At 39.0% G+C, this 114,033-nt stretch overlaps 4 protein-coding genes across 7 annotated transcripts; all 4 read right to left on the reverse strand.

Moving 5' to 3' along the window:
* Window positions 1-3,148: 3,148 nt before the first annotated feature.
* On the reverse strand, window positions 3,149-39,433 carry polr3b (polymerase (RNA) III (DNA directed) polypeptide B). Its single transcript, XM_052097228.1, is given in 34 exon segments — window positions 3,149-3,224; window positions 4,102-4,155; window positions 4,282-4,455; window positions 4,665-4,707; window positions 4,710-4,746; window positions 4,748-4,779; window positions 5,795-5,957; window positions 7,019-7,128; window positions 11,117-11,202; window positions 11,204-11,257; window positions 11,651-11,768; window positions 11,897-11,975; window positions 11,977-12,055; window positions 12,185-12,215; window positions 12,218-12,387; window positions 13,859-14,026; window positions 15,589-15,742; window positions 16,579-16,759; window positions 20,881-21,039; window positions 30,542-30,613; window positions 30,615-30,703; window positions 30,895-30,979; window positions 32,330-32,452; window positions 36,753-36,786; window positions 36,827-36,898; window positions 36,970-37,087; window positions 37,245-37,270; window positions 37,272-37,326; window positions 37,378-37,477; window positions 37,613-37,679; window positions 37,783-37,844; window positions 38,222-38,270; window positions 38,753-38,824; window positions 38,975-39,433. Coding segments are annotated over 34 exon segments (3,030 nt in total). The 5' UTR covers window positions 39,013-39,433.
* Window positions 39,434-39,542: 109 nt separating this feature from the next.
* endouc (endonuclease, polyU-specific C) lies at window positions 39,543-44,227 on the reverse strand. Its single transcript, XM_052097165.1, has 8 exons — window positions 44,061-44,227; window positions 43,557-43,616; window positions 42,333-42,432; window positions 42,114-42,225; window positions 41,461-41,582; window positions 40,968-41,080; window positions 40,249-40,399; window positions 39,543-40,161 (listed from the first exon to the last, which is right to left on the reverse strand). Exons 1-8 carry the CDS (start codon window positions 44,069-44,071, stop codon window positions 39,901-39,903), a joined length of 930 nt encoding a protein of 309 aa, XP_051953125.1. The 5' UTR covers window positions 44,072-44,227; the 3' UTR covers window positions 39,543-39,900.
* Window positions 44,228-46,136: 1,909 nt separating this feature from the next.
* On the reverse strand, window positions 46,137-97,243 carry ppfibp1b (PPFIA binding protein 1b). Of its 4 annotated transcripts, XM_052096764.1 has the most exons (28): window positions 97,108-97,243; window positions 84,094-84,177; window positions 83,615-83,820; window positions 82,865-82,951; window positions 81,863-81,976; window positions 79,879-80,010; window positions 73,973-74,065; window positions 73,665-73,757; window positions 70,349-70,454; window positions 65,444-65,488; window positions 63,231-63,292; window positions 63,057-63,141; window positions 62,226-62,365; window positions 61,239-61,339; window positions 60,670-60,729; window positions 60,384-60,444; window positions 57,937-58,108; window positions 56,400-56,541; window positions 54,143-54,274; window positions 53,549-53,699; window positions 50,791-50,902; window positions 50,536-50,624; window positions 50,058-50,180; window positions 49,842-49,967; window positions 48,078-48,266; window positions 47,582-47,749; window positions 47,372-47,437; window positions 46,137-47,279 (listed from the first exon to the last, which is right to left on the reverse strand). In XM_052096764.1, the coding sequence occupies exons 2-28, from the start codon at window positions 84,155-84,157 to the stop codon at window positions 47,193-47,195; spliced, it is 3,006 nt and encodes a 1,001-aa protein (XP_051952724.1). In that variant the 5' UTR covers window positions 84,158-84,177; window positions 97,108-97,243; the 3' UTR covers window positions 46,137-47,192. The 4 variants fall into 4 exon arrangements, with proteins under 4 accessions (XP_051952724.1, XP_051952726.1, XP_051952725.1 ...); XM_052096766.1 differs by lacking the exon at window positions 73,665-73,757; XM_052096765.1 differs by lacking the exon at window positions 60,670-60,729.
* Window positions 97,244-101,203: 3,960 nt separating this feature from the next.
* On the reverse strand, window positions 101,204-104,794 carry si:ch211-245j22.3 (uncharacterized protein LOC563798 homolog). Its single transcript, XM_052096773.1, has 5 exons — window positions 104,671-104,794; window positions 102,579-102,711; window positions 101,934-102,083; window positions 101,679-101,784; window positions 101,204-101,527 (listed from the first exon to the last, which is right to left on the reverse strand). Exons 1-5 carry the CDS (start codon window positions 104,745-104,747, stop codon window positions 101,403-101,405), a joined length of 591 nt encoding a protein of 196 aa, XP_051952733.1. The 5' UTR covers window positions 104,748-104,794; the 3' UTR covers window positions 101,204-101,402.
* Between the last annotated feature and the right edge of the window lie 9,239 nt (window positions 104,795-114,033).

Raw genomic sequence — 114,033 nt, forward strand, 5'->3', positions numbered from 1 at the left:
TGGTGTCCAACATTTTGAAACTCCAAAAAGCACATAAATGCAGCATAAAATAATAAATAGGACTCCAGTGGTTTAATCCATACAGTGCATTCAGAAAGTATTCAGACCTCACATTTTATGTTACAGCCTTATGCTAAAATGCATTAAATATTTCTTTTCACATCAATTACATTCCTTAACCCATAAAGAGAAAACAAAACCCAGATTTTTTATTACTTTGCAAATTTATAAAAAATAAAATACTGAAATATCACATTGACATGTATTAACTCAGTACTTAGTTGAAGCACCTTAGGCAATGATTACAGCCACAAGTCTTTTTGGGTATGACGCAACAAGCTTTGCACACCTGGATTTTAGGATTTTCGGCCATTCTTCTCTGCAGATCCTCTCAAGATATGTCAGGTTGGAAGGTGAACCTTCAGCCCAGTCTGAGATCCTGAACGCTAAAGATATCTCTGTATTTTGATGCGTTCAGCTTTCCATCAACCCTGACCAGTCCACAAGTCCACTGAAAAACACCCCCACAGCATGATGCTACCACCACATTGCTTAACCCATGGTATAGTATTGCGGAGATGAGCGGTGCCTGGATTCCTCCACACATGATGCTGGAATTGAGGCCAAACAGTTCAATCTTCAATTCAGAGCAGACAATCTTGTTTCTCACAGACTGAGAGTCATTTAGGTGTTTTTTTGCAAATTCCAAGCAGACTTTCATGTGTCTTGCACTGAGGAGAAGCTTCTGTCTGGACACTCAACCATAAAGCCCAGATCGGTTGAGTGCTGTAGTGTCGGTTGTCCTTCTTCAAGTTTCTCCAATCTCCACACATGATCTCTGGAGCTCAACCAGAGTGACCATCGTGTTCTTGGTTACCTCTCTAACAAATTACCTTCTCCACCGATTGCTCAGTTTGGCCAGGCGGCCAGGTCTAGGAAGAGTCCTGGTTGTTGCAAACTTCTTCCATTTAAGAATTATGGAGGCCATTGTGCTCTTGGGATGCAGCCTTAATTTTTTTAATCATTTCCCCAGATCTGTGTCTTTACACAATCCTGTCTCTGAACTTTGCAGACAGTTCCTTTGACCTCATGGCTTGGTTTTTGCTCTGATTTGCATTTTCAGCTGTGAGACCTTATATAGACTGGTGTGTGCCTTTCCAAATCATGTCCAATAAATTGAATTTGCCACAGGTGGACTCAAATCAAAGCGTAGATCATCTTAAAGATGATCCAGAGAAATAGGATGCACCCGGGCCAAATTTCAAGTGTCATAGCAAAGGGTCTGAATTCTTATGTCAATGTGATTCCATTTTTTGCAAAGTTATCAAAAATCAGTTTTTTTCTTTGTCATTATAGGGTATGGAATGTAGATTGAAGTGAAAAAAAAATTATAATTTAAAGCATTTTAGCATAAGGCTGCAACAAAACAAAATGTGAAAACAAGTATGTTCATAAGCGATATTATAGGTGTGGGTGAAAAACAGATTCATTTTTAAGTCCTTTTTGCTGTAAATTCTCTTCGCCCTGTGAATCGGCAAAAATAAGAAGTTTAGGTCTCTGCGGAACAATAATGGCCGATTCTCAGTCTGTGGATGTTTTCAGATCAGGATGTGCATTTTTCAACTATCCAATGAAAGAAGGGAATCTCAATTTAGTAATCAATGGGCATTTCCAAACTATCTATTGAAAGTAGGGAATCTCAATGTAGTAGGCAAATAGTGTAAAGCGGTTGAAAACGGCCATCCCGGTTTGAAAATGCCTGGTGATTGGAAAACGCCTATTTTTGTTCTGCATAGAGAAGTCTAAAAAAAAAAAGAATGTGAAAGTTAAAGTGGAGATTTATAGTAAAAAAGGACTTAAATATTGATCAGTTTCTCACCCACACCTATTTGAATTGCTTCAGAAGACATGGACTTAATCACTGGAGTCTTAAATGTTACTTACAGGCTGCCTTAATATGCTTTTAGAGCTTTAAAGAGTTGGTCACCATTCACTCGTATTGAATAGACCTACAGAGATGAGATATTCTAAAAACTTAATTTGCTTTCAGCAGAAGAAAGCAAAGCAAAGCAAAGCAAAGCAGCTATGCTACAGATGAGTATTCCCATTTACAATTTAGAGTTATCTCTGATTTGGAAGGGAAATGCATGCAAACAAAACATAAAACTAATACTATGATGCATTGAAAAAAAAAAAACTGAAGAGAACAAACTGAAAGCTTCAAAAGGCCAATATACCTACAGTCATTTGAAACTGTATGGATTAAGCAGCACCTCTAACAAGCTGGGAAATGGATGGTCAGAGAGAGCAAAACATCAATGAAAATGTCCTTATTAACAGTTTTAAAGATGGAGGGATGAAAAGCGTGAGGAAGGGAATCTTTGCGTCCTCTCCTCAGAACATTTCCTTTTTCTGTTTGTCTACTCTCAGTCTCATTAGCCCCTCATTAGCTTGGACAGGTGCAGCTGGGCAAAAAAAAAAAAAAACACTCTCAGACACTTATACCCCCCCACTCAGCGAGTTGCACTGTCAATGCCTATTCTAGCGATGTGAGAAGCATTCTTCCAATCAAAGCCTTCCACGGCTGCTTAGTGGGTGGGAGCAATCACTGAAAAACGGATGTTTTATTAGAATAAAAAAAGGAGAGTGAGAAGGTGGTCAGTGTAACAAGCTCTTTTCTGCTGTCAATGTTGTCACATTAACACTTAATCATGATTGCTCAATACGTCTACCCCCAATGCTTCCCAATGATCGCTTGGGCTTCGTAAGTGGTTTACAAGAAATGTCACCCAATAATAAAAGCAATGTACATATTTTTCATAATCTATATTCAAATTTTTATTATTCTCAGTGTAAACCAAAACAAATAAATCAACATATTTTAAACATCAAACATATATATAAACCAAAGGAAATGCAGAGTATCGGGAAAAAAACAATTCTTCTAACATAATTTTTTGATTTATAAAAATATATTTTTGATAAGATAATTAAGATGTTTAACAATAAGTGGAACCACATTAATGTGATTCCTTGATGACCAAGTTCTTTGAACTGATGCTTAAACATGATGTCAGTTTTTGCAGTCCATAAGTTAATAATACTGTATCACTCCATCGTATGTAAAGGCAAATCTGCTGTAGTCTTCTTACTCATTGTAGCAAGCCAGTTTGAGGCGAGGGATGATGTTCATGGACTGCAGTTCTTGGAAGAGCAGTTTGCAGTAGGGATGTGCATCTCCATAACTGAGGCCGATGCAATACGCATCTCGATGCATAGCCAACGATATGATACATTAATTAATGAAGCAGCTACCAATGCGATACGATTCACTCCTATTACAATGCAGTGCGATATGATTTCGATTCGATTCAACACAATGCGATTCAATGCAATGGGAAAAAATATGATGCTATGCAATTCAATATGGTAGGCTACAGATAGTTCCCTTTTATTTCTTTGGTTCAGACAGACAGCAAATCATAAATTAATTTAAGTGCCTACTGACTTCTAACGCATGGACCTTTCACAAAAAGGCCTTTGTAGTGCAAAAAAAATTAAATACATTTTATTATAGATTAAATAAAACCAGATGTTCTTTTCCTGTTCTGTCTCCAGTTACACTTTTAACAGTTCACACATTTAACAGTGAAACAATTTAAGGATGCTCAGGGATAAAAACTGAAGAAATGTTCTGTATCTTGCCAGCAGATGAATGTGCCTTTGTTTGTTTTTAAATTTGTTGTACTGCCTGTATATTTTAAAGCGGCATGACATATTTTACAAACTACATGGTTTTATAAAAATTTCAATCTCTCTTATAAACCCAAAGTATTTCCAAACATTGGATTTTTTATTATTTGGTGAAAGATGTAGCTCTGCCTCTGCCATGTTAATCTATATTCTATGTCAGGGGTGCATCTACTAATAATTGTATATAAATAATTTTTTACCGATGCAAATATGTAAGAAACAATGCATCGAGATACGAATACCAACATGTATCCGATGCACACTTTTTTAAATCGATGCATCGCATCATTAACTTTTATGCCGATGCACCGGTGTGAATCTGTGAATCTTACCATCCCTAGTTTGCAGGCATATGGAATTCGTAGAGATGACACATGGCATGAAGATTTGCAGTAATGGCACCTGCAATGCACAGTCAGAGAAACCACTCACTAATAGACCATTTTGCTCATTTAATACTGGAATTATTATGCTACAGGTTATTTGTGTGCGTGTGCGTGTGCGTGTGTGTGTGTGTATTGTTCTGACCATCCTGAATATCCAAGCAAGCCGCACTGTCCACACACATCCACCTCAAAAGCATCACTTGAGATCATCAGCTGCTCCAGAAGCAGCATGCTGGCTCTGCAGCCGATGAGATAATCCCTCTCCATCTTTCCAAGATGCAGACCAACATCCCTGGAACGTCCCTCAGTGGGCTTCCTGCATTACAATAAAGAGATGTATTTTCACAGATACAGTTATGCTTTCAGTTCTGATCTGGTTTAAGTCAACAAACAGGGGAAACAATTTAAATGTAATGTAAATCAAAATAATAAGCTTGTGGACAATGTTTGTTTCCATTATTCATTGTTAATGTGCAGATCTAACAATTAAAATTTCAGAAATCACATCAAATTAGCTATTCTTACCTAGTGAGCACTGCTCTTGGACCACGTGTTCTGGCATGCATTTGAGCACCATGTGATTAAGTTTTTGATAATACACTGGACACAAAGTAGATGTATGTTTCCAGAGGTTCCCTAGAGCAAATTACACATATGATATAAGATAAATCAATAAAGTAAAGGTTTTTGTTTTGGATAAACGTTCAAATATTCAAACAGAAATTTAATGTAATGCTGATCTTGATATAAAGATTTTGCAAGTGAATTAATACTGATACATCTTTGCCAGATCACTTTCACAACATTAAAACTATATAAATCTAATAAGATTTACCTTAAAATTACAAAGAAAAACATTAAATTGTTAGTATGGACATAAACCTTTATATAATGAGCTGCATATTTAATTACAGACAATTATTGTCATTTTACATACATTTGTCTGTAATTTTAGAAAACTGAAAAAATACAGTAAAATAATATAGTAATTTATCCGTAAAAAAATGAGAAATACATGTAATATGTCATTATTGTCATAAACTGTAAAATTCCAGTTGGGTTGTTAATTTACAGATAATGTCTGTAATTTTACAGAGTTTTAAATGTAAAAAACTACTGTAAAATTTTAGTTATTTTCAGTAAAATTAGGATTTTTTTTTTTTACAGTGTAGGAAAATGAACATGAAAGAAGGAAAACATATTTGGAAGCATTTTAAAGTATGTGCATAAACTATCAAAAACGGTGAATAGTTTTAATCTGGTGATTAAAAAGCTTCAGCCATAAAAAGCTTAATTTTCAAAATACTTAAATATAGAGCACTATAATAACAAGAGTCAAAACAAGAGTCTCCAGGCTTGTTTATAGTTAAAAGTCCTGCATCTTAATTTTTTCTGGCTTATATTGGGATTTAGGTTGCACATTACTGCAAAATAAACTGCAGCTGGGATTTTGTTCATTTTGGACCCTTGTAGCCTTTGTGCCTTGTTGCCTGTAATAGTATGGAAAGACTAAGACGTTTTTATTCTATAAATCAATCAGAAAAACTACCTCCGGATTAATCGGTTGCCACCATGGTTATCGAAATCGTCAAAATTCACTATTGGTCGACCTCTAACATTGGACATGTATCATTTAATAAGAGTACTTCAAAATATTTAAGTCGAGGTGATGTAATCCTTGCCCTGGTAATTGTTTCTGAAGCGAATAAGATCCTCGCACACATCCTTCACTTTACTGCCCCCCAAAGCAGTACCATAGTGAAAACACCCATCCAGAACCCCTGCTTTACCAGCCAATATCTCAATCAGCTTATCAACCTAACATACAATAAAGACCAGAGTACAGTTTATTTATTTGTTTGCTTGTTTAACAAGCTTGATGCATATTCTAAACATTCATGTATACGATACATGCTAGACAAGCCCATTACAGGTGTCTTTACACACCCAAGTAAATGCCTCTGTGCCTGCTCCCAAATCTGTGTAAATAATGCATTACTGCTTTCTAACCCACTGCTGCTTTGGTTCTGTATAAATAAAATACAGCGTCAGCGCACCCTAAACCGTTGTTATTGTAATGACTTAGCATCATAGTAAAATATTAGTTTAATTAATTATTACCACAGTTGTAGTTTCTGTAAATGCATCTGTGGGATGTCCGGACAGTGTAGATGTTCCAGTCTTCCCTTTTTGCCACTGCAGATTGTATGACATCATTCTGAGGTCACGCACCACTGCACGACAGTAGCCTTTACAAAGGTCATGCACAGAAAGGGCCGGAAGATCTTTGACCCCTCTCGTCACTGAGAGGAACCTTTTTCATCGGCTCAAACAATTTCCTGCTGTGTACACCCAAACATAAACTTAAAAATAGAAACAATGGGGGAATACAAGACAAGTCTTCTGAAGCTGATATTTAGAACTGCCACTGTTTATTTTGTACATACCAATGAGATTTTGATTTCAAAAATGTAAAACATTTATGTAAACTTTGCTCAAGTATTTTTAAAAGCATATATGATTCTAAGAGCATTCCAGAACAATTATAGGTAATGACATTTATGGAATTTTACATTTTCATAATTAAAATAAACAAAAGCAAAAAGGGTAAAATGTATAAAACTTGAACATTGAGAATTCGAATGTGTCTAAAGCGTTTCGTTTAGAAGTCTTTGCTAATCAAGGCGATATCATGACATGTTCAAGAGGATGAAATAAAACTTCTAATCTTAATAAAATGCCTAAAATATTAATTATAAATGCATCTATAATTATACCTTTTATCTTGCTGCACAGCATTTTAAAGAGTGATAAATAAAATATTCTAATAATGATTCATTACACAAGATTGCCAAAGTCTGATATAAACAGGAATATACACACATTCTAAAATCAGATCAAGTCAAGAAATGTAAAATAGTATTGTCAGGGCAGATTCTGGAGTCACAGAAAGGCATGTCCTCTTGAGGAATGATCAGGTCACAAACACCTGTTATAGAGAGATCATCAAGTATTACATCCAAAGTGATGCTTTACAAAAATGTAAAGAACAATTACATTTTCACTGCTTGCCTAAGAGTAAAAAAAAAGATCTGGGCTTGTATTCACAAAGACTTTATCTTTCCACTAGCAGTACTCCAAAGAGTTCCTCGCTAGGAGTTTTTGCTTAAAAGCTTTTCACAAAACTGCAATGATAGATGATTCTGCTGATTCTGCTGACAGATGACACAAATCCACAATTCATCCGTGCAACAGTTTAATTTTTCCTGTGGCCAGAGAGCATGCGCATTGTCAAAACCTTTATCTCCAGTATAATTGGGTTGTTTCTGTTCGTGGGAGAGTTAACTGGTTCTCTAACAAACTTTGCAATGATAACAACACTCTCGCGATTCATACGATACATTTTTTATAAGGTCAATGTCAATATGAAAAAGTTTTTAATATAATGATAGATTATTAAAATACATCCGAGTCTATTGCGATTCAGGCGATACCTTTTCAAAAGGTTTATGTCATAATATTCTAAAATATTGTTTTTAATGTGGATTGACGACAGTAGGTATGCTTCGGATCATTTGGGAGTCACTCTTAGGGATTTAGTTGTCCTCAGGAGGACTTCTAAACTGTTGAGGGTTTAGGAGCTAATTTTAGCATCAAAACGCTTCATGAATTACTCTTTAGCCTAACTCTCAATTTTACAAGTCCTAAAATTAGGAGTGACACACCCCTAATTTTTAAGAGTTATAAGAATTTTTGTGAATACGGGCCCTGATAGTTTGAAAGGTGAAGTGACACAAAGACATACGTGTATACCAATAAGCTGGGTCTAATTCCAGTAATCATGCCTTTTCCAATAAAAAGAGTGATTTTAGTAGCTCACCATCACAAACAAATGCTAAATAAGGAAGTATGAATGATCTGTGTAACTTTCATCTAGTCCAGTGGCCTACAAAGCAGATGTATTCAGGTCTGGTGGAGTGGAACCAATGGAAATTCAGATGGCAGACAAATAGAAGTGATCCAAAGCAGTATGAGAGAGTGTAAATGTTTGCAGAGCAGCTTCTCACTCTTCCTCAAGCCAGAGCAAACATATTATTGGTCCATTTGCAAGTGATAAAAAGAGAGAGAACAGTGGCAGGAAGTGAGGAGAGGTGCTTAGCTGGACAGAGTACCCATAGTTTCCCATTTATCATACTGAGCACAAAGAAAGGTTCAGCTTAGGTGAGGCATTGAAAATGACAATTTATATGACAATTATCATAAAAGCCCTTAATGAGACAATTAATCACCATAGCCTTAAAACAATTAATCGTCATAATTGCAATTATTTGTTTGAAAATTAATCGTCAGCCAAATTTCATAATCATGACAGCCCTAAATGTCCAAATAAATCTCTTAAATCACAGTAAATCTATTCTTTTTTTATTTAAAACCTAGCAAACTTTTTTGTAAAATGCATGAGCTTAAAAAGTGTGTGTATAAAATATGACATTTAGGATAAATCTAAACAGCAATTTTGCTAATTATTTATTTCAATTTGGTTTGTATTTTCCTGAACTGGAACTACCTTAGAGAACTTTTCATACGCTAAACAAAATCTCTGAATCAGTTTAAATTATCATTATTATTCTCATAAATAAGCTTTCTTGATTAATTTGATTACTTAACATACTTAATTCAAAATAAAACAACTGTATATGGTTCAAGCTTTTGAAACTGTTTGGTTGAACTTGGGTTAAATAAAGTAACCATCATCTTGTCAAGTTAGACTTCCATAATTCAACGTTTAAAGGAGCAGAGACTACACAAAGTATCCCAAATAATTTGAAAGATCTAGAAGCAGCGAAACTATTGAAGGCAAACCTATTTAAAGCAACACTAACAATAATTTACTAAAGTTATGAGTAGCAGGATTTCAGAAGGAAAATGAGAGAACGTGAGTAGTATTGAGACAAAAGTAGAGAGGTAAAAGAGAGAGAGAGAGAGGTTCCCATAGCACACATCCTTGGTGTTGTTTGTTTTGTGTTAGAGTGAATGATAAAAGAGGCATGAAATCAGTGAAGAAAAGCCGGACATCAGTAAGAGTCCATGGCCCTCCATCACCAACTATACAGCCCCACAGTGGCGGCTTGCACAATAGACCCTGCCAAGACAGCTGTGCGAGTATCAGAGTGTGTATCCGCATGTGTGCAATTCGGTGTGTGTTTGGGTCACCGGTAAATAATTAACCTATCGTTCTCCGGTGACCGGATCTTTGAGGCTAGTAGAGGCTGTTAAAAACAGGGTGCAGGATCACAAAACTGTGAAACTTGCTGAAAGCCATTGGCTCCAAACCACTGTGGGAAGTCTTTAATGGGCTTTCTTTCAACCTAAAGTAGCCAAATGTATTTCTTTGAAGCACAGTGTTCGGTGTCTTGCAAGAATTGTCCCATTTTCAGACAAAAAGCTCAAAACTAAATCAAAGCACCTGTTTGGTGCATACAAAGGAAATGCATTCATTTCAATGACACAAACATGGCAAAGCAATATAAAATGAAAATAAAGGGATGGTTCACCCAAAAATGAAAATCCTTCAACTTCTCTAAGTAGCAGCGTTCAATAAAAGCCCACTTCTACATGCACAAAAGACATTCAAGAGAACGACACTTTCCTTCACAACAACAATTAGCTGCCCTGTGTTATCCCGGTGCACCAACACTTGCCTGCTCCTTTAAATACCAAAAGCTCCTTTAAAAAGAGCAGTAAATAGCATCTCGGGCGGTTTGCAGCTAACCCCTCCCTGACCCCTCCTCACTGTCACATCCCGTGATGAGTGCCAGTGGATGACCTCTACTAATGAAATGAGTCAATTATGCATGGCGCCAGTTAGCGCTCTGATTAAAACATCATACTGACCAGCGCTCTCAGCGGAGGTGCTCAGAAACAATGGAGGCTGTAAACAGTTTTTCCCAGGACTGCGCTGCTGTAATAAATTTGCATAGTCTGACATGGGACAAAAAGCTAATTAATTGAAAAACAGGCTGTGAAACAAAGTTGAAGGGGTGGGAGGGTCAACTGAGACGATATAGCTTGTGGTGGGAATCTGTATGTGACACTCCATTTGATTCCATCTCAATTTTTTAACAACAACACAGAGGTTGCAAATCTTACGCAAGTTGGCACATTGCCAAATTGTGTGAAAACGTTCCACAAAAGAGCTTTCCAAAAATATGTTTGCTCTGACCCATCAATAAAAATAGACAGTGGGTATAATAAACAAGTATCATAGGCAGCTCTGCGGTTTTAATTTAGTGTAAATGAAATGTTGTTGATTTGTCAAACAACACATTTTCTGTAACAGTGCTCAAGGATGATCAACTTCAAAGCATGTGATGCACTGTGATCTGCGATTGCGATTCGTGTGTAAATCAATTTATTCCTTTTAAAAATAGAGATTACGATGCAGAATGTTGGTTGATAAGCATATGCAGCCTTTCCATCCTTGGCTATTAAACTTTTCTGAAGGCTCTTGCTTGTGTTTGTTTGGACAGTATAAATGCTCCTTTTCATGATGTAACTGCTGCCGTAGTGTTGCACAAAACATGGCATCTATATTTGTAATGTTTTATTCTGTACATGCTTTTTAACAGTCAGAACTATTAATAACTGGCTTATTATTCTGATTATTAATTTTTGTGGATCAATATAGAATCGTTTGACACAGAATTGTGAGGCACCAGTGAATCGATTTCAATCCCCCCACCCCTTAAGCTTGGCCTGCAGGTAGAGAGGAAAAAATTAATTACAAAAACACTCCCAAAAATGGTTGTATACATCATTCACAAATGTCTTCACACTTATATGAGAATGATCAAGAGGGTTCTTTTCTAATATATGAATTTTAGCAGATTGTAGGCATTTTGATGCCTCCAAAAGCAGAGAAAAGGACAGCTGCCATTGGCTCAGGTCTGGGAAAGATAGGAAGGGTGCTATGGTACCTTTCTGTCCATGTTGACTGCTGAACTTGTCTCCTACCTCTGATCTGTATGTTTGCCTGAGCAGGATCTTGACCAAAAAAAGGCGTCCTCTGCTTTGAGATCATCACCTTCTCAATGTAAGAGTCTGATGTTCCTTTGTACCTACAAAAAGAAGGGCAGTATGGGTTGATATTGGCAAAAAAATTAAATACAAAAAAATCACTTGAAGTTTGATTGTATAAACAAAAACTGTTGTGGCTTGATTGCAAACAAACAATAATTATTATTATTTTTTTTAAAATCAGTATATAATTTTCAAACACAAAAAACAAAAACACACCCATATTGTTTTTGATTGCAAAAACAAAAAGAAAAACACAAATGTAGTTTTCAATTGTAAAAAACAACAAAAACACTGTTCTGGTTTTCGATTATAAAATTAATCAAACAGGACAAAAAACATGTATCCGCACCAAACAAAAACTATACAGATATTGCTAGGTTATATGCTAATGTAATTCAGTAAGTTCTTTAGCAAACAAACTTTTCTCTTGCATGACTGGCATGTCTCTGTACTGTGGTTGGCCTGGCTGGGCACTGCCCTCCAGTGGTGTTTGGGAGACGGTGGGCATGGACTTATTCACCAGCACCTGTTTGTTCTCGACCCGCTCACCTGCGAGACACACAAAACCCAGCCCCACATGTGACTTGCACATCGGTATATCATTAGATCAACACGTTCAAGATCGTTCAACTGAAATCGAGCTGCCTACAAAGTCAGCAGCTATCTAGGAGCCTTACCAGGGGAACAGATGCCATCAGCATCCAGGATGCTGTGCCTCCAGATGAGCTTCCGTGTTTCAGTGTCAAGCATTGTCCCCCATCACCTTATCAAAGGTTTGGTTAGTGTACCGCCTCAATGTGCACTTAGTGTTTTTGTATACTAGATATCTGCCAAAGTATAACACAAGAGAGAAGTATAAAAAAAAAGTTTTATTTCAACTGGATGAAAAAAAAAAACTTATGGAAAGTTAGTCACTGCAGAATGTCAAAAACTAGGTAAGTTTAAAGGTAACTGAGTGGCTCTTACCTCTGTCGAGAGAGGCCTTATTGAGCACAGCACATCTTCAATATCATACCCACTGTAGCTCATTATAGCTACAGTGTCATTCTGGCCTGCGGGTAGCTTCTCGAAGTCAATGAGCTTGATAGTCTTTGTCTTCACCATGGGCCTCTGTGGGTATGCAAGCAGGTACATCAGGGTGTCTATACAGTTCCTCTGGTTCCAGGGTTGAACAGACGAAAATACTTAATGTGTCTTAAAGGGATAGTTCACCCAAAAAAAAAAAAAAAAAAACATTTCCTCACCCTCATGCCATCCCAGATGTGTATGACTTACTTTCTTCTGCTGAACACTTTTTAGAAGAATATCTCCGCTCTGTTGGCTGTTAATGGGTACCAAAATTTAGAAACGCAAAAAGCATGTAAAGCATCCGACCCCAGTGGTTTAATCCATATTTTCAGAAATGATATGATGGGTGTGGGTGAGAATCAGATCTATATTTAAGTCCTTTTTTTGTTACTATAAATCACCACTTTCAAACAAGCCTCCTAAGTGCTCCTCTTCTAAGAGTTCTTCTTTTGTTTTTGGCGATTCACATTATTCGTGCATATCGCCGCCTACTGGTCAGGGAGGAGAATTTATAGGACTTAAATGTTTATCTGTTTTTACTGACACCTATCATATTGCTTCTGAAGATACAGATTTAACCACTGAAGTAATATGGATTACTTTTATGATGCCTTTATGTACATTTCTAAGCTTCAAAATGTTGGACCTTGTTGACTTGCATTGTGAGGACCTACAGAGGTGAAATATTCATCTAAAAAACTTAATTTGTGTTCTGCAGAAGAAAACTCCAAAACATCTGGTATGGCATGAGGGTGAGAAAATTGTGAGAATGTAATTTTTTTGGTGACCTATCCCTTTAATATCTTAAGGCAGTTTCTGTCATTTTTTTAAGGCTTAACAGAAACATATTTTTAACAATAATAACACTTTTAAAATGGGGGGGGTCAGATCTACTAATATGAAACAACTAATGCACATCTTATCATGCTTAATCGACTGAGTGGTGTTTATGTGAAGGCTGGTGTCAGCATTGTCACAAACTTTAGTGTAAAGGTTTAGCATGGCAGAGATGGGGGTGGGGGGGGGGGGGATAATTACCGTCCCTTGAGGCCTTGACATTTGTCAGATGCTATTATTTGACAATCGGGGTACAAGATGTGATAATAGGGCTGGGGACACACAGCCGGATTTGCACATGTATGGGGCCGTCTGTCCAAAAAAAAGATGACATGGCTGAGGATATTGGGCCAAATATAGTTGCAGTCTCAGTGGTTTTGTAATGGGGGTGGTGGCCAGGAGAGGTTTAAGTAGTTTTGGTAACCAGGGGAAGCAGAGCGTGTGTGTTCTCTCTCCCTCTAGCGCAGCTGAGCACACTAACCCTGCTCAGGACACAATGAATGCCTAATGACACTCAGAGACACTGGCAGGGAAAGGCCTCCATATACACACACACACACACACACAAAAGAGCGACTACGCAAGCAGGCGATATTTGATGTCCACATACATACAGAATGTGGTGTGTGTCAAAGGTTTTGAATACCAGCGTGAAAGTGAGTGTGCTTGTGAGTGAATGGGAGTGTGTGTCTGAAAATGCGACTGGCCCTCCAGGTTCTTTGGAGATGGAGGGTGTCTCACCCATGGCCTGCTTACCCATAGCACACTGGTAGTTGTTTCTGGGAGACTGGTTATAATGAGGGTAAGGAATCAAACCAACACAAACCCCCAGCTGCATAAACGGTTTGATCTCTAAATGGGCCGTCTCTCTAAATAAAACATGCATACAAGGTTCATAGATTCTAAATAATATAAAGAGATGTTTCTTAGAATTTCCTAGTGTTTTATTTGTAGGAAATCTTTATTTGGGTCTATATACATCCGGCATACAGTGGCCCCAAAAATTACTGAAATGAAACACAAAACCATTTATTTAAAAGAAAGAGAACAAATTCACTTTTAAACAAAAGAAGTTACAAAACAATAGATATAGTGTTTAAATTAAGACAAAGTATTTAGACACTTTCTGGTTGTCAAAATTAGTTGAACTAGTCCATAGTTAGAGTAATAAGCTACACCTGTGGTTACACAGGTTAGGGTACCTGTGTGAATTTGAGGGGAACTGACTTTGTACATTCACTAAAATGACTTTAAACAGTTGGTTTGCAAAAATGGCAAGAAAAAGTTAAATTACTCTGAAAAATGGTCTAGCATCATTTGTTTACAGTTGTCACTTGGCTTCACATTTAGTAATGTGACATATAGTAATGTCTCTCTTTGGCGTAAGCTCCGTCTGGTGGTCCGAAGTTGTTGTACTCACAACCATAAGATCCTGCCGGAGATAGGAGGCAGGGGCGAGTAGCATACCCACGTGCAGGACAGGACTCAACTTGTGGTGGTGGGGTGGTGGAGGCTGCTGTGTTAGCACAATGAAACAGCAATGTGATAGATTGTGAGCAGACTTATAAAGCAATGGCTTACATGTGACTGGCTAGGAGTTACCTAGCTAATGGTGCGATGACGCACAGCAGCTAGTCTTCCAGCTAGAACTACGCCGCGCTTACATTTACACAAACTTTTACTTTATAAAAAAAAAAGAATCTAAAAAAAGTGTAAAAAAAGATATTTGCAAATTGTATATAATAGAAGCTTTATTGATGTTTGCCTTTTATCATTAGAAAAGAAAGTTAAAAGTGACAGGGAACTGCTGAGGAGAGGCTGATAGAATATGTTCTTTAGAGGTAAATAAATGAGTGCTCCACAGGATGTTGGATCTCCTGAATTTTTGTGAGGTTGGTTTATTATATCCATTTAAACGAGATATGCACATATTTGAAGACGGTATATGATATTAGTTTTATTGATATTTGCCTTTTTATCATTAGATAAGACAGTTAAAATATACAGGGAACTGTTGAGGAGAGAGAGGGAGAATGAAACAGGCAAGCAATTGATATGCGAACCGTTTAAATGAGACTGTGTTGCACACCAGTCTATTATTGTAGTAACAAAAATAACAACAAAAAATAACAACAAAACAAACTGTGACTGGTCGTTGACATGTCTCAGTCACTTAACATGCAAGCAGGTGATTTTCAGCACCCTCAAGAAACAAGCCAGCCAAATGGGAACATTTCTCGGTCGATGCCAATAATGTAAAAAGTCAGAATATCAGCCTTGACAATATATCGGTCAACCTCTAACACTTATATTGACTAATTAACTGGTCAACAATTAGTATAAAGTTAAGGCACACTTAAAATGTATGCATTTTTATCTATTAGGTTATAACATATCAAAGTGGCAATTGCCAACAAATGATGCTAGAGCTCTAAAAACATGCAATTTTAAGGGATAGTGCTACCTGCACAAACGGCTCCCATCAGAGGAGATGTACACACAGCGGTCGGTCAGATTGGTGGAGATGGACACAAACTCATTAACAAAACTGGCTCGTCTCATTAGTCTGAAGGTATAAACCAACTTATGATGGTCACTGATCACTCCAAGAATTGTTCCTTAAAAAATACCACATAAAATTTAGTAGAAAATTACCGTACATTTATTCAAAAATTTCACATAAATATGGGCATCATACATGCTAATATCGCAAAAGCAGGAAGGTCAATATTATGCTGATACTGTTATCAAAAAAATTAAAAAACAGCAAATAAGATATACCCAAATTTTCTTACTTTAAACACATATTTTACTAAACAAATTCACTTAAATATTTGAAAACAGAAAATATATATTATCCTTTGACAAGAATGAAGGTAGATTTGGACACTAGGTGGAATAGTATCCAAATATCAACTAATTAATTGGTTTGACTGATATATTGGTCTCCTACTAATCATAAACTAAGAATAACGTGTAAATATGTAACTCCCATATTAATGCACTTTCAAAGAAAAAGTTTGAGCTTGTTTGAGCATTATGAGAGACCCACTATGGTGCCACACAGATGCATAAACAGCCACAATGTTGTATGAGTCGCGTTGTGGGCAAGTATGTGTTTGTGGATTAACTTGGGCAGGATTGTATTTATTTATGCTTTGACACCTGCTGTGTTTGTTAATTAATTAGCCACAGTGGCAGTCTGTGTAATTTGTAACTTATCAGCGCACTGAAAAACATATACATGAATTAATTAGCGGGGTGACTTTTCTGTGACATGACATTAAAAGGTAATCAATGGCACACCCTTTTGTAGTTGTACAACAGCAAAAAGTTCATTCAAATTTCATTCAAATGCCTTTAGCCTGTTTTTGAGCTTGAATAATAAAAGAAAAAAATAGCATGCTGCTTTCTGTGTTCTTGGGAATTACAGTCTGCCTGTGTGAGCAGATACCATTGAGGAAGACGAGGAAGACATTGGGGTAGAACAACTCCTCTCCGCATAGAAAGTTGACGTCCTCCACTGCCAGGTTGAAGGCCAGTTTGATGATGGGGCCGTCCTCCATGTCAGTGGTGATGTGGGTCATCAAAGCCAGATTCTTCACCAGACCACAAGCATAGAAGACAATTAAACACTAGTGAGAATCTAAAGGACTTGTAGAGTTCAATCAAATAAATAAAACACCACAGAATGTTTCATTTTCTACAGGAACTTCTAAACAAGGCAGATCTGATTAGCTTAGATGGTCTTTAAACCTTTTCACATAGTTTGATGACATCTTGGTAATGGCTTAATGGTGGCGCCTAATTTAGCAGGGTAAATCTAGCAACCCTTTTATTTCTTAAAGGGATAGTTCACCCAAAAATAAAAACTCTTATTTACTCACCCTCATGCCATCCCAGATGTGTATGACTTTCTTCTGCAGAACACAAATGTAGAGTTTTAAAAGAATATCTCAGCTCTGTAGGTCCATACAATGCAAGTGAATGGTGTCCAGAACATTTAAGCTCCAAAAAGCACAAAGGCAGCATAAAAATAATTCATAAGACTCTTCTGAATCATTATGATAGGTGTGGGAAACAGATCAATATTTAAGTCCTTTTTTTACTATAAATCTCCACCTTGATCAGCCCTGACCAGCAGGTGGTGATATTCAAAAATAATGAGAATGGCCAAAAAAACAAAAAGAATGTGGAAGTGAAAGTGAAAGTAGAGATTTATAGCTTTAAAAAATTACATTTATTAAATATTGATCTGTTTCTCACTCACACCTTTCATATCTCTTCATCAGACATAGATTAAACCACTGGAGTCTTATGGATTGCTTTTATGCTGCAAAAAGAAACATTAAGGCATTTTTCCAGATCAAAAATATAGTTAAAAACCCTTTATTTTCAATGGCTCTAACAATAAAATTTAAAAACTGTGGAGATAAAAAAGGGCTGCAAACTTACGTGTATCAGCAAAAATGCCTTCTTCAGGGTGCAGCCTTCAACACACAAAAGTGACTTAAGAAAAGACTCTCACTTCATTATTGCTAAATTTGGCACACCTGCTCAGAAGAAATCACACATCATTTAGTGTTAGAAATCCACTAGTTGGAGTATATCTATGTACTTATTTCATATGAAATGATGTCACAATACAGAGAGTGAGAAAAAAAATATATATAAAATAAATTATAACCATTATAGGAAAAATACATCAACTATTTAAAGAAAAGGACTGAAGTCAGTTTCTTCATTTAAACCCAGAAAATCCATTTCCTTCATCTGATAAATATGAAATGTTTCTCTTTTAATAATATTTTTAAACGATCCCAGCATTGTATTTTTTTTCTCCAAATGTTTCTAAAGCTTCCACTTTAAGACTATCAGGGCTGCAATTGTGGGCTGCCTGAAAATGCCTCGCCATAGGATATACCATATAATGTTTTCTAATGGCATACTTATGTTCAGAGACCATATCCGTTAAACGACGCTTCGTTCTCCCTATGTAGAAGCAACTGCAACTGCATGATTGACGATACACTACATACTGTGTGTTGCAATTAATGAAAGACAACCAAATAGGCTTTTTATTCTTAAAGTCAATGTACTGTTTACCCTCCTTTATATTACAGTAATGATTACAAGAGCAACATTTATATAAGCCCTTTAAAGACTGATGAAGCAAAGTTGTTTTCTATTTGCTAGATAAGTGACTTTTTACTAATTTGTCTTTTAGGGACAGTGCTCTTCTGAAACTAATTTTGGGAGGGCCAGGAAATACTTCCCTAAGAGTGGGATCACTCTGAATCAAATTCCAATTTGACATGACAACTTGTTTCATATGATTGGACAAATGACCATAATTGGTAACAAAATAGACTTGATTTTCTGTTCTTTATTCTTTTCTCTGTGCAGTTTTTAAAAATTCCGTTCTAGAGGTTAGAAGGGCACTATCACGTGCTCTACTAATGAATTTGCCTGTGTTTGAAACTCATTATCCATGTCACAAATACGTCTAAGATGTTGAAATTGCCCAAAAGGTATAATATCTTTCAGCCATCTCTGATGGAAATGGTCAGCTCTTAATAAAGTATTTCTATCTGTTGGCTTCCTATATACCGTAATGTGCAAACAACCTCCCTCCCCTTTTGAAATCAGAAGGTCTAAAAATCTGATTTGACTTTGTGAATTATCTATACTCAATTTGACATTTCTGTCATTATTGATAATATGATCAAAAAAAGGAAACAATTCATCCTTACTGCCTGTCCACAAACATAAGATGTCATCTATATATCGCCACCACCATAAAATACTGCCAATGTGTTCAGACTGATGCACATAATCATTCTCCCATAACCCAAGAAATAAATGATCATAATTTGGGCATAACATGCTCCCATACCTGTCCCATGTACTTGAATGAAGAGTTGATCTTGAAAGAGAAACATACTTTTTTTAATGTCCATTCTGTTAACTGTAAAATAAATTCAGAAGGAGGATGAACATCTAAATGTCTACTGTTCAAAACATTTCCAAGAGCTTCCGATCAGGGCCGTATCAAGACAGTGTGGTGCCCCTGGGCACTATACCTCAAAAGGCCCCCCCAATCAGACAAGACATAATCAAGGTGATTTCTCAAATGTACTTTCCTAACTTGTCCAACTACATACATGTAGGCATATGAGCAGTGAGCACTATATTCAAATGTCTCAATTTATTAATACTACCATTAAAACACATTTGATTTTTAATCAATGTAGAATGTGTAACTTAAAAATAAACAGATTTGTGTGTGTGTGTGTTTTGTTGGGTGACAGTTGTAGGTTACAGTTTGACAAGAGTTTAGAGTGTGACAAAAGCACTTTGTTGTGTTTTATTGCGAGTGTACATGAATTTAAGTAAACACTTTGCAGTTTGAATGATGTCCTGTATGAACAAAATGACGGAGTATGTTTTTATGTCTGATCGCGCCCACGGCTCTCTCTCTCTCACGTCACACACACACACACACACACACACACACACACACACACACACACACACACACACACAGTTCGATCGCGCCCGCGCTTCTCTCTCTCGCTCTCTCTCTCCACTGACATTCTATAATAGAGCAGTGTCTCTCTCACACACACACAGTTCGATCACACACACACACACACACACACACACACACACACACACATACTCCAGCATTGCAATCTTGATCAGACTGTTCATTATGCGAAATAGAGCGATATGTATCGCTATTTAGTTTTATTTATTTTTATACCGTGTATTCTCCGTGTAAATTCGTGCACCGAGACGTGACGCCTCGCATCGCTTCGGTTCAATATGAATAACTTACATGTACCGTCCCACCCCTAATATTTACCTTCATTAATGTCCTCTTCCTCACCCGAGTCTTCCTCGCTCCTGTCTCCCCCAAGGACAAGGAGAATATCCTCATTCGCCTGGCGGTCATCGCCGACACCCTGACTAACATTAGCAGCTGCTGCATCTCCCCCGCTAGCAGTGCCAGCGGTGTCAGACTTAGTGCTGCTGGTGTCTGCAATTCCAATGTTCTCCCAAAAAACTAGTCATTTAACAAAAAAATTGTCGATCCCTGGAACATTTTTTATTGTAGCTAAACGTCTAGTGTCCTTCTCCTTCTTTAATCTTCTTTTTGCGAAACCACTCAATTGCCGTCTGTCCATTTTGGATTTTGATTCATTTTCTGTAGCCGTTAAAAAAATGACACATTTGCGCGTAATTGTTGTGGACCAACTCAACTCTGACAGATTGGGGAGGGGGGGAGTGATAGTGGTCATGTAATCTTCATTTATTTATAATTTATTATTATTGTTAAATTAGTGTTCATAAACAAGTTATGTATGGTCTTTCAAGAATTTCAAGTTAATAATATAACAATTTACGAAAAATATTTTTAAAGCTTGTGTCATGTGGTGCCCCCCTAGTGGTTGTGAATGGTTGGTGCCCCTGGGCACTGGCCCAAGTGCCCTTATGGATAATCCGGCTCTGCTTCCGATCCATGTTGGCGATTGATGTGGGCCAGTGGCCCCGTTTGCCCTGATATAGTGTTCTTCCAGGTTCCATACAAATAAAAATGGTCCATAATAGTGTCAGCAGTAACCCGTTTAAAGTAAGTCTTGTTTGTGCAAAAGCAATTGTATTTTGTAATATGGAGCATTCTCTGATCTGTACTGTGAGATTTCAATGTACTGGTTTAGATTTGGTCTATAATAAAGGTGGTGTGACTCACATTGGAGATGGCGTTAACCATGCCGTTTGTGATCTGGTCCTGTCTCATGTGCTTCACAATATCAAACTGAGCTGCTCTCTATTTGGGGATGATCTGGTCTGTGATCTTCAGCTCAGAGTTAAACTTCTTGAACAGATCCTCAAACAGCAGGGACAGAAGCTTGAGAGAAACTGAGACATCACAAACATGAGCTGTTACTATTTGATTCTGTTATATACTTCCTCACAACCGCAGACAAGCACATGTTTGTGAAACTTGCAGCGTCTGACAACAAAAGAAAATCCAAATCCAAAATATGAACATGACTATCTTCGGTTTGCATTCCACTACTTGGCAAACCTCATAATTAACAAATCAACAGAAATGAGACACAAGAACAATCAACGGATGACTTCATCTCCACTTTTTTTAATTCCAAGAGCCGCATTTTCCAGATAAGTTTTATTAACTTTATCTGGCTCCAAAACTCCCTTCCTCTGCCTTTTTATCCCAGATTTAATAAACAGGTGTTTGCACGCTCTGATCATTTTGACCCGGCCTTTTATTCTCCGAGTTCCTTGAATAGAAGCTATTCTCCTTCTCCTCCTCATTTGCATACATGAAAACAAATATCCTCACTGAAATTAATAAAGAAATTAAGCTTCCACAGCACAACCAGGCCAATTAGTTGAATGTCAGGGAATCATAATTGAGGAGAAAAGAGATTGGAGGTGTGTGGAAGTGCGTATGTGCGTTTAAAGCCCTTCTGAAAGGGTTTCTGTCACTCACTAACTCCAAATCACTCACCCACACACAAACGCACAAACACACCCCACCTCAAGGTTGGGGGAATTAAAGGACTTAAGACAGCGGTAATTACATTATCACAGTCGGGCTGGTGGATTAGCTCAATCGCTCTAGTCAAGGCGCCTATTCTTTTGTCATAGCCAGGCTAAGTTATAATAAAGAGGAGAAATCCCAGAGTTTGGCTAGGCTGAATTCGGGCGTCGCAGCCGCATATCTCGCCCGCAACAAAAGCGGGTTGGCTGGGAATGAAGGGGAAGGCAAAGGTATGGGGGGGGGGGGAGACAAAGCATTGGGAAAATAATAAAGGTATTATAATGACAAGCAGGGTAGAAACAAAAGAGAAGGTGAAGGACTGGGTGCTCGCCAAAACTGTATCTGCTGGTGCTGGCTTATGATCAGTTTCATAAGAGTCCGACAGTATGTCTAATGAGAACAGAGATGAAGAAAGAAGGATCAGTTAAGTTAGACAAGAGCCTGTGATGGTAGTGTAAAAAATCAAGCGAGACTGTGATCAAATGCAGAACAAATTAAAATAGAGCGTACAGTGTCGACAATCTCAAAAGAGATACTGAACACATACATTACAATGTGCTAAAATCTTAATTTCAGCTTCAGAAAGCTGGCTGTGCCACACAGGATAAACACAGATAAATAAACACTATTATCATAATTATCACTCAGAGCTTGAATGGGCTGTCAGTCATCAGGGTTGGGGAGTAACAGAATACATGTAACGGGATTACGTATTTAAAATATTCCATTACAGTTACAATTTAAATCATTAGTAATTAGAATACAGTTACATTCCAAATGTATTTTGATTACTGAAGAGATTACTTTGCATTTTATTGTCATTTGTTTAATTTAATATTTAATCCTTTCAGATGGAAAACATTTATACATATACATGATGTGATTCAAAGTGCATTTGAACAGCGGTGAAACACTTTCTTATGATGTGTTACATTCATACGAGCAGACAGAGAAGTAAGTTTGAAGTAAGTTTGAAGTGAGTCTGGAGCAGAAGAAATAGAAATAAACCTTGTGTAAATTGTTAGGTTTATGCCAACAGATATTTCTAGCCATTTTACATGCACGTTACCAGGCACGATCATATTTGTTTTCTCCAGAAAATTCACGTTGGATCATAATTTCTTTTTTTCTAGTAAGACTTTAAGATTTTGATATTAGGGCAAAAATCTTATTCTTGATGATACTTTTTGTATTGTTTTCCTCTAAAAATATATAAAATCCTTAAAACAAGATCAATTTTATTTATTTTGTTTTAGAAACATCACTGCACAAGTTATTTGGTTTTTCAGAGAATGTATTTTTAACATGTGTTTTTTGTCTTACTGTACTGGCAGAGTTTTAATAGTCAAAACAAGTGAAAAAATCTTCCAGTGCTGAAGAAGTAATCCAAAGTATTTAGAATACATTACTGACCTTGAGTAATCTAACAGAACATGTATTCTGTAATCTGTAGTGGAATACATTAAAAAAGTAATCCTCCCAACCCTGTCAGTCATTCTTAATATAATTAAGGGGCTGTGAATGGAAAAGACGGAGATGGATTGAGTAGCCTGATGGATGGATTGGAGAGCAACGTGCATATTTTTCTTTCCTCTAAAGTGAATATTTAATGATTTTAACATTCATTTATATTTGCTGTGCAAAATTTTACTGTGGATGGTAGGGCTGTCAACAGGGCTGAGAAACTAAATTCAAAATTTTCACTGAAATATTCAAATTATACAAAACTGATCAGATGTTTTTAATCGACGTTGTCTCCTTCGTCTACAAGAGGGCGTAAAATTATCAGTCATTGGCACACTTATCCAAAATTAAAATGTTCATTTTAGCATTCAAATGTGCGCATTTAACTTAAATTCGACAAATATTTGAATTTTTACTTGACAGCCATAATGTATGGCAAGCAATTAGAGACATCAGTTTTAAAAAGACAGACATGCAGGACATGCCACCGATGGGGGGATTTTGTCACTTTTTATCAGTGGTGGACAGTAACGAAGTAAATGTAATTCGTTACTGTACTTAAGTAGCTTTTTTGCGTATCTGTACTTTACTGAAGTATTTAAATTTGGGGAGACTTTTACTTTAACTCCACTACATTTCAAAGTCAAATATCTTACTTTTTACTCTACTACATTTTCAAAATCAGTCGTTTGTTTTTATTTATGAGTGGATAAAAACGTAACTGGTCAAACGAGCCACCAATCACAGTACAGCGCGCGCGCTTTGTTTTGAACTTGCCTTGGCGGCATCTACTAAGCGCGAACCAGGGGTCCATTTCCCTAAAGCATCGTTAGCCAACTATGGTTGCAAGTTCCGTCATTATCATCATAGTTCAACGAGTCGGTGTTTCCCGAAACCATTGTTCCAACGAACATTCGCAAACAGCATCGCAGAATTGTGTGGTTGGAACGACAGCTCTCGACCTGTGGTTAGAAGCAGAGTTTCTTGTTATTATAACATGTGGGCTTAATAAATTATTATCTTGAGCCAAATAAGCAAGATGACATTCAGTACAACCAGTATCTTTTATTTAGAAGACATACAAATGTCCTTTATGTCTTTTAGTTTGTCAATAGATTAAAAGCACCGTTTTTGAAGAGTGCGCATGTGTGAACGTGCTCTAGTGCGTAAGAACGAGCCTATGATTGAATCTGGAAATAAAGCAAATAAATAAAATAACTGAGAAAAATATGAGATAGTCCTCAGATGACATGTCCGTATTTTATAGCAAAACATCTAGCATTAATTCGATCGCAAACAGATTCATTAAAAGTAGTTTTTACTCCACCACATGTGTGACATCATTAACCAACGTGGTTGAACAACCAATTTGCGACAATACGGTTTCGGGAAACAGTCGTGACTAGCAAGTTGATTTCTTCAACAGTGCATCGTACTATGGTAGTGGAGCAGCAAGTTACGTCGTTGTACAGGAAACGCACCCCAGAGCCGTTAAATATGAGAGTTGCGAATAGACGGTTGTGACAGTGATCTCGCCGCCGCGCGGTCACGTGATTCGTGTATCTCTCAATAGTTCCAAACAAATTGCATTGCCAATGATTTTAAGCGGGGCAAAGAGCAGCAGCTATTATTGCAGCAATTATCTGTAAATATTGACGCATAATGTACATTGCTCTCCGGGAACCAGCACCTTATCGTGGTGGAGAGGTTTGTGTGCCCTTATGATCCTGAGGGTTGTGTTGTCTGGAGCCATGTGCTCCTGGTAGGGTCTCCCAAGGCAAAGTGGTCTCAGGTGAGGGGCCAGACTAAGAATGGTTCACAAATGACTCATGGATAAAACGGTAAGAGGAGGAGTTACCCTGCCCGGAGGAAGCCCGGGGCCCCCGTCTGGAGCCAGGCCCAGATGGAGGGCTCGTCGTCGAGCGCCTGGTGGCCGGGCTTGTCACGGAGCCCGGCCAGGCACAGCCCGAAGAAGTGACGTGGAACCCCCCTCTACATCCCTTGGGCCCACCACCCATTGGAGGAACCGCAGGAGTCGGGTGCGCTGTCATATGGGCGGCATTGAAGGCCGTGGGCCACGACGGACCAGACCCGGGCAGCAAAGGCTTGCTCTGGGGACATGGAATGTCACCTCACTGGGGGGGAAGGAGCCGGAACTAGTGAGGGAGGTGGAGCGTTACCAGTTGGATCTGGTGGGGCTTACATCGACGCACAGTTTTGGCTCTGGATCCGTACTCCTGGATAGGGGATGGACTCTATTCTTCTCTGGAGTTTCCCAGGGTGTGAGGCGACGGGCGGGTGTGGGGATACTCACGAGTCCCCGGCTGAGCGCCACTACGTTGGAGTTTACCCCGGTGGACGAGAGGGTCGCCTCCCTACGCCTACGGGTTGTGGGGAGAAAACTCTGACCGTTGTCTGTGCATATGCACCGAACAGCAGTTCAGAGTATTCGGCCTTCTTGGAGACCCTGAATGGAGTCCTGAATAGGGCCCCAGTAGGGGACTCCATAGTGATGCTGGGTGACTTCAACGCACACGTGGGAAATGACAGGGACACCTGGAAAGGCGTGATTGGGAGGAACGGCCTCCCTGATCTGAACTCAAGTGGATGTTTGTTATTAGACTTCTGTGCTAGTCATGGTTTATCTATAACAAACACCATGTTCGAACATAAGGATGCTCATAAGTGTACGTGGTACCAGAGCACCCTAGGGCGAAGGTCGATGATCGATTTTGTAATCGTGTCGTCGGATCTGAGGCCATATGTTTTGGACACTCGGGTAAAGAGAGGGGCAGAGCTGTCAACCGATCACCATCTGGTGGTGAGTTGGGTCAGGGGGTGGGGAAAGACTCTGGACAGACCTGGGAAGCCCAAGCGAGTAGTGCGGGTGAACTGGGAACGTTTGGAGGAGATCCCTGTCCGCGAGATCTTCAACTCACACCTCCGGCGGAGCTTTTCAGACATCCCTGCGGAGGTTGGGGACATTGAACCGGAGTGGGCAATGTTCAAAGCTTCCATTGCCGAAGCCGCGGTGGAAAGCTGCTTCCTCAAGGTTTTAGGTGCCGCAAGGGGTGGTAATCCTCGAACACCGTGGTGGACACTGGTGGTCAGGGAAGCCGTCCGACTGAAGAAAGAGGCCTTCCGGGATTTGTTGTCCTGGAGGTCTCCGGAGGCAGTTGCAAGGTACCGACAGGCCCGAAGGGCTGCGGCCTCGGCCGTGAGGGAGGCAAAGCAGTGGGTGTGGGAAAAGTTCGGAGAAGCCATGGAGAAGGACTTTCGGTCCGCACCAAATTGCTTCTGGAAAACCGTCCGCCACCTTAGGAGGGGGAAACGGGGAACCATTCAAGCTGTATACAGCAAAGATGGGACGCTGTTGACCTCAACTGAGGAGGTTATTGGGCGGTGGAAGGAACACTTTGAAGAACTCCTAAATCCCAACACGCCCTCTATGGTAGAGGCAGAGCCGGAGGATGATGGGGGATCAGATTCTATTTCCCTGGGGGAGGTCACTGAGGTAGTCAAACAACTCCGCAGTGGCAAAGCCCTGGGGATTGATGAGATCCGACCAGAAATGCTGAAAGCTTTGGATGTGGAGGGGGTGTCATGGATGACACGCCTCTTCAACATTAGCGTGGAAATCTGGGACAGTGCCTAAGGAGTGGCAGAACGGGGTGGTGGTTCCCCTCTTCAAAAGGGGGATCAGAGAGTGTGTGCCAACTACAGGGGTATCACACTTCTCAGCCTCCCTGGTAAAGTTTACTCCAAGGTGCTGGAGAGGAGGGTTCGGCCGATTGTCGAACCTCAGATTGAAGAGGAACAATGCGGTTTTCGTCCTGGCCGTGGAACGACGGACCAGATCTTTACTCTCGCAAGGATCCTGGAGGGGGCCTGGGAGTATGCCCATCCGGTCTACATGTGTTTTGTGGATCTGGAGAAGGCGTATGACCGGGTCCCCCGGGAGATACTGTGGGAGGTGCTGCGGGAGTACGGGGTGGGGGGATCCCTTCTTAGGGCGATCCAATCCCTGTACGTCCAAAGCCAGAGCTGTGTCCGGGTCCTCGGCACGAAGTCGAGTTCATTCCATGTGGGGGTTGGTCTCCGCCAAGGCTGGACAGGATATCGAGGCGTAGTCGGGGTGGGGAAGGTGTGCGGTTCGGTGGGCTGGGGATCTCATCGCTGCTTTTTGCAGATGATGTTGTCTTCATGTCATCATCGGTCCGTGACCTTCAGCTCTCACTGGATCGCTTGGCAGTCGAGTGTGAAGCAGCTGGGATGAGGATTAGCACCTCTAAATCTGAGGCCATGGTTCTCAGCAGGAAAACGATGGAGTGCGTACTCCAGGTAGGGAATGAGGTTTTGCCCCAAGTGAAGGAGTTCAAGTACCTCGGGGTCTTGTTCACGAGTGAGGGGACAATGGAGCGGGAGGTTGGCCGGAGAATCGGGGCAGCGGGGGCGGTATTGCACTCGCTCTATCGCACCGTTGTCACGAAAAGAGAGCTGAGCCGAAAGGCAAAGCTCTCGATCTACCGGACAATTTTTGTTCCTATCCTCACCTATGGTCATGAAGGTTGGGTCATGACCGAAAGAACTAGGTCGCGAGTACAAGCGGCCGAAATGGGCTTCCTCAGAAGGGTGGCGGGCTTCTCCCTTAGAGATAGGGTGAGGAGCTCAGTCATCCGTGAGGAGCTCGGAGTAGAGCCGCTGCTCCTTTGCGTTGAAAGGAGTCAGTTGAGGTGGTTTGGGCATCTGGTAAGGTTGCCCCCTGGCCGCCTCCCTAGGGAGGTGTTTCAGGCACGTCCAGCTGGGAGGAGGCCTCGGGGAAGACCCAGGACTAGGTGGAGAGATTACATCTCCACACTGGCCTGGGAACGCCTCGGGGTCCCCCAGTCAGAGTTGGTTAATGTGGCTCGGGATAGGGAAGTTTGGGGCCCCCTGCTGGAGCAGCTGCCCCCGCGACCCGACTTCGGATAAGCGGTTGAAGATGGATGGATGGAATGTACATTGCTTATTATGTTGACACTAAAATGACTTGCATATAATAGCATTTTTTTTCTGGGGAGTAGCAGAAACACTGCATTAATACGTTTTTGTGTTTAATTTTGGAGGGAAATTGGCTGCTCCCATAACATAGAATATATATATATATATATATATATATATATATATATATATATATATATATATATATATTCTATGTATGTGTGTGTGTGTGTGTGTGTGTGTGTGTGTGTGTGTGTGTGTGTGTATATATATATATATATATATATATATATATATATTTAATGGCGTTGTGCAGGTTTATGTGAATGTATAACATTAGGATGTTAATAATTATGACCATAGACACTCGAGAAAAATATATACAGTAAATACTGTAAATGTATTATACCTTATGGGAACAGTCCCTTCCCTCCAAAATTAAACACACAAAAAATGTATTCAATTCAAATATATATATATATATATATATATATATATATATATATATATATATATATATATATATATATACACATCTGACTAATTAATGTCATTTTATTAATAGATTGGTGTGCCAAGAGTGACATTAGTCTTCATGTAGACTGAGTTAAGCAAGAGTCCTGTGACAAATTATAATAGGACATTATGGCCATAAAAAATCATAGTACTTGGATACTTAAGTACATTTGTAGGCAAATACTTTTGTACTTTTACTCAAGTGAATGTTTAAAGGCAGCACTTCTACTTTTACTTGATTAATATTTTACCTTGAGTATCTTTACTTTAACTCAAGTACATGGTATGTGTACTTCGTACACCACTGCTTTTTATTGATCAATAGTAGATTTGGAAGAGAAAATTCTGGGGGGAGAGAAGCAGGGCTGGGTGATATGACAATATATATTGTGGCGACGATATAATGTGTTAATCGATAGAGATTTTGCTATATGGTTTATATCGCGATATGTATCCATATGCGCAGCATGGGCTTATCTATCAGTGGGCAGGGCTTCATGTGAAACTGAGAGAATTTAAGAAACATGGACAGTGTTTAATAATAATTTGGTGGCAGCCCTTTAAATTCAATTGCGTTCATCTCGTGTTCGGCATTTCATTAGCGCTTAATATGCTTCTTATCTGACATGCATCTGTGTGTCACGTGAGCGTTATCAAGCGCGCATGAGTCCAGCATGCTTCCTGATATTGACAGGAGAGCACAGAGCGGGATCACATGGGGTACTCAAATAATTTTTGACCCAGGAAAACCCCTGAGAAAAACACCTCCACAGACGAGAACAACTCCCAAACAAGTCAAGAAAATGAAGTGGAGTTTGTTATTAAAACAGGTGTGACATCACAAAACCCAACACAGAGCAGAAAAATAGAATATGCACACTGTGTCACACTACGATAATCACTCGTATATCAATCACAAGCAATTTGTTTTACCTCAAAATGAAGCACGCAAAAGAATATTATGAAAGCCAAAAGATGAACTCTGTATGAATTCAGCAATAATTTATTTTTGCAAGAATTATTTATATTTATTTGATATTCATTTTCTGCAAGAAGTGTTTATTTTTTGTTGTATTATTATTATTATTTTAATAATTTCTTCATTAAAATGTATAATAATATTGGTCAAGAACATAAGAGACTGAAATATGGCATAAAAATTAATTTATTATTATGGTAAGAATGATTTAAAACCAAATTATTTTTTCTTTTACTTTGACTTTATGTCAAGCTCCAAATAAAAGAGAAAATTATGCAAGAGGAAATATTTGAAAGTTTTGAATTCACTGACAGAATTACCTAAAAATAGACATTACAAAAAATTGCTATATCGTGATTTATATCATTATCGTGATATAAAATTACTCATATTGGTCATATCGCACACCCCTATAGGTGAAGGAATGGGACTGGGAAATGATGCAGGCCAGAATCAAACCTGCATCTACAACATGAGCAGCACAGCTCAATATGTCTGGTGCATTATATGTGCTAATTGCACCAGACACATACAAAACACTGTCTGTTGAGTCATTGACTGGCCATCAAGTAATAAAGTAATTTCTTTACAACTTTAATATGCATGATTTCTGCAATTATCAATTTGTGAATCATGAAAATAATGGCATTTTCTTGGGATTATGCCATTACAAATTTTCAAACTTGAACTAACCTTCCATATCATAAAAGATACAAAATTAAAAAAAAAAAAAAAACTTTAAATGACACCAGAAAAATTCTCACTCCGACCTTATACCATAGTGTTCCTGAACATTTATGAGAAAGTTACAAATTTATACATGCTTATGACTATTCAGAATGGTTATATACAGACGCTATCAAACAGGAAATCTTCATTTCAAAGCCAATCAGAACCAGATACCTGGCCAGCCAGCGCCAGACGTTTGTTTCCATAGTAATCTCGATTGTCCACCTTGTTGTCTCCTTGAGCAAGAAATCACTCTATGTACCATCACCACCAGGTAGATACACTCAGCTCGAAAGTTAAATTCTTTCTCATGGGAGACACAACAACATATCATTCCTCTCATAAAGACAAGTCCAACAAACTGCTAACAAACGGTTTATACTCTGATTTCAAATGTCTTTTTGAGGCATATCACAGCATGAAGAAAATAATTAAGGGAATGGAAGATATCAGGTGCCATTAAGGTTGCGAGGAGAACAGACAGTTCATTTTGAGTTTTAGTTCAATTTAGATTGACTTACAGGTACGTGGTGAGTACCTTGGTATCTTGGTTTTCTTAGGGCCGCCCCACATGGGCTGGCACCTTATTTTATTTCCAATGTATTTCAGTGCCTGAAAGGAAAAGGAAAAATGCGCATGCATATACACTCATCAGGTACCACCTTAACTCATCGGGTGTTCCTTAATGATATATTTTGTACCTCAGGTTTCCTCTACCAAATTACAAGATATAAGAAGCAAAATGTGTTTTTTGTGGCCTCCATTAATAAGATTAAACCTATCAAATCAAATTCTTTAATCTGAAGTGACCGAACCAATGCAGGGTTCACTGGCTCTCTAAAGAGGCATCAGAGAATTGAACCCCTCCATTCTCCTCAGACACACACATATACACACACACATATACACACAAGTCAGCTACTTGCTCTGCTAAACAGGTCAAAGGTCACAGCCACTAGGCTTTTCCTTGAGACCACCCACTTTGAGTCACAGAATGATGTGCAAATGACAACTACCGACTACTAGATGTTTCCAAGTAATTTAGTTAGAAATTCAAACATCTTGCTTTGTTGTGATATGTGCTGGGCTGAACTCCACTGCAGAGATCAGGGCAAAACTTCAAGTAAAAGCAGCACATAGACTCAAAATGTTTCTGTAAATGCAATAAACAAGGCTGCCCCTAGTGGCCATAGCATGTCATTTTTCACCTGGCTAAAACTCTTGACCAATTCTCCATCTGTAATAACACATCTTATCTAATTGAGGTCTGCTCTGGTCAATTGTTGCTCACACATAGGCTCATTAGTGGACCTTTGATGAGGCCCACACGAAGTCACTGGCACGCAAACAGGCATTCGAGTCTGCCCAGACACGGGTTGCTAGGACGCAGATATGGTCCTTGCTGACCCTTTGTTAGGTCTTGTGATGAATAATACATCTGAGATTCAGCAAACGGCGTCTCGGGATTTGATAATACTCTGCAAAAACTGATCAAGTGTGTCACTTGGTTTGAAAAAGTTTTTAAGGTTTTAAACAGCAAGTGCTTCATACAGTGGACATCTTTGACAAAAATGTAACCAGATGAATTTGATAACACTTCTAGTGACATTTAAAGGTTAACATTATTGTTTTTAATGCACAGAAGAAAGGCTCCATTTCGTCATTAATAAATATTTATTTGGTAGTTTAGAATTGTGAACAGATACTTTTAATAATTGAATGAAATAAGTCTATTTATAATCAATATTTATCTTCCTCTGTCTGCCATTATGAGATTATATCTACTGAGCTCATCATACTGCATTGTGAAATTACAGTCAATGAAAAAGCAACATATGATGCAGTCTCAAAGAGTGTATCTTAGAAGCAACACATTTTGTTTACATAAAATGCTTTTGAATAAAAAACAGATTTTGAAAAGATACACAATTTAAATGATAGCAGAGATATTAATGGAGGTACCTGAATTTGGGTGAATACTTGGGCCTTCTGACACTCCTCCAAACTGGGGGCAAAAGCAACCATGACATGTTCCTCTGTGCCAATCATCTGAACGATCTCCTGATCACTCTCAACTCCCATTGCCTTAAGGTCAAATTCTGTCATCAGTTACTCCCGCTCATGTCTTTATAAACTATTCAGTGAAAAATAGTTATTTAAAGGATAGTTCACCCAAAAATGAAAATTCTCTCCTCTCATCATTTATTCACCCTCATGCCATCCCAGGTGTGTATGATTTCTTCTGCTGAACACAAAGATTATTAGAATAATATTTCAGCTCTGTTGGTCTATTCAATGTAAGTGGTGGCCAGAACTTTGAAGGTCCAAAAAGCACATAAAGGCAGCATAAATGTAATACAGATGACGCCGGTGGTTTAATCCATGTCTTATAAAGCGATATGATAGGTGTGGGTGAGAAACAAATCAATATTTAAGTTCTTTTTTTACAATAAATCTCCACATTCATTTTCTTTTGTTGTTTTTGGTGACTCGCATTCTTCATGCATATTACCACCCACAAAGAAGGGAGGAGAACTTAAAGTAAAAAATACTTAAATATTGATCTGTTCGACCATTCACTTGTATTGTATGGACCTACAGAGCTGAAATATTTTTTGTGTTAAGCAGAAGCAAGAAAGTCATACACATCTGGGATGGCATGAGGGTGAGTAAAAAATTTGAGAATTATAATTTTTGGGTGAACTAACCCTTTAAAGCAGAATGTACAAGCTGCTCTATTCCATACAATAAATGTGAATGCTGACCACAGCTAATACGCAAGATTTCAAAGGCAGGATATTTTGTGTGAATAATGACTCAAATTTAAGTCCGTTCCTTGCAAAAAAGCTATCATGCGGCTTCAGAATATACTTGAAATATAATGCATGAATTGTAAAATTTACTTTTTTGTTAATTTTGGAGCTTGACAGCCCTGGTCCCATTCCACTATAACTGTATGGAATGGAGCAGTGTAAACATTCCTCAAATATTCTCCCTTTGCCTTCCGCAGAAGAAAGTCATACGGGTTTAAAGCAACATGATGGTAAGTAATGATGACAATTTACATTTTTGGATGAACTATCCCTGGAATTTATATAAAAAGTATTTAAGTTATACAAGAAACGCACTTCGCAAATTTAAAGCCAAGAGACCTTCACATGCACGGTTGAAGTCAGAAGTTTACATACACATTAGAATAATAGTACAGAGAATAATTTATTATTGTATCGCATTCCCAGTGGGTCAGACGTTTACATACACTTTGTTAGTATTTGGTAGCTTTGCCTTTAAATTGTTTATATTGGGTCAAATATTTTGTGTAGCCTTCCACAAGCTTCTCACAATAAGTTGCTGTAATTTTGGCCCATTCCTCCAGACAGAACTGGTGTAACTGAGTCAGGTTTGTAGGCCTCCTTGCTTGCACATGCCTTTTCAGTTCTGCCCACAAATTTAAATCGGATTGAGGTCAGAGCATTGTGATCGCCACTCCAATACTAGGGCTGCAACTAACAATTATTTTGATAATCGATTAATCTAACGATTATTAGAACGATTATTTGACTACTTTGACTATCACTATAACTCTTTATATATTATTCAGCTTGTGCCCTGACTTAAAAGGTTGTATTAAACATGCTTACTAACAATAAAGACAAAATCATCTTTTAAAAATATCTCTAAATGACATTCACAGAATTAAAGGGGGAAAAAAAAATACTTTTTATTAAGTTTAATTCGGTAAAGAAATTCACTGCAAAAAAAAAGATTATTTTTGTCTTGTTTTCCATTTAAAAATGTCTAAAAATCCTTAAAACAAGATACATTTAATTGAGAAACAACATATAAGATACTTTGAGAGAATGTATCTTAAATATAAGTGTATTTTTCACTTGGTTATACTACTGCGAATGCAATAAAGACTAAATATACTTCAATTCAAGATCTCTAAAAGCAAGTCTAAATATTTTTCTACTTCCATATTATTTGAACTTTAATGAAGCTATAATGCATTAAACATAACTGTATTTAAGATGTAATGTAGATGTTTAAAGTGATCTCATGTTACATTAAATTAGAACAACAAATATTTTTGTCTAAAAGTTTTATTGTTGACAATGTCAATAACGTTGACTAATCGTTTCAGCCCTATACAATACCTTGACTTTGATGTCCTTAAGCCATTTTGCCACAACTTTGGAGGTATGCTTGGGTCATGGTCCATTTGGAAGACCCATTTGCGACTGAGCTTCAACTTCCTGGCTGATGTCTTGTGATGTTGCTTTAATATATCCACATAGTTTTCCTTCCTCATGTCATCTAATTTGTGGAGTGCGCCAGACCCTCCTGCAGCAAAGCACCCCACAACATGATGCTCTCACCCCCATGCTTCACAGTTGGGAAGGTGTTCTTGAGCTTGCAAGCCTCACCATTTTCCTCCAAACATAACAATGGTCATTATGGCCAAACAGTTACATTTTTGTTTCATCAGACCAGAGGATATTTCTCCAAAAAGTAAGATCTTTGTCCTCATGTGCACTTGCAAACTGTAGTCTGTCTTTTTTTTATGGCAGTTTTGGAGCAGTGACTTCTTCCTTGCTGAGCAGCCTTTCAGGTTATGTCGATATAGGACTCGTTTTACTGTGAATATAGATACTTGTGTACCTGTTTCATCCAGCATCTTCACAAGGACATTTGCTGTTGTTCTGGGACTGTATTTGCACTATTCGCACCAAACTACATTCATCTGTAAGAGACAGAATGCGTCTCCTTTCTGAGCAGTATGATGGCTGCATGGTCCTATGGTGTTTATACTTGTGTACTATTGTTCGTACAGATGAATGTGGTACCTTCAGACATTTGGAAATTGCAAGGATGAACCAGACTTGTGGAGGTATACAATTTTTTTACCTGAGGTCTTGGCTGATTTCCACCATTGAGTTTGAAGGTAGGCCTTAAAATACATCCACAGGTACCCCTCTAAATCAGTACATCTCATATCAGAAACAAATTGTTTACTTGCCTAAAGGCTTGACATCATTTTCTGGAATTTTCCAAGCTGCTTAAAGGCACAGTTAACTTGGTGTAAGGAATTGTGATATAGCCAATTAAAAGTGAAAAAGTCTGTCTGTAAACAATTGTTGAAAAATGACTCATGTCATGCACAAAGTAGATGTCCAAAACGACTTGCCAAAACTATAGCAAATATTAAATCTGTGGAGTGGTTAAAAAATGAGTTTAATTGTATGTAAACTTGTGACTTCAACTGTAGTAAACTTTGTATTCAACACCAAAACAATTTCCAGCGGGTATGACTCTGTTACAGTGGTGAATGTGGAGCCACAGGGCTCTATGACTTTTATTTATGCTAATAGAAGACTGTGGGAACAGGACTGGATGGATAACACTGTTTAAAGGTCTCCACCATTTGGCACTGCTGCCATGTTGCAAGGAAATCCAGGAGGAATGCGCTCTGGATCCACAAGTGCAAAGCAAACAAGCTCAACTGCCAATTTACTCTGTATCCTTTTCCTAAACTAATCACACCCATACGTTAAGAGAGGGCCTAGGATGAGGGAATTAGGGGTAACATAGTACGAGCAGATTCTCTGTTCTGAGCACTAATTAAATATCTGTTTCTAACAGTTGACACTCCAGACTGAAGATGAAATATTAACTTAAGAATTTACATTTGTAGAAAAATTAATGAAAATTAAGAATGGTCCATTTCAGATAACAAATGCATTATCAAAACTTAAATTGCATAGTAAAGAATTACATACAAATAAGTCATTACATAGCTCAAATTTGACAAAATATCTAAAAAATGACAGTTCTGGATGCTAATTGGTCTTTCCAGCTGTGCAAAAAACATAATATAGTTACACCCAAAACACAAAACATGTTCACCACCAAGCAACAGTATATAATACATGTTGACCCATAGAGGCTTTTAACTATTTACCTTAGTTCACACATTAGGGTGTATGACTTCTATGGAAATGTGCTTAAGAAAATAACGTTTTAACATAATTTTGTGTCTCTAATATTTGTTTTATGTAGTAATCATTTTATCAAAGCAATAAGACTATGAATAAATAATTGAGGCATTTCATTCATTATTGCTTGATTAAATGTTTCATTAAAAAATAAGTACAATCAACTAGTTTCAATTCTAATAAAGCCTAGCAAATAAGGATTGCTGGTTTAAAGCTAAAGTGCCATGAAATGTTCTCACTGTCACTGTGCGCCACCTACTGGTTAAGCACAGACTGTGTCCTCATTGCTAAATACAGAACTGTGCCATGAGCTAATCATGAATGCAAACATTTCTCAAATAGTACAATAAGGGTTTAATACCATTCAAAGTCTTAATACGCTTTCTCACCTTAAATATAATAGCAATGGGTGCGTCTTTAGAGCTACAAACCAGAGACAAAAGAAAGAGAGATGGATGAGGACATGGCTGGAACTTTAAAAGGATAAACTAATGTTTTTTTTTTAATACCCTTATTTTCATTTGTTTGTAAGGTACTTTGAGCTACTTAGATGAAATGTGGTCTAGTTTATAACTATAACTACTACAGAAAAGCCAATTCCAGCACCTGGTGACTGAGGCTCCCACGGCACCCTTGTGATCTTGCTCAACAATGATGCGGATCTTGGACAACTGTTCCTGAATAAGACTGACCTTTTCTTGGCCTTTCACAACGAAATACCCACCTGCTCACTGACTAGCCCATTAACATATGAGGAAAACATACGCTGTGCCCTGATCCCACTCAGCTGAGCTATAGGTTAAATGATCTGCTTGAAACAATGGGACATAATAAACAATCATATGTCACTGAGACATGTCTGAGATGCTGTGATAATCCACCTGGATCTAGGGGGCATTTATTTAGCCATCTGGATCTTTCCTGTCAAGACACAATTGGAGCTTTGCAGAATTATTGGCATCCAAACAAAAAAAGAAGAAGAAGAAGAAGAATAGATAGGTGTCTTTATTTGAATTCCTGAGGAAAGGGCATTTCGAATCATTCTCTGGCTGCCTTCTGTGTATTCAATGTCCACAGTGATGAGAGCAGAATATGTCATGTCTCTCGGATGACACTAGAGTTATTAAACATGACAATGAACAAAGAGCACTGTCAGGACCCAGTTTCACTTTTTTCTTCTTTCAGTGGACTTACAATTTTGCATTAAAATGAAATAGAATCACAGCAGCCATTAGGCCACAGAGTTTACCTCATGTGGTGGCACATTAAAGCTTTCTTCAACCTCAGGCATGCCAATGTAGATATCGAGGTATTTAGGGATGGATGATACATAACAGGTGACCAAATGTATAAAAAGTATACATTACTTAGGATTTTATATAATTAAATAGTCTATTTAAACATCAGCATCCTCACTTCACGTACCACATCAGGTCAGCATTTCTTGTTATCTTCTCATTAGCCTTCATTATCTTTTTTATCTGGAAGTATTACCAGACATTAGGGTTAATCTACAAAAGCATTTTGCCCATGTCCTTTTGTATAGTGGTACAAAAAAATTCAGCTGTGACGGAAACCACAAAGTACGGTAAGTGTATTCCATGCAAAAATTTGCAAAAAGCTGTTCAATATAACGCGTTACCAATCTTTAAAGAGACAGTTCACCCAAAAATGAAAATTCTTGAAAAAATTCACTTGCATGAGGACTTCAGAGCTGAAATATTGTTCTAAAAATCATTGTTTGTGTTCTGCATAAGAAAGAAAGTCATACACATCTGGGATGGCATGAGGGTGAGTAAATGATGAGAGAATTTTCATTTTTGGGTGAACTGTCTCTTTAATTACAAATTCTACAAACTTCTACATTGATGAAGTAATGGAAGGAATCAATGTGCTGCTTTACTAACCTTTAACCTAGAAAAGTAATATTTAAATCAATATTATGAATATTAAATTTTAGTCTGCAAATTCACTAAAGCAACTTTCGTTTTAGTGGACGACAAGATTGAATAGTATGCATGAAAAGATATAAGAGCATATGGGTAGTTTTTTTTGTGTCCAATTGCACGTGAAAGATAATACATAAAAGGTTGTAGCATGCGTGGCTCACTTATTCTTTGTTTTTTTCTATTCTATACGTATGAGTGAAAGTCTATTTCTTTTTTGCTGTTCACATAATAGTCTTGTGTTGAGGGGGGAAAAAAGTCAAAATATGTATTCTTTCAACTTATTAATAAGTTTAAAAACACGGCCTGTATAATTATTATTAGCAAATGCTGTTTAAAGTAGTTTTAGATCCATGTCATACTGCAGTCATTGCTTAAACATATACGTTCAACTATTCAAGAGCTGTTGACAGATCATTCATGTATTTATTTATCATTATGACAATTTGCATTTTACCTTCAAAAAGGCTGGAAGCAACTTCAACTTTTCCTGCAATACAGACAAGAGAAGTGACCATGCAAAGTCAACATTTGTCCAATAAACATTGCAAGAACATTGATAATGCCATTTACATCTCGATCAAGTGAGGCTCTTTTACAGAGCACGATGACATCACGCACAGCAGTCAGCCATGTCACCATTCACTCATCTCGACAGTGTCAACAGCTGCTGAGGAGTCATCTCCCCAAGCTCTTGCAGCATTTCTCAGATCTACTGTGATGCCAGTGAACCGTGGGTGTGAATGATCTCATACAACCTAGCAAACCATTATTCTCCACGCCGATGTTCTGGTCAAAAACACTTTAAACGGAAGTCAGTACTACACGTGAAAGTGTGAGATATAACATGAAAAGCAGACCGGGCAGAAACGCGTGCTGCAGTATTGTTCCGACACCAACGTTAAGTTCTTAAAGGGATAGTTCACCAAAAGTCATCACTGCGGGGCTGTTCAGATCGAACGCGTTCTTGCGCTTAAAAACAGGACGCAGCGCAACAAATACAACAGAACGCAGATGTTTCAAGATGCTTTTTAACAGCTACAATTCTTTTTGACTAACACAGCCTCGAAAAAAATGCATAAATCTTAAAAATAGTATAAAATACTTATTTAGTGTACAAAAGTTAAGAAAAGTTTTAAATGGAGTTTTAGCACATCACACTGCAGTCACTGCTTAAAATGTAATGTCAACTATCCAAAAAGTAAACAGATCAGCAAATAAAGAATTACACAAGTGGATTAAAACCTCTTTAATGTTAAATCTCCTTTTTCCGTAGTCAACTAGATATAACAACGTTTTTTATCAAAATATAAAAAGACATAAAAACATACAGAAAATGACTATAATATGAAATGCAGTTCTTGTGAAAATGTTCAATTTGCATGGCTTTTAAATCTCAGTGTACATGCTTGGGATATTGAAATGAGTACGGCTTGTTAACATGTTATTAGCTAATTGTAACAAAGTAAATCCAAACTTCTAAAATTTCGATTTCTCCCAATATTTAGCAATGTCTACTATTACAAATTACAACACATCTTAAAAATTATCAAAAATAAAAAACATAATTAAAAGCAGCTATGATGTGGATCTATAGGTGCCTGTTGTTGGTGCTCAGCAATTTGGGATAGGCGGTCCCAATAGAGCGACCATGTCTATGAACCACCATCTCCAGCTGGTACTCATCCAGGTTGACCACGGCTATGGTGGTCTTCTCAGTGGACGTGAGGAACAGGATGGTAAAGATGGCCATCTCAAACTCAGGGCTCACACCAATAAAGGCACTTGCAACTGGCTTGACCAAACCATGCCAGCTGAACTGCACATTCAAGACATGATCATCATCATCAGGCTGTGGAAGAAAAACAAGGTCAGATATTCAGTTGATTATGCAATTCTGTACTTATGAAAGTCAAATGATTGGTTCATGAAGGCATACCAGGTCATTGGCTTTGGCTTTGTAGCCCTTGTAATCAAGAAGATCCTGCTTCTCCTGCAGGTAAAACTGGACCCAGTTGTGAAGACCCATGATTTCTCTGCCAAACTTAGTTTCCCCAACAAACACATGCTCAAATCCACTGGAGTCCTCCCTTGTTGAAAGAAAGATATGCATTTTATAAAAAAGTTGAATTACTCTCTTCAGGCAATGAGAATGTGGGGGCAGTAGGCCTAAACTCAACCTCATGCCATCCCAGATGTGTATTACACAACACAAATGAAGATTTTTAGAAGAATATTTCCCTTCTGTAGGTCCTCACAATGCAAGTGAATTGTGGCCAGAACTTTGAAGCTAAAAAAAAGCACATAAAGGCAGCATAAATGTAATCAATATGGCTCCTGTGGTTAAATCCATGTATTCAGAAGTGATATGATAGGTGTGGGTGAGAAACACCGGATTCAATGTCTTTGGCAACCATTCACTTGCATTGTGAGAACCTACAGAGCTTAAATATTCTTCTAAAAATCTTTATTTGTGTTCTGCAGAAGAAAGAAAGTCATATACATCTGGGTGGTTGAACTATTCCTTTAATTGTCTTGAAAATAATGTCACAAGGCAAAAAACAAATAATTTTCTTTTGATTTTGGGGTGAAATGCCAACTGGACATGTGACTCGAGATCGATGGTTATGTGCATGTGAGGGTGTGTTATTCGCTCACCCTCCATTCCTGTCTCTATGGTAGAGGCGGAACCACATGTAGTACAACTGACTCTTAAATTGTCTCAGATCGGAGCGTGATTTTCCCTTTTCAACTAGGTACCTGTGTGCACGCTGGAGCAAAACATGGTAATATTTTGTTACGAGATAAAAACTTGTAGATTTTGACCAAATGTACCCAGAATCAACATTAGCCACACCACAATCTTTTTCCAATTTATTTCTCCTTGTCATGATGTAGCTGCCAAGAACAGGGTGTGGCAGGAGACAACCACAATATTTTGGCTAGCAACAAATAGAGCTGGACAATAGAGCATTTTTTTCAAAGTAAAATATTTAAAGAAACAAGGATAAATAAAATTACACACCACTTTATTTTCAGGTTTTAATTTTGAATTGTTTCAAGAAATCAAGTCCAGAATATGAGACACATTCTAATGTGGGAATAAATATAAGGAGTTATTAAGGATGTCCAGAGGATAATGAATTCATACCTTCATGACTGCTGTCTCTAAGATAGCATCCAGAAAAGAGTTATTTTCTGTCACCTCCTCAGCAGTCACCCTCTCTGCCACACCAGTGGATCGCTCATAGTTATCCAAAAGCTTCATGAAGCCTGTTGAGAAGAGCAAGATCACCATTTAAATCACAGAAGACTAACTATTCATTAAACAATTAAAATTCACATTTATATCGATTACATTATTCTATTTAACCACATACATATATCCAGAATATGTGATGTGAATTAAGAAGACTTACATTCATAATTAGATTGTGCATGTTCAAATGAACATTAAAGATAATAATGTTTCTGGCACAGTGCTGCAACAAGCAACCACATTACAATCATTCCTTTATAAATCAAAAGGAGTGGCTGAACTGAATTTAACAACAACTCAAAATTCCATCAATCGACTTTAAAACTAACTGCCTGTCTCTTTTTCAAAAACATAATTACATTACATAAATTATCTTGGCATGTCTCTGGCAAAGGCATGTTTCAGCACAGCTCCATGCATAAATAAGCTTTTGTGCAAACTGTACACTGAAAGCAGAACTTGACTAGCCCTGTTTGCTTTAGAATATTTTTTATTGGTGCTAGATTTGAACATTTTACATTATTAATAATTAAAAACAAACATACGTGCATAGGTGTTGACCGAGTTCAGTTTAGTCTCATCAACACGGGAGAACAGAGGGGATGAAGCATGATCTATCGCACTTATGCTTCCTTGGGGTATGTAACCAGCCTTGCCCTAAAAGACATTTAAAGAGTTTTAGATTAAATAAGTTTTAGGGATTTACATACTGAAATGATTACTGTGAATGAACAAGGTAGAGGGACATTAGGAAGTCCTGACACCTGTAGTGAGATTTTGTAGTCAGTTCCAGCCTTCAGGCGATTCACATCTAACTTCCAAAGCACATTGAAAATATTGGAAAGCTCCTGGTTGACAGTTTGACTGGGAATTTAGGACAAAAATGTATTTTACAAGATTCATCCACTGATATGCAGTAAAAGAATATGGTAACACTTTACAATAAGTTTTCATTCATTAACATTAGTTAAATGCATTAGGTATCAAGAACTAACAATGGACAACATGTTTTTTTTTACAGCATCTATTAATCTTTGCTAATGTCAGTTAATAAAATGCAATTGTTTATTTTTAATTCATGTTCATACATTTTAAAAGGGATAGTTCGCCCAAAAATGTAAATCCTCTCATCATTTACTCACCCTCATGCCATCCCAGATGTGTATGAATTTCTTTCTTCTACTGAACAGAAATTATGATTTTTAGGAGAATATTTCAGCTCTGTAAGTCCATAGAGTGTAAGTGAATGGTGACCAGAACTTTGAAGCTCTAAAAAGCACATAAAGGAGCATAAAAGTAATCAGTACAACTCCAGTGGTTAAATCCATGTTTTCAGAAAGGATATGATAGGTATGGGTGAGAAACAGATCAATATTTAAGTATTTTTATTCTATCAATCTCTGCTTTCACATTCTACTTGTGTTTTTGCAATTTACATTCTTAGTGTATATTGCCACCTACTGGGCAGGGAGGAGAATTTATAGTAAAAAAAGGACTTATATATTGATCTGTTTCTAACCCACACCTATCATATCACTGCTGAAGACATGGATTTAACCACTGGAGTCGTAGTAATTACTTCTATGCTGCCTTTATGTGCTTTTGGAGCTTCAAAGTTTTGGTCACCATTCACTTGCATTGTATAGACATACATAGCTGAAATATTCTTCTCCAAATATTTGTTTGTGTGCTGCTGAAGAAAGAAAGTCACATCTGAGATGGCATTAGGGCAAGTAAATGAAGAAAGAATTTTAATTTTTGAGTGAACTATCTCTTTAACCAATGTTAACAAATACAACTTTTGATTTGAAAAATTGATTAGTGCATGTTGAAATTAGCATTGACCATTAATGCTGTAAAAGTACTGTTCATTGTTAATTCATGTTAACTACTGTTGTTAACTAATGCCAACAACTGGAACTTAACAATCTTAACCTAAATGTTAAGAATAAGGGTTTATGTAAAGATACATTTGTGAAATAATATACCTTGCTGCATCACTGAAAGTGAACAGTGCCAACAGCATAAGGACGCACCCAAACGCATGTCTACATATACAAAAATAGGAAACATTTTATCAAAACACTGTACATTAAAAAAAAAATATTATATAATGTTAAACAGCTCAGTTCATGTACATGCAAATATAACAATATATGGAAATATAAAGATTTCATTTTCATGTCATTTTTAAATGCGTATTCATTGTTAATCTGCTAAATATGATTATGCTATGACATAATTAAAATTCTGAAGAATTCCAATAGATGACCTGAAAATAAAACATGTCACATAAGCTATACATCATAAAGAATAATAACACACAATACAATACCAACACGTTATTTAAACATCTTGAGTTTTCCGTCATAAAGATCACCATTTTAAACTTAATGACCTTTGGTCAAATAAACATTCTTCTTTTAAAATGCTCGTTAAACACATAGCCTACTGTATTTGCTAAATATTGCATAAACAAGTTTTCCACATACCCCTTGTTCATGGTTTTCCGTATTATGCTCGTGCACAGATGAACATGAGCTATTTGTGAAGTTTTTCCTTAGTTGAAGGAGTGAATGGCCCCAGGCGATGCTCTCACGCCTGAATACACCCAAATACTTTTACGGAGTACTGAGTTTACTGATACTTTTACCAAGTAGGTAGAGTGGCAAATGCATTGAAAAGGAGATCTTGAATAGGCGGTGCTTAGAAGCCAAAAGATTCTCGCTAATTGGTCTATAGTAATGTTTGAAATCATCTTTATCCATTTTAACTCATTGCATTGTATTTTCTATTTACTAGCTATTTAAGGTTATGAATACCATTATTGGGGCGTAAACAATGGTCTATACCGCTGCTGAAGCTGCACATATCAGTACGCTGAACCAAAGTCTTTCTAGCAAGTCAGTCCTCTGACGGCCATATTTGGAACGCTGTTTCCAATCATGTCAGTGCAGCTACTTGAATGGAGAAAGACCTAAATCTCCAAAACGTTGGTCAAGATTACGATCAAAGAGCAATAAAATCTGACAATACTGGTATCACAAATTGTGATTCTTTACCTCATATTACGGCAAAAAAAAAAAAAAGAAAAAAAGGGGCATTCGCGTTCTCGAGTTGATTGACAGGAATTGTCATATCACAACAGTATTGTAACTATCGTTCAAAAAGGTGATTGGCTCTTTTAACCGTAAGGCGGTATTTCCTTTCTACATCCGTTGACCGTTGGGCGTTATAGCTTCTTGGTTGAGCGTTCAAATTTCGCCCATTCATTATATAGAAGTGGCCCGTCTCTGCTAAACACTCTCTGGCTAGACCTCGTTCTCATGTGTTACATGTATCTTTTTACTGCGCTACTCAGGATGGACCACAGTCGTTTGTGATAATTTGATAATTAGGCATTAATCGAATAATTTTGTAGCGATTAATGAAGCATCTTTTTATTCGCATGACGGATGAACAATCTCTGAAATTATTAGATTCAAAATATTATACAATTTAGTGTAGAAATACATCTAATAAGTAAAAAAACAAAAGAACAAAAACAAAACAAGTCTTGAGATTTGAATGCGATTCATTTGAGGCTTAGCGAGCCCTCGTGCGCCCCCTGCAGGAAGACAACACAAAGAAAGAAAGGGTTATTCACTTTAACTGTTTGTTTCTAAGAACTTGGTGTAGGAGGGAACTCCATGCAAGTCGAACGCAAAGTTTAAAATTTGACGCATGATAATGAAACAATTTTCGGGACAAATGATAATGATGTATGAAAACTGAGAGGACAATCATAGGCTTTAAAATACTATGCAACGCGGTACAATAACCAACTATTTAGGTTGTCCGAGAGATGGCGTTGATCACTTCGCCATCAGGATTCATCCATAAATAATCGTAACTATCAATTAATTAATTGTCACATTAGACAACAGTCTAAAAGTGTCAGAAAGTGTCATCTTTTTGCACTACTCGATTACAAATGTGTACTGTCTCTTACTGTGCCTATTGTCCTGTTCCTTTTAGTAATTTATTGTACTGTCCTGTAATTTTTGCACACGTTTGCACGTGCACTTTATATAGGTATGTTATTTAGTGTGTAGTCTCATGTGGTTCTGTGTTTGTCCAATGTTGAATGATTTATGTAGCACCATGGTCCTGGAGGAACGTTGTCTCGTTTCACTGTGTACTGTACATGGTTGAACGACAATAAAAACCACTTGACACTACTTCAAAGTTACCATATTTTTGTAACGTATTGTATTTTAACAATGGTACATTTCAGTAAGTGTGTATTCGAAGTGCACTCGAAGATTAAGCTCATTTATCTGTTATATCACATACAACTACATTCTTGTAAGACTTCATTTCTTTTTCAATCCTAAAACTGAATAGAAGATGTACAACACAACTGGTTTCTATGCTCCAAGTGAGCTGTGAACGTTTAATGGGAGGGGCAAGCTCAGAAGTGACACCAGTATTACTCCAGTGAAGTTGGTTGTGATTGTAAAATAATATGATTCGTGTGACTGGTTGACACCAGTGTACAAAAAAAAGACACTGCATGCCTTTTCACGGTTTTATATTTCAGAACTTTATTCCCCTTTTAAATGTGTAAAAGTCAACAAAGTACAAGCATGTAATGCTGAAATGGTTATGAGTGGCACAATATATTTTTAAATAAATTTTCAGTCACTTACCAATTTTGTGCACATGCCAGTATTGCATTAAATATTCATGCCTGCATGATGGCATTTCCATAAAGAACATTACTGATATCCTTTAAGTACTGCAGCAATGTAAAAATAATTCACACTTTACTTTCATCAAAATAATGCAAAATATTTTGCTAATATTATTCCAAATTAGACTTAAATAACATGCAAATGCAAATTTACACACTGTGTGTAAAATACAATGTACAGAGTTTTGCATGCAAATGCATTAAGCATATGCCATATCAAGGAGTGTAATGTCTTGTTAAACCATGACTAAAAACAAGCAAAAAAACAAACAAACAAACAACTAGACCGTTAGTGTCATTATATGCTCAGGACTGCACCTGGATCATTTGAGAATATCAAATTTAATGCTTTAAAATATTTTCATTATTGGCAGTGTACAACTATTACTTAATAAAATATATCTTTGATTTTGACTGAAAGTGTCATTGTGCTCTTTTGCCATCATAACAACTAGGACAAACATAATTTAGGCTGGCTGATAATAAGAAATGCACATGTCTCCAATGACCCGCAAACTACAAGTAGGACTGCCATTCATTTTTGTTAGAAGTCACATCATATCAGTTCAGTTCACAAAACAACTTTATCCACTAACATTCTGTTAAAAAATAATAGGGCAGACTTTATTCCATCTACCTTCAGGAGACAAGAGACCATTTTCATATGTATTATTTTTTTTTTTTCTTAAAGTACTAAATAAAAGACAATATAATGTGACAAATACTTTAAAAGTGTGAGTTCTGATGAGTTGACATGAGTGGTTCTGATTGATATATTTGGCATTTTGAGAAAGAGGCATGTGTGTGTGGAGGTGTTGGCAAAGGAATTGGCACAGTCACTTCCGATTAAAGCAGCAGCGCTAGGGGTGAGACTGGCCCTGCAGTGCCCTCACACATTGGAGTCATTATTCTTCACACTGGCATTGGGGAATGATGTGGACATCACCTTAAAGAACTCATCCTCCTTCAGCATACTCTGAGCACAAAACAGAATGCCTTGTTTAGGCTTCAGGACACTACTGTACATAAAGGAATGCATGTCAGATCAGATATGCATCTGCTTGTTACCGTTAAGTTGTTGATGCCCTCAGAGAAAGCTCCAATTTGCCTCACTGTCCCTTCAGAGTCCTCCATCTGTGCCAAAGCAAACACAAAGTGAAACATATGTCTTGATCACCAGACAGCCATGTTGCCGTACAAAGATAAAGCAAAGTAAATACGGTCGATTTCGAACCATCCGTCCGTCCATCATGAAACTGAATGCCTCCATAACTCTACCTGATCAAGTCGATCAAGTTCATCATCGTAGATCTGGAGCTCCATGCCTCTGTAGCCCTTCTGGAAGCTTCGTCCTTTGGGCATCTCCACGTCCATGGGACAGACATACTCTTCGTTGTCCTCTTGCTTCTTTTTCCTTCCAAATCCACCAAATGCCAGCTTATGGGGCTAAATGAGGTGTAGACATAAAAATGAAGCCATAAGTAATTTCAAAGTGCCAACATATACTGTATATCTTGTGCCAGTTAGATAGTGTGACACGGCGGAGGGCAGGCCCTTATCAGGCTAATCAAGCCTCTGAGAGGGATAAAGGCCGACTGCGGATGGTGGTGCGACAGAGAGAGAAAGATTACGGGCAGCTGTCCGTCCTGTGTGTGTGTTTGTGTCTTTTGGTTTATTTCTTCATTAAACTATTATTTATATTGTCAAGCCGGTTCTCGCCGCCTCCTTTCCATTGTTCGCTTTACAGATAGCCTGGTCATGTTTTGCATCATACCTTGACTTTAGCAGTGGCAGTGAGTAAAGTGTAGTCTGGGTTCTCTAGACACTCTTGCTTAAGCTGCTGGGCCTCAGAACCCACCAGCAGGTTAAAGTGAGTGGCCAGATGCCGTCGCAACAGAGTCTTATTGGGGGGGATGTTTAGCAGCAGAGCCATTGTCTCCACATTAAAGCAAGGTTCCAGCACCTGAAACGTAGAATAAAAAGTTATTCACTTGATAAAAGTCAAACTTTACTATTCTTTTCTTAAAACAGAGACATCGATGGGCTCAGGATAATCAAGTTTTCTCTTAACATGATTTGGCCAGTAGATTCCAGTCCATTCCCAACATGTTAATTTACTTTTATCCAAAACAAGTTACTGTATATTAATGACAGGGACCTTACCACAGAGCAATCTGGGACTAAACCAACAACCTTTCAGGTACCGACCAAGATGTTTAACCTCTTCCACCCTGGTGGATCTCATGGCTGCTGCCGTCAATTTTTCACACCCAAATTTAAAGCTCACCTTACACACATACAGTGGACAAATTGCATCATATTGGTCTCATTTTACAGAAACCCCCCAATTTTTAAGAAAAAAATCCAATAATTCATAAATAATATTGTACACGTTAATGAAACTTTGATGAACACGTTAATGAAACTTTTTTGTATCTTCATAAGTCTGGGAACATGTAATTCCTGTTCTTTTTGCCTTATCTCCCTGCAAAAAGCCTTATTTCATTTCACTAGATGGCAGCGCTCCGTTCATCAAGGTAAGTACTCACACGTGCGCTCGCCCATAGACAACAAGTGTATATTTAGAGCTCATAGACTATCCTCAGTGTTTCATTGAATATCTCGAATTCTGAGTTGCCTAGAAGTTCAATCTTGGTGTCGTTGGAAAGCGGACATCTTTGCAATGATGCATAATATTTCTTGGGTCCTGGCATTCATGTGGATGTTACTTTGCTAATATTGTTGCAGACAACGTATACCCCTTCATGGCAATGTTATTCCCTGATGTCAGTGACCTCTTTTAGAAGGATAATGCGCCCTGCCACACTGCAAAAATTGTTCAGGAATGGTTTGAGGAACATGACAAAGAGTTCAAGGTGTTAACTTGGCCTCCAAATTCCCCAGATCTCAATTCGATTGAGCATCTATTTGATGTGCCGGACCAACAAGTCCGATCCATGAAAGCCCCACCTCGCAAGTTACAGGACTTAAAGGATCTGCTGCTAATGTCTTGGTGCCAGATATCACATGACACCTCCAGAGGTCTTGTGGCATGAGGGGGACCTACATGATATTAGGCAGGTGGCTTTAATGTTGTGGCTGATAGGTGTATGTGCCTTAACGGTTTAAATTATTAACCAACATACAATAAATAATAATATTTGTCTTCAATATGATCATATTCCATATCAAAATGTAATAATCGGCATTTTCGATTTAACAAAATTATTTACGGCATTCAAACTAAAAGCAAAGACATCATTTTAGCAGTATGAGAATTTTATTCACTTCTCCTTTCACCAACAGTAGTCCATGCATAGCGGTGGTGGAAATGTGATCTGTTCTTCCTGTTATATCGTATATGGTGGTCTTGATCAGGGACTTTTATTTTGTAATCCTAAATTTATTATGTGCTTATTACACCTGGTACCAGGTCCGCAGAGTTGAAGAGATTAACCGCTAAAATACACAACTCAAAATGAATGAACCAAACCGATACAACTTTTATCTTCTCTCTCATTATTCAGTTTTTTCTTACCATCAGCCCCCCTTGAACACCACTGCCCCTCAGGTTGGGTGCGTACTCAGCCAGGTCCACGGACCGCAGCCACTCCATCACACGGTGGTTAGTCCATTGAGAGATCTCAGCTGGACTTGCATTGTTCTAAAACAACATTGAGCATGAGGTTTACCAGTAATAATGAGCAATAATGACATAATAGCACAGATTAGAGCCTGGGGTTCCAAAGCCAACCTCATCCGAAGGTCTTCGGCGCAGACAGTTGGGGTCATAGTTGTTGAGCCGTAACACCTGGATGGCTCTCTTAATACTGAGGTGATGCAGAACACTGCCCACTTTCAAAGATAACAGGTCATCCTATTCAGCACGAGCAAGGAAGGAAAACATAATTAAAATACTTAGTCAGCTCCAACAAGTGTTACTTTGTTGGTTTCTTTTTAAAAAAAAAACTCAATGGCTTTATTAATTAGTACACACTCATTTCATCTTATTATATTTATTTCTGGTTTAACATTTTACAGTCAGAGATTAAAGGAACATTCCAGCATTTGTGTCTATGGGGCAACCATTGTGCACTTTTGCCCAAGAGAATTCTGTTGTAAGTTAATTTCTGGTAATCCACAGCATGCAACAGATACTGTTGATACAGCTTAACCTGACAAATTGCTTTAAAAGACTGTCATTAAATGTCTAAATATGAAATGAGACTGACCACTGTCATATAATGAAGCATTCGTCCATCTACGCGTCCCTCATCAAACTGAGTCTTGTATTGCGGGAGACCAATATCATCAAGCCACCCTAAAACAGAAAGAGATCATTAAATAATATTTAATCCTTGAAGTAATTAAGTAACAAATAATTTGATCTGATATATTTTGCCTGGACATGGTCAATCTGTAAATCAACAAGCAAACACAAAGGTTCCATGCATAATATCGAAAGCAAATAAACATCCATTCCTCACTTGTCACCCAGTGGTAGTCTAGTTTGCCTTTGTCATCATCCTCCTCTGAACCCAGTGCTTGCAGGGCAAGCTGGAGTTTCTTCCTGTGGAGAGGGTGTTTTATCCTCATCTCCTGCATAGAGATGGCAGAACACAGTTATTAATAGTTCTAATAATATAACCTACCAGTCAAACATTTGGGCTTACCTATTCTTTCTTTATTATAGCTATTTTATCAAGTATACTTTTTGAACAGTTTTGAAGGAGTTACCATGTTTTCTTGGCAATTACTAAGTTTACATGGGCACCAGAAAGCAGTTTATTGCAAAAAAGTGCCATTACCGTTGACATGCTCTGTATAAGCGGCGTACACTTTACTCCCGTATACATGAGGGGAGTAAAGTGTACGCCGCTTATACAGAGCATGTCAACGGTAATGGCACTGTATGTATATGAGGTATACATACTATTTCAGTAAGCATCTTTCTTCACAGCAATATAATTTACCCGTGACACTTTTGTAAATAACAAATATGACGAAGACTTTGCCATTTTATTCTTTCCAGATATTCTAAAATTATTGCCATGTTTATTTCCATCGTGACCTGCAGTGGAATTGCGCTGCAATAGTGGGGTTTCCTCTTACGTAAAACATAGGGATTCCCCCAATATACAAGCGCATATACACGAACGTGAGGGACAGTTGATATTTTACATTGGTGTGTATTAATGGGCATAACATTGTATGTGATTTTCCCACTGTACTTCTAGAAATATTTAATTCTTTCCGCTGTGTTGACATGTTGATGGGCTCCATTCTATGACGTTTGTTATCCGGTCTGTTCACGCACATGAGCATACCTCAAAAACCTGTAAGAGTGCCGCTTCTGCATTTACATGGCCACATAAGCAGTGTTCTCCTGGAGAAAAAATGTGTGTTAAATAAAAATCCATTCCTTAAATGGTGTAAGGAAAACAGCGTTCTTGTTTACGTGATGTTTCAGAACGCCGCTTTCTCTCAAAAACCCTGGAACAAATATAGAAAGTGCATGTATATGTGGTCACTGTTGGCTGTTTTTCCTTCACTATCTGGTCCAAATGCTTGAAATTAGAGTTATTTCGGGGAAAAATAAATTGTGCCTATATTTGAAATTTACAAAACTATTCTTTTCTCCCAATTTAAAATAAAAATGCTAGTTTTGAGTTTACTTATTTTTGTCCACAAAAGTATTTTGTGTGCATAAGATGAAGCATTTTAGTCAAGAGTGTACAAAGGTTTGGCTGGTAGTGTATAAATAACTTGCATATATTTGTCTACAAAACCAATTTCAAGCATTTAAGCATAAGATCAATAATTTAGATCAAAAGCTTTTTAAGATTATGAGAAATGCTGTTGTCAAGTGTATCTGAATAGTGCATGAATAACTTGTATAGGCAACACTGACTCTGCCATTAAGGTAATCATGCAAATAGATTTTAAAGGATTTAGGATCCTAATCCCTGTAAATGATGCATGATACTCATCCATAATAAGCCTACTACATTAGACCATTTACACCTGGTATTAAGATTAGTTTTTGGTGATCTGATCACATGTGGTCAGCGCTGAATACAGGTCTAAACGGGGTCTAAAAGGTTTTGAGATTGGATCGCAAAATCCACATACGAATGTGGTCAAAAATGCATGTGACCCCAATCGCATTTGATGTGTAAATGCTAATCCATCCCGAATGCATTCTGGCAGCAGCAAAGCGCCACCTCTCAGCTGTCAATCAACTGCTGTGCTAAAACAGATTGTTAACATTGTAGGCTGTGAGCGGTTTAAAAAGGAAATAACCGTCCAATCAAAAAACGGATACAAACATAAACACGAGAACTTCACGGATCTTTTTCAGTGAGTCTGATATCAACATGCAGGGACATATGAGAAGAACGAACATCTGCAGCTCAGGTTACTTTACAGGTAATACACTAAAATAATGGACAATTCTGATCAAAATGTTGCTTTTGAGCTTAGATAAAATTTCAGCAGCATCTGGGAGAATTAGCAAATCTTTTGAGAATCTTTTTGGTCTTTGTTACGCTTTAATGTCATGCACACACTGACATATTGATTGATGTATGTTGTTACGAAACAGGGTCCCTCCCCTCCAAATCCGAACACAAGTGGTCACAGGACACCCGAGACACATCATAATACCATGATGCGACCTGTTGAAATGGAATGCCAGCCATTTCAGGATTGCATTGGACCTTTGCACAGCGGGTCCCAAAAGTTGAGATCACCAGTCAAAATGCTACTATTTTGTATTTTTCTTATACAAAAGTTTTCATAACAAATTATATTATCAGTATAACAATTTGAGTGAAAAGTCAAATAAATTAATTTCTTAGTATTTCGTATGCCCCTCTTTACTTTAATAACAGCATGCACTTGAGCTGACATGGACTCCACAGGTTTGTGAAAAACTGTTGATCTATTTTACCCAGCAGGTTTTAAATATGTTCCAAAGAGCATTTTATGCACTTCACTAGAAGCAAGTAAATCAGACCTTTTTTACAAAGGAGATAAATTAGAATTTAATTAGTGACCTAGAAATAGTGCAAAAATCTTACATATTTGTTATTCATTTTACATCATAATTTTACTTTAAATTATTCAAAATCCTAAAATTTTATTTATTTCTCAGTTTAAGTGAAAAAGTCCCAGATATTTCATGTGGTTTCAGAATTTTGGATGTTACCATACACTGTCTTATTCTGAGTAAAAATAACTCACTCTTTCCAGATCTTGCTGGGAGGCCTGCAGGAGCGTCTGGCCGGAGGAGATCCACTGTTTTGCCAGACTCACGTATAACCCAAGCCCCTGCTCTTGCATCCAATCACACACCTGCTCCCGGGACCAGCGCGCAAATGGCGCATCCAACTCACTGAACCACGCAAACACAAACAGATCTTTAGAAAAATGTATAACCTTTTTATAAGAAAAAAAGAAAGAAAAATAAGGTATTTAAAAAAGCTGAACAGTTGTGATAATCTAATACAGTGTTTTCAGCCCTTATAACATAGCTCTCTAGAATACTTCATTCTGATTGGTTAAATCAAGGCTTTCCGCAGTCAGATATATTTGAAGAATGACCACAAATTGACCATTGTCCCAGGCAGCCAATTTCCTACCTGTAAAAGCTAAACGTGATTGTGAACATGAGACAAAATAGGCAGGAAAAAGATGTTTGGCTGAGGAACAGTATATGCTATTTTTTTCCCAAAGGAACTACATATACTACAAACATTTAATTCTGGCAACATATAAATTAGCTCTTAATGAGGACTAAACCTACAAACCAACATTCCGTGCTCTGTGATTACTGACCTGTTGGTGTTCTGCAGGTCACGAGACCAGCCCAGTCTTGGACCAGCTGTGGCTCTGACTCCTCCCCGTTTAAACTCATTCTCAGATAGATTATCATCCAGGTTAAATGTCGTTGATTGACTCCTTTTGAGCCTTTAGATGAGAGGAGAAAGTCTTTAGTAGATTTGCTAAGTACAAATATATTGATATTATATAAGTGAATTAACTGAACATATTGTGCATGCTGTAAATTATTGACAAAGTCTTCAACATTAAAGAACTGCACATTTAACAAATAAACAAAAAAATGTAAAATATGATATTGTTAAATGGCAAGTTTCACAAATATTTAGTGTGAGATTCTATAAACAATATGCTGTTCATCCAAAAAATCCTTTACATTTTAAGTGTGTAATTTCTGCGTCATTAGTGCCACCAAACGGAATTACAAAAAAACATTGTTTTTAAACAGTTTTCCGAATACACACCCCATTTGCTGTTGATTGAACCAACAGACAGTTAAGCCCCCAACTCAACATTGGTTGGGCAGCTCAAACAAACCTTTGTAGCGCCACACTAAATCTGTCTAGGGATATGTGGAGCGGAGGGGGGCGGAGCAGGGCTAGAATGTTGCACGCCCGCTCCCCAATCGGCCTGATGGGGCGCGCGAGAGATAAAGGCATCCGGTTCGAGAGAGAGAGAGAATTACGGGCATGTCTGTCACATGCGTGTTTATGTTTGTGTGTTTTGGTTTAAGTTTTCATAAAATTATTATTTATATTGACAAGCCGGTTCTCGCCGCCTCCTTGCCCATCTTAACCCGCTTACATTGGTGCCAAAACCCGGGAAGGAGGAGGGATGCCTGTTGCAGAGTCCTCGACACTGCCGTCCACCCGGGGAGCGCCGCTGCCATCTGCCGGGTGATGGCGTAGCCCGACCGCCCGGATGCGGGGAATGCTTTGCTCCGTCCGCGGGGCGAGTGGGGACTGGATTCCCCGACCTCCTGGAGCGATGGAGCCGCTGCCAGGGGCGGAGGAGTGCCCTGCCATCCCCCAGAAACGCGGAGGGGTCGAGGGAAGACCGCCGTCCGCGAGGGGAGGATGGAAGTAACTCCCCGATCGCCTGGAGCGGTAAGGCCACTGCCAGGGGTGGAGGAATATCCCCAGGTGCTATATGTTATGCCGGTGGCACCCAGGCCTGAGGTAACACAGGGAGGAGTGTGGAGCGGAGGGGGGCGGGGCCAGGCTAGAATGTCGCAAGCCCGGTCCCCAATCGGCCTGATGGGGCATGCGAGGGAAAAAGGCGGTTCGAGAGAGAGAGAATTACGGGCATGTCCGTCACATGTGTGTTTATGTTTGTGTGTTTTGGTTTAAGTTTTCATTACATTATTATTTATATTGACAAGCCGGTTCTTGCCTCCTCCTTGGCCATCTTAACCCACTTACAGGATAGTTTTTTTAACATTGTGATTTTATGGTTAAAATGCATAATATTTACTGGGAAAGTCTTGTATATATACTAGGAAAGTCTTGAATATCTTTTACGTTTTTGTAAAAAAAAAAGGTTTACATTTTTTTAAAATAACAATTGTATCTTTTTTTGCAGTTCACCAAAACAGTCCTGCAGTGTCACTAATGAATTAAAAAAAGTACAAATATTCCATGTAGTCAAAGTAATATGAGGTAAAAAATTAAAAAGTAGTACATTTATGGGTAAAAAATGTATAATTTTTGGTTGGGGCCTGGGTAGCTCAGAGAGTATTGACGATGACTACCACCCCTGGAGTCGCGAGTTCGAATCCAGGGCATGCTGAGAGACTCAAGTCAGGTCTTCTAAGCAACCAATTGGCCCAGTTGCTAGGTATGGTAGAGTCACATGGGTTAACCTCCTCGTGGTCACTATGTGTGGTTCTTGCTCTCTGTGGGGCACATGGTGAGTTGTGATTGGATGCTGTGGAGAACAGCGTGTGCCTCCACACGCACTACGTCTCCGCAGTAATGCACTCAAAAAGCCAAGTGATCAGACACGTGGACTGACGGTTTCAGAAACGGAGGCAACTGAGATTCATCCTCTGTCACCCGGATAGAGGTGAGTCACAATGCCACCACGAGGACTTAGAGTGGGAATTGGGCATTCCAAATTGAGGAGAAATGGGGAGAAAAAAGTTTTTTGCTTGAAATTTTGCTTTAAATCTAAGATAGGAAATGTGCTAGCCATTAAATATAACACAGAATTGTCCTAAAACGACAATATTGCAGATCTGTTTCTTCATACTCACTTTCCAAAGAGTGCTTTGATTCCCTTTGACTTTTTCTTGCCCTCGGGGGAAGTGGGGAGAGTGTGTGTGCTGTCGCTGGTAGTTGACCTCTGCGGCACGCCTGCTAGATCCAGATGGTCAGTGCCTTCCCGCTCAGCCTCAGCTGTGCAAACAAACACATACGCAAGAAAAGAGAAAGTCCTGTTGTCACCACAGAAAACGACACTACCCACAATACCATGCTGTCCTAGGACAGTCTGCATGGTCAGCCGAGCATCAAATAAACCAAGGATTATGGGAAGGGAGAATGAACAAGGCAGTCATTCTGTTGGAGACCAGAGCAGTAAAAATGTCAAGACAAACAGCAACTGCAAAGAAAATAAAGTCCTAAAATGACAGTGTTTTCCTTGAACTCCTGGAATAAGCATCATGGGGGCAGATGATTTATCGTCTGGACTTAAGAAACAACTGGACAGGGTTTATTATTTTAGGGGTGGAACCATAGGAGACAGAACAAAGTCACATGCAGACAAGCAAGTAAACACAACAGAACTAATAACAACTCTGTAATTAAATGGCACACTAAATCCAGCCTGAAAACACACTGTTACAGTATTATAAATGTGAGGGGCATGTAAAGAACTTTCACTGTCACAACTGTCAATGTGTAAATCATTAAGTCATTTACTCATACTCATGTTATTCCAAACCCGTATAGCTTTCTACCTTGGAACAAAAAATAGACGTATTAATCAGAATGGCAGCCTATAGATTCAATACAAGTGAATGATGACTGAGGTTGTCAGTAAGATCTCCTTTTGTGTTCCACAGAGAAAAGAAAGTCACACAGGTCTGGAAAAACATGAAGGGGAGTAAATGATGACCGAATTGTAATTTTTCAGTGAGTAAACAGAAAATAAGAAATTCTGAAGACTTTGCTGGTCACTCTTTTCCATAAAATTAAAATGAACGTGGACTGGAGCATTCAAGCTTCCAAAAACAAAAAAACAAAAACCATGAAGTTTCATAAAAGTGGTCTATATGAATTCTATGCTATATTCCAAGCCATCTGATGCCATTCAATAACATTGGGTGAGAAGCAGATTAAAGTTGGTGAGTAAATAATAAAATTTTTGGGCTGAACTATTTATTCCAGTCTATTTGAAACCGTAAAAGAAAGGGTTACTTGGAGTAGGCATTCAATGAGGGGAGGTTTTGTCTTTGAAAAAAAAAAAAAAAAGACACACAGAGGACACATCCAGTTGTTGCTTATCTTTCTCCAGTGAGGCCATATTCAAGGTCTAGTCTGTAAAGTGGTGTCTGTACTGTACCTAGCATTGGACTTCTTGCACTACGGCCTCGGTCTTCGTATGAAAAATAACATGCATGTGTCATCACCACAGTACAGAAAGGAAACAGAGTGAAGAGGTGCACACACACACACACACACACACACACACACACACACACACACACACACACACACACACACAGCCAAGGGATTTGAGTGTGATACTCATAATATCATGCATATCATGTAAAATTAAGATAATCATACCCAGATTTGGCGCACTGGCAGTCCTCTTGCCACTTTTAATCTTAAAGAATCCCCGTCCAAAGGAAGATCTGGCTTTCCTGGTGCCAAAGCTGTCATCCTCAGCAGTACGAGAGGAGGTTGGGGATGTGGGTGGTAGAGTTGTTATCTTGTTGAACTCATCAAATGCTTTGCTCTACAAGAGCAAGAGGAACCATTTAATGAACTCTGTCTCAACACCAAGAACTCGTGTGTAACACAAGGACTGCATGTAAGTACTATGTTCATATCAAGAAAATAAATTATAAACACTAAAGGCATGAAAGACGTACATTTTGTGGACCTTTAAAGAGTAAAAAAGCAGGTCTGAACCACTGTGATGCAACTTATTACAAAATGTTATGATTTAAGGAATAGTTCACCAAAAATGAAAATTCTCTCATCATTTACTCACCCTCAAGTCATCCCAGATGTGTATGACTCTTTTTCTTCTACGGAGCACAAATTAAGATTTTTAGGAGAATATCTCAGCTCTGTTTGCCCATGCAATGCAAGTGAATTATGGCCAAAACGTTGAAGCTTCAAAAAGCACATAAGGCAGCATAAAAGTAATCCATTTGGCTCTAGAGGTTAAATCCATGTCTTCTAAAGTGATGTAATCGATTTGGGTGAGAAACATAAATATTGAAGTCCCTTTTTCCTATAAATTCTCCTTCCTGCCCAGTAGCTGGCGATATGCATAAGAATGTGAATCTCCAAAAACAAAAGAAGAACAAGAGAGAGAAGAGCGCTTAGGAGCACTGTTTGAAAGTGGAGATTTATTGTAAAAAAAGGACTTAAATATTGATCTGTTTCTCACCCACACCTATCGTATCACTTCTGAAGACATGGATTTATCCACTAGAGTCATATTAATTACTTTTATGCTGTCTTTATGAGCTGTTGGAGCTTCAAAGTTTTGGACCTTGTTGACTTGCATTTTATGTAATTACAGAGCTGAAATATTCTTCTAAATATCTCTAATAATTTAACCCCTTTATTCAAGACAAAATAATTTTTATAAATAAATCATATAATATATAAAAATATATCAAATAAATGAGGCATCTACTACCAACTGCAAATGTTCACACTCCATACAAAAGATACTTCTAGATGAATAAATGGTTAATTATTGCTATTTACACAGATGCCAGTAGGTTACTCATATTAATAATAATTTTCAACTCAATATTAGGCTACAGCGAGCAAATATGCACATTTATTTTACTGGCATTACAGCAAATTAAATAATAGGTAGTAAGCACTCTTTGCTAACACAGCTAAATAAAAAAATGGACCTGCATATGCTGTTAAAAGTGGTCCCGCACCAGTCATTCAGACGCATATATAATGCCGTTGAATTAAAGTTTTGGAAGTTAAGAAAATCTAGTGGAGAGAGTCTTCTTCACAAGCTCAAGGAATGATGATGAATTTATTTTCAGTCATATCCATGCTGGATAATTTCGAGTTTGATTGGATGCTTACTGATTTAAATATGAATGGATGCAATTAAAAGGAACGTTACAAATGCGGATACACTTGTTTCAATGCTACCATAATGTAATAAATATGTATTAATGTAAGAATTGCACTACGTTATTTTATATTTGTTTTAAAATTTTTAATTATTTCAGAAATAATGACATTCTCCATGCACGCTGTAACTCCAGAGGTTAACGTTTTATGATGAATTTGGCCAGGGCCACTGATCTAGAGTCAGCTTTCCATTTACGCTAGTAATTAAAGTTTGTATATGAGGTGGGGAAACTAATCCTAGACAGTTACTAGTGCAACCACGAGCAATGTTATCCTGGAGTGGCAAAAGGGATTTCCGATCAATATCTAAATAAGCATTAATATGAACCCGTGACCAGGGGAAAGCTAAGCCTTGCCCAGCCTTACACACGCTCTGCCTATGCCTCTCTCGCGGTTGCTTGCATGCTAGTGATTATACCCCTCTGCGTGATTTAGAAAAATGTACGACATAATATAAGAAACATTTAAGATGCCACACAATTTCGTGAAAAGTAATCAAATAAGAACATTTGTGACATTAACTGTGTTAACTAATTTTGTACAAAAAAGCACTTTGTGCTTTTGATCCTGCATGTGTACAAAATTCACATGCAGGATCATGATTATATCATAATCATTGGGTTTTGCAAAAATGTTTCACTGAAACTGTTAAGCTGATAATATCATTTGTAATGAAAAATAAACAATGAAAGAAAAATGCAAAACATAATCATTTTCACAAGTGGACTCAAACTCAGAAAATCACATGCTGTACATCCGTATGTTTTTTTAATGATATTTCCAGGTTTTCCATGACAGTGGGAACCCTGTACTTAACACTGGCTTTACACAAAAATACTTTGGAAAAAAGTAATTTTTCAGTTAAATTAAAGATCCTCTTGAGATTAATTCACCTTTTCAGTGGCTCTTCCATCGAGATTACTGTGGTTCCCTGATCTTGTGACCTCTGGAGTTCTAAGACATGGGAAAAAAAAAAAAAAAAAAAAACTGTTATCGTCACAACCACTCACGAAAATGTCTAGATATCCTTAAGGAACAACTCCAAGGTATCAAACCACTATGTTAAGATGTCAAAATCACAGTTTGATTCAGAATAGTGGCATTTCAGGTTACTCAAAAAAATCAAATTTCAAAATGTGCCATTTTTGTAACCGTATGCCACCAGACACACATACTCACTCTGGACTATCATGTAATGTGGTCTCCTGTGATTGAGTTGGCTCCTGATTCTCTTTATTACTACAAAAGGACAAACATACAAGCATTGGGATGCAAATGTGGTGGCAAAGCATGATGGGTGGAGTGCACACAAGGCTCTAGTGCAGAATGACATGCGGTGTGCTAACATGGGTAAAGTTGACAAAGTGACAAAACACTATCAAATGCTATAGAATAATGGGAAGGCATGAGGAGGCCACATGTTATTGAACTGAAGAGAAGAAATGGCACAGGACTACTGATAACAATTAACATAAAACTGAGAAATACATAAAACAGACATCGAAATAATAATAAAAAAAAAGTATGAGGAAAGACTTAGGACACTAATATAATATAAAACGAGAGGAAAAGGCTTTGGAAGTGCTAACAAACAGGATTTAATGATAAGGTGGGATGTTTGGGATGAGAACTTAGAGCCAAAGCTAACGTATAAAAGATGTTTGCTTGTCCTGTGTTCCACATATGGTAATCATAAATAAAAAAAACTCAGAAAAGCAGAGTGCTGTTGTACTATTCGAAGACAGTACCTTGATGACTGTATTTGTTCCAGGACTAGACCACTGTCTGCTTTGGCCGGGGACGATACTATGAGTGATGGCACTTGCAGTGTACTAACAAATGTAGTCGCCTACACACAAAAGATCATGGAGAGAAGATGCGTGTGGTAAGGTGAATTCAAAAGGTAAATTCACAGCAGTGATTAAACAACTAAGATTATCCAGCATTCTGTAAACTAGCATGTCTCAAACTGGGGACAATGAGCAATTCAGCAATTCAGGAAAATGTCTGAAATTTCAACACTGTGATGATGTTTTTAAATCTGCAACAACAATAGAATATAAAACTATTAATACAATTAATTTACTTTAAGCATAAAAAGTACAGTATTTTAGAAGTTTATTACAAAATATAGGTTCCTGGGCACTACCATCTCACAGGACCTGAAGTGGGAGACCTACATTGACTCCATTGTGAAAAAGGCCCAGCACAGGTTGTACTTCCTTCGCTAGCTGAGGAAGTTCAACCTGCCACAGGCGCTGCTGATACAGTTCTACTCCGCAGTCATTGAGTCTGTCCTCTGCACTTCAATAACTGTCTGGTTTGGTTCAGCAATGAAATCAGACATCAGAAGACTACAAGGACAGTTCGGACTGCTGAGAGGATTATTGGTATATATAAATATATATATATATATATTAGTCCTATTGTGTATTTCTAGGATTGTCTGAGACATCAGCATGTGAGCCACATGTTGACATGTTGTGTCCTGCAAGTGTTCAGATTTGCTTTTAGCCTGAATAAACACTATCAACACTACTTGGATGGACTGTCAATCAAACAGAGCTGCTCTAAATTAAGAATAATTCTGGGCTGCAGTGCAGCGATCTAGTATTATGCATGCCAAAATAAAACAGCTCTGTAACAAGGATGCTGACAAACTGGCAATAGTGAATGATATAGCCTCAAGACAAATATTATTTACATTTCAAGCTGGTCTGAACAGAATATTGTACCTCATCTTGATCCCTCAAGGCCACTTCATCTGTGTAAGCGAGCAAAGACCTCTCTGTGTCCATGGAAATGGAAAATGCGGTGGACATGGAGAGGGAGCTGTCGCTATTGCTTTCATCACTGTCTCCTTCTTTGACCTTATCTGATGAGAAAGACATGAGTGGGAGTTCTCGATCATCAGTTCGGGTAAAATCCCACATAGTGTCATGAGTGTCACATTATGTAATTTAACTAATTGTGTGATTTTCACAAAACATGTTCAGTTCACATTTCTCTCCAGAAAAAAAATGTTTTTGACACACTTTTACTGTAATGTGTTTGACTTTGCACATTTGAGTTATTTATTCTTTTGGCATTTTGATTATGTTCTATGTTAATGATCTATGTTTGATTCCATTCTCAGTTAATTTTATTGTATTATGGTAAGAAATTCGACAAGAAATACTACCATTATGTATAAATATCATACATTTTAAATGATAGTTTTTTGAATACAGCAATAAGAATGAAACTTTTTGGATTATGCTAATGAAAATTTGCTAATTTTTTTTGCAAAAAAACAATGTCACAATACAAAACATCTTAAGGGCCCTAAAATATGCAAAATAAAATTTCATGTTTAATTTACTTTGGCCTGAAATATAACTGGAACTTGTTCTTGACAGGTTTCATGAGATTCACCAGTAGTCTTTTAAGTGTAACTTAAAATTTCACTACATGTTAGAGGTGTTTTTCAATGGGTCCAAAACACACTTCATGCCATCACTTCTGATTCTTTTTTTTTTTTGGCATAATTTTTATGAAAACTTATACATATATATATTAAAAATCACCTTTTCTCCCTTGTACAGACATTACCATCTCTTGCACCTTCTTGTAACACATCAGTGACTGTCGTAGTTCTTCAATCTTGCTATCCTACACAAAGCCCCATTGGTGGAATTAAAAACCAAGTTCCTTTATGAATTCCAATAGCAAAGGAAAATTAATCTTATGACCAAATCTACCTTCTCCTCATTTGCTGCCATCAACGACTCCATTGCTTTCTTCATCTTCTGTAATTCCATATCTGCAAGGCACAGGTTTAGTAAACTACTGACCATTTCATTAAGCCTAAAGGGCAAAGCAACATTTGGCCTCAGGCCTGATATTTAGAATCAAATAAACAGTAGACACAGTGAGCTGAAATAACAGCGACCTACTGTGACACATGATAAATGTAAACAATGTAAGTGAGGAGCAGACTGTTGGGTTTAAAACATGTGTATGCAGCCACAGATAAGAGTGGACATCCAGCCTGTGAGGAATGTGAACATGTGGAGAAGGTTATGGGGCAATGCACTGCTAGTAATAATGGAGGGAAATGAATGGAGGAAGTGCAGTGAAGAAACGAGCTTTGGGATATAGGAGGTGTTACAGAACAAGGGGACAGGCAAAGAACAACACACAGACAATAATGTGAAGTGACATGCCGAATGGCTACCACAATCTGTCTCTTTTCATGGTGAAAACATAACAAGGGGTCATTTTAGAACGCTGTACTTAAATGAATAGTTATCAGGCAGAGAAAGAATATGCATATTTTTTCTTCACATTTTCTGTACTGTTTTTTGCAGAGAATCTGAGAAATTCTCTGGATGTATGTGGTGTATACTGTACATCTGATATATTATTGTTTGAATATTTAAATTATTACATTTGTTTAACAAGGTGAGAGCATTACACTTTTATTGGCAGCTGAAAGCATAATCAAAAAGGTACACTATGCAACTTTTGGCCCTCTAGTGTTTGAAGCATAAAACCTGTTTTGGTAATTACGTGACTTGGGCTTTGGCTCTGCTCTTCTGTGCGCAAGAATCTGATGGTTTGAGGTGTACAAGTGTAACCATGGTTACAGGTGATCATCTTATCAGAGCGAATGTCACTAACGACAACAAAACGCGCTCCCTCCCTTCAATAAGTAAATAAATAATGAAAGTAAGAAAGATGGATATCCTAAAAATACGTATTATGCAGGATAGTAGCATATCTTCCGCTGTTCTTTTTACTTATTGAAAACAATTGTTTTAAAATAAATGCCATTATAAAAGTTAGGCAACGATGACATTAGACATAATGATCAAAATAGATAAAGTCAAACAGTGGAAATTAAAATTTAGCTAGCAGGCAAATAAACCAAGGTAGAAACTAGTTTAGAGATTGGCATTGTTACCAGCATAAAGTAAAATTTTCCATTGTCCTTCCTCGAAAATTTAATCAAACACTGCAGTATAACAATCCATAATAAAATAGCACATTTGAGGGGCTGACGCCATCTTACGAACTACCATGCCAAGAGAGCTTCCTGGCTAACTATCTGTTCAATAAATTATCTCACCTGTCGAGCAAGAAAAACATCTCGGGGTTCAGATCTCAGTGTTGTCGCCACCTCTAAAAGGCAATCCGATGTGGTTACGTATTTTAGTACGGCTCTGTCCCTTTTCCTTTTTGCTTGCATACACTTTTCGGTTCAAAGTTGCTTTATTTATAAAATGGTGATTCCCCAGAGGGTTGCATTTTTGAATGATCCATGGTCAATGTCATTCATTTGTTGTGGCTACAAGCTTCCAGCTTCAAACTACCACACACCTATCACCACACATATGCACGTGCTGTATAGCTGGACCATCTTTTCTTTATTTACGGTCATGACGTAAATGGATGACTGATGGGAGTATGCAATTTTCTGCCAAATCTGTCCTAACAGCTCTAAAATATAAATAATTATTACAGGATTTCCAGTTACCATAGTGAATTGGGGTAAGGCAAATACATGGTTTGGAAGAATTGTTGGTGTACTTGATCAAATTTAAAATTAAATTTTGTTCATTTCTAACAAAAAAAATCATAACATAGTGTGGCTTTAAATTATCCAAAACTTTTAACAAACATAAGAGACAGAGATGTTGTGAATACCTGGTGTTGATTTTTTACGAGATTTAATTTCCCTGTTCTAGACACATAAACTTCCATTTTAAATACATTAACTTCCTTTAAGACTGGGAAATGTTCTGTAATTCACTTGGCTTTGGGTCATAGAGAAGCACGCTTCATGAGTACCATGCCCAAACATGCAGGCACAAGAAAGAGAGGAATAAAGATGACATAAATAGTATAAAGATTTAAAAATAAAATAGAAAAAGAGCTGTATGTGTAGATGGTAGACATGGAGTCCCCTTACGTTTCTCTTTGAGCCTCTTTTTAAATGTTTCCTCATTATGGAAAACTGTTTAAGACAGAGTAATGATATTGAACAGCTTATGTTATTGAATGTGTTATAACACCAATATACACCTATATAAATGTTACACAGCAAGAGACATCTTTTAAAAATCTAATAAGACACACACACAAAGACAACACAACATAAAACATAAAATAAAAAGCAAAACTAAACTAAAAACAACAAAAAACTAAAATAACAACACAAAATCAACACACAAAATAAAACATTTTATGATAACTTTTGACCAATAGTTGGCACTGTCACTAAATTTGTGTGGTGCTGTCAGGGTTTGATGCCAATGAGAAACACAAAAGAAGCACAGTAAATATATTAATAGTTTTAATAGATAGTCATGGATGTCTGATAAAAAAATAAAAAAATAAGGGTAACAGCTTATATCAAATAAAGTTAATATTTATTGCACCAATAGATGAAAAATTATGTGCAGGCTAAGAGATCCATGTTTAAATAGAGCAGGGTCATAGAATGACAAAGGCGGTTATTGTCACGTTCCTCTGTTGTCTGCCCTGTATCATCATCACTGCCATTTTGTTAAAGAACTACACTTCCCAGTATCCACCTGTCATCATCACTGCCATTTTGTTAAAGAACTACACTTCCCAGTATCCACCTGTCATCATCACTGCCATTTTGTTCATTGTTCTCACCTGTGTCCTATTTAGTCATCACTCCCTGTGTATTTATGCCCTGCTTCTTGTTTTCTCCTTGTCTGTCGTTGAATGTTGTTGATGTTCGCTCCCATGCCTGTGGTCCCAGCTCCAGTGTTTTGTTTTCATTTTGCCCATTGTGGTAGTTTTGTTTGTTCATTTCTGTTTGTTTCCTTTCGTGTCAATAAAGAGAACTGCTTTTGGATCCGCACCCCCTCGTCTGCCTTCGTTGCCTCATTCGTAACAGAACGACAGACCCACAATGGATCCAGCGGTTCAGCAAGCCAACTATCGCCTGCTCTGCCTGCGGCAAGAGGACCGACCGGTGGAGGATCATGTCGGTGACTTCCTCGAGCTGGCGAGTGTCTCTGACTTCCCTGACTCCTCCCTGGTCGTGTTTTTTCGGGCGAACCTGAACAGTGAGATCAAGGAGCGGTTGCCACCGGCAACGCGCGGCTGGACGCTCCGCGCGTTCGTGGAGGAGACTCTACTGGCCTGCGGTTTCTCGTTCACTGTGGACATCGTCGAGGAGAACCCCGTAGCTCCTCCCACAGTGGTAACCCTCCATTCGCCCGTGGTTCGTCCCTTCACGTCTGCCAGCGAGCCAACCTTTATGCCTGCCGTGGTCAAGGAGCCAATGCTGCCAGCTTCGTCCGCCCGGAGGAGGAGGAGGAGAAGAAAGGCTTCCGCTCCCCAGTTCACGCCTGCCACGGCCAGCGAGCCAGAGCCCACGCCTGCCATGGCCAGCGAGCCAGAGCCCACGCCTGCCACGGCCAGCGAGCCGTTAGCCCCCGATGTCAGTGAGCCAGCGCCTGTAGCCTCCGACGTCAGTGAGCCAGCGCCTGTCGCCTCAGACGTCAGTGAGCCAGCGCCAGTAGCCTCCGAGGTCAGTGAGCCAGCGCCTGTAGCCTCCGACGCCAGTGAGCCAACACCTGTAGCCTCCGACGTCAGTGAGCCAGCGCCTGTAGCCTCGACGGTCCCTGTGCCAGCGCCTGTAGCCTCGACCGTCCCTGAGCCAGCGCCTGTGGTCTTGTCCGTCCCAGCGCCAGTAGCCATGACCGTCCAAGAGCCAGCGCCAGTAGCCATGACCGTCCAAGAGCCAGCACCCCTCGAGCCTCCCAGGGCTCCTCCTTCCGAGCTTTCCAGAGCTCTGCCTTCCGAGCTTCCTGAGCTTTCCAGAGCTCTGCCTTCTGAGCTTTCCAGAGCTCCACCCTCCGAGCCTTCCCAGAACTCTGCCTTCCGAGCGTCCCGAGCTTCCCAGAGCTCCGCCCTCCGAGCTTCACCTCCCGAGCCTCCTACGGCTCTGCTCCCAGAGACTCCAGAGCTTTCTAGGGCTCCGCCTCCTGAGCCTCCTACGGCTCTGCTCCCAGAGACTCAAGAGCTTTCTAGGACTCCACCTCTCGAGCATCCTACGGCCCCGCCTCCCGAGTCTCCCTCGGCCCCGCCTCCCGAGCCTCCTATGGCTCTGCTCCCAGAGCCTCCCGAGCCTCCTACGGCCCTGCCTCCAGAGCCTCCTACGGCTCCATCTCCCGAGCCTCCTACGGCTCTGCTCCCAGAGACTCCAGAGCTTTCTAGGGCTCCGCCTCCCGAGCCTCCTACGGCTCCGCCTCCCGGGCTCTCTAGGACTCCGCTCCTCAAGTCTCTCGAGCCTCCCAGGGCTCCGCCTCTAGAGCCTCCTATGGCGCCACCTCCATTGGCCCCGCCGCCAGAGCCTTCCAGGTCTCCGCCTCTAGGGCCTCCTCCCAGGGCCCCTGACCCTGTTCCTGACCTGTGGCCTCCTCCCAGGCCTCCTGACCCGGCCCCTATCTTGTGGCCTCCTCCCAGGCCTCCTGACCCGGCCCCCTGTCCTGTGGCCTCCTCCCAGGCCTCCTGACCCGGCCCCTGTCCTGTGGCCTCCTCCCAGGCCTCCTGACCCGGCCCCTGTCCTGTGGCCTCCTCCCAGGCCTCCTGACCCGGCCCCTGTCCTGTGGCCTCCTCCCAGGGCCCCTGACCCTGTTCCTGTCCTGTGGCCTCCTGACCCGGCCCCTATCCTGTGGCCTCCTCCCAGGCCCCCTGACCCAGTCCCTGTCCTGTGGCCTCCTCCCGGGCCTCCTGACCCGGCCCCTGTCCTGTGGCCTCCTCCCCGGCCTCCTGACCCTGTTCCAGTCCTGTGGCCTCCTCCCAGGCCCCCTGACCCGGTCCCTGTCTTGTGGTCTCTTCCCAGGCCCCCTGACCCGGTCCCTGTCCAGTGGCCTCTCCCCAGGTTCCCCAAACCTATCCTTGCCCTGTGGCCAGCTCCCAGACCTCCTGAACCTATCCTTGCCCTGTGGCCAGCTCCCAGACCTCCTGAACCTATCCTTGCCCTGTGGCCAGCTCCCAGACCACCTGAACCTGTCCTTGCCCTTTGTGCCCCCTTGGACTTCCTGCCTGCCCTCTGTGCCCCCTTGGACTTCCTGCCTGCCCTCTGTGCCCCCTTGGACTTCCTGCCTGCCCTCTGTGCCCCCTTGGACTGCCTGTCTGCCCCTTGTGCTCCCTTGATCTGTCGGTTTGCCCCTTGTGCTCCCTTGGTCTGTCTGTTTGCCCCCCTCTCTCTCCTTGGATGATTTTTTGTTTTTTTTGGAGTATTCCCTTTTTTCTTTTTTCTGAGGAGCATCTGGAAGCCGCTCCTTTGAGGGGGGGGGGGCTATGTCACGTTCCTCTGTTGTCTGCCCTGTGTCATCATCACTGCCATTTTGTTAAAGAACTACACTTTCCAGTCTGGAGTAAGTTTAAAATATGTGCTCACAAGATATGGGTCAATTAGTCATCAGCTAATATCTTCTTAACAATTTGACATATTAAAATGATTTTGATCCATTTTTATCAGGAATGTCTGTAGATAATGTACACAATTGATTGCGAATCGGATAAACAGCCAAAGACGAGTTTGAAAAAGTAGGTTTTTCAAAAAAAAAAACTTTAGATTTTTTTTTTAATTCTTTTTTTAATTCAACTGCTTTGAGGGCAGTTATAAGTTATATTGTCCCTTCGCATAAAACAATTATGGAATAATGGTGTAGGAGTTGTTCGAAAAAGTAGATTTAAAATTTTTTTTTAAAAAATCTAAAATGCCGGAAAAAAATTATAAATGGAAATTAAATTGGAAATATACATTCTGTAGGGCTTGACTCAAGGATTCGGTGAGAATAAATTTTGATGCACTTAATATTCAGGAGTTATGGCCCAAAAAGAATTTGCCTTTGTTATAGCGCCACCTATAGTCCAATTGGGGTGACAACATGAGTATTTATGAGTTCATTTTGGGAGTACTATCACTCCACAAAGATTCATACTTACAGTTTGTTCACCAGGATCAGTTTTTAGGGGAGAAAAATAATAATAAAAAATCCTGACAAATATAATAGGGATTCGGCCCTTCGTGATTGAACCCCTAAAAAAATCATACAACATAACAAACACAAAATAGTAAAACAAAGCTAAACAAACCAAAATAACATGAAACAAAAAAATAAATAAAACAATTATCAAAAACATAAACATTTAAAAATCAATAAAGCTTGATCTTCCCCAGCTTTTAGCTTAAAGGGTAACTAAACCCTAAACCAACTTTTTTTAGTTAATGATCTGTAAGCATGGGGCTTTATTAGTACTGGTCATTGATTCAAGTAATTTTTTTGACATTTGTGTATAAAGTGTTTTAATTCTACAATATATGGTGTAAAAACGTCTGAGTGCTGCCCTCTTCAGGTTGAACGGTGGCTACTGCAGTTGAATTTTCCTATTGGCTGTTGCGGTACTTCGTGACGTAAGCGGTGACAGCTGACGTAAGCCGGTTCCAGCTCACCACGCCAGATTCATGTACATGTCGTCTTGCGACCGTGTGAGGAATAATAATAACACAGAGTCTGACAGCAGCTGTCAATTAATCCGTCACTACGGTCTCAGGTGCCCCCCCCCCCCCGCCCCGCTCCGCCCCGCACTCGGTTCGTTCCCTCCATCCCCGCCGGGGTCTGCCCACTTTTCCAGCATTTTCAAATATTTCTAGTGGGTGGAGTCAGACTCTGAGCAGGTGTTTAGTTACTCTTTAAATGGGTCAGTACAGAATCACAGGCACAGTGACTAGACAAAACCAAAGCAAACCCCTGAAGGGCATGTTGCGTCAGGCAACACTATGATTTATAAGTGAAAATAATAGCATCTATGCGTGACCCACCTCTCTCTGTGCAGTCTGGGCCTACAGTTTCACCAGTTTCATCCTGCAACCTTCTCAGCTCGCCATCTCTGCCATCCAGCTGCTTTCTCAACGTAAGCAGGTCCTCCTGAACACAAAACACACAGATCTCACAAAAAATTCTGAATTGTGTATACATATAGCATGGACCACCAATAAACTTTACAGGTTAAACGCCTCGTAATCCAATGACATGCAAATACTAATTCCTGTCAGAAAGTTCTGTAGACATGAAAGTTACAGTTTTCCTACTATAAAAATAAGAATTATCAAGAATAGTGGTCAATCAATGTCCAAAAATGTCCACTATCTAGAGCACATGGTGACAGATGGCTTATAAAATTCTGTTATAGAGTCAATAAAGTCAAAAGTTTACATGCACTTAGGTTGAATTCATTAAAAGTATTTTTAACCTCTCCGCAGATTTCATATTAGCAAACTATATTTTTGTCAAGTCGTTTAGGACATCTACTTTCTGCATGGCATGTGTATTTTTCCAAAAATTGTTTACAGATAGGTTTCACTTTTAATTGACCATATCACAATTCCAGTGTGTCAGAGGTTTACATTCACCAAGTTAACGGTGCCTTTAAGCAGCTTAGAAAATTACAGAAAATTATGTCAAGCCTTTAGGTAATTAGCTTCTGATAGGCTAATTTGAGAATTGGAATCAATTGGAGGTGTACCTGTGGATGTATTTTAAGGCTCTGTATTTAAACTCAAAAAGAAATCAGCCAAGACCTCAGAAAAAGAATTGTGGACCTCCAGACCAATTTAACTGTCACACATGTGTAAAATCACCATGTACCAACTGCTAACAGCTAGTGGTCATGTTATTGTTTATGGTCAGTAATGTTTGTGTCACGTTTAAGATGATGTCATGGCACTAGAGGCGGTGCAAATATGACGATCAGCCTATCTCAAGTGGAAAAAGCTACCCTTAACAACGGCACTAATTTGCTTATTAAAAAGTCACAGAAGTTGACGACAGAAGACCTATCTGGGTGGCCATGCCATGTAAGGAGAACATGGGGGGACCTAAAATCAGAACTTCAGTTTTCGTTTAATTGTAAAAAGTCGTTTGCCAGACAATGTTTATTATCTTGGAAGCAATTTAGGATGTTATCAAATGAACACTTCTTGTCTAAGCTCACTGGTAATTCAAAATGGGAATCGCCAGCATAACAGTGATAGGATATGCTGTATTCTTGAAAAAAAGAGCTCAGAGGAAGCATATACAAGGAAAATAATAAGGGTCCTAAAAGTGACCATTGAGGGACGCCACATGATAAATGAGCCGATGTAGAAGAGAAATTCCCTACATTTACAGAAAACGTCCCAGAAAGGGCCATACCCTGGATGCCAACCCTACACTCGAGACAATTGAGAAGAATGTTATGGTCGATAGTGTAAAACACAGCACAAAGATCAAATAAGACTTAGACAACATGTAAGCCTGAATCCATGGTGAGAAAAATATCATTAGTAACCTTGAGCAATGCAGATTCAGTGCTGTGCAAGGGTCTGAAGCCAGACTGAAATGTGTCTAAAATGTCTAATGTATTTAAAAAGGAGTAAAACTGAGAATAAACAACTCTCTCCAAGATCTTGGAAATAAAAGGCAATTTAGAGATTGGCCTATAATTATTGTGTATTGCCGGATCCAAAGAAGGCTTTTTTTAAAAAAGGATGCAGAGTTACATGCTCAAAACTGCTTGGAACAACTCCATTAGCTAAGGAGCAATTAACTATCGCAGTTACACTGGAATAGTTGTAAAAACGTCTTTAAAAAGGCAGAGATAGAACATCCAGCTTGTAACTGGAACACTTCATCTTTGAGACTACATCTGTTAACTGTTCTGATTAAACTGGTTCAAAGTGAATCAGGGAGCTGGACGGGGAAGGTATAAGTGGTTGATCAAATTGTGAAGGTACAATGGCACATTTAATATGCTCGAATTTGTGAGTAAAAAAGTAAAACAAATTGTTACAGGTCTCTTGAGTAGCATCCAAAAAAGCATCTCTCATAGGGTTTAAGACAGTATGGATAGTATTAAACAATACTTTTGGTCGATTTGCATAATCAGAGATTACTTTAGAGAAAAACTTGGGTGACGTAATTTAGCCAAGGCTGTGAAACGCCCTTAATTCTCCTTGGCTTGAACAAAGACATTATCAAGGGAGAAAGTACAAGATTTATTGAAAGCTTCAACCAGTGATTCAGTATTGACTTTATCTGAGACATAATCAGTAAAACGCAATGAATACAATTCTGAAAAAAGATTGGAAGCAGATGAGTGAATGGACCGGGTGTGACGTAAAGACAGAGTAGTAGTAGGGAGAGGACAAGTAGAGACAGATTCAAACATTATTGAATAACGGTCAAAAATTCTAATATCTAAGATCTTCAAGTTAGATACAGAGATCCCATAATATAATGCCAGATTTGATGTATGACCCATGTTGTGGGTAGAACCAGTGACATGTTGAAAATAAATTAAAGACTCAGTGAGGGAGAGAAATTCATTTACCAGCGGTTTCGTTGGACGGCATACGTGGATATTAAAAACATATTAAAAATGTGTTAAGTGTCTTAACAGTATGGTACGGTATGAAGTTGCAACAGAAATAGCTTCCCCTGTATTAAACATCTGGCTGAATATGATTCTCTCTCAGCTTAAACATCAAGTACATCCTCACACTAAAGCATACCTGTGGTTAATTAAACATACTGAGATTTTAAAATGGTGCCACAAAGTCACTGCTTGTAGAGGAAGGAAGATTTAACGAGCAGCTTTCAAATCATGATGAGAACATCGTTTGTACCCTTTTAATGGTGCAAAACGGATGGCTATAATACTCTGTGGAGCTCTCATTCAAACGAAGACAACTAAAAGTGTGGTGACAACCAGTAAATCATGATGAGAAATTGGTACTCAATGTGTGTATGTCATCGTGTAAACTACCAATCAAAGGTTTGGACACACTCGACTTGTTTCTCATGATCATAAAAAACATAAGAGTTAACTGCTTAAGCCTAATTTCTTGAAAATAGTTTTGTATACAAATATAGATTTGTTTCTACATTTGACTACCTCTGTGGCATTTCATGACTTTATTATTACTAGTTTTCACATTACTAGTTTTCACACACAGTTGACTGATAGAAGTATACACTGTTGTTTAAACAAAAGGACTACATAAAAAATGGCAACAAGAAAAAAGACAGTGAAAAAAGTAAATAAATAAAAAGGTCTTGGTTCACATCCACAAAGCAATCACCCGGACACATGCCGACCTTGAGTGCCTGGATTTTTTGTTCCTTCCTCTGTTTCTCATACTGCATCTGGCCCATTTTGAGTTTCAGGCTAGAGAGTTTGGCCATTAGCGACTAGCGGTAGAGAGGTTAGCCAAGGAAGAAAGGAAAATAGAAGATGCTTAAAGATAAGACAAGAAAGGTGACAGAGATACGCATGAGTTCAGTAATGGTAAAGAAACAAGAGCAGAAGAGAAAATCCTATGCTAAGCTTAACTTTAGACAGCTTATAGTTTTCAAGTATTGTCATTCCACTAGCATGAAACTAGCGATTCGATCATAAAACTCACCTTACTGGACTTCAATTTGTTTTCATACTGTAACCGTTCACTCTCCATCTCAGACAAACGATATCTCAGTTCATTAATCTCCAAAATAAAATCCTAACAGAAAAGAAAAAAGAATTTTTTTTTTTTACAAACTATTCCCAAACCATTTAGCAACAATAACTTATTGTTAATAGTAGTAACATTAAGTTACGTTAATAATATAACTATTTCAATGACTTATAAGTGACATAATTGTGGACAAATAGCATTTACACATTTATAGGTAACAATTTTTCCACTTTTCTTAATTTGTTTTCTTCATTGCCTTAAAACTGACCCTCAGATTGTCCTGCATTGTGACAAACACATTTTTAAAGTACAAACTGTTTGTATAGCATGTCACACAGCAATCACATTTTTACGTAAATTACCCATATATACGTATGGATTACAGAGACCATATTCCTAAACTATTTTTTATATAAAAAAAGCTTAAAAGAGAAGCCTTGTCACATGTCTGATAAGCTTTATTTAACAAACAGAGGGAGCATTCAATTCCTCCAAATGTCTTTACATGTGAAAAACAAGAATCTAGTGATGGCAGCTTCCATTCAGACCTCACAAGCTCTTTGTGAGGATGTCTTGCATTCAGCTGTGGATTTATGATTCAATACACAGAACAGCCTCCAGTCGTAAACACAGTGAATGCTCAAAAAACACAGAGACATCCACATGGAGCAGTGAACCGGTGGCAAACTCAAGGGCAATCTGAATACTTACATTCTGTATTCCATTATACATTAGTTCTAATGATCCTCATAAACTTGAAATCTAAAATTAGGCTACATATTACTTTCTTAACCAAATAAAAACAGGACATTTTGGGAAACAATGTGCAGTTTTGCTGAGCCAGTAAATTGTTTGGCAGCAAAATAACACAGGAAACAGCTCTAACCATCTATCCTAGACCAAACACACTTTAGGCCAAAAACAGATTAGTGCACCATTTAAACAATATCTAATGTTATCTCTGCTTTAAAAATTGTAAAAGAATGGGTAATATCACAAGGGCATGCTCTAAAAAAGAAAAAAAAAAAGAAAGAAAACAAGAAATGGCCTTGTGAAAAAGGTATGTCAATATCAGAAAAAAAACCTGCTTTCTGTGGGAGGTGATCTGCACACATGTGCAGGGACTGGTTTATCTTCTGCTCATTGAGGTCTAATTTAATTCTTACCAACTCCCTAACACAAAATTCTGACTATCTTTAAAAGATCTGATGCCACTAACCTGGCAAAATTTGGTAAATCCAGTGATTAAATCTTCCTCATTAGCCCTCATTGTATTAAGCAGGTACCTTGTAAACACTACAAACAACTTAGCTAGTTTCCAGACGATTGGAACTAGGGCTTTCAAATTAAAATTCGAAATTTGAATAGTCGTCAAATGCAAGATAAAAATTGCACATTCGAATTCAAAAAGTGTGCCAAACACTGACAATGACTTACATTCTTGGACTAAATCAAATGCAGTGTAACGAATAGAACAGAACACGGCTGTCTCATGGTGCGTTTTAAATGCTGAATTTCCTTTTAAATTGACACAGTGTCTGAAAAAATGTATTGTTTCTTCATGAGATGCTGAAAAAATAGCAAGACATGGCATAACAGTCAAAGACATCTGTCTAGTGCATGCTTACAAAGAAAAAGACGGACGTGTTTGGTGTGAACGCCCCACTTGAGATGGAGGTCTCTGGCAGTTGTGTGTTGACTATGTCTTGCTCTCTTATCAGCATCTCGCTCCATAAGCATTAGGTATGTACATTAAACAGTATTTAATGAAAAACACTTTGGTACCACAGGTATTATAAAGCTTGAGTCTGTGGTAGTGCTTTGGCACTAGTATAGGTACTGTGTGCAACATTAAGTTAACATTGAAACTTTTCTTGTTTTACATTTGATTTGAGAATATAAACTGGCCAAATCTTTTGACTTTATAATTTTACACACATTTGTTTAACAGCTAGATATGTTCTTTGCAATAAACAATCACTATAACTGTGCTGAGTGGTTAATATTGATTTGTTGCACACTCTTGTGTAGTGTTGTCAAAAATACTAGATTTAGTTTCTCAGCCATGTTGACAGCACTAATTGGAACTGTCAATTTGAGGACATTGCACACAAAACTGGCCATAACTTTGCACAAGACAGCCACCCAGGACTGTGGGCGGTCTGTGGGTGTGCCATCTGAGGTTAATACAACCCTACACAGGGCTCCAGACTAAAAAAATGACCAATTAGCCATTGGCTCCTAAACTGAAACATCGAGGAGCCAAACGGCTGTTTTTAATCACCAAATCACAGATTTACTCGATTTAGTTGCTGTTCAGAAACAAGATGGGAAGCCAAAGAAAAGTTAGCCAGCTGAAAAACCCATTAATCGAACATTTAATAAACAGTATATTAGTTGAGAAGATACGTTTGCATTCCCTTTGTCTCATAAACGTTCGCACCCCTTTCATAATTTATACAAATATAGAGATAAAATATTGTATTTTATTTAGTACTGCTCTTCAGAATCTACATTACAGATATTTACACAAAGTATAGTATGCATATATTAGTGTGTTGTCTTCTTGAGCATCAATTAATGTTTGCACCATGTGTAATAGTTGTGTACAAGTCCCTCAATTGTCCTAAGTGTCAAAAGTGTATATACAGTGAGGAAAATAAGTATTTGAACACCCTGCTATTTTGCAAGTTCTCCCACTTAGAAATCATGGAGGGGTCTGAAATTGTCATCGTAGGTGCATGTCCACTGTGAGAGACATAATCTAAAAAAAAAATCCAGAAATCACAATGTATGATTTTTTAACTATTTATTTGTATGATACAGCTGCAAATAAGTATTTGAACACCTGAGATAATCAATGTTAATATTTGGTACAGTAGCCTTTGTTTGCAATTACAGAGGTCAAACGTTTCCTGTAGTTTTTCACCAGGTTTGCACACATTGCAGGAGGGATTTTGGCCCACTCCTCCACACAGATCTTCTCTAGATCAGTCAGGTTTCTGGGCTGTTGCTGAGAAACACGGAGTTTGAGCTCCCTCCAAAGATTCTCTATTGGGTTTAGGTCTGGAGACTGGCTAGGCCACACCAGAACCTTGATATGCTTCTTACAGAGCCACTCCTTGGTTATCCTGGCTGTGTGCTTCGGGTCATTGTCATGTTGGAAGACCAAGCCTCGACCCATCTTCAATGCTGTAAATGAGGGAAGGAGGTTGTTCCCCAAAATCTCGCAATACATGGCCCCGGTCATCCTCTCCTTAATACAGTGCAGTCGCCCTGTCCCATGTGCAGAAAAACACCCCCAAAGCATGATGCTACCACCCCCATGCTTCACAGTAGGGATGGTGTTCTTGGGATGGTACTCATCATTCTTCTTCCTCCAAACACGGTTAGTGGAATTATGACCAAAAAGTTCTATTTTGGTCTCATCTGACCACATGACTTTCTCCCATGACTCCTCTGGATCATCCAAATGGTCATTGGCAAACTTAAGACGGGCCTTGACATGTGCTGGTTTAAGCAGGGGAACCTTCCGTGCCATGCATGATTTCAAACCATGGCGTCTTAGTGTATTACCAACAGTAACCTTGGAAGCGGTGGTCCCAGCTCTTTTCAGGTCATTGACCAGCTCCTCCCGTGTAGTTCTGGGCTGATTTCTCACCTTTCTTAGGATCATTGAGACCCCACGAGGTGAGATCTTGCATGGGGCCCCAGTCCGAGGGAGATTGACAGTCATGTTTAGCTTCTTCCATTTTCTAATGATTGCTCCAACAGTGGACCTTTTTTCACCAAGCTGCTTGGCAATTTCCCGTAGCCCTTTCCAGTCTTGTGGAGGTGTACAATTTTGTCTCTAGTGTCTTTGGACAGCTCTTTGGTCTTGGCCATGTTAGTAGTTGGATTCTTACTGATTGTATGGGGTGGACAGGTGTCTTTATGCAGCTAACGACCTCAAACAGGTGCATCTAATTTAGGATAATAAATGGAGTGGAGGTGGACATTTTAAAGGCAGACTAACAGGTCTTTGAGGGTCAGAATTCTAGCTGATAAACAGGTGTTCAAATACTTATTTGCAGCTGAATCATACAAATAAATAGTTAAAAAATCATACATTGTGATTTCTGGATTTTTTTTTTTTAGATTATGTCTCTCACAGTGGACATGAACCTACGATGACAATTTCAGACCCCTCCATGATTTCCAAGTGGGAGAACTTGCAAAATAGCAGGGTGTTCAAATACTTATTTTCCTCACTGTATATATTTATTGTTTCTTGGGCCCAATTTGGACATTTTCACTTAGGGGTGTACTCACTTTTGTTGCCAGCGGTTTAGAGATTAATGGCTGTGTTTTGAGTTATTTTGAGGGGACAGTAAATTTACACTTTTATACAAGCTGTACACTCACTACTTTACATTGTAGCAAAGAGTAATTTCTTCAGTGTTGTCACATGAAAAGATATAATCAAATATTTAGAAAAATGTGAGGGGTGTACTCACTTTTGTGAGATACTGATATATATATATATATATATATATATATATATATATATATATATATATATATATATATATATATAATAATTGGTTTAAAATATGGCCTTAGTCTTTCTTTACTGTTACCGGATGGCCCCAGACACAGAGACTACAAGAGTGAAAACTGAATAAAATCCCAGATGCAGTTTACTGTGCAACTCCAATCCCAATTAATAGTTAACAAAAGATTATATTATTGTTAAAAAGTGGTAAACAATATGGGACTTTTAATTTTAAAGATGCCCAAAATACACATGGGACTCTTATTTTGAAACATCTGCGCTCCCAGTTGTGAGCTCACTGACAGCTGATTCGCTGAGAAAATGAATCTGATTTAAACTGCTTCTCTGAGCTCCTGAGTTCAAACCCGCAGTTTTTTTTGGGTTATTCATGAAAAAGATCCAGTTCAAAAGAGTGATTTTTTCACAACTCTCTTGCACTGGGTTTGTTGTTGCGTGCGGTGCAGCGAACTCGTCATCACAACAGAACGGGTGAAAAGCGGAGCTAGATACACTGGCAAGACAAGCACTCTAAAGATGAATTCAATAAAACAGCATTTGAACGCACACAACCTGACTGTCAACAGTGGCGACTAGATTTTAAATTATTGTTGCAATCAATTATTTTTGGTCGCAGTCTGGAGCCCTGCTACACCTGACAATGAACGCATGGTTGGTTGCCATCCAATGCTATCTATAGTCACCAGATCTGTATTTTCCACACCACTGGTTAAAAACATTTTCATGGACCAAACCCTCTCATTAAGGAAATTTAACACTTGCCAACCCCTTCTTACTCCTCTACATCCACAGTGGGACCAAGTCCTTTGTGGTAATGACTACTTTCAATAGAGAGGAGAGGCCACCCAAACCAATTTTTGAGGAGGAAATGGTGTCTGGTAAAGACATTTTTGCATGTTCCTTCCATTCAGACAGCAAACAAGGCAGAGAATAGTTAAAAGCCCGACATTCCACTGGATTGGAACAGATCTCTGTACCACAACATGACCTAATCTGTATATATGCAAATGCTAACAGAGTGCATTGTTGAGCACAACACTTCATGCTTCAAGCTTGTACAGGAACAAAAGGCTGTCTATGTTGCAGATTCACTATTCTCAACAAACATTCAAGTATTTTGTCCAGTAATCACTGGAATATTTAAACCAGTTGAAACAAAAGTGCTCTATATGCAAATGGCGGAATCACAAATTAACCAATGACTAACATTACATTTTAAAGGAAAACCATTTACCTTTTCAAATAAAAAATTATTACATAATAATTATGCCTCTTGCCTCATTGAGTGTGCATGATTGTTTCTTACCTCACTATCTCCGAACCTTTTGTCAAAATCAAGTCTCTCCTTCTCCAAGATGGTTAACTTCAGTTTCAGGTTGGAAACCTCTGCCATCAGCTCTAGCTTTTGGGTCTCCAGTGTGGATCTACACAAGAGTTCCTAAGGAACACGGGTTCACATGCATGACAAGTATTCATATATTGTCATATCTGAGCAGGAACAAAGAATATATTGACTTAAAAATACTTTTTATTAGAGAAAGACGATAATTAGAGTGATCTATATACAGTGAGGAAAATAAGTATTTGAACACCCTGCTATTTTGCAAGTTCTCCCACTTAGAAATCATGGAGGGGTCTGAAATTGTCATCGTAGGTGCATGTCCACTGTGAGAGACATAATCTAAAAAATAAAATCCAGAAATCACAATGTATGATTTTTTAACTATTTATTTGTATGATACAGCTGCAAATAAGTATTTGAACACCTGTCTATAAGCTAGAATTCTGACCCTCAAAGACCTGTTAGTCTGCCTTTAAAATGTCCACCTCCACTCCATTTATTATCCTAAATTAGATGCACCTGTTTGAGGTCGTTAGCTGCATAAAGACACCTGTCCACCCCATACAATCAGTAAGAATCCAACTACTAACATGGCCAAGACCAAAGAGCTGTCCAAAGACACTAGAGACAAAATTGTACACCTCCACGAGGCTGGAAAGGGCTACGGGAAATTGCCAAGCAGCTTGGTGAAAAAAGGTCCACTGTTGGAGCAATCATTAGAAAATGGAAGAAGCTAAACATGACTGTCAATCTCCCTCGGACTGGGGCCCCATGCAAGATCTCACCTCGTGGGGTCTCAATGATCCTAAGAAAGGTGAGAAATCAGCCCGAACTACACGGAAGGAGCTGGTCAATGACCTGAAAAGAGCTGGGACCACCGTTTCCAAGGTTACTGTTGGTAATACACTAAGACGTCATGGTTTGAAATCATGCATGGCACGGAAGGTTCCCCTGCTTAAACCAGCACATGTCAAGGCCCGTCTTAAGTTTGCCAATGACCATTTGGATGATCCAGAGGAGTCATGGGAGAAAGTCATGTGGTCAGATGAGACCAAAATAGAACTTTTTGGTCATAATTCCACTAACCGTGTTTGGAGGAAGAAGAATGATGAGTACCATCCCAAGAACACCATCCCTACTGTGAAGCATGGGGGTGGTAGCATCATGCTTTGGGGGTGTTTTTCTGCACATGGGACAGGGCTGACTGCACTGTATTAAGGAGAGGATGACCGGGGCCATGTATTGCGAGATTTTGGGGAACAACCTCCTTCCCTCAGTTAGAGCATTGAAGATGGGTCGAGGCTGGGTCTTCCAACATGACAATGACCCGAAGCACACAGCCAGGATAACCAAGGAGTGGCTCTTTAAGAAGCATATCAAGGTTCTGGTGTGGCCTAGCCAGTCTCCAGACCTAAACCCAATAGAGAATCTTTGGAGGGAGCTCAAACTCCGTGTTTCTCAGCGACAGCCCAGAAACCTGACTGATCTAGAGAAGATCTGTGTGGAGGAGTGGGCCAAAATCCCTCCTGCAGTGTGTGCAAACCTGGTGAAAAACTACAGGAAACGTTTGACCTCTGTAATTGCAAACAAAGGCTACTGTACCAAATATTAACATTGATTTTCTCAGGTGTTCAAATACTTATTTGCAGCTGTATCATACAAATAAATAGTTAAAAAATCATACATTGTGATTTCTGGATTTATTTTTTTAGATTATGTCTCTCACAGTGGACATGCACCTACGATGACAATTTCAGACCCCTCCATGATTTCTAAGTGGGAGAACTTGCAAAATAGCAGGGTGTTCAAATACTTATTTTCCTCACTGTATATGGGCCAATAAAGTGAAACTATGGGGACTATGGTCACTCAAACATAAGTACTAACGCACAAAATGCACATATACACCAACTGCCAGATCACGTCTCAAACAAGCAACATAACACACCTGCTGTAACATTTCTTCAGTGGAATTAAGTTTCTCACGGTGTTCATCAAGGCACAGGTCTAGGTCCCTTATCTTTTCCCCCTGTGCTTCCACTTGATCAGTCAAAACACTAACCTGCAAAGAATGATCAGCAATAACTTTTGCCTTAACTGTTTTATATGCATGTACAACATCTACAGATGTAGTCAGAAGTTTACATATGCCTTAGCCAAATACATTTAAACTCTGTGAAAAAGTTTTTCACAATTCCAGACATTTAATCGTAGAAAATATTCCCCATCTTAGGTCAGTTAGAATTCTTCCTTGCTGAGCAGCCTTTCAGGTTATGATGATATAGGACTTGTTTTACTGTAGATATAGATACTTGTCTACCGGTTTCCTCCAACATCTTCACAAGGTGCTGTTGTTCTGGGACTGTATTTGCACTATTCGCACCTCTAGGAGACAGAATGCATTTCCTTCCTGAGCAGTATGATGGCTGCGTGGTCCCATGGCATTTATACCTGCATACTATTGCTTGCACAAATGAACATGGTATCTTCAGGTGTTTGGAAATTGCTCCCAAGGATGAACCAGACTAAAAACTAATTCTGATGTCTTGGCTGATTTCTTTTTATTTTCCCATGTTGTCAACCAAAGAGGCACAGAGTTTGAAGGTAGGCCTTAAAATACATCCACAGGTACACCTCTAATTCAGTACACCTCCTATCAGAAGCTAATTGGCTAATTGTCTAAAGGCTTGGCATCATTTTCTGGAATTTTCCAAGCTGCTTTTAGGCACAGTTAATTTAGTGCATGTAAACTTCTGACCCACTGGAATCGTGATAGTCAATTAAAAGTGGAACAATCTGTCGGTGCCATGCACAAAGTAGATGTCCTAAATGACTTGACAAAACTATAGTTTGCTAATATTAAATCTGTGGAGTGGTTAAAAAATGTGTTTTAATGACTTCAACCTAAGTGTATGAAAACTTCTGACTTCAACTGTATATAGAATATTACCTGAAGAACAAGGGATTCTTTGTCACTTTCCAGACGATTAAGTCTTTCCTGGTAAACATCACCAGTGATTGAAATGTGTCCATTTAACTGCCGAAAAAAGAAAAAAGAAAAAGAAAGAATCATTACTAAAGACATTAAAGAGTGACAAAAATTGGTCATGAATAAAAATATGAATTTTAAAATAGAAATATGAATTTTAAGTTGTGGTTTACAGGGTCACTAGGTCCAAGCTACTGCATGCACTATTTTAATGGTTAGTGAATAATACTCTGCGTAAGCTAAATATAGTATTACATGTTGACTTTTTTCATGACAGTCCTCCAATCTGTCTCAGGACACACAATAATGACAATGTTTCTTGGGCCTGTTTTGACCAACATATTAAGGCAATTATAATGAAGAATCTGTCTTCAGTTTAGCTGTATTGTATGTACAGTATGAAACCCAAACAGACAAACATGATGCAGCAATTCTAATACAGCTTGACAGGGACGGATTTAAGCAAGGGCGACATGGGCAGCATCATGCCGGAGGCGGAATGGGGTGCCCACAGAAACAAGTGGGCGCCCTGAAGTCCACCATTCATCTCATCTCCAACCACCCCCAAACATTTTTTTACCGTTATAAAAAGAAAAAGTATAAATACCCATGTACCTCTCTACAACATGGCAACATGTTGTACATTAGGCCATACAGTATGTGCATACTAGAGACTGTAAATTCCAGAGTTCTGGAATGTGATTTACATACCAGTTGCCCCTGCAGCCACTCCACCAGAGTTTCTGCGGTAGAGTCACGGATCTGGCAGCGCAAGCTTTCTCTCTCCTCTGAGTCCATTAGCTCCAGTATGCCCCTAAGGTCCTCCAGTAAGTTCAAGGCACGCAAACTGCCCAAGAAGGGTGATGTTGGGGACTGACAGTCAAAGATGCCATTGGAGTAGTCCAGAGCCTTGGAACCTGGGTGCCAAGGACAAAAGACAGACAGACAGGCGATTCCAAATTGAGATGTCAGCTTATAAAAAAGTAGTGACACATTTTTATAATTTCATTAGCAGTTCGTTTGGATCAATATTGCTTGTGTGGGGAGACTCTTTAATTGGGATTCAAACTTGAAAAATGGAGGACATGTGGATACTTTATTCCCTCAACACTGTTTTTTTGGCAAGTACAAATTTAATGAAGCTCACTTGAATAAGACATAAAAAAGTCATCGTTAAAAATTGTTTTTACCTGCTATGATACCATCCATTTGCTCCAAGGCTGCTGCCAACATGTCACTGGCATCAGACATCATTTTGTTTAATTCCGTTTATGCTGCATCAGGGAGAAAATAGCAAAACAACAGACCTACCATTAACAACATTACATGAAAATATGCAATTTAACAGTCTCTACATGTAACACAAATGAACAGAAATTATTTTGATGACTTAGACCATCAAAACTGAATGAAAATATGACAATAATTTCTTCTACATATTCTCTCTTCATAAATTCCTTTGACGTATGGTTTTTATCCATTGTCTAGTGTGGCACTTAGCAAAACTATTGCATCACTGTACTGCAGCATGCTATATCACAAAATAAAATACATTTTAGGCAGACTTAAAAGGATTTAGGTCTGGACAGGATGATCAGAAGAAATCATGCAGAAGCCACATGTAAATGTGTTAATGTAGCATCAAGTAAGTTTTAAAATGTATGTTTGACAATTAAATGTAAGTAATTTTTGCAATGTTAAAATACTGTCTCCTATCCATCTAAGCTGAGTCAATTATAAGTAAGATATTTGTTGGTTGATATCTCAAAAAAGGAGACAGGACTATTTGCTTGCCCAACCAATGGTGGACTAGGATAGTGTAAAAACTCTGGTTTAACTAGTTGCACAGAATTTACACCCACTTTATTATATCACTTTGTACCAAATCTTATCTTTAAATTGACCGGGTATCCCCATTTGTTAAATTACAGCAGTGCTGCCTTCCAGAGAGCAGAGCACATCCTTTGGGTGAAACGCTGGCTGGTTCTTAGCTCTCTGTTTCCTAGGTTATGCGGTCAAGAGCCACCCATTAGCCACACAATTCAAAGAATAACTGAGCCAAATATTTAAATTATTGGCATGGTGTTTGTGCTCTGCTGGGGACACTAGGCACTTTGTTTGGGGCCTAGTGGAGACACACTGTTTGATCCTTTTGGCTCGTGTCCCAAGAAAACAGCAGCAGCATTCTCCAAATTTTAATCCTCAAAACAAGAAAGTGAAATTAAACCTGTCATGTCCTGATATCTTGTCTGTCAGTATTAATAATGTTCTCTGTTCTCACACATAAGCACTAAAATGTAGCTTGAGATTCAAATAGGATGAGTGACTGAACAATTTGGAGCCATTCAAATACATTTTTGCAATAAATCAAATGTAGTGTATTTAGGGGTTTAAATTAAAGTTTGCTAACTGGTTTGTTTAGCGGTGTTGTGTTATGCTATTAGCTTAGCTGTACTGTGTTTACAATATGGCATCGGCAGGTTGCACATGCGTGGTAAATTGCCCCGGAAGGGTCTCTTTAGGACTTCCTGTGAACTTTCGTTCGTCGCCATAGCAACAACACCAGTGATTGGTGATCTGGGTCAACACTAATGAAAACAGTTTCCTTGATGTATATGAACGTCAGCACGTTCCACAATGCACAAACAAACAGTAATCAGTAAAAGTGCCCAGATTCTCACACCAATAAATGTAGCGAATTTGGTATGATAAATGTTCACTGCATGGGTTAAAGTGTACATTGCCATTATTTGTAAGGGAAAAAGTATGTGTGAGCTAGGAATTAAATTAATCCCGTCCCATTTCTACATTACTATGTAAGGAAATTTATAATGGAATCAGCAACAACCGTTATAATTTCAACAACATCTCATTGTATCAGCTCACAATTTCTACTGTAGGGAATTAGCTTTAATAAGAGAATTATGATTAATTCTCTTATTGGAGTAATATTATTCTCATGGTTTATTGACAATAATATTACACATATAGGTATAGCTTTGAAGCGAAATCTATTGGATACAGGGATGAGATTATTTATCAAAATATACCACAGTCAAAATATCATTATAATGGAAACATGAATAATTAATCATAACTTGTTATAATTAATTAAGAACATTTGGACCGGTTAATAGAATCAACTTGAGGTAGCTGAATTAACATTACAATCAATTTATCTGTTCGTCCAGCGAACACTCAGTATTGATTGTCTCTCAATTCTCAGAAAGGATATTTTTCATAGCCATACAAAAATAACTCTTTCTTAGCATGGAGCGGAGATCGAATCGTTAAATTTACATTGATTTACAAGCAGATCAGAATCAACTTGCAAGAATGTACACAAAAGTTTATTTAAATAAAATACAAACACATAACTATTCTAAACAAAGACATACACACAAATCACTCATACATGGGAAAGGGAAAAATAAAAATGAAACTGGAACAGAATAGGGGAAATGCAGTTATGAAAAGAGTCACTTAACCATCTGAGGGAAACATAAGTTTTTTAATTTAAAAGCACCTTTGTTACAAAGGGGTTTTCATGTCTTGTACTAAACCTACGTTCAGTTAGCTACTGGTACGATATTGCAATTGCCTTGGCTGTTGAAAGAGTGCCCGGATGCAGTCGCAGGAGAAAGGCTTGATGGTTCCTCGAGTTTGTGTTCAAGTTGTAATCAATTTCTTCCATGCTGAATGAAGAAATTAGGATGAACTGGGGTGTTCATTGACTCTATGGTTGAGGTAGATGCACATGGCTTGAGGTGTTGAGGCCAGCCAGCCTCAGACCGGATGGTCCCGGTCCCACACGATCAGCAGCAGAGGGTCAGGGGAAAGAGAGCGACTAAGAGGTGGGACGTGCCTTTTAACTTCTGCTGGAGGTCCCTCCTCTCAAGTCTGGCTTGACCAATGAGAAAGGTGCAATTTCCAAGCTGGAAATGTTCCTTTGTTTGGAAGCTGACTCATTTGCATGATTGGGGTTAATTTTATGCCCCTTTATGGTCTGATTAATATAGCAAGCATACAATGCATGCTGTTAGAATTATATACATACCATTGTGCAGGATGTCACACAAGGATTCATTTGGTAGGAAACATGATCCCAAATAATTTTACATTAGCTGGTAGTCCTGTCATAAGTCATGCATAAAACAGTATACTGTACAAAAGACACTTTACAATACAGTAATGATCCTATACACAATGTCCTGGGAATACACATGTGAATTTATAGGCAGTCTGTCTATAATTTAATGAAGAAAAGTCTGTTGTTCTGGGCTTTGAGTCCATTTCTTAGTGGGGGAAATATTGCGCTGGCATGAAGCTAACCGCCCCACGCTTGGAACGTCACTGGGTGTCCACTATTTGCTGGTCCAGTGTCAGCAAAGACAGTGTAAAGGCTTGATAATGATCAGTGGGGGAGCAGACATAACAGAGTCGGCTTGGACCTTTGCTTGTTACAGTCTTGAGACATCTGTTGGCTTGTGTGTCTGATTGGTCCAGATGCTACATCAATCACAAAGCACCACTCTGAAATGATTTGTTAGTAAAGCATAGGATTTTTCTTTTGGGCTTTCTGGGACATGTTACAGTCTGGACTCGAACCTGCATCACCTGTGTGAGCACTACAGCTCTAACGTGTCAGTCTAGAGCATGTGTGCTACTGCTGTACTACAGAGCTGCTGTACTTGGTTTGTCAGTGATCCTTTTAAGGGTTGTCTTATTAAAACGTATTAATAATGTTAATTCCAGAGTGTAAAGAAAGTTCTGAATATGAAAAGGTTTAGTCTGGAAGCAGCAGCCACATTCTGTCAGATGAAGTGGATCAAAAGCTTTCCACTGAGACATGATGGCAGTTAAACGGAAGTATTCTGGCTATGATGATACGCAATAAATAAATACAAATCATAATAGCTATGCTTGTACACCTCTTCTGTGTACCACATTTGCAACCCTACATCTACTCTGAAACTCATGCATTTCATGAATGTTAGAAATTAAGCTGGGTTCTGGTTTTAAGATATTTGCAGCCAAAAATCAGGTTGAAACGATGCTTCAAAGCATGCTTCAGTTTCTCAACATAGATGTATATGTGATACATGAGTCCTACCTAAACCATTCAAGATAGTCAAAATATTCTGGAGAGTTTCAATCTGTTACTTCAAATGTATGTAAATAACTTATCAACCCTTGTAGAGAGAATCATGTTGTGTCTAGAAAAGCTGTGTTTTCCAAACATAACATCTGTCATGCATGTTCACACTGCTAAATGGCAAGTCAAAGATGTGTCCTGCTGCCATTGCACTCAGCATTTCTAGATAATTCTGTCCATCTACATTAATAACACTATTCAGAGTGTGCAACGCAGCCACCAAGAACTCACTGCATTTCCTCTGTCAATGTGGAAACATTTTGTTGCAAGTTAACAAACACACAACTTGCACTCAAGCTAAGTGCAGGTTGCTTTGCATTGCAGATTTTTGCATGGATGGAATTTCTTCTCATGGCTGGAACACTGTGGCCTCCAGCCAGAGAAAGGCGATAACACACTCTCTTTGTGAAGCTCATATTTCTACACTGAGCCATTGGAAATCAAGATTTTGGTTTTGGATCTATCAACATGTGGAAAATGAAGAGCGTTGATGCATGTGCACAAACAGCCTGCTGTCAACCATAGAAAAGTATATATTTTTTAAACCACAGACAAAGGAAAACCTCTACAACCCGGGCCCAAAACCCATTGGGATCTCAGGTCCCATCGAGCCTGGGTTGGTTTGCAGACCTCTAGTATGAGTCAAGGATCTCTAAAAGTATGAGAATCTTGTGTCTCTATGTCAGCACAACACTGGCTGCACACATTTACAAGCACTCGCTGCACATGCATACTATCTATTTATCTCATTAAATTGTAGCTTTTGCTGTCAAATAAACTCACTAGGACATGACATGATTTTAATCCGTGCACTGAATATTTACGTAATGACATTCGTATATCAGATGGTATCGGTTTTTGGTATTGGAGCATTTTTAGGAGTACGAGTACACGAGCACAGTATCAGACCCGATTCCGATACCAGTATCTGTATATATAAAAGATCTTCTTACGCGTTCATGTCAGTTTAAATATGTTGTGTTCCTTATGCGAAGGGCACATCCCACCGTCAGATAAAAATGAGAGCTGCGTTCGCTGTCTGGGTCATGCCCACGCCGAGGCAGCTCTCATGGACACAAACTGCACTCACTGTGAGACCATGATTCTCAAGGCACTTCGCTCGTTCAGAGGGATGATTCAGCCTCTTGAAATGTGTGTAAGCAATGTCCCATGAATATATCGGAATTTATAAAAATAAACTTGCCGTAAATATTTTCACACCGTCTTGATACTCTTGACTGTGCGTACGCACTCTTTAACTTGTGTGTATGAATTCCCCAGTCTCTGTTAGTGCTCATTGCCACGGAGGCCTTCCCCAGTTGCAGCTGTCAGCGTTCACGGCCACGGAGGCTGTTTCCCCTTCCCTGCCTGTCCTTACAACCACAGAGGTCGTTACCTTGTCATTGCTAGTGCCCACGACAATGGAGGTCGTTCCCTCGTCACTGTCTGTGCCCACAAAGGTTGTTTCCCTGTCACTACCAGTGCCAATGACCACGTAGGTCGTTCCCTTGTCACTATATGTGCCCACGACCACAGAGGTTGTTTCCTGTTCCCTGCCTGTGCCCACGACCACAAAGGTTGTTTCCCTGTCACTGCCAGTGCCCACGACCACGGAAGTCGTTCCCTTGTCACTGTCTGTGCCCGCGGCCATGGAGGTCGTTTCTCCTTCCCCGTCATTGCAAGTGCCCATGATCATGGAGGTTGTTCCTGTCACTGTCTGTGCTCACAACCACGGAGGTCGTTCCCTTGTCACTTGTCTCACAAAGAAAGATGGCAGGCTTCGGCTGATTTATGATCCGAGACATTTTAATTCCGCACTTGCAAAGCACCATTCAAATTGATTACTCAGAAACGGATCTCATCACAAGTCTGCCCACACGATTAGTTTCCGTCAATAGATCTGAAAGACAAATTGTACCACATCACAGTATTCTTTTGAGATTCAGGTTTGAAGGAACTGTGTATCAATTCAAAGTCTTGCCCTTCGGATTGTCCCTGGCTCCTCGAACTTTTACAAAGTGCATCAATGTGGCACTCGCTCCTCTGAAACTGGAGGGCATGGCACTTCAACCGCCTGGAGCTGTTGGATGTTTTCCTAGCCTTGAAGGCTTTTCAATCCGAAATAGTGAATTATGTTCTGATTCATTCGGACAACACAACAGTTGTGGTGTACATAAACAGCCAGGGCAGAATTCATTCCCTGCCGTTGATGAGACTGACTTCACCTCCTGTGGAGTGAGTGCCATCTCCTCTCCCTGCAGGAGACATATGTCCCAGGCCATCTGAATTGCAGTGCAAACCTGTTATCATGCCAAGGAGCAATGCCCGGCGAATGGAGACTTCATCCACAGACTGTCCTGAGGATTTGGGAAATATTCGGCAAAGCGGAGATTTAACTGTTTGCCTCTGCGGAGAATGCCCACTGTCCCCTCTGGTACTCCAAGTCCCAAGCTCCGCTAGGAGTGTACACAATGGCCCACAAATGGCCTGCGAAATGCAAATACGCATTACTCCCTGTGCCTCCTTCACTCTATCCTATGCGAAGTCCGAGATGACATGGAAATTATTCTATTGGTTGGGCTTATGTGGCCCCGGTTTCCAGAAATGATAGAGATTCTGGACGGACCTCCATGAGAAATAATGCTGAGGAGAAATCTCCTCTCTCAAGCGCAGGGCACAATCTGGCAACCCCAGCCCAAGCTGTTGAACCTGCATGTGTGGCCATCTACTAGCTGCCTTTACACACTGAAATGGAATGTGTACACTAATTGGTGCTTTTTACGCAGCAAAGACCCAGTGAACTGCCCCGTACCTGAAATTCGTACATTTCTTCAAGAGCAATAGGACGCAGTGCTCACTCAGTCAACACTTAAAGTCTATGTAGCAACTATCTCTGCGTTTCATGCACCTGAAGCCGGCACCTCTATAGGCAAACATGATTTAATCAAAGTTCCACAAGGGAGCCCGTCTACAGTCCTGACTTGGGACCTAACTTTGGTTCTAAAAGCGCTCACGGGGCAGATGACAGATGTTTTGCAGCAGGTTGGTCTTCTCCAAACACATTTGCAAGGTTTTACAACCTAGACGTAACTCTTCAGGCACTCTTCTTAGGTTGTCCTCTCTGATTAGAGCTTTTGCCATTTTAAAAAATTAACGTATGCCCCCTTTTTAAGTAAGGGCTCCCCCCGCCTGCGTTCAGGCAATTGAAATTCCCATAAAGTCATAAAGGCACTTTCATTATAAATAAAACGTCCTTCCTGACTCGCTTCTTTAAGGGGATAATTCATACTACATGACTATATTTCATATATGCATTCTAAGTGCTCCCCTCCTGGCTCACCATGAGGGTTATACACTCGCAGCATGCTCATGACGGTCGCGTCCTGCAAGTCGACGTCATGTTCTTTCGAGCATTATGCTTCGGCAACACTCTCTGGGAGGGTTAAGTCATGTAGTGCAGCGTGATGGGACTCTGTTTCCCATATGCACCAGCATGACGCAATGTCAAGTGACCTGAATCGTAAGGGAACGTCTTGGTTACGTATGTAACCTTGGTTCCATGAGATGAAGGGAACGAGACATTGCGTAAGCTGGCTACACAACAGACTCAAAGTTTTTTTTTAGGTGCGAGCGATGCACTATTTGTCTCTCAGTCAGAAAATCCTGAGAAATTTTGTTTGTGCACCCGCTTATATACCAAACAGCTTCACGCCTAAAAGGGCGGGGCTTAAACACCATGGCCAATCTTAGAATTGGTGTTATTGCAGAAGGGTTTCAACTAGGTTGTCAGAAAAGGAATTTCCCCATATGTGTCAGCATGACGCATTGTATTGTTCCCTTCATTTCAGGGGACTGCAGTAACATACATAACCAAGATGTTTCTTTAAATCTTTTTGATCACCAACTAATTTTATTAAACAAATGTTCCAGGTTTAATGAAAGTTAACTTGTGCACTTTTTCATCAGTAAAAAAGTTTCACTCTTAATGTAATGAATAGTCATTTTGAAATGTATGTATAAAATAATGTGCACTCACGTGAGATGAAGACTCTAGTCATATCAGTAAAATTATTAAAAGCTGTTTTATTAAAGCATGGAGAGGGTAAACTCATGGGGGATGCCATGTTAGGATCACATGACCAGCCGAATACTACTCGCTTAATCTCAATAACTGTCCTGTTATTGGATACTTTCATTCAGGGGTTAATAATGGTTGACTGTGAATATTGAACTATTATTAGTCAAGTCAAGTGGTTTTTATTGTCGTTTCAACCATATACAGTTAGTACAGTACACAGCGAAATGAGACAACGTTCCTCCAGGACCATGGTGCTACATAAAAACAACATAGGACAAACAAAGGACCACATGAGACTACACAACTAAATAAAATACCTCTATAAAATACCTATATACCTATATAAAATGCACATGCTCATGTGCAAAAAGTACGGGAGAGTACAAGATATTTCTGACAATGAACAGGACAACAGGCACAGTGAGAGAAAGTGCAGCACTGACCAGTACACAGTAGTGCAAAAAGATGACAGTTTCTAAAAAAGTAAACAAAACATACTATGAGATATTGTTCTATGCACATAGCAGTTATTGAGGTAGCAGACAGTTATAAAGTGACAGTAATTAAAGTGCAACTCAGGACACGTGTGTACGTGTGTACGTGTGTGTGTGTGTGTGTGTGTGTGTGTGTGTGTGTCAAACCAGCCTCTGAGTATTAAGGAGTCTGATGGCTTGGGGGAAGAAGCTATTACACAGTCTGGCCGTGTGGGCCAGAATGCTTCGGTACCTCGTGCTAGATGGCAGGAGGGAAAAGAGTTTGTGTGAGGGGTGTGTGGGGTCGTCCACAATGCTGGTTGCTTTGCGGATACAGTGTTTTTTGTAAATGTCTTTGATGGAGGGAAGAGACCCCGATGATCTTCTCAGCTGTCCTCACTATCCTCTGCAGAACTTTGCAGTCCGAAACGGTGCAAGTCCCAAACCAGGCAGTGATGCAGCTGCTCAGGATGCTCTCAACAGTCCCTCTATAGAATGTATTGAGGATGGGGGGTGGGAGATGTGCTTTCCTCAGCCTTCGAAGAAAGTAGAGACGCTGCTGGTCTTCCTTGGTGATAGAGCTGGTGTTGAGGGACCAGGTGAAGTTCTCCGCCAACTCTACTATTGGTAACTGAAAACGTCTCGGTTACTGTTGTAACCTCCGTTCCCTAATGGAGGGAACAAGACGTTGTGTCGAATAGTGACACTAGGGGTCACTCTTGGGAGCCCGATCCACCTTCAGATCTATGAGAAAAGGCCAACGAAAAATTAGCGAGTTGAACTTGCATCCCACTTCCCCTGACATATAGATATAAAAGGGAGATCGGAATGCAGATTCATTCAAGTTTTGCACTGACGAGCCGAGACAAGGTCCCGGACATTACAGCGGTACAGTTCAGCCGGTGGCAAGAGGGACACAACATCTCATTCCCTCCATCAGGATGTTACGACAGTTACAGAGATGTTCCCTTTCTGTCACTCACTTGTGTCGAATAGTGACACTAGGGGTCCCTACATGAAATGCCACAAAGGCTGAACGGTCATGTGAACTGTCGATACAGGTGTAGGCAAGATACTACGAGAGTAAGAACAGATGCATTCAGGCTACACGGAGCCTCCCCAGAGAAAATGTCAGGTGCTTTCCCCATAGCCCTGAGGTGGGGGAAGGAGACGTGTCCAGTATGGGAGCAGGCCGCTCCAGCCATGGCATTTTCTCTCAAAGTCTTTCTCTCCACTTAGAAATTAGAATCGGCTGGGGCCCTAAATGCTCATAAAATGCACCAGGGAAGGCGTTCTTTTCTGTTCCAATTCTTTCAGGGAGAAAAGACCCCGCGGAAGCCACACTCTGCCCTTCTTGCGGAGAGGGTATGAAAGTGCCGGACACGTCATATGGGCCCACCGGGCCACACATGGGAGAGGTTTGGTGGTAGGTCCGACCCTTCGTGGGGGAGGAGTTTTCTACAAGCACAGCAGCCGGGCAGAGGAGACTCTAACAAGGGAGACGCGGGTCTACCGAAACAGATAAGGGAGACCGCCTCATGGAAAATACACACAGGAGGCCACTAGGGTAGCCGAGACCTGTGGAGCACTTACCCCCAGTAAAGGGCCTGTTAGCACACATACTGGGTCTGACTACAGATTCCTCAGCTGAATTCATGAGTCAGAGGGCTAGGAGGGAGAGCATCCAGGGTTCAAAAGTCGGGAACACACATGGGAGAAAGAGCGCAGGATTCATCTACCTTGTGGTTTGTGTGGTGCAGTGAGGGGGCCGCATCTATGATGCTCAAACTGCCGGCACCCGGTGTACAGTGGTGGCGGGGCGGCGACCGTGAGCACCGGCACTGTGACCCGAGGGAGGACACTGCTCATTTTTTTAAATGTGGGTGCCACAGCCCAAACAGGGTGTGGCAAACAAAAAAGAAGGAAACAAAGGATTTACCTCCCGGCCCTCCACCTGGGGAAGGAGTGGTCTGTTCACCAGCTCCGGCCTTTCTTCAGGCATCTCTATCCTCTGGTCGCCCATCTCAAGGGCACTTAGAAACCCTCTTGGGGGTCTTCGCTGCCGGCCGAGAAGCAGGGGGAGTCCCTCTCCTGGGGGGGGGCTCTACGCTGGGGCCAAGAACTGGGCCTGGAGCAAGATGTGCTGGATCGTCTACGTCTGCTGTTTCACCGCCAAGAACTGCTGGGCGAAGTCCTCAACAGTGACGGCTACGAGGCCGACCTAAGAAATGGGGGCATTCAGGAAGCGTGCCTTGTCCGCATCCCTCATCTCGACCAGATTCAGCCACAGGTGGTGCTCATGGACCACAAGCGTGGACATCGTCTGCCCGAGTGCGTGCGCGGTGACCGTAGTCGCTCGGAGAGCAAGTTCAGTAGCCAAGCGCAGTTCTTGTAGCACACTGGGATCAGAACGAGTAGCTCTTTCAGAGCCTTGGCCTGATGGACCTGGAGAAGGGCCATGGCGTGAAGGGCAGAAGCGGCCTTTCTATCAGTGCTGTAGACTTTTGTCGTCAGTGATGACATCACTCTACAGGGTCGGGAGGGTAGTACCGGGCGACTCCGCCAGGTGGTAGTGCTCAGCGGACAAAGGTGAGCAGTGATCGATTTGTCCACCTGGGGGTATCGTGGCATAACCTTTGGCTGTCCCCCCATCGAGGGTAGTGAGGGCGGATGAGCCAAAAGGACCACGTCCGGGCAGTAAAGGTGCCCTCCACGATCGCGTCAGCTCATCGTGCACTTCCGGGAAGAATGGGACTGGGGGTATTACCATGGTGCATGCCCAAAAAATACATGGTAGTACCATGGTACATTATAGTCAGTTTTTGGTCCAATTCAGGAGATCTACCATTTAGGTTTCCTAATGCCCCATTATGTTTTTGTCAGTTTGATGGCATGAGTGAGCTCTTTATACATTTTCTGTTGACACTGTATCAACGTTTTATGATCGGCTTCACATAGAGGAACAAAGCAGTCAGACATGATTTCAGTGATTGAGCCAAGGGGAGAGTTACAAGAGATGTTTGTGTGCTGTGCTAGTACTAGAGAACACAGATGTTCACAAGCCTTCAGTGCAGTCACAGCATGTAGGACCCCAGTTACAACAGGCGTTTTTATTAGATACACCAGAAATGGAAAGCAAAATATTTTTTTCTTGTTTCATTCACTGGAATTGTGTCAATAATTCCACTCCGACATATTTGGAGCTATTTTGGGGCATCACTAATTATTTTTATACACAGCCAATAAAACACTGTTACGTACTGTTCTTATATTCAAAACATCAAAAGGGATGCCCACCTGACAATGATCAGAAATACATTGTTACTATACCAAGCCAAGTCACCAATGTAGAATTTGATGCATCATATAACCATGTGGAAGGGAGAAGGACTGCTTGGAACAGGGGCATTCCATAAACTCTATCTAGAGCTAACATTAACAATAAGAACTCCACACCGCTTAGGTGAATGTATAGATCTGTTTGCAAATATAAAATGGGATAATGAAAGACATGTCAATATGCAATTAACATTTTTCATCCCTTCAGTTTTGTCATAAAATTTTGTTATACAATAAGTAAAGACTGGCTGATGAAACCTATATTTTTGCCAGAAAGATACCCTGTATTTTTTCAATGCTGTGGATTTGGAATATAAACATACTGTAAGAATCATGCAGCAAGAACATCCCATCGTTTTTAGAAGTCTTTCAACCTGTCTGTGAAGTCTTTGAAGCAGTTCCTAAAAAACATCACACTGTTTACACATCATAGATGTGCGATTTACTTTCAGATCCAAATTACATTATCAAACAATTAATAGGAAAAATCGTAAAAGCTCCTTGGAATCTATTGATATTCAAAATTGCCTATAAAAAGCATACTGTATGCATGCTTATAACATTAGTCTCCCTTCTGAAATGTACATGCTGCTTTAAAAGCAAAGTTACATGTATGTTTTTATAGGTTAGTCACTCCAAACATGTTTGTAGTAGAATCCACAACTAAAAAGTGACACTAGACTGTCTATCACAGGTGATGATGATGCAGTAAAGGAAACCCCATAACAGCTCTTGTTCTTCCATGGCTACGTGGAAAGTGTGAACCACTACTCAACAAACACAGCTGTCCTTAAAGTAGCAAAAGTGATGCAATTTAAATCATACCTGATTTTGTTTTCGGGTATAACAAACAACGTGTAAATATCACACTGGTAATACGTTTCTAAATAACTACATGCTCGTTTGTACATACACTTTATAACTTACCCTTAAGGCTATGTTAATATTCACGGATTAACTTGTGAAGTTTTAAGCATATAATACAATAACTTACTTTCCTAAATTTGTGTAGTGCATCTTTTCACAAGAAGTGAATATTTCAACAAAAAAAGCAACAAACAAGTTGTTTCTCACTTAAGCAAGTTTAGAAAGCCAACAAAGTCACACAGAAGATATACTTATCCATTATTCTGCCATTAATATAGCTGGAATTACTTACCAAACTTTGTTCGGCGTTTAAAGTATGAAAGAAGAAATGCTTGTGATCTTTTCCGTGTCTTTAATGCCTTTACGAGATTTGCTCTCTCAGTAGTTGGTTTCCCCACCTCGGCTGCGCCATGTCGACAATGAATGTGGGAAAATGGGACGTCGTAGGCAGGAAATACTCTACTATGGTGTAGTTTTGGCGTTGAATATTGAAGTACTATGACTTCACCATTGGAAGATTCCAACGCAACCTAATTAATATTCAAGATATTGCAATAGCCCATAGGGCGGTTACCAAGTTACGTCATATATATCTAATTAATATACATAAGTTAAGCCATCGCCATAGTACAATTCGTAATAACTCTGACTACAGAGAACATGTCGCGAATCGACATTCTGCATGGAGAATTCGCGCTTTAAGTTTCTGTGTGGTGGCGCCAAATTAGACAATGAAGAAATGCGACATTCCTTTTACCACTTTATTGACCTTACTTTTTATTGTTTTATTCTGGCACTCTAAATATATTTGTTTTTAAACAGTGGTGATTCTCTTTAGTCAGTCATTTCGTAGATGTCAGAAAACAGCTGTAACTTAGTCATGCCGTTAAACGCCAACTGAACAACTTCGGCTTCTATAGTCCTTATTCACGCTAGCGCCATCCTTGATTTTTAATGGGAATGACAAAGAGGCTGTGAGGGATAGGCTGCTCCTAGATCACATCTGGGTTTCCACAGCTCATGTTGTCTGGATTTCTTTGTATACTGAATGTTCTTGGGCAGATGTTATCAATGTTTTGGCTGCGGAACAAAAACACTTTAAACTGCAGTACAGTACATATATATATATACACACCAATCAGCCACAACATTAAAACCACCTGGCTAATATTGTGTAGGTCCCCACATGCTGCCAAAACAACACCAACCCTCTCACCACAATTGTACAGAGCAGTTATCTGAGTTACAATAGACTGACAGTTTGAACCAGTCTGGCCATTCTCTGTTGACCTCTCTCATCAACAAGGCGTTTCCAGCTGCAGAACTGCCCCTCACTGAATGTTTTTGTTTGTTTTGTTTTGTTTTTGGCACCATTCTGAGTAAATTCTAGAGACTGTTGTGTGTGAAAATCCCAGGAGATCAGCAGTTAAAATACTCAACCCAGCCCGCCTGGCACCAGCAATCATCCATGCAATTTCTAATTCAGACTAATCATGTGGCAGCAGTGCAGTGCATAAATTCATGCAGATACGGGTCAGGAGCTTCGGTTTATGTTCACATCAACCATCAGAATGGGCAAAAATTTGATCTAAGTGATTTGGAACATGGCATGATTGTTGGGGCCAGATGGGCTGGTCTGAGTATTTATGTAACTGCTGATCTCTTGGGATTTCCACATGCAACAGTCTCTAGAATGTACTCAGAATGGTGCCAAAAACTAAATAAAACAAAAACATACAGTGTTTTTGGTCCATCCAGTCTATGGTAACTCAGATAACCGCTCTGTACAATTGTGGTGAGAAGAATATAATCTGAGAATGCTATTCTGAGATGAGGGTTTCGCTGTTTTGGCAGCACAAGGGGGACCTACACAATAGGCAGGTGGTTTTAATGTTGTGGCTGATCGGTGTGTACAACAGTTAGATCCGGTCCTTTTAATCTGATAGGACAAGAGTCATAAGACACGTTCCATGAATACTGATGTCTCAGAACATCAGCAATCGGTTGCTTTACGGTTTGTGTCAATCCACTTGTGATTTTTCCCTGTGACATTAAAGATTTTAGCCAGCAGGTGGCGACAAATGTATATTTTTATGCGTCACGTTTAACGTGAATTGAGTCCGCACACATCAGTCAGCAAGCAGATTCTTTGAAGTCATCTGCATTGTTTCTCACTCCATAATCTCCATGATCGCTCGGATTACTACTACTACATTACAGCTGGGAAATACTGTTAAACTTCAGCATTAAGGCTTATCACAGCTGAGAGAAATAACAGATGGATTAAACAAAAACATAATCAAAGGCAGTTTCCGTGTTGGAAGGAGATGTAAATAATCAACATGGTGGAGGAGAGAACAGTTTCTATTGTGAATGACTCTTGCACACCAGGTACTGCAAAATACTCAGGAGGGACCCCTGCCCGGGCTGCTTAGACAGCTATTTTTACACAGAACTATAGGATGTATTTGACCAGAATTCTATTATCTTTAGCAAGCTGACTAACACAACACTACTGATTGGGAGTCACAGTAGATGCAGGTAATTGCTCTCATTTGCTCAATTGCTCTCTCTCTTTTCACAAACACACACACACACACACACACACACACTTACACACATCCTTGTTCATCCAAACCATCATTGCTAGTTCTAAAGTGACATTTTTCAATTAGTAATAGAGGTTTGTGGTCATATATCTAACTAGCAATGGCAGATCCTGATCCTTGGCATAAGAAAGTAGTTCCATGTACAAATGTATTTTTTGTGACAGTCCTTCGTTTTTCATCATTTCTTTATTTACTTGTTCTTTGAACTGTTAGCAATATCACACTCACAATCATGCTGTTTGGCCCTAAATCAACAAGGCTCTGATTATCTGCGGCCGAATCACAGCCGTGCTCATGTAAGGTATGAATCCAGCAAGAATCCAGTTTGTTATTTTAGTTTGTTTTGTGACACTCAAATAAATAAATAATAACTTTAAGATTTACACATTTCATATTCAAAACAGAATTCAAATTAATTTAAGTAATCTTTAATAATTTGTATTAATTATATTTTGTTAAACATTATACAGTTCAATTTGATGGGATTTTATGAAACTGAAATGTGTACGCCTTAAAAATAGGTTATAATATTATTGAGTGTAAAGAGAGAGTGAAGGTAATATTGTTTATCATGTTTATAAAGTTGTAATAAATGTTTTAATCCCACAATACATTTTGTAAGGCAAAACTAATACTGATTAATAAACTTAACATAAAATAATGTAACCTAACTTAATATAACAAAGTAGGTAAATATTCAGCAATTCAGACTTTGTATTTTAGCAATGTGCATTTACAATATTGCATAAAAGTTTAAAAGCAAATTATGATTAGAAAATTCTCATGAGGCTAAATAAAAAGATACTAAATAATCATTCTAGCCATGTTCAGTTTAGTATTAGGGATCTGCATATCTGATTTCACAAGACATCAGGAGTACAAATCAGATTTGACAGTGTCAATGTATAACTCTACATCTAATTCAAGCAGAGATTAACTTCTTTAACATCTTTTTAACATCTAGACATCTTTGAGTTTTCTTAAAAAGTCCCACCAGAATATATGCTGCAGAATCTAATCGTCGTGATATAGGGTACAACTGGGCTGAAGGCACCCCTTGCTTTTTTCTGGTAACAAAATGTATCAAGGTAAAAAAAAAATAAAACAATAATTATTATATTGAATATTAATGGAGCAACATCATTTGTGTGAAAAGAACTAATAACGGAAGGTTTTTTCGATTAAAATTCTTTTTTTTTAAATGTGGTGAGGGAGACTTTTACACCACAATTGGGGTAAAAGCCCCTAAGGGTATAAAGTGGGTATAAAGTGTAGATACAGGGGAATAGTTATAGTGCAAATTTGTCAACTAATGCAAATAATTTTGAGACACCAAAATGCTTCTTTGAGTGACACATTTAGATGATGCTTACTCAAAATACATACTTCAGAAAAAAGTCAACCATTTCCTGATAATTTCAAACATATTTGGGATCTTATTATATCTCAAGTATTCTATAAACAAACTAATCTCTATTATGATTGGATGAGTCATCTTGAGCCCACCTTGAAAATGTTTCAAAATAAATCTATTAAAAAATTTTTTTTTGTTTAATAGGGGGCTTTAGCCACTGCAACAATGGGGATATTTACCCCAAAGAATATCTTTCACTTATTGGACAGTTATTGAAACATTTTTGATTTGAAAGACCTTAAAACTGAAAATGACAAATAAGTATTTTGTTTCAAAAGAAATGTGTTAATTTCAGGGATTTTCATTAACTACATACATTTGCATTAACGTTTTAAAAAATATAAAAAACTAGATCAAATTGCCACAAAATCAAACTTTAAACATTACACGCAAAGATCTCATGGATCAGGAATATTTTGCAGTGTATAGTGACAAACAAGTGTTAAGGAAAGTGCTGTGGTTTAGTGTTTTGGGAAAAAATCAAATCAAAGGAGCCTTTTACCCCGTGGAGCCTTTAGACCCGTTGTACCCTACTTTATGCTGTATCCAAAGAAGCCTAAATTTTTAGAGTACTGCATGGCCTTTGAGAGGCCTCTCCACCTTCACTGTGTTTGGATCACACTCCAACATCTCTCTGATCCATTCATCATTCAGTGCGCCTTCAATGAATTCCTCTTGACTGATTATGGCTATAGAGAACAGAAAAGAATGACATAAGCAGATTCACCATCAGTCTTTTTCATAACTGGTCACTTGCTGCTAGTGTAGTACTATTATTCTCAAGAGTGGGTGAAATGACTTTTGTAAGTTAAATGAGGAGTCTGATATCATGTAGCTTACCATTGTTATCTTTGTCCAGCCGTACAAATATCCTGTTGGTGCACTCTTCGGCAGTCAGTGGATCACGCTTGGTCAGTGAGGCAGCTACACTCATCTTGTACACTGCCTGAGAAAAGGTCAGACACACCACAAATTCTGATTATATATTGCCCTCTAGTGGAGCATTGCATTTCACTTTTTCATTGAATCTAGAATCTGCTCATAAAACAAAAAACAAAATAGCAAGGAATACTGTTCTTAAGTTTAGTTATATACCTGCATGATTTCAAGCATCTCAGACCGAGTGATGGCTCCATCTTTGTCTTTGTCAAAGAGTTTGAAGGACCAACGAAGCTTCTCCACTGAAGAGCCCTCAATCAACATGCTGATAGCCGTCACATATTCTCTGAAGTCCACAACTCCATCCTGTTAAATGGCACGTAATCATGTCACACCCTTTATAACTATTTAAAATATCCTAAAGGTCTGCTAATGGAATTTTTATCATAATTTGGAACTAATATTTAAAGGGATGAAATATTAAGCATTTTATCCTATAGCGGAATTTCCCATTTTTCAATCATTTTTCTAGAATTTCAATGAAATTTTAAAGAATCTTATATGATTCTTATTAGATATTTAATTCCATTATCACTCCTTTAGGATAATTTCACTTGTGTCACATACTGTATATGTAAAGAGCTAACTGTCAAATGAATAAAAATTACATCTGTTTTAATCTGCACAGACCACAGTGCATGTAAGGAGTAACAGTGCTATGGCTCCTCCCTTTTTAAGTTGACATGCCTTAAATATAAGTCGTAACGGTTGTGTGAAAATTGTTTCTATTTCAAACATCAGGCTTAAACCATCACATGTGTTAGGCCTCAAAGCTTCTGTAGTTTTTGAGCTCTGTAATACCCCATTGTTATCTAGTGTCCGGAATATCTGCTCTGCATACTCCGCTGACTCTTTTCCCACGGTTCCATTACAGAAGTGACGTCTGAACTCATGGAGGGTGATCAGCCCACTGGGACACTCGTTCAAGAATTTCCTGTCAGATGGGGAAAGAGAAATAGAAGTGGATAAATATAATTACATGTTTTTTTATCTGAAGTCTAGTTTTAGGCTACAGATTATTTTATAGCCATTTTTAGATCCTAAACAACTGATCTATAGATTATTTGGCTAAATATATGCGCTATAATTTGTAAATGCATAAATCAGTGTGCCAGTTTCTAATTGTCTTCTATCTCATTATTATACATGTTTTTTTGATGACATTAAACTAAGAAGATAAGAATATTCTTTTCCCTGTAATAGTTCCACAGAAAGTTTAGGATTGAACTAAAGGTTAACCTTGGGGTTAGTGTAGTAATATACTGGGGGGCCAAATTGCACTCTTCACTGTTCTGATTGCCCCAGCTATGTCATGCTGTTATTGTGTAGGGCCTTAGGAGTGGTTTAAATAATAATAATAATAATAATAAAAAAAAGACTTGCACAGTAAAATGGATTTACATAAATTATGAGCAATAAAGTTTATAAATAAATATAAATAATTATCAAATAATGTAAAAAGAAAGTAATATTCAGTCAGGTGGTCCAGATTTCTGCGGCCCTGCTGAATCAGTTTTTAGGGTTAATTATAAAAATACATAAAGTATAGCCTACATAACGTCCACTTATGCCAAACTTAAACATTAATTTAATTGGGGCTCCTGGGTAGCACAGCGAGCATCGACGCTGTCTACCACATCTGGAGTCGCGAGTTCGAATCCAGGTCGTGCTGAGTGACTCCAGCCAGACCTCCTAAGCAACTAAATTGGCCCGGTTGCTATAGGGAGGGAAGAGTCACATGGGGTAACCTCCTCATGGTCACAATTAGTGGTTCTCGCCCTCAGTGGGGGACGTGGTAAGTTGTTTGTGGATCACGGACAGTAGCATGTGCCTCCACATGCTTTGAGTCTCCGCGGTGTCATGCACAATGAGCCACGTGATAAGATGCGCAGATTGACTATCTCAGAAGAGGAGGCAACTGAGACTTGTCCACCGCCACCCGGATTGAGGTGAGTAACCGCACCACCAAGAGGACCTACTAAGTAGTGGGAATTGGGCATTCCAAATTGAGAGCAAAGGGGATCAAAAATAATAATAAAAAAATGAATTTAATTGCATTAGATGACAAAACAATACCAAGTGGAATCTGCTAATAAATGATAATGAAGGCTTTTCCTAACTACACTTTTTCTCAGCAATTTCTGCAATTATACATCCCAAGGTAGTTTTGGTGGATGTATGAAGTTAGTTCTATAAACATATTCCACTCAATTTAACAACCAGAAAGCATCCAAATATTTTTTGGGGGGTGGGTCCACATTTGAAACCATCATAAAATGTTGTTCTGAAAAACATATTTGTCCCACGCATGTGAGGGCAAAGAGCACTTGGCTACCGAAAATTGTGTCGGTATATTCCTAGAATCCATCCACATCCAAGGTAAAAGAATAGTACAAATTCCAAACACTTCAAATCCTTATTGAAGACCTTGCGTGCTATCATATAGTGTGTGCTATTGTTGTGTGTTTTATAAAGCACAGCTAAATTATGCACAATGATAAAAATGAAATAAAAATCCAATCGAGAGTAATTGTCTTATCATGTACGTCACAACAGGAAATGTAACAGGAATAATGTTGGCAACAGTAAAAAGTCAAAGTAAAGAAATTCAACAAACAGATAACCTACTTATTGCACATAGAGTTCTTATGGTTTTATACTCCTAGTCTGCATTTTAAAGCCTACAATTAAAAAAGAAATCTTGATGTGATGACCCATCCTGCCATTTTTAATTGCTATATAGGCCTATTATCTCATATAAGTAGTACCAAGAATAGGAGGATGTCCCTGCAAGTAGTGTACCGTGAGCTATTTTTCAGAAAAAAGCATCCTGATAACATGGGAGCTCCCCTAAAGACTGAATATCTACCAAGTTAAAAATTTGCAAACTTACCTGAACCATTCGTAAAGCTCGGTGACATAGGTACCACCTTTTCTGCAGGGTAAGGTTGAAGCCTGTCCCATCTTCATCAGTGCAACAAAATTAACATCCACACTGACACATTTATAGCAGAGCCCATCTTACTTCTCTCTCACTTAATCATTCTTACCCTGGCCCTCCTGCATCTGTGAAATTAAACACAAGTAATCTCCCCATGGGAGGGCCGCAGGCAGGTGGGTGACACTCATTTAATTACATCAAAGACACCTACATTCAGTGACGCATGCCAGTATTATTATTGTTAATAAAAACTAAATGAAAACCTTTTTGTTAACTGAAACAAAAACATGTCAAATATGTTCACGATAAGTAAGCTAATGAAGCAATTTTGACCCAAATCAATATTTAATGTCCATTTACATTTGGCAAGTTGGCAATAAACACCAACAGAAATCCGACACAAGCCAGAGGTGAAATTAAGGGGACTCTACTATTTCTTATTTCTCAAGTAATAACATACTTTCAATGAAAATAAACATTTCATGCCCACTTATTTAATTTATTTGGTAGATAGCCGTGTAAAAAGCGGGAGAGAACATTAGCCTGAGTATTATGACTACCTATAAAAAAATAAATAAATGGACATGAAGCATTGATAAATTATGTTATTATGTGAGATAACCAGCCTAAGCAAGTTGGCTGAGTTTGGATGGTTTTAGAGGGGTTTAAACACTATTTATTTGGTCAGGCTATGGGAGACCAGCCTGCCCAGCTAAAAAATGTGTTTAAAACCCTTCTAAAACCAGCTACTGTATGTTTGCATCAGAGTTCTGATGACTTGACAAATAAATGGTCATGAAACACTCAGTTGAACTTATTTGCTTACTTGTGGTGATCACAGAGTGATTAAGATTACTCAAACCACAGATGACTGGTCTGATATATCACTTATTTCCTGGATGTGCGTTTTTTTTTTTAAGGCGCTCTGGAATACTCGATTTTATTTGGTCAGTGATGGCATCTAGCAGGCTGATATCTCGGAGTAAAAACCACATATCCGGGGATTAATATCAGACCGGTCATCAGGGTATTGCAAGTCATCTTTCTATCTTCTCAGATCCATGTGAGATCTCCACAAGTAAGCTAATAAAACAATATTAACTCATAACAATGTTTCATGTTCATTTATTTACATATCTTGCAATAAATCTTGTAATAAGATGCATAATTAAGCAATCAGATGTTCATTAAGTACTGTACAAACTAAGCAACAACTGAAATCTGAGGCAAATCAGAGGTGGATTTCAGATGTTCAGAGATTTATTACTTTCTCAAATAATTTCATAATTTCAGAGCAAATCAATATTTTATGTCCATTTATTTATTTGGTTAGTAGCCGTGTAATAAGTAGGATAATGTACATTCAGCCGCTTATTATTGCAAAATAACCCCCTTCAGGTAAACAAGATCCTGATCATCCTGTCGGGGTTTATTTTGCAATAACAACCAACTAACTGTACATTATCCCTTACATATAGACTGCGATATGTACATAACCAATTAGAATCAAGAATTCCAGAGAGCCGTGTAATAAATTAAAATATAATCTATTATAACATTGTAAACCTTTACAACCTGCCTTTATTAAACATGGATATGCCACAATACATTAAATACTAAAATAAAAATAATTAAAATATAAACACACATGTTGGGATTTCATGTTTTATGAGGACTCTCCATAGACATTTTATACTATACAAAATATATATTCTATCCCCTAAACCTAACTCTCACAGATACATTTCTGCATGTTTACATTTTCAAAAAAACATCATTTAGCATGATTTATAAGCTGTTTTCCTATAATGGGGACCGACTGATTGTCCCCACAACGTCAAAAATGTCAGGTTTTACTATCCTGGTGGGGACATTTGGTTCCCCAAAGGTTGATCTTAAACACTGAAATAAAAAAAAATAACAAATACTAAACCTAAAAAACTAAACTAATTGAAATTGTAACTAATTGTAAACAAAATAGAAATAAAACTAAAAAAAAATGTTTTAAACTATTATAACATTAGTTTATGTTTCATTAAATCATGAGACATTGTATGCTTTTTTTATTTTATTTTTTTATCCAATCAGCACTTTTAAAATCATATAAAATTATGCTTGCTGTTCCATATTTTTCTTTACAAGTATCTAAAAATGTGTGTCAGTGGCTTGCAACCAGAGTTATTCTGGTGACCAAGTTAAAAGATGGCAAAAACCACTTTCTGCATGTAGCGGAGACATCTTCACAAGCTCAAGATTATTCTCAGAACTCTGAATGGGGACATGCATAAAAGCAATCAAAGATGCTTGCTGAAGATTGTGGTTAATCAAAATAATCATAATTTAAGTCAGAATTGTTCTCACTACTGATTTAACCACAATAAACTGGAACAGTCTAGTCTAAGTAGTGTGGAGAAGTGCTAGATTTCCTGTCTCCTAATGCGAAACAGGTGTCACAAGACATTGCCCTGTAAGCATTTCTGTGATAGTAATTGGTTGTCATACACTTACACTCAAGACCACAATGATTTACAGGAAACTAATGTTTATTAAAGACTCATGTCAGCCTGAAGAGATGAAGTCCCTGCGCCAGACCAGACCTATTGACAGCAGCAGCAATGTCATACAAATGCTTGATAACAAAAGGAGGAGATAAGCAAATATAAAGGGGGGCCTGGCTGAACAAGACCTCCATTCCATAATAGCCTTTTTCAAAGGCTTTGACAAAGTGACATGGTTTTGCATGCATGCAGATATGTGGCTTGACCCAAAGGCTGCTCCCCGACCAAGATACTCACGGAAGTGAATCATAAGCCATGAACCAATAAGACCCCAGTAGATGAACAGCCTTTGTCTGTCTTATAAGGCAACATTTTTAATCCAATACCCTTGAGTAACTAACAGAACAACAACTGTTTAGGCTAGAGACATGTGAAATTAGGACAAAAGCAGTAGAAGGGGAAAAGTTCTGTGGTTCCACATTAAGTACAGTACTTGATTTCTGCCAAGTGCAATTACAGAATGACCAAAAAGAACATAGTCACATTAAACACCAGTGACACTATGCAGGGGAGAGAATGCATAAACTGCAGATTTCAATGAAAAAACTGAATAAAAAAATGTAATTACAATTTTCTCTTTACCTTTTTAGGACCAGCTTGCAGTTATGGCACAGCTCAATTCTTGGGTGGACAGCGCAGCTGTTCTAAAGCTTAAAGGATATTTCCTGGTTCAATACAAGTTAAGCTCAATCGACAGCATTTGAAGTGTAACGGGAGCCAGCTGGTATGTGATAGCTGTGCGTTATGTGTAAATAGCTATGTGGAGCTGTTATATTTAGCCTCATCGTTAGCTCGCCCACCTCCAATGCCTGCATTTGCCGGTTCGAATCTTGCTTGGAGTGGGTCGAGCAGGACCAGTAACAGTGGTGACCCGGATGGGAGTGAGGTTTAGGGGGTGAGTTTAACGGGAGCCAGCTAGTAGGTGATAGCTGTGCGGTATGTGTAAACCTCACTTCACTGGCCTCAAGAGGCGCACAAACGGCTGACGTTTGGGGTTGTAGCCTTTAGCCTCCTCGTTAGCTCGCATGCCTCCAATGCCCGCAGATGCCAGTTCTAATCCTGCTTGGAGTGGGTCGAGCAGGACCGGTAACAGCGATGACCCAGATGGGAGTGAGGTATAATGGGGTGAGTTTAACGGGAGCCAGCTGGTACGTGATAGTTGTGTGGTATGTGTAAACCTCATCTCCTGGCCTCAATAAGCGCATTAACGACTGACACTAGAGGCTGTAGCCTTTTGCATCCTCATTAGCGTACCCGTTTCCCATGCCAGCTGACACCGGTTCGAATCTCGCTCGAAACGGGTTGAGTAGGACTGGTTACAGTAGCATAATATTGATTACCACAAAAATTTATTTTGACTTGATCGTCCAATAATAACAAAAAACAAAACTTTAGGTCACTGTGAGGCACTTACAGTGAAAGTGAATGGGGGCCAATTTTTGAATGTTAAAATACTGACTTGTTCCAAAAGTATAGCTACAAGACATAAACAATATCCATTTTAACATGATTAATGTGTGATAAAATAACTTATTACACAACTCTCTGGAATACTTGATTTTGATTGGTCAATGGCACTATCCAGTAGTTAGATATTGGACACATCCGGGGATTTAGATGCATCAGACCGCTCATTTGGGTTCTGCGAGCCATCTCTCCTGCTTCTTGGTTCACTGTGTGATGTAAGTAGTCTTGTATTAGGCTGAATAATGAGGAGAAAGTAATTTTCACAAAACAAACACCCACAGATCTCTGACGCAAACCGAAGGTTCATTTCAGCTGTTCTCCGATTTATTTAATTTCAAATTAAATAATTTGAACCAAATCAATATTTTATGTCCATGTATTTATTTATTTGGTTAGTAGCCATATAATAAGTGGGATAATGTAGTCAAATGGAAACATCCTCTTTGAAACATCCTCTTTGTGTCGGGGTTCTGATTACCCTGTCGGGGTTTATTGTGTGATAACAACCGTCTGACTGTACATTATTCCTTACTTACTAACCTTTTCTGTGTGAAGTTATAACCAATTTTACAACTTCGTTGCCATGACAACAATGGGAACAAACCCTAAAATGACTGTAAAAATTACAATTTAAACAACTTTAAAGCTCAAAAAATATGTCTATATTTTTTTTACAGAATGTACGTAAGTGCTTTTATAAAATTATAAACTTCACATTGTTGCCTTTAAACTTTTTTTTTTTATATAAGAAAAGGAGGGATGAATCAAAATAATTTTTTGTGGTAATCAACATTTTGCCAAAAATGCTGTTTATTAAGCTTAACTTGTATAGAACCCTGAATATTCCTTTCAGGCTACAACTGCCCAAAACAAAACCCTCATTGTCCATTTTACCAGGATTCTGTTTGGCCAATACATCAGAAGCCTTTTCCTAGTCCAAAGCAATTACAGTTGATCCCATTATATTTCAGTCATGCTTAAGGAACTCCCCCTTTGGATAATATGAGATGTTTTGAAAGCCAAGCGTAGGGTTACAGAGTGATCATGGCAAGACATATTGACAATAAAAATCAATAGTGTGCACAGTCATCTTGCTGTATTTTATTTCTCTCTGGGAGTACATGCAGTTGGATGGGGTGGGTTGGTTCCTCCCTTCAAGTAAGCTTTTTGCAGCATGTGATAGAGTAGATAAGATGCTAAGACAATTTTTCTTTTTTTTTTTAAAACAGCTCACACCATCATCACTGAATTGCAGGACATCTGACAACACAGGGCAGCTAAGCGTTAAAGGGATAGTTCAATTAAAAATGAAAATTCAGTCATCATTTACATTCATTCCATTCCAAACCTGTATGACTTTCTATTTACTGATGAAAGTGACCATGACTAAACATTTTGCCAAACATCTCCTTTTGTATTTCACTGAAGACAGTCATACGAGTTTGGAACCACATAAAGGTGAATAAATAATGACATGATTTGAATCTTTGGGTGAACTAACCCTTTAAGTGTATTTGAAATATCTCAGCAGTCAAATAGCTATGGTTTATTGGTAAGAATAAGAATTTCCATTGTGCGAAGCCATTAGATTACCATTTGCACCATCACAGTAAAGCAGTTTAGTGTGCTGATCCTCTTTGAACATAAGGTCACCGGTAACAAGGGAAGCAGAATTTTGGAAGAAAAAGTGCAAAATCTGGCACAATGCCATGCTGAAATGTGAGTTGACCAATTCCCTAGGGAAGTCAGATGACAGAAAATATTTCTTAGAAAACTAGAAAAGTGACTGAAATAGAAAGAGAATGATATTATCATACTTAATATATAAACAGGGAATTATTATAAGAAAGGGCAATTGATGTTAAGACAATCACTTAAAAGGCCAACACCATTTTGCCAAAATTAGCCGGGATATGTTTCCAAGATTCCAGGCCTTTGTGAAAATAGGCTGAATACTGGCAGCACAGGATATTGTCTTTTGATTGATGCGGTTAATTAACTTGTATTTTTGTGAAAAAAATGTCTTAGGTCTCTTGGAAAGTTCACCCAAAAATGTCAATTCTGTCGTCAATTACTGCCCCTCATGTTGTTCCAAACTCATATGACTTTCTTCTGTGGAACACAAAAGGGCCACATACATACTGCAGCCAAATACGGTTGTCAATTCACCTTTTAGTGCTTAATCCCGTTCTGTACACACACAGTTCAGTAATTTACGGGAGTGAAAACCGCATTCTACTACCCAGTTAACTCCCAAAAAAAATGCAGGTAATGACATCATCATTTTCATAAATTCCAAGCAATGTGTACAAAACCGAACAAAGAACTGAACAACTAGTAGTTAATGACGTGATCAAGAGCGCCTGTGAGAGGTATGTGCCCTGCAGTCTCTGGGTAACCTGTACATTACAGTCCAGAGCGTGTGCGCTGTTGAACAACAGCTGTTTAGATGCACATAAACAAAACACAGTAATTCTGTTGACAGCAGCTTACTAAACATTGTCGGATTATAATACGTCTCTGGTGGATAATCTCCCTCCCAAACCACATCTGCGTTTCTGCAGTTAAGAGACATGCAGCAACCAAAGGCAATTCAAACCAAGTTTTAAAAAAGTCATTTGTACTACTTTCATGGTGCTATTTTTTGTCCTTAGCTTGACAGGCCCTAGTCACAAGATTTAAGTTTATGGAGAAGAGCAGTATGAAAATTCTTCAAAACATCCTCTTTTGGGTTCCCCAGACATATATGTATAGGTTTGGAGCAACATAAGGATGAGTATTTTTGGGTGAACTACTGCTTTCAGTAAGTTGTCTTCATGACTCCATGGATCCTGAAGATTTGTGTTACAACGTGTTATAAAAGAAAAACACAAATATCTCTCCCTATCACTCTACCACTGGATTTTATGTGATTCTTAGTATTTTGTAGTTGAGTAATGTTTGGTTAAAAAAGAATTAAGGGATATAATTCCATAATATGGAGTTCAAACAAAACTCACCTGCTAAATACTGGTCACATAGGCATGCGATACCTCTTTGTACGTAACTGACCAAGAAGACCTGATGAAAAAATGGACCCCTGAACAAGTCTTAAACACCATCTAACACTAACATTGGCTTTCTGCTGTTTAAATCATTGAAGGGATATTTCACCCAAAAAATGAAAATTCGGTCATCATTTACTTTCCAACATGTCGTTCCAAACCCCTAAGACTTTCTATCTTCCGTGGAACTCAAAAGGGGGAATTTTAAAGAGCACCTATTAAATTTGATTTAAAGGTCTCATACAATATATTTACATGCATCCAAGATCAAAAAACACTTTAATTTGTAAAACTTTAAAAATAAAAAATTACTTGTTTAATGATCCATTCTAAAGGATTCATTCTAAACTCCTTTCAGAGAGCCTACTCTGCTGACTGGTCAGATGTCCCAGTCTGTTGTGATTGGTCTGCCGCTTACAACATGTGTAAGAAAGGAAATGGCCACTACCATATCCGAGTTTCAGCTCAGTCTGAAAAAATTTCTGTTTTACCTTACCAGTTTAAACCCGAGTCCGATAGTGATACATCGGTAGATCAACCCGAACCACCATGGCAAGCAAGACAAGAACAGGAAGTTTCTCAGTGGTAAGTTTATATGTAGTTTGACAATAATGTGAGTTATCCGGTTAGCAGAGGCTAACAGGCTAACAGGCTAACAGCGTGCACTGGCTGTACACATATACAGACCAGAGGCAGGTTTTTTGTTACCAAATTACGTAGGTTAGTAAAGGAAGTAAGTCTGGAATTAATAAAGACTCGTTTCAGGCCATCAGAATCGGTCCTTTCTTTTGGGAGTCAATAACTCCATTTGTTGTGCACTTTTTTATACTTTGCAGACATTTTTACATTCGCAAACAGCTATACAACACACAACATGATATGTAATATTTGAAAAACCATAATAGGTGCTGGACTGGGAAGAGAAATCGTCCCGGGATTTTACATAGCAACAGGCCAAAAAGTTGTTGAGCAGTGGGCGGGGTGGTGGGGTGGTAGTTTTGAGCAGGGAGGGGGGTTTGGTGCACTGTCCTTTTCTGCATATCGCGGTGATGTTTTTTGGTCCATTCTACATAATGTAGCGGCTCATTTTAGCTTTTCACGGCCCCGTTTCGTCTCCCGATGGCGAGTCCACCCCTGATCGGCCCCAAAATGCGTCGGCTCACCGGGAAAATGCCTGGTATGCCAGATTACCAATTAAGCCTTGCCTGATTCACTGATTACCTTGCAACCAATAATTTAATTTATTTTACAGTGAAAATCTATACTTTCGACATCACTCTCCTATGTGCGTTCATGAGTGCATGAGAGAAGCTTGTTCACAATGGCTCGTGCTTTAACCTTGTGAAAGCAAAAATGCTGGAAGTTCTCACATTAACACATGAATGCACTTCTCTCATTCACTCTATCAGGACATCCTTTAAAGAGAAATAAAGTTATTCGGGTTTGGAATGACATGAGGGTATGTAAACAATGAAAACATTTCCTTTTGGGATGAACATTTGCTTTAAGCGCAGTGGGAAAAGCCCCTCAAAGCTTTAAGTGTCAAAAAAGTGGTACTTGTCTGATGAGTTTCAGAAGGGGTTATCCATTCCACACTGTTGTTCCCTGAGAGACCCTGCTCTTCTTTGCGAAAAATTTGTTGGACTTCTGCCCAGAGTTTCCATCACCATTTTACCTGTAACTGATCTCCTCTCATGCAAACACGACTTCACAACAGCAGATCTACTCCACTCTACAACAACACAATTTGTTGAAAGAGCAGTGTAGCACTGGCAGCACATATTACTACATTCACACACAGGTTATAGACCAGCAAGGGGAAAAAAAATTCAGGCCAAACGGTGATCCTCAATTTTGCAATATTGTTACACAATTTTTTCAAGTACTTCAGTTTGACAAATAACCATACACCCTCTGAAATACACCCCCACTGCATTGTTCCGTTTTTGTTCAGCATAAAACATTGAATTCATGATGACTTCAGATTTAAAAGAGTAAAATAACTACCAGGTTTCCCTTACTACTGGAATCTCATGACATTTATATAAAAACATTTCAGTCCAGCTTTGCCTCAAACCATCCATACAGATTTCAAGTGTTAACTAACTAAGGACAAAGTTTTGAAACCTTTTCACCAATAGAGCACAGTTGACGATTTGGGGGCATGTTTTTTGGCGTGGCAAAATGGACCAAGAATGTTTCTCCATTCTGATCCAAGATCAGAAGTGACCTCTTAGCTGAGTTGA

This window comes from Xyrauchen texanus, chromosome 29 (genome assembly GCF_025860055.1).
Source record: "Xyrauchen texanus isolate HMW12.3.18 chromosome 29, RBS_HiC_50CHRs, whole genome shotgun sequence".
Taxonomy (NCBI): Eukaryota; Metazoa; Chordata; class Actinopteri; order Cypriniformes; family Catostomidae; genus Xyrauchen; species Xyrauchen texanus.

Bases quoted from the DNA above. Each gene is read 5' to 3' on its own strand.
- ppfibp1b (XM_052096764.1), bottom strand. From the start codon at position 84,157: ATGATGTCTGATGCCAGTGACATGTTGGCAGCAGCCTTGGAGCAAATG. The intron at 74,066-79,878 runs GTAAGAAACAAT...CTTTTCTGTTAG, and splicing joins AAAGGTTCGGAGATAGTGAG to GATTTTATTTTGGAGATTAA. The intron at 58,109-60,383 runs GTGAATTAATCT...TTGCTCTTGTAG, and splicing joins ATGGAAGAGCCACTGAAAAG to AGCAAAGCATTTGATGAGTT.
- endouc (XM_052097165.1), bottom strand. The intron at 41,081-41,460 runs GTATGAATTCAT...GTTTTGCTCCAG, and splicing joins TAGAGACAGCAGTCATGAAG to CGTGCACACAGGTACCTAGT. The intron at 40,400-40,967 runs GTGAGCGAATAA...TCTTTCAACAAG, and splicing joins CATAGAGACAGGAATGGAGG to GGAGGACTCCAGTGGATTTG.
- si:ch211-245j22.3 (XM_052096773.1), bottom strand. From the start codon at position 104,747: ATGAAGATGGGACAGGCTTCAACCTTACCCTGCAGAAAAGGTGGTACC. The intron at 102,712-104,670 runs GTAAGTTTGCAA...CCCATCTGACAG, and splicing joins GAGCTTTACGAATGGTTCAG to GAAATTCTTGAACGAGTGTC. The intron at 101,528-101,678 runs GTAAGCTACATG...TGTTCTCTATAG, and splicing joins GCTGGACAAAGATAACAATG to CCATAATCAGTCAAGAGGAA.